General features: G+C 34.6%; 3 protein-coding genes across 3 annotated transcripts; all 3 read left to right on the plus strand.

The window, feature by feature from the left end:
- The first annotated feature begins 4,209 nt into the window (after positions 1-4,209).
- LOC100378381 (small ribosomal subunit protein mS35-like) lies at positions 4,210-21,056 on the plus strand. Its single transcript, XM_085506568.1, has 9 exons — positions 4,210-4,376; positions 5,876-5,946; positions 8,069-8,236; positions 12,762-12,822; positions 15,163-15,302; positions 16,377-16,486; positions 16,729-16,798; positions 17,359-17,472; positions 18,457-21,056. Exons 1-9 carry the CDS (start codon positions 4,223-4,225, stop codon positions 18,622-18,624), a joined length of 1,056 nt encoding a protein of 351 aa, XP_085362694.1. The 5' UTR covers positions 4,210-4,222; the 3' UTR covers positions 18,625-21,056.
- Positions 21,057-26,729: 5,673 nt separating this feature from the next.
- On the plus strand, positions 26,730-72,119 carry LOC102805109 (E3 ubiquitin-protein ligase MYLIP-like). The gene is made up of 8 exons (XM_085506569.1): positions 26,730-26,976; positions 61,800-61,990; positions 64,486-64,647; positions 65,208-65,426; positions 66,609-66,792; positions 67,403-67,591; positions 68,749-68,925; positions 69,741-72,119. Exons 1-8 carry the CDS (start codon positions 26,890-26,892, stop codon positions 70,005-70,007), a joined length of 1,476 nt encoding a protein of 491 aa, XP_085362695.1. The 5' UTR covers positions 26,730-26,889; the 3' UTR covers positions 70,008-72,119.
- An 11,056-nt stretch (positions 72,120-83,175) lies between these two features.
- LOC102804994 (sialate:O-sulfotransferase 1-like) lies at positions 83,176-102,215 on the plus strand. Its single transcript, XM_078006998.2, has 4 exons — positions 83,176-83,334; positions 100,247-100,408; positions 101,149-101,352; positions 101,832-102,215. The coding sequence occupies exons 1-4, from the start codon at positions 83,214-83,216 to the stop codon at positions 102,197-102,199; spliced, it is 855 nt and encodes a 284-aa protein (XP_077863124.2). The 5' UTR covers positions 83,176-83,213; the 3' UTR covers positions 102,200-102,215.
- Positions 102,216-144,179: the final 41,964 nt, after the last annotated feature.

Consider the following 144,179-nt stretch of genomic DNA (forward strand, 5'->3'; position numbering starts at 1 on the left):
GTTTAATACGTCATTATTGTCACACATCTCGTTTACAGCACAACTTGAATGAAATCTACGACATTGCCGTCCGTACAGGTTTTTATTTTTACCTCCAATGTACAAACATGGGGATATCTTATTTTAGCTCTATGATACAACCACGTACTACTATTGTTCTACTATATATCACGGTGTCCCCACCATAGACAGACAGTGGGTAGACTGTATATAAATAGACTCAACACGGTGATTTGCAGATTATTAAGAGCATTGTCTGTGATTTGTTTCTGTATTTAAATATCGATAAAAGATGCTCCCTCAAGTGAGTGACAAAAGCCACTAGTCTGGCTGAGTCAAAAAGAGATCAAATCCAATGATTTCTAACGTCACGATTTAATAAAATTGATAAGCAATCCAACAATTGCTATTTATAGGTAGTAGGACACACTGTTTAAATACCCGGAAAATAATAATAAACATGAAAATCAGGTGGTAAATTTATGTTTATAATTCTAATTTTTCACATTGAAAACAACGTTTGTAGACATTGAAATTTATAGTAGATCCATGAACAGACCCTCTATCTATCTGTCTATCTATCTATCTATCTATCTATCTATCTATCTATCTATCTATCTATCTATCTATATATGATCTAATGGGTCATTAATATTTTTTTACATTATTTCATGTAACTGTATTGTAGTAGATTTTAGATATCTAACTTGTTATGTTTATTTTAACACCTTTATTGCATTTCATAAACCAAAATAGATATGTAATTCATTCTATAAGGTTGTAATAAAGAATTATCTTATCTTATCTTACCAAATATATATATATATTGGTTGTGAACCATGGTATACAATGAAAATCTAGACGCTTCATGGAACACCCTCGACAATCACAACCATGTTTGTATGTTTTTCTCACCTTTTACACCAAATTTCTGAGATAAACCACTAGCACAATTGAAGTGGATTGGCCAACTCCGCATGGAGTCCGCAACAGCCATAGTAATTTGAATGCAGGTAAATGTCAACAAACCCTCATCAAAACAAATTAAAGAATTGTCACCTAATGTAGTAACATTTTTTCAGGAGTTATCCTCTTGTGTCCACATGGACTCCGCAACAGCCATAGAAATTTGAATGCCGGTAAATGCTAACAAACCCTCATTAAAACAAATCAAAGAATTGTCACGTAAAGTAGGAACCCGCATGGTTCCATTATGACGGGTGGAGATCCGGAAATAGTAGCACTGTGTGAAATATCATGTCTCAAAACTGAAGACGATAGAATTCATTATATCATACAGTATTCAAAGTAAACAAAGACTTTTCTGTTAAGTGCCACGCGTTGAACTAATTCAGAACGAAACCATATTAAAATATCCTTTGTGCACTTTTAGAACGCGTGTCAGCTTGCCAGAACAAAATCCCAAATCAATTGGTCGATTGTTGGTGACAAAGCATCGACATAACGAGTTACAGTGTCTTGCGTTCGTTTTGTTCAATATTCCCATTCATCACGTACACTTTATGACGCGTCCTCCTTTGTGTGTTTCTCTTCAAAAATCCGGCACGCGAACGCGTCTTTGTCATGGTAACACACCCACGTGCTTACTGTTTTTACACCCACTTCACGAAAAATAGCTCCACCCCTAGATTTCCGTGAGGGATACGTCCCGCCCCGACAACCATTCCGCCCACAAATAAAAACTCATGAAGTATTCATAATTAAGGTTCCGCTACACCCCAGGCAAGTCTTTGTTTGTGTCGCGTGCCACTTTTAACTTCGAATAAACAAACAAAAGATTTATAGGAATACCACATTTTCTTTGTACAAAGTAACCGTGGTCCCGAGGACATCTGTATTAAAATCGAGCTAATAACGCAGTTTATTTTCTATACGATTGAGAAGATTGTGTATACCCAGTTATATTGCTTATATTGCTTTATATTTTCCTAGACAACGTTAGAAATAATGTTCATATTCAAAATATCCGTCCGGTATAACGGATATATATGGTTCTACATGTACACTTGATGTACAAAATATAGGTGCATGATTCTAAAGGATCAAAACTGGAAAAACAATATCGTGAGCGTATCAAATGCGCGTCAACAATGAACATAATATGGTGTTGAATTCGAGTTGGTTGTTTACTAGAAATACATAAGTTCACTTTGACCATACTCCTCTACAAGATTAGAGGATCTATGTTTTGACATTGTATACACGTCAACGTATCCGTTATCATTGACCTCCTTCCCCACGAAACAAACTCAGTGACGATTAGGTCGAGTGTCGAGGTCACACAGCTGCGGACGCACCTATTGAAAAGTTCAACCTGTCACGATTTGGGGGTCCTGTCGCAGCAGTGAGAACTGAAAGTGGATTTACAAAGAGCTGTCACGATTTAAAATAACATCTCAGATATTCGACTCCGTGTACTTTTCAGTGAATTCTTATATTTAACCATATACCTTAGATATCTTTCTAAGGTCTATGATTTAACATAAGTTTCAAGTTCAAGTTGTTGACGAATGGTCACGGTAACTTGACACTGGTGCAAGTTAATGTTCAATAATAAACAAACAATAAACACTGGGAAGGGGAAAACTAATATTTGGCGTGCGCACAAATAAATTATATGGTTCACATCTGTTTTTAGTCAATTTATTTCGATGAAAAACAAAATATAAAACCACACATATCTTCCCTTCTTTACGGATTACTGTAGAATACTTTATTTTCGCTTTGAATTTATTTTCGCTATTTTCGCTGAAGGGATGTTTCCGTGAAAATAAAATCCAGCGAATATACTTTTTTTCCTATATTTCACATTAAACTCATGAAAAATCAGTGAAAATAAATTCCAAGCAAAACGCCCAAAAAGCATTTTCAGCGAAAATTAATTCCAGCGAAAATAAAGTATTCCACAGTATTACTTACGTGCCAGTTTTTTGGCACCATGTATGGTGGTATCGGCAAATTGTCCAATGACAATTCAAATTTCAAATTTTCGATATACTAAAGGACGAGTGCAATATAGCTAGACGGATCCTAGACGAAATGTCTAGTCTATGTGTTGGCTGCAGCATGAATGTGAAATAGATTTTAACTCTATGGTTGTGACTTAATCCTGCCAGTTGAACGACTATGATCACTGTACTGAACGTGGCTTCAAGTTTTATGACTACTGCCCTCAACGCTTTGAGACGATTCTCGCCGCAAGCGAAGTATGCCTGAATCACGATCGGAACCAATAAACCTCGGTTTGTATGTTCATGGCATGGGGGCCGGTGGCCCTAGTCGGGATCGCAGTAGCCTATCGGCGAGTAACTAGAATCGAGTCTAGAATTTTCCATCTTCCTGATGACAGAAAGGGCTGGAGCAGGTCCGTCTGGTCATGGGTGCACCAACAGAAGAAGAAGATTGAGTGTCTACTACCGGGATGAGTTTTGGAATTTATTTTCCTCAAGCTTTACAGTATCATTGGACATATTAAAATTGCTTATATATAATTGTAAACCATAACACAGATCTTTCGAATATCAATATGTCTTCACGGTTATCAAGGACAAGGTTTAGAATTATTTAAAATTAATTTGTATACACGCTTATACTGGTAAATTGTAACTTGTATTTTTGAAATTGTGTTCCGATTTGAATGCACACTGACGCACTGACAGGATGGGTTGGCATCGGTGCCGTGGATTATGGTTGTTTAACGTTGGTGTTGAAGAGAGGGATTCAGTAAGTCTAACATTTAATTGAAGGATTATCAAAACTTCTCATAGAGTGATATCTGAGCCGACATTTAGAGGGTCGATTATTCAGTGCAGCTTTCTCAGACTCTGATGTTTTATACAACAATTTCAACATAGTTACATTCCTAAACAAGGATAGCTTGCACAGTTCGCATTGCTTCAATGCCTGTTAGTAACGAGTATTGGAAGGGACGGGGGGCGTCATGGACGAAACTACGCGATCCTCTCAAGTGGTTATTATACAATCATCTGAGGCGATTACCCAAAAATATTCATTGCATAGGGCGTTTGTTAATTACAATTGTTTTGGCAAATATGTTGAGCCAGCAGTGAAGTTGAACGCTGCTCCCCGAGTACATCCGACAGTCTTCAGCCGTTGCTCAGTTTACGGTCTACGATTTATAGCCCGCCCTCAATGAAATCAATAACAGTGGAGAAATTGAACAACAAACACATCAACAAAAATGGCGTCTTTTCGATTTACGCATGTTTTCTCACAAACTACCAAATATTTGCCAACTGTGGCATGTTCTGAGGTTAAAGTTAACATAGTATGTTTGCAGAGTATAGCTCGTTATTCTATGATTTCTTCAAGCCTACCAGGAGTCGAGGTTCCAGGTGAGAATGATCCACAATCGTACGTAAACTTGGCAGTACCTGTGCACACACACAGCACTCAGACCATACTTGACATTTACATGTTTCTGCTTTACCAAAGCGATGATCCTTTTTATTAATTTCCATCATTTTCAGGCATTTTTTTTATGTGCTATAGTTTTTTTTGAGAGAGATCCTCTTCATCTTGCCATCTTCTCAGTCAGTGCAAATAACGTGTTACAGTAAATATGAATAGCGCCCCCACATGTTAAAAACGAAGGAATTGAGTAAACGTTTCTCATCAAATGATTACATCAAGAGTTTATAAGAGAAGGGTAAAGGCAGAAAACTGTTTTATAAACATAATATGTAGCAGGCAATGCCTAATGAACCAGCGCAACCGGGTAGTTTATTGATTTACTAAAAATAAAACTTGACGTAATCATGGAGCGTCGAAACGCATGAACTGTGTAAGTTTTTGACGAATGGTCACGGTAACTTGACACTGGTGTGAGTTAATGTTCAATAATAAACAAACAATAAACACCGGGAAAGGGAAAACTAATATTTGCCGTGCGCACAAATAAATTGTATGGTTACATATGTTTTTAGTCAATTTATTTAGATGGACAAGAAAATAAAATATGAAACGATACATTTTTTCTCTTTTTTCGGATCATTCGGCAAATTGTCCAATGACAATTCAAATTTTTGAAATACTATAGGACAAGTGCAACATAGCTAGACGGATCCTAGACAAAATGTCTTGGCTGCAGCTGAGCATGAATGTGCAATAGATTTTAACTCTATGGTTGTGACTAATCCTGCTAGTTGAATGACTATGATGACTGACTGTACTGAGTGTGGCTTCAAGTTTTATGACTACTGCACTCACCTCAAGTGAAGTATGCCTAATCACGATCAGAGCCAATAAACATCATGTTCATGGCCTGGGGGATGGTGGCCCTAGTCGGAATCGCAGTAGCCCATCGGCGAGTAACTAGAATCGAGTCTAGAATTGTCCAGGCATGTATTGAGTGTCTTTACCATCTTCCTGATGACAGAAAGGGCTGGAGGAGGTCCGTCTGGTCATGGGTGCACCAACGGAAGAAGAAGATTGAGTGTCTACTACCGGGACGAGTTTCGGAATTTATTTTCCTCACGCTTTACAGTATCATTGGACATATTATAATTGCTTATATATAATTGTAAACCATAACACAGATCTTTCGAATATCAATATGTCTTCACGGTTATCAAGGACAAGGTTTAGAATTATTTAAAATTAATTTGTATACATGCTTATACTGGTAAATTGTAACTTGTATTCTTGAAATTGTGTTCCGATTTGAATGCACACTGATGCACTGACAGGGTGGGTTGGCATTGGTGCCGTGGATTATGGTTGGGAGGGATTCAGTAAGTCTAAAATTTAACTTCTCACGGAAAGCAAATATCATAAATAATAATGATACTATGATGAGATAATAATAACTGATTTATCTATCTGTATTTTGTAGATTTATCAACACAGATTAATAGAAGACGAAGTAAACAAATAGCATTCAGGAATAAATTTGTAAAAGCACCTGTAAGTACAAATGTGTCAATTTATCTCCATGAATGTCTTGAAGCAATACACAAATATGACACCAAATTCTCTTGCTATATGCTACATTACATATTTCACTCGGACATCTACTGAAATCTGTTCTCATTGATCCAAGCCATCATAGTCAAATATATTGGAGACATTATCTGAAGGACTCTGATGTGGCCTTACAGATGATGGTTTGGGTCACACACATTTTTCAATAATAAAGTATTTTGTCATGCAATTTATCAACTATGGGTTGTTATCTGTTTTACTAGTCTGCGTCAATTCAATTTACCATTCTGTTACCATAACATGACAGGTTTGTTCTACCGGAAATATTTATAACTGTCCTCATTTGCATTCATCTAAAAGTAAATTGGTGACAACTTCTTGGATTTTTGGAGGAAATTTTTTATCATAAGTGTTCTCCCCAGGCCTTTCAAGTACTGCGGGCCCGCGTCGCTTAAACAAACAGCCGCGTCGCTTTTGTTTCGCCCGCGATCCTTGAAATCCTGCCCGCGATGCTTATTCACGTTGTATTGTTTACAAGTGTCAGCCTCGTCTAGCACATCTTTAAAACAATAACATGTATTGATCGAAAGGTAGTCCCACCTTTGTACATAGTTAGCCTTACAAAAACAGTGATAAAAACGGAAGTCTACAAGAAGTTACCAAGTCTATCAAGGGTGCGGAGCTGGCAAACCCAAAATACTAGGGTAGTAATAATTTGCCCATTGCATCGGGATGGTCTATCCCGAGTTGCTGCACTGCGATTAATTGCGTTTTTACTACTTCATCGCCAGTGACACTAATTACCAAGAATTAAAAAAACAAGTGAAATTAAGTCGCATCGAAAAAAAAAACTGTAAATAAATCGAAGTAAAAATTATTCAACTGCAGACGAGACGGACGAGGAAAAACGAACCCTGACCTCTAGAAATACCTCATTCATAGTGCGTCATTACCGAGGAACGCCACCCTAAGGCGACGTAACGCATGTAGTGACATCACAACCGATGCATGCTGGGTTACAACGGAGATTTTGATTGAGGTAACAAAGATGGCGGCGCAGAGTGCATGTTTTTCCGCGATGTTTAAAAACAACATTTCGTTGGCGATTTTGATGTAATTTCTAAGTTAATCATCAATGAATCGTTTTAATTAAGCAAACATTCTAAGTTTGTGTATTTTTAAACAAAAAAGTCAGGGACCGATGATCGCAACAGCAGCGGTGAATACCCATTCAACGCAATGCCGTCAGCTGACAATGTTACGGTGATCGTAGCGTTACACAAATAATAGATAGATCAATGACAAATCGCTGACTAGTTTTGAAATGCCGTTGTAGAAAAAAAATGTCATTATTGATTTATTAATTTCTTCATACAGATTTTACAAATTTAACAAACAAATCCCCCCCCCCCCACCCGTCGTATGAACTGACAGTAACATTGGCACTAAAACTGACTGTACTTGTACACAAAATAATGATGAACCAGTTACCTCCACGGATAAACAATATATTTACTGACTGGCTATAAGTATTTCCATTTCTTTCCTGTTCTATTTCAAACTTTATTTGACTTGATGCACACATAAAACACAATGAATGTAAATGATAAAAAATATATATGAGATATGTATCTCTTCTTTATTTCAGTTATAATGTTTGTTGGGGAAACTAATTATTATGCAAATATGATGTATTGTTATGTAAATTAGCCGCGATGCTTGGCTTAGAGTCTGGGGAGAACACTGCATAAATTAACAGTTGGAACATGCTATAGTCCCTGTTTGAACAAATTTAGACTTAAGAATTAGATCTTGAGATTCAATATGGCAGAATGGCAGCCATTTTTGTACTAAAAAATCATCAAAATCATTTTTTGCCATTCTGAAACCAAAATAAAGCACGTTAGCAATTCCTAAACCGTATCTTGGTTGTATATGAATGTATTTTTTTCAAACTTGGTACATATATCGGACATTATGTGACCTTGATGCACATCTTAGGATTCAAAATGGTTGACTGGTGGCCATTTTGTTGCAGTGAATGCAGTGGTGCCATATATTTGATGTGCACTGAATGTTCAAACTTTGTATATGTTTTTGACAGTTACCACCACCAAGACATCTTAAAATGAAAGAAGATCAGGATTGGACTGCTGTATGGCCAACAGCAATGGCATTTAAACCGTCTACTGTACCACTACCAATACGTATGGGTGTACCAGTGAATAGAGGTGTACCACCATCTAAGATAGGAAATACTGAACTTATGAAGGTAAGAAATGTTGTGATGTGAGATGGTCTATACCACTGCCAATACGTATGGGTGTACCAGTGAATAGAGGTGTACCACCATCTAAGATAGGAAATACTGAACTTATAAAGGTAAGAAATGTTGTGATGTGAGATGGTCTATTCCACTGCCAATACTTATGGGTGTACCAGTGAATAGAGGTGTACCACCATCTAAGATAGGAAATACTGAACTTATGAAGATAAGAAATGTTGTGATGTGAGATGGTCTATACCACTGCCAATACGTACGGGTGTACCAGTGAATAGAGGTGTACCACCATCTAAGATAGGAAATACTGAACTTATGAAGATAAGAATGTTGTGATGTGAGATGGTCTATACCACTGCCAATACGTATGGGTGTACCAGTGAATAGAGGTGTACCACCATCTAAGATAGGAAATACTGAACTTATGAAGATAAGAATGTTGTGATGTGATATGGTCTATACCACTGCCAATACGTATGGGTGTACCAGTGAATAGAGGTGTACCACCATCTAAGATAGGAAATACTAAACTTATGAAGGTAAGAATGTTGTGATGTGATGTGAGATGGACTATTCCTCTGCCAATACGTATGGGTGTACCAGTGAATAGAGGTGTACCACCATCTAAGATAGGAAATACTGAACTTATGAAGATAAGAATGTTGTGATGTGAGATGGTCTATACCACTGCCAATACTTATGGGTGTACCAGTGAATAGAGGTGTACCACCATCTAAGATAGGAAATACTGAACTTATGAAGATAAGAATGTTGTGATGTGAGATCGACTATACCACTGCCAATACGTATGGGTATACCAGTGAATAGAGGTGTACCACCATCTAAGATAGGAAATACTGAACTTATGAAGGTAAGAATGTTGTGATGTGAGATGGACTATACCACTGCCAATACGTATGGGTGTACCAGTGAATAGAGGTGTACCACCATCTAAGATAGGAAATACTGAACTTATGAAGATAAGAATGTTGTGATGTGAGATGGTCTATACCACTGCCAATACGTATGGGTGTACCAGTGAATAGAGGTGTACCACCATCTAAGATAGGAAATACTGAACTTATGAAGATAAGAATGTTGTGATGTGAGATGGACTATACCACTGCCAATACGTATGGGTATACCAGTGAATAGAGGTGTACCACCATCTAAGATAGGAAATACTGAACTTATGAAGGTAAGAATGTTGTGACGTGAGATGGACTATACCACTGCCAATACGTATGGGTGTACCAGTGAATAGAGGTGCACCACCATCTAAGATAGGAAATACTGAACTTATGAAGGTAAGAATGTTGTGATGTGAGATGGACTATACCACTGCCAATACGTATGGGTGTACCAGTGAATAGAGGTGTACCACCATCTAAGATAGGAAATACTGAACTTATGAAGATAAGAATGTTGTGATGTGAGATGGACTATACCACTGCCAATACTTATGGGTGTACTAGTGAATAGAGGTGTACCACCATCTAAGATAGGAAATACTGAACTTATGAAGGTAAGAATGTTGTGATGTGAGATGGTCTATACCACTGCCAATACGTATGGGTGTACTAGTGAATAGAGGTGTACCACCATCTAAGATAGGAAATACTGAACTTATGAAGGTAAGAATGTTGTGATGTGAGATGGTCTATACCACTGCCAATACGTATGGGTGTACCAGTGAATAGAGGTGTACCACCATCTAAGATAGGAAATACTGAACTTATGAAGGTAAGAATGTTGTGATGTGAGATGGACTATACCACTGCCAATACGTATGGGTGTACCAGTGAATAGAGGTGTACCACCATCTAAGATAGGAAATACTGCACTTATGAAGGTAAGAAATGTTGTGATGTGAGATGGACTATACCACTGCCAATACGTATGGGTGTACCAGTGAATAGAGGTGTACCACCATCTAAGATAGGAAATACTGAACTTATGAAGGTAAGAAATGTTGTGATGTGAGATGGTCTATACCACTGCCAATACGTATGGGTGTACCAGTGAATAGAGGTGTACCACCATCTAAGATAGGAAATACTGAACTTATGAAGATAAGAATGTTGTGATGTGAGATGGACTATACCACTGCCAATACGTATGGGTGTACTAGTGAATAGAGGTGTACTACCATCTAAGATAGGAAATACTGAACTTATGAAGGTAAGAATGTTGTGATGTGAGATGGACTATACCACTGCCAATACGTATGGGTGTACCAGTGAATAGAGGTGTACCATCATCTAAGATAGGAAATACTAAACTTATGAAGGTAAGAATGTTGTGATGTGAGATGGTCTATACCACTGCCAATACGTATGGGTGTACCAGTGAATAGAGGTGTACCACCATCTAAGATAGGAAATACTGAACTTATGAAGGTAAGAATGTTGTGATGTGAGATGGTCTATACCACTGCCAATACGTATGGGTGTACCAGTGAATAGAGGTGTACCACCATCTATGATAGGAAATACTGAACTTATGAAGGTAAGAATGTTGTGATGTGAGATGGACTATACCACTGCCAATACGTATGGGTGTACCAGTGAATAGAGGTGTACCATCATCTAAGATAGGAAATACTAAACTTATGAAGGTAAGAATGTTGTGATGTGAGATGGTCTATACCACTGCCAATACGTATGGGTGTACCAGTGAATAGAGGTGTACCACCATCTAAGATAGGAAATACTGAACTTATGAAGATAAGAATGTTGTGATGTGAGATGGACTATACCACTGCCAATACGTATGGGTATACCAGTGAATAGAGGTGTACCACCATCTAAGATAGGAAATACTGAACTTATGAAGATAAGAATGTTGTGATGTGAGATGGACTATACCACTGCCAATACGTATGGGTATACCAGTGAATAGAGGTGTACCACCATCTAAGATAGGAAATACTGAACTTATGAAGATAAGAATGTTGTGATGTGAGATGGACTATACCACTGCCAATACGTATGGGTATACCAGTGAATAGAGGTGTACCACCATCTAAGATAGGAAATACTGAACTTATGAAGGTAAGAATGTTGTGATGTGAGATTATCTATACCACTGCCAATACGTATGGGTATACCAGTGAATAGAGGTGTACCACCATCTAAGATAGGAAATACTGAACTTATGAAGGTAAGAAATGTTGTGATGTGAGATGGACTATACCACTGCCAATACGTATGGGTGTACTAGTGAATAGAGGTGTACCACCATCTAAGATAGGAAATACTGAACTTATGAAGGTAAGAATGTTGTGATGTGAGATGGTCTATACCACTGCCAATACGTATGGGTATACCAGTGAATAGAGGTGTACCACCATCTAAGATAGGAAATACTGAACTTATGAAGGTAAGAATGTTGTGATGTGAGATTATCTATACCACTGCCAATACGTATGGGTATACCAGTGAATAGAGGTGTACCACCATCTAAGATAGGAAATACTGAACTTATGAAGGTAAGAAATGTTGTGATGTGAGATGGACTATACCACTGCCAATACGTATGGGTGTACTAGTGAATAGAGGTGTACCACCATCTAAGATAGGAAATACTGAACTTATGAAGGTAAGAATGTTGTGATGTGAGATGGACTATACCACTGCCAATACGTATGGGTGTACCAGTGAATAGAGGTGTACCACCATCTAAGATAGGAAATACTGAACTTATGAAGGTAAGAATGTTGTGATGTGAGATGGTCTATACCACTGCCAATACGTATGGGTATACCAGTGAATAAAGATGTACCACCATCTAAGATAGGAAATACTGAACTTATGAAGGTAAGAATGTTGTGATGTGAGATGGACTATACCACTGTCAATACGTATCCGTATACCAGTGAATAGAGGTGTACCACCATCTAAGATAGAAAATACTGCACTTATGAAGGTAAGAATGTTGTGATGTGAGATTGACTATACCACTGCCAATACGTATGGGTGTACCAGTGAATAGAGGTGTACCTCCATCTAAGATAGGAAATACTGAACTTATGAAGGTAAGAATGTGAGATGTGAGATGGACTATACCACTGCCAATACGTATGGGTATACCAGTGAATAGAGGTGTACCACCATCTAAGATAGGAAATACTGAACTTATGAAGGTAAGAATGTTGTGATGTGAGATGGACTATACCACTGCCAATACGTATGGGTGTACCAGTGAATAGAGGTGTACCACCATCTAAGATAGGAAATACTGAACTTATGAAGGTAAGAATGTTGTGATGTGAGATGGTCTATACCACTGCCAATACGTATGGGTGTACCAGTGAATAGAGGTGTACCACCATCTAAGATAGAAAATACTGAACTTATGAAGGTAAGAATGTTGTGATGTGAGATGGACTATACCACTGCCAATACGTATGGGTGTACCAGTGAATAGAGGTGTACCACCATCTAAGATAGGAAATACTTAATTCATGGTTTGCCTGTTGTAATTAATTTTCTTAATTATTGTATTTTTTTTGCAGATACCTAATTTTTTACATTTAACTCCATCAGCCATCAAGAAACACTGTCTTGCATTAAAAGGTAAAAACCCTATCTATAGATGTACATTTAGTGTTCAAACACAAATGCAGTTAGGGACGACGTCAAAAGATTGATGTCGGATAAAAAACTTTTTTGCTTTAGTTTGGGGGTTGGTGGGGGTTTTTGACCTCAAAAAGTTTCCATCCTACAAAAACGATTTTATTTTTTAATGAAGCCAAAAAAATCTATTTAGTATATGTAGTTCGTTTTTTTTCTATCCAATAGTGAACAAAAATAACAGAAAATGGTAAATATGTGTCGTCGAATGAGGTCAATTTCAGGGCATGGACCTAGAGCATGCGCAGAACGACATGATCAGTATTTATCAATTAAGTTTCATTGGGGGGGGGGGGACACAAACTAAAGGAATTAAGTTTTTTATCCTACATTTAACTTTTGATGTTGTCCCTTAGCAATTTGCTTTTTAAATCACTACAGCTTTTTTATAACACACAGTTTGTCATATTTGTGTTTTTTGCTTTACATACATGAAGCATGTTCTCTGTCTCTTATTAGTCACCGTTCGGATGCAGTCCAAAAACGGGGACTTATGTTTTGACCTCTGTGTGTCCGTGCGTGCGTGCGAGCGAGCGTGCGTGTGTGTGTGTGCATGTGTGCGTCCGGACCTATATCTTTGAAATGCCTGGACCAATCACAATCAAACTTCACACATACATCATACATGATATTATACATATGCACATTATACATATTGTTTAACGATCTGATTCAAGATGGCCGAATGGTGGCCATTTTTGTACTGAAAAATCATCAAAATCAAGCATTTCTCTGCTGTTTACAGATGGATTTTGTTCAAACTTTGTATATACATTGCACATTATGTGACCTTGATGCCAATCATTTCTGTTTTTCAGATAAGAATCAATGAATGAATGTGGTTCTAGTGCCATATCTCTGACATGCTTTGACTGATTATGTTAAAATTTCACATATTCATTATACATCATGTTATAGATATATAGATGTATTCAAAATGGCTGATTTTGTTTTGATTAATGCTGTTCCAGAGCAATATCTCTCAATATGGACAAGTACTCATTTGACGATCAGATACAAATGTCAATCATTTTAATGTTAAACAATCATCATAATCATATTCCTGACATGGTTATATTCCAGCTATATTACTATACACAAAACTATACATCTTAAATTTGATAACTAAAGGGGACTGTGCCATGCCTGGCTTGTTTTTGCTATTACAATTTTATTCTGAAATTTCTACTAGATTTTCCACCATATGTACAGTGTATGTTAGCCAATGGAATATTGTAAATAAATTTGTAGTCAAAATGGGTAGCACTTCTCTGAAGGACAGAAAGACAATAATTATTTGACTGTTTTTTGTCTTTCCTGGGAGTGGACAATTCTATATACAAAAAAGATATCAGATATAGTTGATATCACAAATCGTCTAGTACATAATTACATGTTATTGAGGCACTGGTTTATTGTGTTAGTACATAGCAAAAAACTTTATCATTTATTTTTACACATATTTTTTTTTTTGACCTCGAAATCCCACTCATAATGTGGTATTGTCATTTAACTTTTGATCACTGAGGAATTTATTGACCAATCACAGAAAACACACATGAAATGACCAGTTTCATTGGTTACTGGTTTTACAAGATTTGTACAAAGTATCCTTAACCTTTTCACCACAAGACTTTCTCGCCAAAATTTTTCTGCACTTTATTTTCATATTCTTTATTATTTCTTGAAATGATCCATAAATATATACGACGTTCAATTACCCACCATAGACTCTGGTCAGTCAAAATGACTATTTTGAACTGTAGGCACTAATCTGCCATTCAGCCAATGACGGAGAGAGAAATCTAGGTCAGGGGAGGCCCCATGACCTCAAAATTTTTCTTCACACAAACCCTCTGCCTCATTTTGGAGCCAACAAAAAATTTAGCTATTTTATTTTATAAACTATTTTGTGAATTTGTGATGAAAAGAGAACTGGTGGCAAAAAGATCAAAGGGCAGTGATCGTCACGCCATGTAAGCATGAGATATTGGTTTTATGTGTACAAATATGGCAACTTTGATAGTTACGCAGAGCAAGTTTTAACTATGAAATTTCCTTGGTGATTAGAAGGTTTCAAAAGCATCACTGATTGTAATTAATACACGTCACGCTAAGGTCAAAACTCATACTCATGGTTTCCATTAGAAGAGTGCATTGGATTGTGGGAAAATCAATGTTTATCAACTCAAATGTCGCACATGTGCGGTGTGATGACCATTGTCTTTTAATATAAATTTTTGATTGTTTTTTCAAGATACTGTTTTTTTCTTTCATTTTCAGTATTTTGCACAGATTGGCCGAAAGCGCTGGATTCAGATGAGAAAGTGGAGAACCATTTTCCAGTCGAGATAGAAACAAGTGATTATATTTTTTCAGGGCCCTCACTAAGACATCCAATGGCAAGAGTTGTTAAACTTAATGTAAGTCTTTGCAGAATGCATTGTATATTAATTGTATTTCTTCAAGCTAATTTTTTCCATATTTTTACAAAGATTTTGGTTACTGTAAAGTTTGTATCCAAATGAGAAATTATGTCCATTTTGTCCAAATTGAACAAAAAAATTATATAAAAATATAAATGTTTATCTAACAAATTTGGGAAAAATAAAACCCAGTTAATTGAATATCAATTTGTAAAAAATTTGTAAATATATAGATCTTATGAAAATATATTCTTTTGAGATGTTGTTGTTTACAAATGTTTTATTTATGTCAATGACATAAAGTCTGTTAAATAAATAAACGTGTGTAGATTTCGTACTACAATTACAAAACATGAAGTTGTATTATCATCACTACTTTAATTTAGAACAAAATGTTGAAACGGTGAATGATTGGTTGGGACATGTACTTATTAATTTGGTTTATAAGATTATTGGTTTCACCTCCATTCATGTGGCGGCTGTACATAGCGCCCTCTAATATCTAAATCATATACCAATTTTCATCACCTGAGGGCGCTATTCAGTTTGTGCACTGGCCTTTATTTATGCATTAACAAGGGTGGATATGTTCACATTTGAATTGGGTTTAAAAAAATAATATGAATTTGAGAAGGGTATTCCAAATTGTGACGGAATAGTGAATATAAAATAGTGAAATTAAATGCCAGCAAAAAAAGAACTGTATAATTCTCCAATGTTAAACTCTTATTTTGTGTAATTAAAAAATATACACTCAATCTCCATCAATGCGTGATCCAATGTGATCTGACCAACTGGAGACAATGTTGGCTATAATAAGTATTTGAACATGTCAATGGTTTTTGATTGATTGCTTGCTTACATCAGCATCTTTTTTTTTTTATCCCAATTTCAAATTGCCCAACTGATGGATGGTCATAATGTTTTATTGACTATGTCCAAAATCAGAAAAAAAGCATAATGCATTTGCACTGATATATACTTAAGGATTTCATGCAAAATCACCAAGACTAGGGACAAGGCGAGAAATGCTAAAGGTGTTTATGATTAATATGTTGTTTGTTTCTTTAGGTTAAGTTGTCTCATTTAGAATTGGATCTTCACGCAAGAAGAAAACTGATTAAATTGGTTGGAGACAGATATGATAAAGATACAGACACCCTCACAATAACTGCAGACAGGTGTGTGTTTTTCTATTGTGTATTCCGCAAACTTCAATCTTCAGTCTCCAATCTGTGTAGTTATGTGGGGATATTCATATACCATAGTTGCTCTATAATTAGTGTATGGCTTATGTAAATGACAACATTTTGATGGTCCAGGATACTATAAATCCAATTTTTGTTCACCTTCTATGTTTTTATTTTAGATGCGTTTCTAATTGAGCAAATAATGTACTCTTAAATGTTTTTCTCTTAATTAGATGTCCGACTAAGAAACAGAACCGTGACTATGCTCTTTATTTATTAACTGTACTTTACCATGAATCATGGGTAAGTTGTAGTAGTCTGTAAGTGAATATGTAGGTTTAAACTAAAAATTGTTTTCAATAATTATTTTTGGATATATATGTTTGTATTTCATTATACACAGCAGCAGCTACATTCCCCAAATCATGTCTTTTTAGCAGGCATGTTATTTTAGCTAATTTAGCTAATCTGTAATTTTGCTAAATCAAGATGGTACTAATTTAAAATAAAGTATATTCTCACAATGAGATTGTTGATATTTTAGCTAAATTAAGATTTTGTTAATTTATGCATGGAGTCAAATTCACTAAAATGGCATGTAGCTATTTAAACACATTTTACAGTAGTTATCACCAAGCTGTCCAATATTCTGCTGAATATTTGCCTTGAATTAACTTATAGATCTGATTGGAAGTGCTTGTTGAACATGCACTGAATCAAAATTGGTGTAACTGATAACAATGACAATAATTAAACCAAAGAGGGCACACTTTGTACACACTGAACAGGATCTACCAAGGTATGATTGCTGTATTGTAGATTGCGATACAGTGAAAACTGACACCAGTGGTTTTTATTTTCAGAAAACTGAAGCTTGGGAAGCTGATAAAACCGATGATGATATGGAGGAATTCATTTGGGAAAATAGTGTATCACAGAAGAATATAATTAATTTGATAGAAAATATGAAAGAAAAGGTAATGTACATTTCATGATTTCTAAACTTAGATTTAAAAATCAAAAAACTTGCTTGGACATTGATGCACATTGTTTTGATTTACAAATATGATTTGAACAAAATTTAAATGTGCTGCTCTATAACTTTATCACTGTCATGCCAGAACAATCAAATTCAATATTTGCACATGCATTCTATTTCATTTAATGTGATTGAATATGGCTGACTGGCAGCCATTTTAGATCTAAAATGTGTTGAAATAAGAATCTCTGCTTAGTACATGTATACTACCCTTGATGTGTAATTATTGGTCTGATTCAAAATGGCCGACTGGCAGCCATTTTAGATCTAAAAGTTTTCTGAAATAAAAATCTTTACTCAGCATACATTTATGTTTAGTACATGCATACAACTTATGGGACCATTGATGTTTTATAGGTCTGATTCAAAATGGCCGACTGGCAGCCATTTTAGATCTAAAAGTTTTCTGAAATAAAAATCTTTACTCAGCATACATTTATGTTTAGTACATGCATACAACTTATGGGACCATTGATGTTTTATAGGTCTGATTCAAAATGGCCAACTGGCAGCCATAATGTTTTCAGCAATGTTGGTTCAAAAATATACCTTTAACATTTGAACATAGAATGAGATATTTCATTATTGCATGTATAATCGTAAAGAAATAGTTTGGTAAAAAAAAATTGATTTTTGAGACTTTCAATTACTGTGATTCTGTTTATTATATGATTTTAAAAACAAAACTAATTACCTTTTCTTTAAATTGTGTGTACTCAGAACTTTCATTACCCGCATGTGATAAATAGTTCTGCATTTTTACATTGTTGTCTATGAGACCTAAAAAAGACTGGAAATTGAAATGTTAGCCATGTCTATTTTAGTATGGTCCTGCAATTGGGTTTACTCAGTATCAATGCATGAACTCCCTTAACTACAGTCGACATAGTACCAAATCACATTATATTCATTCTATTCTCAGCCTGAAACCCTGAAAGCAGTCAAATCTCATGATGACATCATCCAGTCTCAAGAAGTTCTGCAATACAAGACGGCTCTTAAAAAACTACATGATGAAAAAGAATGTTTGGAAAATGTTGAAGATTATAAAGAAGCTGTTAAAAAGATTCTACTTGTGAAATCATCATGAAAGTGAATTAAAAAATCAAATACCATAAATCTTTAAGTTCACATTTTATATAAAAGGCACAGTTCAGATTCTTAGGCTATATGTATAGATGTTGATTCATTCGACATGTCATTCATTATTTGAACTGCGCCCTCTATAGAGTGAATCTTAGACTAAATGTGTTGGGTTTACCATATATGAATGTTGCCTATAGAGGGTGCTACTCTGAGAATCTGGGTTCTATATGCCCGGAATCTTTGATGTGGTAGGCCTACATAGATGAGTGTTGCTCATAAAGGGTGCTGCTCGGACACTGGAACATTTTCAAATGACGTTGTTGACCACTTTGCTCATTACTGTAAAATCTTTGTTAGAAGCCATGGTTTCTATTAAAATATTACAATACGACAGAGGGGATGTGGCTTCTATTTGAGCATCTACACATAAAAAATGGTGAATTTTAGGTTCTCAATTATTCAAAATGAATGGGTGCGACTTCTATTAGGGATGCTACTCCTAATACATATTTTACGGTAATTGGCTGGTTAGAATTCAACCGCCATTGACATTTATAAATGAAGGAAATGCTTTTGTTGTGGTACGAGTAAAGCTCAAGAAAAACAAGTCTGGATCAACGCTTGTTAATAGGTGGATAATATTTTAAATAAAATATTGCCTGTGGCTGAAATATGGGCACTGAAAGCATAGCATATACGGAATATATACTGACGTTTCACATTGAAGGGTGGTAGTTGTCGTGCTGCGCATGTGCGACATTTGTGTTGATAAAAATTGATTTCCCACAATCCAATGCGCTCTTCAAATGGAAATCACACTGCCCAGGTTTGACCTGGACGCGACTGGCACTAATTACCGCCAGTGACTCCTTCGATACCTTCCAATCACCTGAAAATATCTAATTAAATCTTAGTAACATCTCAGTTTGTACTCAAAGTCAAAGTTGCTATCTTTGTTTGTATGACGCGACGACTACCACCCTTTAAATCACTTGCAAATGAAAAAAGATGGCTGTGGCTTTGCATCCAGACCTCCAGAGGGTGCCTGGTGACAACTTATGAGTGGCCCTGGGTGAAATGTCTACGTTGCCATCTTGAGGGGCTAAGCCTCTCTCTGATGGCTCTTCAGTGAAAATTTATCCGTTTTTACCTTGCCCGTACCATCAAAGATGGAAGGGAAAGGTATATTAAAGGAAAAATTAAAAAAAAAAAAGGGCACCAACTAACTAAGTTGATTTGCATACAAAGCAGAGCTTGCAACATGATAGCTATTCATAGAGGGTGTTTTTTTTACTTTTCATATAATACAGTAGTCACATATTTGTCTCAGTGAATCATTAATTTTTGAGACACCTGTACATAATACTTGGACAAAAGCCAGCTAAGATTTTCTGTTATCTTGCATGTTTTATGAATCTATTCACGTCTAAATGCAGCACTTTTTTTCTGCGATGAGGCATTTGTTTTTATACTAAAATATCTAAATTACTTTGAATAAAGCTGAAAATTATGTCCCTTAAAATAATTAAACAAATAAGGCACCAATGTTTTAAGGACATTCAGTAGACTGATGCCCCACTGTTGTTTCAACTCCAAAACTTGTTTGTATTCAAAATTAATTATGACAATGCATATTTATATTGAAACAAACTATGATAAAGGGAATTGTATTATATAACAAAGGGCAAGGTCACCAGAGTTCAACTATGTTTTTATTTTGTGTCTATGGTTTCAACATATGACCGATTTTGACAAAATGACGACTATTTGACCCTTAGTTTTCTCATTTCATGTGACATTAGCCTTGTGCAGGGTCACTTTGCCCATGTGATTGTGTCTAAAAGAATGTTTCAGTAAGATTCTGTCATCTTCATGTAGTTGTATTTAAACAAAAATCACAGCTAATGTCACTTTAAACATACTGTAAAATACTTTATTTTAGCTGGAATTAATTTTCGCTGGAAAGATTTTTTCACAGTGTTTTGTATGGAATTTATTTTCACTGATTTTTGATGAGTTGAATGTAAAATATAGAAAAAATAGTGTATTCGCTGGATTTTATTTTCACTGAATCATCCCATAGGCGAATTTAGCGAAAATTTATTCCAAGTGAAAATAAAGTATTTTCCAGTAGTACAGCAAAAGTGAAAGCGCCACCAGTGTTTGAGTGATGTTTTGCAGGTCTTAATAGATTCTATATGCAGAATAACCAAGGGCATGACAAGTTCATCCATACACTCGTAAAGTCATGTCAGTAGTAACCAGAAAATTCAACTTTTTACATCCAACTTTACAATGTCTAGTAACTTATTATTCACATCCCTATCCCTATCAAATAACAGTAAGGCATTGGTATAGCAGAAATACACCCCTTTTAAAATAATATTAAAGTTTTGTCTAATAACTATGTATTTATCAAATAAATGTTACTTGTGATGTGGTGTTGTTTTTTTTTGTCTATACAAGACGAAGTCCAAGTAATGAAGTCCAACTAGTAGGTATAGTAATTTATGTTTATATGCTTATAGAGGGCGCTGTTTAGATATGCGTGCATACACAAGGGTTTCACTCAGTTTAAAATCAAATACTCTATAGAGATTAAATTTTTGCTTGCTCAGCTGATAGTTAAATATGCTAAATTAAATCCCAGAATGTTACAGCATTGCTGTCTTCACAAATCAGTGAATTTGAAACTTATCAAATACCTCTGAATTAACAAATCTGTTATTAAACCCAGTGTATATATTTCCTCCTCTGTAGTATGTACTCGTAAAATACCATGTGACACTAAAATCTGCTAAATCAAATATCCACTGAATTATCAACTGGTCTTTACCAGTTTAAAAAAACTGACAAAATTATTCCATTAACATCAACTAGAGGACACTGACAAACTACACGTTTCTTAGCGGCTTTGTGACATTACAAAGTCTATTAGTCGTAGATTTTTGAAAATCTTATGACCTTAGATGACTTCTAGTCTATCAGGATACTGAAATGGCAAAGAAATAAAATTACCGGTATTGTGGTTCTGAGACAATTTTTTGAGAAACAAGTTTGGAAGGTCATGGAAAATGCACATTTTTGCATTGGTTTGTATGGTTAAATTATTTCTTCATTGGGCAATAGCCCTTATACTAAGTGAGTGGACAATAGTTCTGATAACAACTAAGTGGGAAACAGTTCAGATAACTGATTGGGCATTAGTCCTCATACTGAGTGGGCAATAGTCCTGATACAAACTGGGTGGGCAATAGTTCTGATACCAACTGAGTGGTCAATACTCCTGATACCAGATGAGTGGGCAATATTCCTGATATCAACTTGTTGGGCAATAGTTCCAATACTAACTGAGTGGGAGATAGTTCTGATACCAACTGAGTGGGCAATAGTTCTGATACCAAATAAGTGGGCAATAGTTATGATACTGAGTAGCCAATAGTTCTGATACCAATTGAGTGGGCAATAGTTTTGATACCAGCTGAGTGGGCAATAGTCTTTGTACTAACTGAGCGGGCAATAGTCCTGATACCAATTGAGTGGGCAATAGTTCTGATACCTGCTGAGTGGGCAATAGTCTTTGTACTAACTGAGCTGGCAATAATCCTGAAACTTACTGAGTGGACAATAGTCCTGATACCAACTGAGTGGGCAATAGTCTTGATATCAAATGAACGATTAGTCCTGATACCAACTGAGGTAGCAATAGTTCTGATAATAACTGAGTGGGCAGTAGTCCCGATACCAACTGAGTGGGCGATGATTCTGATACCAACTGAGTGGAAAATAGTTCTTATATCAATTGCGTGGGCAATGGTCCTGATACCAACTAAGTGGGCAATAGTTCTGATACCAACTAAGTGGGAAATGGTACTGATACCAACTGAGTGGGCAATAGTCCTGATGCCAGCTGTGTAGGCAATAGTTCTGATACTAACTAAGTGGGCAATGGTCCTGATGCCAACTGAGTGGGCAATAGTCCTGATACCAAATGAGTGGGCAAAAATCCTTATACCAACGGATCGGGGAATAGTACTGATAGATAACAACTGAATGGACGATAGTCCACGCAATTTACGAAGCTTTGCCAGTCAACAAATATAAACTTGAATGAATAGTATAATTTAAGTTGAACGTTTATCGAAGCAGAAAACTGAATAATATAATTATTTAAACGCTTAAAATTCACCTGGTGGGATTAAAATAGTTACATTGAACATACAGATTTAATATGGGATGAAATAACACTACTGCTACAATACAGTAAATCACTGTCGGCTAGCGTTAAGTGGCAATAAAACAACTGCAATTATTTTACGTATGGAAGAGCCATATTTAATCCGACTCGAAACTATAATAAAGATACTGTTTTACTTTTCAAGCCATATTCATGGTTCGCTGCCCCATAATATCTGTAAATTAATTGCATTTATTTTATTACCACTTAACGCCAACCGACTGTTGGAGAAATACATCATTATAGAAATGCGAAATGGCGGTGGTAAAAAAAAGCAAACATAAAATGAGGATTATACTATGGCGAGAATGGGTGTTTGTTTTTATTGGTTTATTAATTTGGACAATGCAATATTCATTGCAGGGTTTCCAAAGGAACATACAATGTATAATACAATTTGATTATATATATATATATATATATACCTTGTAATCTTTATATAAGTTGCTGCGTTGCCTAAATAGCATTTAATAAATTTAGGTTTTTCAGTAATTATGTCATTTTCGTTCATTATCAAAGTAAATTTAGTTTTCTCGTCTTGATTCATAAAGCCAGGAGCATACTTTAAAGCTTCTGATTTTGGTTTAGTGTCCGCCCCCTCCCTCTCCCCCTTTTCGTTAAATGGGATCGACAGATTGGCTCTCATGGATCAATATTTTTAGCACTGTTAAATAACTTTCCATTTCAAAAATTTTCTTGATTTAACTTCATTAAATTTGTTTCTTTGATCCGAATAAATAATTATGTGTATTGATTAATTTTGTCCCATTATTTGTTATCTATCACTGTCTTCGTATACTGTTAAAGCGCGGTGGTCTTAGGGAATCACCAGTTAATTTGACCGAGGGGGTGCCGGTGAATTTTACATGTTACTGTTAAATAATCACAAGTCCCCCCCTAGGTGTATATTAAAAATTGGGCTGTCCCCCCCTTAGAAAAAGACAAAATATGATAGCCCCCCCCCCCCCCATGAATTTTTTTTAAACAATAAAGATTTACATTAATGAATCGTTGCATGCTTCCAGGTTCCAGCTCTACTCCCTGACCTCGTCACTACAGTTTAAGGAACTATTAAGTCATCAGTCTCTATTTCCTCTGCACTGTCACCGAGATCATCACCATCAGAGTCCTCTGAGTCAGTTTCGTCAGTGTTGTACATTCTGGTGTTTACAGTTTGTAAATGTTCAGTGATTTTATGTGTTTTTGCTTGATCTTTATATTATTTTCTGATTACATCACTGGTAATTGCTTTCATTTTGTCTTGTTTGTTCCCTTTTTTTGGTAGCTTATTATGGTCCAGGTACTTATCCAACTCAGCTGCTGTCAATGTTTTTAGTTTCCCATTCAACACCAAAGAAATCCAGTCATAATCACTATGACTTTTTTCCTGCTTCTTTTTTTGTTGTTTCTTTCTACTTTTTCCCTAATGGTTTTCATTTGCTTTAGTGTGGTAAGGTGTTCTAAATAGTCTATGACATATTGCTCTTCCACTGCATACTTAGAGGAAAATTCTTTGATGCTCTCAGTATTCTCCAAAGATAAAAGCCCATTTTTGAAATTCTGCGTGATGTTGAAACGCGGCTGCCAATCATCTGGCTGTCTTCTTTCACTATTACTATTCACACATGGGGTCTCATGCACGCTTAAGAAGTGGTACGGCCTCTCACTGTTTGTCACTGGTTGGGGAAAGTTACTCTGACCTTTTTACCAGTTATGGAAGACACCTAAAACAGTGGGCTACTGAACAGACGGCTTACAATGACAGCATGGTGAGTGAACTGCAGTCAATCTACTGAGTTCATGGCAGATCTTGATAAAACACTGACTTGGTTAAGAAATGTATTTCATGGACTGTCAGATGTAAGTAAAAGAAGAATAAGTAGAGAAAAGAAAACAGGAGAAAAGTGAAGAAGCGAAGACGAGATCGTTTTGCAAGAGGAGTTACAGCTTTGTTACAAAGGATAACATCCACTGAGGTTGTACAAAGATGTTTCCCTGATGGTATACATGGTTTAGTACATTTTGAAATCTCAGATCAAACTGAAGCCAATTTGAAGTTGTCAAAGATGGATGCAGTATATTTGCAATACCTCATTCATCGCATTGTCTTCTGTGCTGCAGCTAAGCAGCAGATGATGAAGCTGTATGAAGAACTGAAGTTAAAATATGATTGCCTGTCTGATAGTTCCAGTGGAGAGAGTTATGAGGATGGTGAAAGTGGTTCGTTCTAATGATCCTGGTGATAGTGCCGATACTGACATTCTTTGCGATGAGGATAGAGATTGATAGGAATGGAGAGGATCAAAAATAGATGCCTAGGTTCAATAGCTACAATTCCTCAGAAAGTTGTGTTTTATTAAAAAATATGAAAACTTTTTTTATATATATTTTATTTATTTACATACAAAATATTACACTATATAAATATATTTTATCTTTATATTTTGTGTTATATTAGTGTGTTTGCTTTTCACAAACTTGTTTAAAAGGTTTGTTTTTCTTCATACAGTGGAAAGTGCAGTAAGTTTTTTATGCTATTTACATAGGTTTATTCTGTTGTTTACAAATGAAGTTTCATGTTTTATACTAATTTGATTAAGTTATTGTTCTGCAATAAAACAAACAAACAATAACTCTTTCTCATTGCAGTATGTTCATCACAGCAGCTGTCGTCTATACAATATATGTGAATAAACCCAGAAAATTAAACAGCGCCCCCTCCCTCACTCTTGCAAAAATTGTTAGCCCCCCCCTTTTCATATACAGAAAATGGAAAGCCCCCCTAGAATTGCCCGGCACCCCCAGGCCAGATTAACTGGTGATTCCCTTAGCTCAGCGCTGTTCGAATTTCATGTAAATAAAATACGTATTTTACACGCGTTGTATACGTCGCTATGAGTCCCATATCGAAGTAGACGCGGCACGACGACTTTCGCCCTTTAAGTACAAAGACCCATTTCAGCCACGGCCATAACTAAGACCCCTACGCATTTAGTCGGTCACTTTTATAACAACAGTGACATTGCGATATACAAATCTCATAAACTTAGCACGGTAATATATTGAATTGATATCCGAAAACTCCAGTAACTCCATTAAATACCAGTAATAGCATTTTTCGAATTTGCTTAGTGTAATATTAATAGCCGCGAAGAAACTGAAAACATCATTTGAATAGTCATCCTCGAATGACTGCGGCTGTAGTTTTCATTGCATGGTCTTCGGAAACTATAACAATTAATACTTATATGCACGGACTAAAATGGATTAAAAACGTCAGCGTAGACATTTCGGGCGAATACAGATGTTGGCTCAGTCCCAATTATCAAATATTACGCCTGGTCTGTGTTTTGTTTACTTTGTATTTATTTGAACAACGGAACTAATTAAAACTGTACAAGTACATCGCTCGTGTGAAGTAATCTTATTTCTAAACATCTGCAAGTACGCAGGGTATCTTTTCTCCGGAACTGGTGGAGTTTCACAAGTAATCACAGTAATACTTCCTCCAGATGACTGACCCAAGTGTGATCCTAATCAAGTTGAAACCATTTTGTTAACAGGGCTGACAGGGCGAATGCGTGTTGTTCATGCATATCGTGCACGTTGTATTATTTGTATAAACGAATGGAAATCCGTACAAAGTCTGAAAACCTTGTTAGTGAATTGCCACAACACGTGTTCTGGGTTTTGGAATGTTTTATTTGTTGTGTCTGTGTAAACAGTTTCCCCAAATAACGTTTTAAAAGCTTGACAGTGTTGTCGCGTAAGGTGAAAGGTCGTGGACGTGCGGCAATTATTTCAACCAATCAACAACTGGCTTTATAGAATTTGTCATAGCCTTACGAGAAACCTGTTTTGATTGGTGCTTTATTGTAATTAGTGTGTGGCTGGGCCGAGTACAGCTGCGTGACTGATCGTTGTTGACAGTGTCCATTAAATTGTTTTTATTTTGGAGAGATTTTACTGAGTTCTCATTGCACAGACTGTTTCAGAGCGAGCATGGAGTAGAAGATATATACATCTGCAACAATGTGGTGTTTTGTGAGTGAACCAGGCGGCATTATACACGAGTTTAAGGTTCCAAATTCATCAACGGGTCTGCAGCTTTTGGACAAGGTAAAAACAACATGATTAGTGATCGCTGTTGTTTTGTTTTACTGTGTGTGTGTCTGCGCGTGTGAAATAAAACATGTTCATTCCAATATCTCTGGCGTGGCAAGAGACGTCCTAGTTTAACTCTGAGCTCAAATGCACTGGATCGTATTTCCATAAAGAAATGCTCTGTTGTACTCTTCGATGTATTCGACGTACAACTTCTATTTCTGTTGTCAACAAAACCCCGTGTATGTATACCGGAAGTCATTCGTCTGTTTCTACAAAAATTGAACACTTCTTATCTTTCAGGAAATAGTCTGTCATTATGGTATGCATTTCGTTGTGAGTCATTTTAAAAGACAGATCCCTTTGAAATTTGTGTTATTTTATGTTGGGAACTCAACTGGGTCACGTAGTTGTACAATCTGCCCTTGGACACGTAACGATGTGCCCATTATTTTCACCAGCACGCAAATGTCATTAAATTTCTGACATTTCACGTCAACTGTTTCCTCGTTTATCTGGTCGTTGCCCCACTGGCAAGTGGTATGTTGTTTTGATCGAGTGATTGCATTGCATAGCAATATTTCATGTAACATGATTAAAATAGTTTTCTTCTTCATCATTTATTACTATTAACTGATAGAAATCATAAAAATTAATATTGTTATCATTACTTCACCCCGTACATAAAGTCTCTGTATTAAATCCTACAGTTTCGAGCACTAGTAGTAGTCCTCAAAACATACTGTACATTGGAAGTATAAATATACTACCAGACGTACCAGTGTTATTTACAGTTGTGTATTTGTCTCAATTACATTTTAATATTGCTCATCATTCTAATTTGAAAAAAAATAACACACATTATGATTGAGAGGGGAAATAACATGTACCAGTGGAAAATAATATAAATGTTGGATTGATTGATCATGAGCTAATTTTGGAGGACTCTGTAATAACGGATTAAAAATTTAAATTGATAGACATGGGCAAAACCAAAATGACTGCAAATCTGTGAATTTGGTAAAAAAATAAAACTGGGATGAATACCACAGACATTTTTGATACGTACAAACATAGTCCTTAGAAGTACATGACAAATGAAAGGTATGTCCTTGTATTTATTTATTTGTTTCATATTTTTTTGATGTAACAAATATTACAAGGTTATTCAGAGATTATCACAAGTAGTAGTCGTATTGGCTGACACATGGTCGAGGTTGAATCACGTTGACAATGTTGCTGTGTCTGATGAAAGCAAATAAATATGTAATTAGTTTTATTTCCTGTTAATAAGAGGAAATATCAATATATAATGATAACATCAGACTCAATGTGGTCGGTTAAAAGGAAAATTTGGTGCTCCAACTAATAACGGACTATGTCCTCCGGAGTTTCAATAGGCTACCATGCTTTCGAAAACAATACTGTAGTTGGTACTGATAGATTATTTGTTTTTTAAAATATGCATGAATATGCAAATGTGTGTTGTATTATGCAAATTAGCCAAAACGCCTTAACAATTACCGGGGGGGGGGGGGGGGGGGGCACTGCATTACACTACAGTCCCCCTATCCTGAGGCCTGAGGGACTGTGATTACACTAACTAGCATTATGCCATCTTTTCAGAATTATGCTATCCTCTCAGATTACCCTATCCCTTTAGATTATGCTGTCCCCTCTGATTACTTATTTCTCAGATTACATTATTGTCTCATATCTTGCCACTCATTGGTTATTCTAGAATCTATGCAGTGTTTCTCTCTCTCTCTCTCTTTATCACACTTCACTTTTAAAGCGTACATGTAGATAACTAAATAAGATGGTTTGAATTTCACATTACCCTTGGAAAACACTCGTGTGTATTAAGAAATAAAATACTCTATGATCATTGACCAGTGAGGAATTTCTCTATAATCACTTTATCTTGAATTCAAAAGTTCAAATTCATGATCGATAGCTCACGGGACACCATGATGTATAATTGGAACCTTTGCAGAAGGCATTAGTGGGGTTTGGTATATAGAAAGTAGAACATATGAGTTGAACATGTAGCGCGTGGAAACTACATGTTTAATATACAGTGAGTTGAACGTGTTGCAAATAGAACGAGTGGAACATGTAGGAAGTGGAGCGTATAGCAAGTGTGACGTACAATGAATGTGTCATATAGCTAGTGGTACGACACATGACAGAATTCTATGCTACATGTGTGTCAGTGTTCATGTATGACAATATGGATTTAAAGGTCATGTATATAGTACATATTGCACGGGTTGTTATAAGTATACCCATACTGACTGTAAAGGTCCTGGTTATTAGCTGTGTTTCATTTTCACCTATTCCACTAATAGCAAAATAAGCTGAGTAAAAAAACCCAGTAAATATACAAACTTAACAAACCAGTGAATGTAAAACCCAGTGAATAACCCTGAAACATTAAATAAGCTAAAATTTTAAACTGACTATTTCCCCTCTGCTCATTTACTAAAATTTTATATTTCCTAATTCCTGTAGTTATATTTTAATAACAAAATTAAATTCACAACAAAGTAATCTGCAGTGCTTTGGTGGTGATAAACATATTTGTGTTTGATCAACATAAACTTTTTTTCTTATCATATTATTGTGATTTTTATACCAACATGTGATTTATCAAGGACTTTCTATAAACAACTGCTGCTGAAGTGTTTATGGCACCTTGTAAATTTGATGTCTGAGGTCAAGATGGTGATAAACTTGTCAAAGGATATGAAAAGTTAATAACTGACCCGTTTATTAATCAATAGTTGTTATTATGACTATAGTTTTTCCTTTTTCAACTGTTTTCCTGTTATACTGATATCCTATAATATTCCCTGGGGAAAATTGTGAATGTTAGAGATAATAATTTAGAATTGTTAGCATTGAAGTAAAAAAACAGCCTTTTCTCAATTAAAATAAATTAATTAAAACATATTTAAAAAAAACAACATGTGAATGGTAAAGATATTTTCCTGATTTATTCCCACATACATGTATGAAAGTTTAAAAGTCCGAAAAAATACTGAAAATAAAAATTTTAACCTCTGTAGAGAATATGAAAAGCCTTACATATATAAGTTGAAAGAACATTCCTAAAATCATCACGTATAAGAAATTGCACATAAAACAAGTCTCTTTATGGAGTAAACGTGTGAGAGATGCAAGAGAAAAATAAAAGGAAAAAAAAAATGTGTAAGATTTGATTCATGAATACAGGTTCTATCAAGATATAAATTTTAAATAATCAATGTCATTATCAATCAGTGAACATAAGTAAGTTTGACATCTTGGATAATGTTGTTTATACATAGTACTAATAATTCTGATGTGATAACATTTTCTGTATTATCAGAGACCACTGAAAACAACTTTATTTTTGAGGAAGACAAATTTTCTAAAATTTGTGAGTCAGGGAAATCTTAAAATTTTGTGAACATGTTTTTCAAAACAGTGAGTCACAGTGACTGCCACAACATTGTGTCCCAAAGAATGCACTCAAATAATTATGCATCATGAAAACTAAATACAGTACTTTTCATCTGTGAATACCAACACTCAAGTGACATATACCCAAAGTTGTAACTTTAGCAGACAATGTTAGATGCTAGTTTCTACCATGTAGAAACAAAACATTATCACATTGCATCAAATATGGAATGAAAGTTTCTATGGCAACTGTATGTGTCAATATAGTACCTACATACATTTTGTAAGATATCAACTTTTGCCTGGCAAAATAATATTTACAAAATACGTCAATATATGTTCAAAAATACCATCACACAGTAACCTATAGGTATCATAGATATCTTAAGAAATAAAATACTCCACATATGGAATTATTACACAATCTCAGATGATCACTACTGTAAAATAAAATTTTTCATTATTTGATGATTGCATGGCATTTGAAGACAAAAATATAAGAATAAAAATAGGAACAAATAAGATATGGCATATAAAAATATTCATACATCAGCATACATCATATTTAGTCATTTTAGAATTTTCCACCATGAGATATCTTGTCCACCCACATTTGCTTAGCTTCGACCAGATTATATTACGTATACTGGTACATGTATTATAAAAGACTAATATATGTATATCTTATTCTATTTTTACTTAGCAGGCTACACTAAAATTACTCTGTTATGGTAGTTAACTCTGGCATAGTAAAACACTTGGCTAGTCAAGCATGGTAGTTAACTCTGGCATAGTAAAACACTTGGCTAGTCAAGCATGGTAGTTAACTCTGGCATAGTAAAACACTTGGCTAGTCAAGCATGGTAGTTAACTCTGGCATAGTGAATCACTTGGCTAGTCAAGTATGATAGTTAACTCTGGCATAGTGAAACACTTGGCTAGTCAAGCATGGTAGTTAACTCTGGCATAGTGAATCACTTGGCTAGTCAAGTATGATAGTTAACTCTGGCATAGTGAAACACTTGGCTAGTCAAGCATGGTAGTTAACTCTGGCATAGTGAAACACTTGGCTAGTCGAGTACATGTATGGTAGTTAACTGGCATAGTGAACACTTGGTTAGTCAAGTATGGTAGTTAACTCTGGCATAGTGAAACACTTGGCTAGTCAAGCATGGTAGTTAACTCTGGCATAGTGAAACACTTGGCTAGTCGAGTACATGTATGGTAGTTAACTGGCATAGTGAATCACTTGGCTAGTCAAGCATGGTAGTTAACTCTGGCATAGTGAATCACTTGGCTAGTCAAGTATGATAGTTAACTCTGGCATAGTGAAACACTTGGCTAGTCAAGCATGGTAGTTAACTCTGGCATAGTGAAACACTTGGCTAGTCGAGTACATGTATGGTAGTTAACTGGCATAGTGAACACTTGGTTAGTCAAGTATGGTAGTTAACTCTGGTGTAGTGAAACACTTGGCTAGTCGAGTACATGTATGGTAGTTAACTGGCATAGTGAACAGTTGGTTAGTCAAGTATGGTAGTTAACTCTGGTGCAGTGAAACCAGTGTTCAGACATGCTGAATGGCCACCAGAGTTCAGATGCACTGATCAGTCACCGGAAATCAAAAAGCGAAAAAACATGGAAATTTTAACTTGTATAATATACATGTATTGTGTGTGAATTAAAATTACCAAATATTCACATAATAGTTTCAAGATCCTATAGAACTTTATGAATGCTATCAAAGTACATCGTAAATTTTGTGGGAGGCGCAAAAAAACATATATAAGACATCCCCACCTATTTATAGAGATACATTTTCATATTTGATCTGTAAAATGATTGCAAAACACTACTTTTGAGCTGGAAAAGCATACTGTAAAATCTTAGCTGAAATTTTATTTTCTGAAAAGGCTTTTTGGGTGTTTTGTGTAGAATTTATTTTCACTGATTTTGGATTATTTGAATGTAAAATATAGGTAAAAAGGTATACTAGTATTTGCCAGATTTTATTTTCAATGAATCCTCCCTCAGCGAAAATAAATTTCAAGCAGAAATAAAGTATTTTACAACTAGTTTAGGGGGAAATTGCATCCTTTCTAGTAGTGTCTTTTCCCAATTTTTCGAAAATAGACAAAAGTTAATTCCTTAACTAAGGAATTCTTGAGGTAAAGTAAATCATTCGAGTGGCTCATCACATATACCTCTCCTTTTTGAGTGTACCCCTTTCTCAAGATAGATCCCACATCAAAGAAACTACTGTAGTGTATGGTGTTCAGTGTAAATCAAGCAAGATATGTAAACACATATTCACTTCTCAGGTCAAGTAGTCATCACGTTTCATGTTGTTTCAGTTCTACAGTGTACATTATAGGAGAAACAAGTTTATTTGTTTTTACTGTGAGTTTATGCTACAATAATATCCAATGGGTATATATATATCATTCTGTGTTATTTTTAAACTGAGTCTAACTGATGGAATAAGCTAATACAGTATCCATTCCATGATGACCCACATGTACAAATTGAGCAATTATGGCGTTTTTGTAATTTAAGATATTTGTGTCAGATGTCATTAAATTATAAATACTTCTTTGGAACACTTTGATTTTGCAAATTTGATGTATGAATTAGACAGCTTGTATGTATTCTTGTAAGCTTATTGGTTCTTAATTTCTATCTGTATACTGGTTTTATAAAAGTATGATTCGCTGTGAAATTGTTTGCATTTCTGGTATTGTTTTTGTTTTTTGAGTTATTATTGTGTACACATGGTTTGTAATCCAATCCGACTGACAGACCTTTACTTGTGATGGATCATGACAAGGGACAATTTTTTTATGGGACCTGTCAGGTTTATAACGTTGATGAATTATTAATCATTTTATCTGCAATTTAAAGTAACTTCCAAATGGTATTTACATGTAAAAAAATAAATTTAAAAAATAATAAAGTTGCAAGAAATTTTGGAATGAAAAGAGATTAACCATAAATTTTATGCTAAGATTTATTAATTGACTCTAGATATGTTGAACGCATACAAATGTAGTTATTTTGTAAACTATAGCCAGTACATGCATGCTGTATTACGAGATTATGTACACAAACAAACTAAATGAGAAGGAATTGTTGTAAATATGTTCATCATAAAATATAATCTGTTCCACAACTAACAGCTTAACTTAATAATTAACATTTTCACCACCAGACTTTCTTGCCTAAATTTTCTGCACTTTTTTTTTTTTTTTTTTTTATATATTCTTTAATATTTCTGGAAGTGAACCCTAATTTTGGAGGTAACAGGCAAAATTTGAGAAAATTTTCAGTTTTTACTAAAAAAAATTGGCTATTTAAATGTCCCAATCTTCTGAAAGAAAGTGCACACTATACTAAACGGGACTACGGTATTTTGTGAATTTGTGATGAAAAGAGAGAACTGGTGGTGAAAAGGTTAATGTGCTCTTAGTTATTTTTAACTTGATCTTCTTTTTCAGGGACCTATTATGTTTGCAGATTGATAATTTTAGAACAAAATTTTACCATGTTCATTTGTGACTCCCTAGCTTGAGTGTTCTATAACCATCACTGCTACAGTGCAATTTGCAACTTACCATGACTTGTAAAATTCCTGAAAATAAGATGGATTACCATAATTGAATTTCATAGTGATGAATGAGTAAATTGTTAACTTTATTAATCAAGGCCAGCCTAATATTGAAATGTATCCATGGTTACTGTGTTAAAGTACTAAATCTACCATAGGTTGCTCAGCATTAGATTTTTATATTCAGTCAGTGTTCTGTTGCTGTAAACACTCCCAGGAAACCTTGAGTGTTTTCTCCCTAATTAACATAAGTGATGTATTCATTGTCTGATATGGGTTTGTTTTCTCACCAATGAATACAGACAAATTAAAACTCACCAAGTGAAGGCTGGTCTATTATCACTCAGCAGGGCTCGAAATTAACTTTTTTTTCTGGTAGTCCATCTGGGCTACCACTTTTTAAATCTGGTAGCCCAAGATCAATCCATGGTACCCCAATATTTTTAAAGCAGTATTTATGTCGTAAAAATAAAAAAGAATGTTTTTTCTATAAACAAATGTCATGTTCAGTAAATCTTTTTGATAGGTAGATAATGTTTAATATATTTGAATGTACCGGTACTAATTTCCTATAGACAGGAGAACCTAACTGAAATAAAGAGTTCATGTTTTATAGTTTCACTGCTTTCACTCATTGTGCATTGTGAAATACTGCAAATTCTAAGTTTAAAGTTTTAATGTTACACTATTCAATTTTATTGTCACAAAACTTAAATTGCCACAAAAAAAATTATCTTGATTGTACCGTATAATACCTCATATAGGCGCCACTTTGATACATTTTCATTTTTGTGTGGCGCTAATTTGAGGTCACATTTTGACAACTTTATTGCAAATGGCGCTTAATTGAACTAACACACAGAACTAACACTACGGTAATGTAATCCTGTCTATACAATGTACTTGATTCTGTTTGGTTTTTAAAATAAAAGAAATCACATTTTTTCATTAAATATTTTGGCGTACTAGTAATTGGACATTTAAATTATTCCGGACGCCTAATATAGTCTAATTTAAGTTTTACCTTAGTCATTGACGTCTATTCAAGAGTATGATTTTTATGGTGACTGGCGTGAATGGGTAAGCTTTGTTTCAACAATGAGTTTGTATCACTATAAACAATGTTAAATTATTCTTCAAATGCTCAGTTTATCTTTTGAAAACAACTAATTTTTTGTTTTAAAAAAAAAACCATCCCATTTTCCCATCTAAATCCAAGCCAAAAGATCGCACTACAATATCGGCAAATCTCTTCTGTGATGCGTTCAATAACATTAACTTATTTAAATGAGCTATGAGCACGTTGGCATCATCCACCATTTTGATTGGTTAATTTGTGATTACCAGGTCAAAGAACTCTGTCCCAGGTCAAAGCATTGCATGGAGCCTAATACCTACATTGGATTTTAACCAGATTGGCTTACTATGTATTTATCACTTTTACTACTTTTAATTCGTATTTTATTTGTGATGTATATATCGCATGGGACCCACAATCCTGTAACCCCTATTCTGACTATATAATGAACCTATCACAATAGTACAGGCAACAACTCTGATAACAGATCCTGTAAACGTGCATATTTCACTGAATCATGATCAAAATTAACATTTCCTTGAAAACCTATTTCGGTTCCAGGGCAGAGAAAAGGAAGTGGAAGTCCCTTGTGAACAAACTCTTGTCAATCACTGTTATATAACAGTGAAAATAAATAAACTACCCTTGATTATCTGTCAATAAGCAGGCTGTCCATATTCACTGTTTATTACTCAATAGCTGATAACTGAGCACCCTGAATTCTGAATAGGTACACCTCCATAATTCTGTTAGTGTTTCTGATGAATTTAAATGTTTGAGCTTGACATATATACAAATATAAAACTCAAACCAAATGATAAACCAAATGTGTAATATATTGTCTCATATGGCACGTAAAATAATGACACGCACAAATAACTATGGGTAGAAATGAATTTAATCTTCCAGCTGTGCATAGCCAGGCCTGCAGTATATGTATATCAATTAGTTCTACAAAGGTCACTTAGCTTAATTTTATTACATGGATTAATGTAAAAAAAGGCACAAAGCACAGTACCTGTAATAAAACTCAAATTAAATTATTCACATACTAGTACTGTTAAATACTTTATTTTTCCTTGAAATTAATTTTCGCTTTTTTCACTAAAGTAGTGATTCAGTGAAAATAAAATCCAGAGAGTATACCTTATTTTTTATATTTTACATTCAACATGTCAAAAATCAGTGAAAATGAATTCCACAAAAACGCACACATTTAGTCTTTTGAGCGTAAATTAATTTCAGCTAAAATAAAGTATTTTACAGTATACCACATTTGTGATATTATTAGCCTATGCGCTTTTTGAATGACACAAGGTGTGGTTATGGTCAACGAGACAACAGTATGGCTGTAATGAGACTACAGTATGGCTGTAATGGCCCTTCTGACCTTCTTTTGAATTTACATTTAGGGAAATTGGTTGAATCATTTTAGTAAAAAAAAACATTAGGCCAGAGGAACTGTAAACAGTCTAGCACTTGTGTAAATGTCAAAGGTGTGTCCATGATCAGGATCACAGACTATACTACTGTAGTTTCAAAAATATAGTTTCTGTTTTCGCCACCAGAAAAATCTAATACCATAAAATCAGTATTAGAAGCCGCATCCCTAATAGAAGTCACACCCATTCTTTTTGAATAATTGAGAACTAAAAATTCATCATTTCTCATATGTGTAGATGCTCTAATAAAAGCCGCATCGCACGGTTTTATAATACAGATTTTACAGTATTCATTATAATTCACTTATTTATATTCCCACTAGGCAGTTCAATGTTAATTAATTAATTTTATTCTTTATTACTTATTCAAATTTTTTCAAATTTCTGGGGGAATGAATTATCGATTCATTCAACTGCATTTGCACTAATACTAGCACAAGGCTTATGTAAATGGCATAGGTATATCTGGTCCAAATACTGTATTTGTGCTATTAATAACACATCACTTACATATACATGTATGGTTTATATTAAAATACATTTTAATAGAGCAAATATTTATCTCGGTTCCATGCATGTACATGTATGTATAGTTGGTTGCTGTGGTGGTGGTGGTGGTGGTGGTGGTAGTGGTGGTGGTGGTCACCACCAACAAAATGATAAGAAACTATAATGGAATCACTAAGTAGCTTTAGGCTGGCTGTTTTGTGTATTCCATGTAATGTTTGTGATGCCAAGAAGGAAATATCACATTACAGTGATAGCCACAACACACATACCTAACCTAATCTGGTGTGTGTTCAATAAATGTTGGGCTTTGATCTGAAGATAGAGGTATAACTGAATGTACAGTATAATGTCCATGTTTTGACAGTCTTATTTTGTCTTTAGATTTAATTGGCCGGATATTTGCACCCCTAAGGGCTCGCAGCACCCCAGGCTGTGATAAAGGTATTGACTTGGGAACATTATGCAATGAACAGTCAAATATCATGTTAAAATAGATGCCAGGTCATATCAGATTAACAAAGTACATTGTTAATATATCATATTAAAATAGAAGCTAGGTCATATCAGATTAACAAAGTACATGGTTAAAATAAACATGTTAAAATAAAAATCAAAAAAGTTTTTTTTCGGAACTATTTTGGCCTCTTAAAGACAAACCTGTAAAAATTGTAGAAAGGTTGGTCACATAAGATTCTATACATAGTTTAGGTAATCAATAACACAGGTTTCACTGTCCTTAGTAAATCATGAATGCTCATAATACAGAATAGACTACAAGGATAGTTCTATGTGATTAAGTCAAGGTCTTCCTCCCATATGGTTTGCATCAGTGCTTGATCTCTGTGCTCATTTCATGCAATCAAAAACATAGCATATGACATTAACCACACGCTTCCCATCAGTCATCAAATGATCTAATAGTATTCCCATCTGTATGCTGTGAAATAAAATAAAATCTACGGGTTTCTCATTATTATTGACATTTCAGTTACATTTATATGTTTGTGGCCGCAAGATTCTTCAGACAATGTTCAATTCCAGTGTTTTTGTTATTACATTTTTGCTAATCAAATGAAAATAACAGATACCGGTATGTCTCATTTTAATTATGTCATGTGACTGACGTCTTTTGTGCTGCTGCTGAATGTAATTTCCAAAGTATTAATGGCATGTATGTATGGCTGAGTTTAAAGAGTGAGATATATGGGTCTCATATAACAAAGATGGTGACTTTGACTGGTCACTGGTAGCATAGAGGTTGTCGCATCAGACTCATGATCGGTAGACCCAAGTTCAAATCCTACCTTAGACTGAACATCAAAAGGGACGACCCCTGACCTGGGAGAGTGTGCCACAGACACAACAGGAAGGCCAATTCCACTGGCCGAGATCTATTCACGAACAAATGCGACTTTGGGGGAACCTTGGTTAAGGTCCGCAGGTGCTTGTGTTCGACCAAGCCTAGTTGATAGGGAGATGGCCACACAGCCCTGTCATGTAGTCCCAAACAGGAAATGACTTCTGTGGCAAAATGCACTAGCAATTGCAATTTGCACTTACAGAATAAAAAAAAAGTCAGGAGAGACAACAGTGACATTCAATGTCCGGAACTGTCGCCTGGCACAAAAACATTTAAAAAAAACTTTGACTGTAGCACAGATCAACGGGTACAATCTGAGACATTACCAAGCTTTAATTAGGTATTTGTTAGGAAATTGGAAGGTTTCGAAGGAGTCACTGTTGTTAATTTGTGATTAAGAGCTGCAGTAATGCTATTAGTCAAGTACTACTGTAAAATACTTTATATATTAGCTGGAATATTTTTTGCTGAAAATGCTATTTTGTATGGAATTTATTTTCACTAATTCTTGATGAGTTGAATGCAAAATATAGGAAAAAAAGTATATTCACTGGATTTTATTTTCAATGAATCCTTCCTCAAAGTATTTTACAGTATTTACATGTATATTGATGAAAATACTGCAACTGATAGCTAGGGTGGTAGAAAAAAAAACTAATTAGTTTGACAAATATGTCTCAGTCTCAATTTTCATCAAATTTTCATGTCATGATAATTTAGTAGTTTACATTTATGAATAGTATGTTTGCTCACATCCATATTTGCTTTTATGGAAGTATTTTTTTTTCTTTTCATGTAATGCTTACTCTCAACAAATATGTACAATAACATAACCTTCTACTGAAAAGAACAGATATTCTGATATTCATTAAAACAAACAGAAAAAGATGAAATGGTCAAAGTACATGAGTAAATAATCTCCCAAGTACATGTAATACATTAATATTAAACCTCAGTTACAATACTTATACACAATGTATATGTATTACAAAATAACTCATCTATATTAAACCTCAGTTACAATACTTATATACAATGTAACAATGTACATGTATTCTGTATTTACACTATTACATCTCCAATAGATGTGTGTGTAACTGTACAATTGAATTTTATTGGATACTTGAACATTCAAATGACTTCTTTTGACCTTTGGTACACCTTTATACATATGCACATCAGGGTTCTCCACGGTTTGAAAATTAAACAGGGCGCACCAATGTGAAGTGGGCGTGGCACATTTGTAACGTGCATCATTGGCAAGGATGGAAACTAAAAAATCTATTAATCTACATATATTATTACATATGCATAATATATATTTATTATTACAAAATGAATAGGAATTTTGAAGAGCTATTATTAAGTAAACGTCAGCACGTACAATCAGCTGATTTTAGCTGCACGATTCCTCAAGCGGCGACATCAGTTGTTTACAAGTAATGATCGCGTCCAGAAAATAACGTAACAAGTTTGTTAATTTATTTTCCCAAATAGATACATACATGCTTTATTTAATTTTTAGCAAAAATTTATATTTATGATTTATATTTATTTGGACGAAGCAAAATAAAATGTATGTCGCACAAACGTTCGTAATTGGTTCATTAAAAAACTTGCATGAATGGCACCAAAAAACAAGGTGATCAAACGAAATAAAATGTACACAATAGAAGATTTTCGATCTGCAGTTAACAGTTACTCTAAAAAATAATTGAATTAGGTATAAAAAAAACAAAATACATACTTAAAAGAATAATTTTCATTCGAATCGAAAGTTTGTTGATGTCTGCTTCGTTGAAAACAGCTATGACCCGGAAACAGTTCATTTTACTGTGTGCACCCTGATACTATGTAACGATGCTTTTGATTGGCCAAAGCCACGCATTGACGCGAAAAACAACCAATCAGAATATTTGTTCCAAAAGAACACAAGTAAATTTATTTCCTCCACTTATGATGCGAGTTGAAGGCATGGCCGTTTTACTGGGGTTTTTAAATCGTGATTTAAAGAAAATTCAACTTTAAATAGTGACATTTAAATATAAACATTTACATGTTCAAGCAAGCATTCGTGTGGACTTCTTGGTGATCAGCAATGTCTGTGATGGTACGTCGGCTGCGCTGGTCGTTTGTTCCACTCGGCGGTGACGATGTTGCCGCTACCTAGTCACGGCGTGATCTTGGTTTTAACCATAGACCTTATGGTTTAGCGAATGGTTTTACCGATAACGATTTTATATATTTGACGTCACCCTGGCAGTAAAAATATGGGTACGGTAATGTACTTTTCTAGGCCACATGTTCATTTTTAATCGTGTTGAAAAAACTTGTAACTTTTTGTTTGGTGGTGTTATCACCTCACGGTGACCTGCTACGATAACAAACCGGAATTTTCACAGTTGCACCTTAAAACAATGAACCAGTTACCCTGAGCACGATGAATCATCTTCGGAAGACAATGAGTGTTGGCCTGTTTTGTAAACAATTCTTTGTCTGGGACCATGCAGGGCGCACAGGAAATATAACAGGGCGCTGACAATTTAAACAGGGCGCCAATTTCAGATAACAGGGCGCGGCGCCCTGTAAAAACCCCTCGTGGAGAACCCTGTGCACATGCACTATTAATAGAGTAAAACCGTACATGAACTTGTTTATACAGATCTTTGATATAATGAAGTATTCTAGCTCTGTTAGAAGCCCATGTGCTTACATAAGTATTAACTTTTTCACCACTAGTTCTCTGTTTTCATCACAAACTCACAAAATAATTTATAGTCTTTTATAGTCTGCTCTTTCCTTTAGAAGATTTGGACAAAAATAGACAAATTTTTCGAGTTAACCTGACAATTGACTCAAATTTTGTCCTTTGGCTTTAAAATTACGGTTCATTTCCAGAAATATTGAAGAATACAAGAAAAAAGTGCAGACAAATGTGGGTGAGAAAGTCTGGTGCTGAAAAGGTTGAGGTGTGTCTATGGTCGAAATAAGGCATAATAATTTGGTATACCTATATACATTGTATGCATTTTACATGCACTTACATGCACTTTTATTGGAGATACCGTACATTTATGATATAGCTCATACTGTTTCATAGCATTAAATACAAACGCAGCTAAGCACTGTAGAAGTACAGCATTTTGAGTTTTGAGTAATTCAAGAAATTTATTTACAGTTGGTTGGGTGCAGTAGTAGTGTGGGATATAGAGACATCTAATGTGATTATAAAAATTACAAACTAATAAAAATTGGAACTCGTTTTCAATAGAATTCATATTGCAAAGCTTGCATGTACGTTGGTCTCTTTTCGATGACTTCTTTCTTTTCAATTGGTAAACAATGTGATGAACATTGTAGCCGAGATAGTGATTGCATATGGGTTCGAATATGAACAGAAAACAAATATCATTCTGGTTCTATGGTAGTTTTAAATTGGCAGTAAGTATCTAACTTGTCAGTATCTAATGCAAGTCAGCCCGCCATACCAGTTAGTATTACTGTATTGTTATTATTTATAATATTAATATGACACTAGTGACCACAGAATAACATATTGCAATTGATAACTAAATCACTTGGGAAATACTAGAAGCTTTCAGTGATTTATTTTAAGACACTCAGATTTTCATTCTGTAGCTTTGAAGGGACACTTCTAGTTAAGCCTAATCTCACAACAAATTTACTTTCTGGATTAAAATTACAATGGATAACAAAAGATAGATTAACTAAATTAACTTGTAAATAACATAAACAATAGTGTCCTATGATTCTTTGGTGCAATCCCTGGGCTTGGAAGGTTCCCCTTTAAGCCATTCTTTTGATGCAACTAACTAATACTGGAAGTTTTTGTTTACTTGCTGGCCTAGATATCTCATCCCTGTAAACTTGAGCAAGTAATCTTAGATGATATAAACTAAACAGTCAGAAGATATAATCAATTAACCCACTCCATGGACTTCTTGCCTCCATGGCATGTGATGTGGAAGCTGATTATTAGGCTTTCAAGTCCCTTCAGGCTTGAAAGCCTATTGTTTTTGTTATGTTTATTAGGGTTTCGAGCCCATTTGGTCGAAACCCTTTTGTAATTGTTCCGTTTATTAGGGTTTCGAGCCCATTTGGTCGAAACCCTATTGTAATTGTTCCGTTTATTATTATTATTATTATTATTATTATTATTATTCTTCCGCCTAAATTTTTGGTCACGCTTTATATCAACACCGTTGGACCGATCAGTTCCATACTTGCCACAATGGTAAAGCTGTATGAGATCTGGTGCATATCCTAAGTTCAGACACATAGGTCACATGACCAGGCCGCCATCTTGGATTAAAGGCGAAATTTTCAATGCCGAATTGCGCACCTTTCTGAGGGTCTGAGTGCTCCAATTTTTTTATGATAGTAGCAGTGCGACAAGGGCTACAAATTTCATAAAAAAAAACTTTAGCGGTCACGTGACTTTTTTTTTTAGAATTTTTTTAAATTTTGTTTTGCATCTCATTTGCATAATTTTCGACAAATCAACTAACCCTGAATAACTTTGAAAGATCATATGACATAGTATTTAATTCCAAAATATGGAAGTCCAGGCGATTAGCCGTTTTTTATAAGAAGATTTTAGAATGTTTTTTCATATTTTTTTGTTCTTTTATATGGTCACGTGACCTCATTTTATAGACATAATTGCAATATCTTAAGCACTGTTACAGTTAGGAACATGCAACTAGTGCAATATTGAAGTGATGGTACATGAAATTCTACTAACAAACAAGATGACCATATATGGTCATGTGATCTCATTAAATATGCATAAATGTAATAACTCAAGCACAGTTACAGACGGGAACATGCAACCAGTGCAATATTGAAGTGATGGTACATGAAATTTTACTAACAAACACGATGACCATATATGGTCATGTGACCTCATTGAATATGCATAAATGTAATTTATCAAGCACTGCAAGAGTTAGGGACATGCAACCTGTGCAATATCGAAGGTATGGGTCAAGAGATGTGACTAACTAATGTGATGACCATATATGGTCATGTGACTTCATTAAATATGCATAATTGAATTATCTCAAGCACTGTTACAGACATGAACATGCAACCTGTGCAAAATCGAAGCTGTGGGACATGAGATGTGAGTAACTAATGTGATGACCGTATATGGTCATGTGACGTCATTAAATATGCATAATTGTAATATCTCAAGCAGAATCACAGATAGAAACATGCAACCTATGCAATATCGAAGCTATGAGACAAGAGATGTGGCTAACTAATGTGATGACCATATATGGTCATGTAATTTCATCAAATATGCATAAATGTAATAACTCAAGCACTGTTACAGATAGGAACATGCAACCCGTGCAATATTGAAGCTATTGCACAACAGAAGTCACTAACATATCCGATGACCATATATGGTCATGTGACCTCATCAAATAAGCATAAATGTAATAACTCAAGCACTATTACAGACGGGAACATGCAACCTGTGCAATATCGAATCTATGGAACAAGAGATGTGACTAACTAATGTGATGACCATATATGGTCATGTGACCTCATCAAATATGCATAAATGTTATATTTGAAACACGGTAACAGATAGAAACACACAACCTGTGCAATATCGAAGCTATGAGACAAGATATGTGACTAACACATCTGATGCCCATACACGGTCATGTGACATCGTTAAATATGCATAAATGTAATAACTCAAGCACTGTTACAGACGGGAACATGCAACCTGTGCAATTTCGAATCTATGGAACAAGAGATGTGACTAACTAATGTGATGACCACATATGGTCATGTGACCTCATCAAATATGCATAAATGTTATATCTCAAGCACTGTTACAGATAGGAAAATGCAACCAATGCAATATTGAAGTTATTGCACAACAGAGCTGACAAAAACATCCGATGACCATATATGGTCATGGGACATCATTAAATATGCAAGATTGTAATACATTAAGCACTGTTACAGACAGGAACATGCAACATGTTTAGTATGAAGGCCATGCAATTTCCTTTAATATATTATTGTCAATGATGCTGATTTTGGAACGCTGCTAATAAGTCAGTGGGCTCGAAACCCGACATTGCTGCAACGCAGCTATATTTAGGGTTTCGAGCCCATTTGGTCGAAACCCTATTGTAATTGTTCCGTTTATTATTAGGGTTTCGAGCCCATTTGGTCGAAACCCTTTTGTAATTGTTCCGTTTATTATTATTATTATTATTATTAGGGGCCCAAGCCTGTAGGGCGTGGCCCCTATTCTTATTGTTCGGTTTTTTCTTTAGGGGCCCAAGCCCATAGGGCGAGGCCCCTATTCTTATTGTCCGGTTTTTAGGGGCCCAAGCCCAAAGGGCGAGGCCCCTATTCTTATTGTCCGGTTTTTTAGGGGCCCAAGCCCAAAGGGCGAGGCCCCTATTATTATCGTTCAGTTTTTTCTTTCTTTCTTTCTTTCTTTCTTCCGTAACTTTTTTCGTCGAGCCGTTTGAGAAAACTGCTGAACCAAATAGTTTGAAAATGCTCTATAATGATAGGCTCTACTATGAACTGGTGCAACATGCTTTCAGAATTTTGATTGGCCAATTAGTTTGGCAGCCATATTGGATTGAAATAAAACCGGAAGTGGCTGTTTGACCACTTTCTGAGGGTCTAGGTGTCTAGATTTTTTTTATGGTATATAGTACAACTCATGTGTAATAAATATCAGCAATAAAAACTTTAGCGGTCATGTGACTTTTCCCGCCATTTTGTTTTTCCTAAAAACGGCAAAAAACACTTAAAAATCTTCTTCTTCAGAACCACCAAGTAGAATGCTCTCATGTGTTGTATTTAGCTTCTATATATGAATCCGATTTAGGTTTGAAAAAATGTTTACGATTGGTCACGTGGTTTGGCCACCATTTTGGATTTCTTCTAAACAGGAAGTAGTTTTTTACTCTGGCAACACTTGAGGGATTATTTTCAATTTTGCTTCATGGCATCTGTATATCAAACTATTTCAGAAACCTAAACAAAATTTCAGATCAGTCACATGGTTTGGCCGCCATTTTGGATTTTAAGCAAAATTGACCAAAAGTTTGGGTAATTGTTTCTCAGAGACGATTCAACCAATCTACTATATGTTTTTATATTTACCATGCCTGGCCTTAGCTGCATACGAGAAAAATAATATTATTTTGATCAGTCACGTGGTTTGGCCGCCATCTTGGATTATGTGAAAATAGAAATTATGCAACTACATGTTTTGTATTAGTCTGATTTCTTTCAAATTTTGTATGTGCATTTGTGTCATCAGATGCATCATTTTGCCCCAATAGCACAATGTTAGGCCACGTGGCTGGGCACCCATGGGGTGGGGGCTTCTAACCTCATTAATATGCATAACTGTTATAACTCAAGCACTGTTGTAGTTAGGATGATGAATCCTGTGTTATTATGACAACCTTGAACAAGAGATTCGATTAAAATAACAAATGACCATATATGGTCATGTGAGCTCATTAATATGCATAACTGTCATATCTCAAACACTGTTGCAGTTAGGAAGTGGAATCCTGTGTTATTATGACAACAGTGAACAAGAGATTTGATTAAAATAACAGATAACCATATATGGTCATGTGAACTCATTAATATGCATAGCAGTCATATCTAAAACACTGTCGCAGTTAGGAAGATGAATCCTGTGTTATTATGACAACAGTGAACAAGAGATTTGATTAAAATAACAGATGACCATATATGGTCATGTGAACTCATTAATATGCATAACCATTATATCTTAAACACTGTTGCAGTTAGGAAGATGAATCCTGTGTTCTTATGACAACAGTGAACAAGAGATTTGATTAAAATAACAGATGACCATATATGGTCATGTGAACTCATTAATATGCATAGCAGTCATATCTGAAACACTGTCGCAGAGTAGGACATGTAACTAGTGTCATTATGAAGACATTGAATGAAAGATGTGTCCTGTGTCATTATGACAACAGTGAACAAGAGATTTGATTAAATAATAGATAACCATATATGGTCATGTGAACTCATTAATATGCATAGCAGTCATATCTAAAACACTGTCGCAGTTAGGAAGATGAATCCTGTGTTATTATGACAACAGTGAACAAGAGATTTGATTAACAGATGACCATATATGGTCATGTGAACTCATTAATATGCATAACCATTATATCTTAAACACTGTTGCAGTTAGGAAGATGAATCCTGTGTTCTTATGACAACAGTGAACAAGAGATTTGATTAAAATAACAGATGACCATATATGGTCATGTGAACTCATTAATATGCATAGCAGTCATATCTGAAACACTGTCGCAGAGCAGGACATGTAACTAGTGTCATTATGAAGACATTGAATGAAAGATGTAACTGACATTAGAAATGGCTATATATGATTATGTAATATATGATTATGTAATCTCATTATTGTGCATAAGAACATGGCTCATTATATATCCTGAAAACCATATTTTGATAACCAAACCAAGTAAATACATGGTACCAACTTCATTTTGACCTCATGTTACTGATAATTCAAGCTACCTGATTGTCTAACATGTGACCACATTAATTACGAAACAGAATCTTGTCAGCTTGGGCCCCGGTGACGCCGCTTGCGGCTTTAATTATTATTATTATTCTTCCGCCTAAATTTTTGGTCACGCTTTATGTCAACGCCGTTGGACCGATCAATTCAATACTTGCCACAGTGGTAAAGCTATATGAGATCTGGTGCATATCCTAAGTTCAGACACATAGGTCACATGACCAGGCCGCCATCTTAGATTAAAGGCGAAATTTTCAATGCCGAATTGCGCACCTTTCTGAGGGTCTGAGTGCTCCAATTTTTTTATGATAGTAGCAGTGCGACAAGGGCTACAAATTTCATCAAAAAAAACTTTAGCGGTCACGTGACTTTTTTTTTTAGAATTTTTTTAAATTTTGTTTTGCATCTCATTTGCATAATTTTCGACAAATCAACTAACCCTGAATAACTTTGAAAGATCATATGACATAGTATTTAATTCCAAAATATGGAAGTCCAGTTGAAAAGCCGTTTTTTATAAGAAGATTTTAGAATGTTTTTTCATATTTTTTTGTTCTTTTATATGGTCACGTGACCTCATTTTATAGACATAATTGCAATATCTTAAGCACTGTTACAGATAGGAACATGCAACCAGTGCAATATTGAAGTGATGGTACATGAAATTCTACTAACAAACAAGATGACCATATATGGTCATGTGATCTCATTAAATATGCATAAATGTAATATATCAAGCACTGTTACAGATAGGGACATGCAACCTGTGCAATATCGAAGCTATAAGACACGAGATGTTACTAACTAATGTGATGACCATATATGGTCATGTGACTTCATTAAATATGCATAATTGAATTATCTCAAGCACTGTTACAGACATGAACATGCAACCTGTGCAAAATCGAAGCTGTGGGACATGAGATGTGAGTAACTAATGTGATGACCGTATATGGTCATGCGACGTCATTAAATATGCATAATTGTAATATCTCAAGCAGAATCACAGATAGAGACATGCAACCTATGCAATATCGAAGCTATGAGACAAGAGATGTGGCTAACTAATGTGATGACCATATATGGTCATGTAATTTCATCAAATATGCATAAATGTAATAACACAAGCACTGTTACAGATAGGAACATGCAACCAGTGCAATATTGAAGCTATTGCACAACAGAAGTGACTAACACATCCGATGACCATATATGGTCATGTGACCTCATCAAATATGCATAAATGTTATATCTCAAGCACTGTTACAGACATGAACATGCAACATGTGCAAAATCGAAGCTGTGGGACATGAGATGTGAGTAACTAATGTGATGACCGTATATGGTCATGTGACGTCATTAAATATACATAATTGTAATATCTCAAGCAGAATCACAGATAGATACATGCAACCTATGCAATATCGAAGCTATGAGACAAGAGATGTGGCTAACTAATGTGATGACCATATATGGCCATGTAATTTCATCAAATATGCATAAATGTAATAACTCAAGCACTGTTACAGATAGGAACATGCAACCAGTGCAATATTGAAGCTATTGCACAACAGAAGTCACTAACATATCCGATGACCATATATGGTCATGTGACCTCATCAAATAAGCATAAATGTAATAACTCAAGCACTATTACAGACGAGAACATGCAACCTGTGCAATATCGAATCTATGGAACAAGAGATGTGACTAACTAATGTGATGACCATATATGGTCATGTGACCTCATCAAATATGCATAAATGTTATATTTGAAACACAGTAACAGATAGAAACACACAACCTGTGCAATATCGAAGCTATGAGACAAGATATGTGACTAACACATCTGATGCCCATACACGGTCATGTGACATCATTAAATATGCATAAATGTAATAACTCAAGCACTGTTACAGACGGGAACATGCAACCTGTGCAATATCGAATCTATGGAACAAGAGATGTGACTAACTAATGTGATGACCATATATGGTCATGTGACCTCATCAAATATGCATAAATGTTATATTTGAAACACAGTAACAGATAGAAACACACAACCTGTGCAATATCGAAGCTATGAGACAAGATATGTGACTAACACATCTGATGCCCATACACGGTCATGTGACATCATTAAATATGCATAAATGTAATAACTCAAGCACTGTTACAGACGGGAACATGCAACCTGTGCAATATCGAATCTATGGAACAAGAGATGTGACTAACTAATGTGATGACCACACATGGTCATGTGACCTCATCAAATATGCATAAATGTTATATCTCAAGCACTGTTACAGATAGGAAAATGCAACCAATGCAATATTGAAGTTATTGCACAACAGAGCTGACAAAAACATCCGATGACCATATATGGTCATGGGACATCATTAAATATGCAAGATTGTAATACATTAAGCACTGTTACAGACAGGAACATGCAACATGTTTAGTATGAAGGCCACGCAATTTCCTTTAATATATTATTGTCAATGATGCTGATTTTGGAACGCTGCTAATAAGTCAGTGAGCTCGAAACCCGACATTGCTGCAACGCAGCTATATTTATTATTATTATTATTATTATTCTTCCGCCTAAATTTTTGGTCACGCTTTATGTCAACACCGTTGGACCGATCAGTTCCATACTTGCCACAATGGTAAAGCTGTATGAGATCTGGTGCATATCCTAAGTTCAGACACATAGGTCACATGACCAGGCCGCCATCTTGGATTAAAGGCGAAATTTTCAATGCCGAATTGCGCACCTTTCCGAGGGTCTGAGTGCTCCAATTTTTTTATGATAGTAGCAGTGCGACAAGGGCTACAAATTTCATCAAAAAAAACTTTAGCGGTCACGTGACTTTTTTTTTTAGAATTTTTTGAAATTTTGTTTTGCATCTCATTTGCATAATTTTCGACAAATCAACTAACCCTGAATAACTTTGAAAGATCATATGACATAGTATTTAATTCCAAAATATGGAAGTCCAGGCGAAAAGCCGTTTTTTATAAGAAGATTTTAGAATGTTTTTTCATATTTTTTTGTTCTTTTATATGGTCACGTGACCTCATTTTATAGACATAATAGCAATATCTCAAGCACTGTTACAGATAGGGACATGCAACCTGTGCAATATCGAAGCTATAAGACACGAGATGTTACTAACTAATGTGATGACCATATATGGTCATGTGACTTCATCAAATATGCATAAATGTAATAACTCAAGCACAGTTACAGACGGGAACATGCAACCAGTGCAATATTGAAGTGATGGTACATGAAGTTTTACTAACAAACAAGATGACCATATATGGTCATGTGACCTCATTGAATATGCATAAATGTAATATATCAAGCACTGCAAGAGTTAGGGACATGCAACCTGTGCAATATCGAAGGTATGGGTCAAGAGATGTGACTAACTAATGTGATGACCATATATGGTCATGTGACTCATTAAATATGCATAATTGAATTATCTCAAGCACTGTTACAGACATGAACATGCAACCTGTGCAAAATCGAAGCTGTGGGACATGAGATGTGAGTAACTAATGTGATGACCGTATATGGTCATGTGACGTCATTAAATATGCATAATTGTAATATCTCAAGCAGAATCACAGATAGAGACATGCAACCTATGCAATATCGAAGCTATGAGACAAGAGATGTGGCTAACTAATGTGATGACCATATATGGTCATGTAATTTCATCAAATATGCATAAATGTAATAACTCAAGCACTGTTACAGATAGGAACATGCAACCAGTGCAATATTGAAGCTATTGCACAACAGAAGTGACTAACACATCCGATGACCATATATGGTCATGTGACCTCATCAAATATGCATAAATGTTATATCTCAAGCACTGTTACAGATAGGAACATGCAACCAGTGCAATATTGAAGCTATTGCACAACAGAAGTCACTAACATATCCGATGACCATATATGGTCATGTGACCTCATCAAATAAGCATAAATGTAATAACTCAAGCACTATTACAGACGGGAACATGCAACCTGTGCAATATCGAATCTATGGAACAAGAGATGTGACTAACTAATGTGATGACCATATATGGTCATGTGACCTCATCAAATATGCATAAATGTTATATTTGAAACACAGTAACAGATAGAAACACACAACCTGTGCAATATCGAAGCTATGAGACAAGATATGTGACTAACACATCTGATGCCCATACACGGTCATGTGACATCATTAAATATGCATAAATGTAATAACTCAAGCACTGTTACAGACGGGAACATGCAACCTGTGCAATATCGAATCTATGGAACAAGAGATGTGACTAACTAATGTGATGACCACACATGGTCATGTGACCTCATCAAATATGCATAAATGTTATATCTCAAGCACTGTTACAGATAGGAAAATGCAACCAATGCAATATTGAAGTTATTGCACAACAGAGCTGACAAAAACATTCGATGACCATATATGGTCATGGGACATCATTAAATATGCAAGATTGTAATACATTAAGCACTGTTACAGACAGGAACATGCAACATGTTTAGTATGAAGGCCATGCAATTTCCTTTAATATATTTATTATTATTATTCTTCCGCCTAAAACCTTAAGCACTGTTACAGACAGGAACATGCAACATGTTTAGTATGAAGGCCATGCAATTTCCTTTAATATATTATTGTCAATGATGCTGATTTTGGAACGCTGCTAATAAGTCAGTGGGCTCGAAACCCGACATTGCTGCAACGCAGCTATATTTATTATTATTATTATTATTATTATTATTATTCTTCCGCCTAAATTTTTGGTCACGCTTTATGTCAACGCCGTTGGACCGATCAATTCAATACTTGCCACAATGGTAAAGCTATATGAGATCTGGTGCATATCCTAAGTTCAGACACGTAGGTCACATGACCAGGCCGCCATCTTGGATTAAAGGCGAAATTTTCAATGACGAATTGCGCACCTTTCTGAGGGTCTGAGTGCTCCAATTTTTTTATGATAGTAGCAGTGCGACAAGGGCTACAAATCTCATCAAAAAAAACTTTAGCGGTCACGTGACTTTTTTTTTTAGAATTTTTTTAAATTTTGTTTTGCATCTCATTTGCATAATTTTCGACAAATCAACTAACCCTGAATAACTTTGAAAGATCATATGACATAGTATTTAATTCCAAAATATCGAGTCCAGGCGATAAGCCGTTTTTTATAAGAAGATTTTAGAATGTTTTTTCATATTTTTTTGTTCTTTTATATGGTCATGTGACCTCATTTTATAGACATAATTGCAATATCTCAAGCACTGTTACAGATAGGAACATGCAACCAGTGCAATATTGAAGTGATGGTACATGAAATTCTACTAACAAACAAGATGACCATATATGGTCATGTGATCTCATTAAATATGCATAAATGTAATATATCAAGCACTGTTACAGATAGGGACATGCAACCTGTGCAATATCGAAGCTATAAGACACGAGATGTGACTAACTAATGTGATGACCATATATGGTCATGTGACTTCATCAAATATGCATAAATGTAATAACTCAAGCACAGTTACAGACGGGAACATGCAACCAGTGCAATATTGAAGTGATGGTACATGAAATTTTACTAACAAACAAGATGACCATATATGGTCATGCGACCTCATTGAATATGCATAAATATAATATATCAAGCACTGCAAGAGTTAGGGACATGCAACCTGTGCAATATCGAAGGTATGGGTCAACAGATGTGGCTAACTAATGTGATGACCATATATGGTCATGTGACTTCATTAAATATGCATAATTGAATTCTCTCAAGAACTGTTACAGACATAAACATGCAACCTGTGCAAAATCGAAGCTGTGGGACATGAGATGTGAGTAACTAATGTGATGACCGTATATGGTCATGTGACGTCATTAAATATGCATAATTGTAATATCTCAAGCAGAATCACAGATAGAGTCATGCAACCTATGCAATATCGAAGCTATGAGACAAGAGATGTGGCTAACTAATGTGATGACCATATATGGTCATGTAATTTCATCAAATATGCATAAATGTAATAACTCAAGTACTGTTACAGATAGGAACATGCAACCAGTGCAATATTGAAGCTATTGCACAACAGATGTGACTAACACATCCGATGACCATATATGGTCATGTGACCTCATCAAATATGCATAAATGTTATATCTGAAGCACTGTTACAGATAGGAACATGCAACCAGTGCAATATTGAAGCTATTGCACAACAGAAGTCACTAACATATCCGATGACCATATATGGTCATGTGACCTCGTCAAATAAGCATAAATGTAATAACTCAAGCACTATTACAGACGGGAACATGCAACCTGTACAATATCGAATCTATGGAACAAGAGATGTGACTAACTAATGTGATGACCATATATGGTCATGTGACCTCATCAAATATGCATAAATGTTATATTTGAAACACAGTAACAGATAGAAACACACAACCTGTGCAATATCGAAGCTATGAGACAAGATATGTAACTAACACATCTGATGCCCAAACACGGTCATGTGACATCATTAAATATGCATAAATGTAATAACTCAAGCACTGTTACAGACGGGAACATGCAACCTGTGCAATATCGAATCTATGGAACAAGAGATGTGACTAACTAATGTGATGACCACATATGGTCATGTGACCTCATCAAATATGCATAAATGTTATATCTCAAGCACTGTTACAGATAGGAAAATGCAACCAATGCAATATTGAAGTTATTGCACAACAGAGCTGACAAAAACATCCGATGACCATATATGGTCATGGGACATCATTAAATATGCAAGATTGTAATACCTTAAGCACTGTAACAGACAGGAACATGCAACATGTTTAGTATGAAGGCCATGCAATTTCCTTTAATATATTATTGTCAATGATGCTGATTTTGGAACGCTGCTAATAAGTCAGTGGGCTCGAAACCCGACATTGCTGCAACGCAGCTATATTTATTATTATTATTCTTCCGCCTAAATTTTTGGTCACGCTTTATGTCAACACCGTTTGACCGATCAGTTCCATACTTGCCACAATGGTAAAGCTGTATGAGATCTGGTGCATATCCTAAGTTCAGACACATAGGTCACATGACCAGGCCGCCATCATGGATTAAAGGCGAAATTTTCAATGCCGAATTGCGCACCTTTCTGAGGGTCTGAGTGCTCCAATTTTTTTATGATAGTAGCAGTGTGACGAGGGCTACAAATTTCATCAAAAAAAACTTTAGCGGTCACGTGACTTTTTTTTTTAGAATTTTTTGAAATTTTGTTTTGCATCTCATTTGCATAATTTTCGACAAATCAACTAACCCTGAATAACTTTGAAAGATCATATGACATAATATATAATTCCAAAATATGGAAGTCCAGGCGGAAAGCCGTTTTTTATAAGAAGATTTTAGAATGTTTTTTCATATTTTTTTGTTCTTTTATATGGTCACGTGACCTCATTTTATAGACATAATTGCAATATCTCAAGCACTGTTACAGATAGGAACATGCAACCAGTGCAATATTGAAGTGATGGTACATGAAATTCTACTAACAAACAAGATGACCATATATGGTCATGTGATCTCATTAAATATGCATAAATGTAATATATCAAGCACTGTTACAGATAGGGACATGCAACCTGTGCAATATCGAAGCTATAAGACACGAGATGTGACTAACTAATGTGATGACCATATATGGTCATGTGACTTCATCAAATATGCATAAATGTAATAACTCAAGCACAGTTACAGACGGGAACATGCAACCAGTGCAATATTGAAGTGATGGTACATGAAATTTTACTAACAAACAAGATGACAATATATGGTCATGTGACCTCATTGAATATGCATAAATGTAATATATCAAGCACTGCAAGAGTTAGGGACATGCAACCTGTGCAATATCGGAGGTATGCGTCAAGAGATGTGACTAACTAATGTGATGACCATATATGGTCATGTGACTTCATTAAATATGCATAAATGTAATAACTCAAGCACTGTTACAGATAGGAACATGCAACCAGTGCAATATTGAAGCTATTGCACAACAGAAGTGACTAACACATCTGATGACCATATATGGTCATGTGACCTCATCAAATATGCATAAATGTTATATCTCAAGCACTGTTACAGATAGGAACATGCAACCAGTGCAATATTGAAGCTATTGCACAACAGAAGTAACTAACATATCCGTTGACCATATATGGTCATGTGACCTCATCAAATAAGCATAAATGTAATAACTCAAGCACTATTACAGACGGGAATATGCAACCTGTGCAATATCGAATCTATGGAACAAGAGATGTGACTAACTAATGTGATGACCATATATGATCATGTGACCTCATCAAATATGCATAGATGTTATATCTCAAGCACTTTTACAGATAGGAACATGCAACCAATGCAATATTGAAGTTATTGCACAACAGAGCTGACAAAAACATCCGATGACCATATATGGTCATGTGACATCATTAAATATGCAAGATTGTAATACCTTAAGCACTGTTACAGACAGGAACATGTAACATGTTTAGTATGAAGGCCATGCAATTTCCTTTAATATATTATTGTCCATGATGCTGATTTTGGAATGCTGCTAATAAGTCAGTGGGCTCGAAACCCGACATTGCTGCAACGCAGCTATATTTATTATTATTATTCTTCCGCCAACTTCAAACGACTTCTTCTCTGAAACGGCTGCACCGTTTTGCCTGAAAATTTGTATATATCTTCTACATGTCATGCCATTAAAAGTGACTGAAACAGATTTTCGATTAGTCACGTGGTTCGGCCGCCATCTTGGAACTCATTAATTATGCATGTCTCTTGTACCTCAAAAACTATTGCATGTACAAACATGGAACTAACGGTATATTAAAGGCAACGGACAAGAGAATTGGCCAAATTATTCGTTGACCATATATGGTCATAGAACTCATTAAATATGCATATCTATAATATCTCAGGCACTATTGCACATACAGACATGGAACCATTGCTATATTGAAGGCTTTGGACAAGAGAAACTGTCAACATGTTCAATTACCATATATGGTCATATAACTCATTTAATATGCATGTCTCCAATATCTCAAGTACTATTGCATGTACAAACATGCAACTAACGGAATACTGAAGGCAATGGACAAGAAAATTTACCAACATATTCGTTGACCATATATGGTCATAGAACTCATTTAATATGCATGTCTCTAATATCTCAAGCACTATTGCATGTACAAACGTGAAACTGACGCTATATTGAAGGTAATGGTCAAGAGAATGAGCCAACATATTCGTTGACCATATAAGGTCATATACCTCATTAAATATGCATATCTATAATATCTCAGGCACTATTGCACATTCAGACATGGAACAATTGCTATATTGAAGGCTTTGGGCACGAGAAATTGTCAACATGTTCCATGACCATATATGGTCATATAACTCATTAAATATGCATGTCTCCAATATCTCTAGCACTATTGCATGTATAAACATGGTACCAAAGCTATATTGAAGGCACTGGGAAAGAAAATTGGCCAACATATCCGTTGACCATATATGGTCATAGAACTCATTTAATATGCATGTCTCTAATATCTCAAGCGATATTCCATGTACAAACATGGAACAAACACTATATTGAAGGCAATAGAAAAGAGCATTGGCCAACACATCCGTTGACCATATATGGTCATAGAGCTCATTAAATATGCATATAACGTCTCTAGCACTATTGAAGTTAGAGACATGGAAATAGCGCTGCAATGAAGGCATTGGGCCGGAACGTCGTGTAACCTACAAGTATATACATTGCACAAATCAAATCTTCAAACTTTTTTTTCCAAATTTAATGGTGTTATGGCTCTTTTTTCTTGAAAGCCGTTAATAGCTGCTCTGCAGCTATATTTGAAATTGATCCTGGACTAGTGTAACACTACACTAATTAGGGTGCTGCAAACAGTAGCATATATTGTACTGTGCAAGTAAATTGAAAAAAAAGAAAGACTCTTTGTTAACACAACAGTGCCTTTTCCACCTCAAAAAATATCTAAATTTCATTCATGTCATTATTGTGACAATTCCAATAGTTTACATTCGAGAAAAGTTTCCATACTATATTTAATATCTAGTATCTGCTATTTGATGGCTAAGACCTTCGAAGCTACCCTGAAGGCAACAGTAGTCGGGCAGCACCAGTGCAGTGGACGACAATTTGATATGGGCAGTGAAGGTATCCATATACTCATGTAATATCCACTTGGCGGGCAATATACTGGTACCATGTAATATCCATTTTTATTCAATGTCATGTGACCAAATTTCAACCAATCATAGCAGGCGTAACAGCAGTGAGATGTGATAATATCTGCTATTCGATGGCTAAAATATTGCTAATTGGCTACTGAAGCCGGTCTTTCTGTTAATGTGTTTTGATTGGTCAAGTTGTTTTCATTTGAACCATTATGGAATCAGACTAGATTAGCCCACAGCTATGTTTGGTTCCCATTTACCTATTTCTAATTGATTCTTTTGTTTTGTGGTACCATTGTACATTATTAGGTAAAATATATATTTGATTGATTGATTGATTTGAAATTCCCTCTTTTCATCACAAATTTGCAAAATAGTCTTGTTTATAGTTTACACTTTCCTTCAAAAGATTGGAACAAAAATAGTCTAATTTTTAAAAAATTTAAAATTGACTCAAATTTTGTCTGTTGGCTTCAAAATTAAGATTCATTTTCAAAAATCTTGAAGTATACAAGAAAAGCAGAAGAATTTGGGTGAGAAAATCTTGTGGTGAAAAGTTTCATAACATGTGTGTAGTATTGCATGTGTTTGTGGGTGGTCAAGACTAATTACTAATAATAACATTGTTTAATAATTTTGTAAAATTCAATTAATGCATTATGCTTGGCTAATCAGACTGACTTAAGAATTAATTACTTCCTATAGAGTTGAGAATGCTCTCTCTGTTTTATATGATCTAATTAGTCTGCTAACGAGGAGCACATGCAGATGAGGAGAGTGGTTCCTGCCAAGTATTTCAGATTGTATTTCTTTTGTGGACTAAACTATTCATCTACAAGGGGGACTAGGGCAACTTTGTATGGGTTCTTGCCAAGATTTTGTGGTATAAACTATTCACCTCCAAGGGGGACTAGGGCAACCCTGCATGGGTTCTTGCCAAGATTTTGTAGACTAAACTATTCACCTCAATGGGGGACTTGGAAACCTTGTATGGGTTGTTGTCTAGATTTTGTGGAAAGAAGTATTTACTATCGAAATGTTTGGAGACTAAGAGGAGCATGATAAAAAAAAAAAGTTAACTCAGTTTAATCCAATGCATGTATGATTCCCTTTCTATTGGATATGCCATATATGTTTTATTAAAGGCACATCTCCAATACAATTACCCAAATTACCTTGTTATTACATGTACATGTATTTTTAGGGAATTGATACTACTACTAATATTACCAATATTTCTCAGATTTATTAGAAATGAAAGTATCTATCTTTTTTGATGCCTATATGTCTTCTGAAAGCTCTACAGTTTTCATGCAGTGTTTGTTCAAAGTTCATGTAAACCAACAATGTATTATTAATGCATTGTATACATGTATGTGGGCTGATATCAAACAGAACACAACATGACAACTGATCACTATAATGAGGTCATTTGTGTGTTAAGAGAATTATCTGCTGTAAGTGGCCATAAATATATGCGAAGATTGGCTCCAACGCTTTCTGACTTGTTCTTGGATAGACAGGCAGACAGACAGACTAATCACCCTTGTTTTCATTGAACCAAATGGTCATTATAATAGTTGTTGATGTTACACAGTGACTCAGAAACTCAGTTGGTTCATATAAAAGAGATACATGTGTATATGTATCTGATTTAAACTGTATTGTTAGCTGTATTGTTAGAGAACAGAATACCAGTATTGTATGCCTTTAATAGGTTTGTACTTGCATGTTTTTCTAGCGAGTAATTGCTTGTGATGACATTATTATGGTTTAGTATTTGTTCTATTGTGATCTTTATAGCATTGAGTTTTCTACATACTATCAACATATTTCCCATCTTCCAATAGCTTAATTATTTACAGCGTTTTATTTGATTCATTCCATTTAATGAATGTGCTCAACTATACTAGGTCGTATCAGATTAATTTACATTGTTTAGGGGGTAAGCCAACATGTAGGTCGTATCAGCTTAACAAAATTAATAGGTAAATGAATCATGTTAAAATAGGTACTAGGTCATGTCAGATTAATAATATTTATGATTGAAATAAACATGATTTAATGGATACTAAGTCATATCAGGGGTTCCCATGGAAAAAAAAACTGCAAGAGGGAGCACTGCAATTCAGCTGTGCCACCAGGTGGGAGAGATAGGGTTCTCGATCCCTACCAGGGTGTGGAGTTTTTGATAATTCTAAGTTAAAATGGAGTATTCTATGGCTTCCTTGGGGCTAAAATTACGATCAAGGCAGGTCACAGTTGAAGACTGCTGCCACATGTGATCCCTGGTTAATGAGAATTTTATGGTTGCCAGAGAATCCGCTCCCCTGGTAAGGGGGCACCTGGCCATGGCATGAGGGTGCTGCGCCCCTTTTCCCTTGTTTAAAAAAATCACTATATAAGATTAGCAAATTTTATAGGTAAACCAAACATGTTAAAATGGATTCTAGGTTATGTCAGATTAACAAGGTACAGGGTTAAAATAAACATGTTAAATTAGATACTAGGTCATATCAGATTAATAAAGTACACAGTTAAAATAAACATGTTGAAATAGATATTAGATCATCAGTTTAATAAAGTGATTAAAATAAACATGATAAAGTAGATACTAGTTCATATGAGATTAACCGAGTGCATGGTTAAATCTCATGTTAAAATAGATGCTAGTTCATTTCAGAATAACAAAGTATGGGTTATAATAAACATGTTAAAATATATACTAATTCATCAGATTTTACAACATGTCAATTCGATATACAGTTTAGAATAAGAACGATGACTAGGATGACTTCTGTGTTTGTTCGAGATGGTGACACCCGCAAGCGTTTGGCTCGATTTGTTACCTGTGATCATTTATGGAAATATTTTGTAACATTCATCATCTACTTGGCGTTTATTAATGATATTGCTGGCCTTATATTTGTGTTTATAGCTTTACACATAGAGAACAGATAAACTTCTGTGCTTGGGTGCAAACATCTACCGTATTACCCCGGGCACGTGCCCAGGGGCCTGAACATACAAAATCAGGAAAAAATGTGGGTGGGCGCTTACCCGAGGACCACCCCAAAAAAGATTTTAAAAAGTTGTTTTTGTGATGGTATGATAAGGTCAAATGAAGGAATGCTTTCGTACACTTTGTACACGTACTTATTTCTTGATTTATGTGAGGTTTCAATAAACGTGAGCATTCGGTCAAGAACTGTGAAAACACTAAGACACGGGGTCGAATTTTAAGAATAAAACTTGTTTTATGTCAGCGAATGAAGTTGTATTACTCACTGAAATTGACTACAAAGTATGGTAAGTATTGTAATCAATGCATGGTTACTTTTTTAGTAACCGTGATCAGTGCATACAAGTCGAAACGGCCGGGAAAAACTACCGCTTGTAATCCAAGATGGCGATGACCTCATTAGCATAATTTTGTTCACGCACGTATTGATACATCGCATCGTAATTACTGAAGAATAGCAGACAGGGTTATGAAACAAATAAACCTTTTATTACTGATGTGAAATGTTTACAAACTATTGTGAATACATAAACATATCCAAATGGCGATACATAAAAAACAGACTGAAAATAAACTCTGGTCGACCTCATTAACATGATTTATTCACGCACTCACACACGTGACAAAATTACAAAAACAACGATGATGCAACAAGTTCCCATCGTCGGCATGCCTCATTATGGTTATCGTAATAGACTTGAGGTCGGCAAAATGTTTTTTCTCCAACGACAGAAAAATAATCAACATGACCGTAATGCCATAGCTGTGATGAAGGATGGAAAGAAAGTAGCAAGTTTACAAAGTGATGTCTCAAAAGTGCTAGCTCCCGTTATGGATTCACAGTCAGCGAAATACTATGTTTTGAAACCAAGGCTAAGTGCGTCAAACCACTCACCAAGGTATGGATCATTGCAATATTGCAATATTGGATTCATCGTGAATGAAGAGAAAGCAGAACGTGTGCGCCACATGCTGCGTGGTTCATCTTACGTCGTTAAGTTCCAATGAGTTTTTACGTAAAAACACAAACAAAGCGACCCTTTTCAGGGCCACCACACACTCCAAAAAGAGAACTACCGTAACAAACACACTATTTAAATAAATCAAACGCGTTCGTTTTTGACAAATAAAACTTTATTGTTGACCCTGTTCTTGGCTAAAAATCACCCTGGGCGTTTAACAGAGGATGTCCCCAACATGTAACTTTTGTGAAAACAGGGGGTGGGCGCTTGCCCAGGGAGGGGCGCGTGCCCGGGGTAATACGGTATGTTGATCGGTAATATACAATATAATCTGTGGAAAAAGTTCCAAGAATAAAGTGTGTATAACCATTCTATATAATCTATGGAAAAAGTTCCAAGAATAAAGTGTGTATAACCATTCTTTTATATCTTCAGGTCTGTGAAGAGATTGGACTTTTAGAAAAAGATTATTTTGGTCTCAGGTATTCAGGAAGAAAGGGAGAGAAACTGTGGATGAATTTACGTAATCCACTGAAACTTCAGCTCAGAGGCAGGCAACCATACAGACTGTGTTTACAAGTTAAATATTTTGTACATCCTCAAGAACTACAGCAACCAAGTACCAGGTGAGTAGTGGTGCATTATGGGTGAGTGGTGTATTGTGGGTACTTGTGCATTGTGGGTTAGTGGTGCATTACGGGTAATGTTACATTTAAGTTGGTGGTACATTGTGGCTAATGATACATTATAGGTTGGTGGTGCATTGTGGGTGAGAGGTGCATTATGGGAAATGGTGCATTATAGGTTATTGGTACATAATATAATGTCCTGCAGATTTCTCTAATTTATTGAAAGCAAAATTATTAGTCACACTCAGTAAAATCTCCAAAAAATGAAAACCAGAGGTTAATAATATGTTTTCTGTAAACCAAGCTAGGGGGCTCTCTAATAAAGGCAGGCTTCCTAGGTAGCCTCCATAATATTTCTCTTTTCTGATAGGTTATTGACCGGAGTTGTAGAAGTGGTATAACAGTGCTGTGAATGACAAAACACAGATTACTGTTAGCTGTTCTTCGGTAATCACGTGGGTACACGTACACATAATTGCTATGTTCACACGACAGCATTCTATCAGAGCTTAAGGAAATTATCATGACTTCTGTCAGCTATTTGCTCAACAGATAACACTTGAGGAGTGTATCAGGGGATTATTGAATATGAATATTTAATGTGATCGGACATTCGCGGATGAGTTCACTCCCCTATCCATTAATATGAGTTACAAAATGTATCAACACGAATCAAATCAATGCAGCATATGTCAAAATAAATTGGCCATTGCTGGTTTGGCCATAATATACTGTTATTGTTGCCTACTTTTGCATGTTTAAAAAAAAGGGTCAGCTTTGTATTCAACTAAATTTTGGTAAGGTTTTTCCGAAAAAATTAGAATTTACTGAAGCTTAAATTTAATGTTGTCGTTAACCACGTGTTATCGGGTATGTGGACCAACACAGGAAATTGAACAGATTAGCAGAAATGAAAAATGCGACTGCCAAAATAAACTGACAACACTGCACAGACCTCTGACATCAACTGTACAGAACAAAAATTATTGCTAGACATCGCGAAGGTGAGACTGTTCACAGTAACCAGTGTGACGGCAGTCGGCTGAAGTCAGCGAGATGAAAGGCTTATGAACACAAAAGAATAATTAGCTGAAAACAAAAAAATTCAAATAGGATTAAAACCAGTCAAGTTACTTTCTTTCAGCTCCATGGTCACCACTGAGGTCTATGTCTTCATTGTTGAGTATAAAACACCTGTTCATTGTTGCTGAGAAACTCTCAATATTATACAGTGTCAATAAACTTGAGATGATTACTTTGATAAGTGTACATCCTGTTTATATGTGCACAGTTCAATATGTTAATATTTGTAATACTCTTATGTGTCACAACAGTCTACTTTGACCCTCTTTTGATACAAATTATTGATAAGTATTCGTCTTGTTCTTTGATCATTTCAAAACTGATTGCTGTTGCTTTTCTTTGACTGATATGGTCTTATACTGAATATGTTTTTTGAGTGAAATATGATTTTTTTGATGTTGGTAAAAATTAATTGAAATGTCAGCACAATTATGACAGTCATGTACTACATGTACAAGTCGTCCTATGTATAAACATGTTTTCTGTGACTTTCTTGAGGTATAAATTCACTACATGTATATCTGAAAATTTCTCAAGTTGATGTTGTTGAAATTCAAAATTGTATGATCCTAAAGCCTGGAATTACAAATTCTGGCCAGAATCCAGAAATAGTCAAATTAAGTAACAAAATGATTTATTTTATATTAAATAGTGTCTGAATAATTCAGTAAATTGTATTAAATAAGCAAAGTAAAAGAATATATGTGATTCAGTGAAACAAAATAACCATTTAGTGGGTCATGTATAAAGGAGGGACCAGTGTGCCATTTAACATGACTGATCGAGTTTTGTCATTATCTTGACGACTAATTCAAGAAAAAAATAAAATTGCATTTTGGCTCCTGATTTCCTTTGTATAATATTTGTGCTTATTTTGTTTATAGAATGTGAATTTCATTTCACCTAATTACGTGACTATGGTTTGATGTTTTTCAAGATCACTATATCAATATAAGATTTGTTTCTGTCAGTGGCATGTCATAATGACTTAAATGGCATAGGGCATGAGACTCACATTCTAATGCATTAGTCAGATGGTTAGGGGGTCATATATAAGACATGGGACTCGCATTCTAATGCATTAGTCAGATGGTTAGGGGGTCATTTATAAGACAAGGGACTCACATTCTAATGCATTAGTCAGATGGTTAGGGGGTCATTTATAAGACAAGGGACTAACATTCTAATGCATTAGTCAGATGGTTAGGGGGTCATTTATAAGACAAGGGACTCTCATTCTAATGCATTAGTCAGATGGTTAGGGGGTCTTTTATAAGACAAGGGACTCGCATAGATGATTCAGTATCTAGCAATGCTTGTACGCATGTCCTTTCTCATCACTTCCTGTTTGTGATAACAAACCTAAACACAGAATAATTTAATAAATTTTTGCTCACTTTTTTTTTCAGGCACCAGTATTATCTCACCTTAAAATCTCTTTTATTGGAAAATCATTTTGAACTGACAGAAGAAGAGCAGACCAAATGTTGGTCTTTGATAGCACAGTCTGAGTATGGAGACAAAGTGGAGGATCAACCTGTAGACTACCAGAGGATACTCCCAAATGTCAGGTATGAGTTTACTTCAGAACAGCGCCCTCACTGTGCTATATATGTTTAGGCATGCATAGCGCCCTCAATGTGAAATAGCTTTACATTTAATTGCTACCATGCATTGAAGATTACATATCATTATTTTGATAGTTTTAGCGAAAAATAATTGACAAAATTTATATAATTTAGTGATTTTCTCCCATAACGACATTTTGCATTTTTTTCCATATTTGTCATTGATTTTTTTGTTAAGTTAAATTTCATGTTTTGTACAGGTCAAATTGATCTAAATGTTTAAAAACTAACTTTCACTTTCAAAGGGTTTGAAAACAGTTTAAAAATGTTATAGAATAAAAGATGTTTTTTATACATATTTTATTGTCAAGTAAAATACCCACACTGTTTTGAAATTTCAAGGATCGATAGTTTTTGTGTAAAATTGTCAAAAAAATCCTGATCTGTAAACTGTTTTCACTGCTAATTTAATTGTAATTGTTAGAACAAAATTTCATAAAATCAACTTTGTGTCATGCAATTAAAGTGGTTTATATCATATCAGTTGTTTGTGTTGATTGCAGTGACAGCCACTACCCAGCAATTATTGAAGCTCATCGATCTCTTAATGGCCTAACACAAAGCTATGCAGAAATAGAATTCCTTAAACTGGTCAGTGAATTGGATTCTTATGGTGTGGAATTCTTTATTGTACGTAGTGAACAAAGACAGAGTGTAACTATTGGTGTTAATAGTACGGGTTTACAGGTACTACCTAATGAGAAGTTGAATGAGACACAAAAGTAAGTTTTAATATCAATAGGCAGCAGACAAAGAGTGCCATTGAGTTTTCATTGAGAATGCAAAAGTCACAAAACTTGTTTCGGCCTCTAAATATTGTTCCATTCTCTCCTGACATTGCATCACCAGAATTACTATTTCAGGTAAAAAACAAGTCGTGTGGCTCTCTCACTCAATGAGATCTCAGCAGCCATTTTCTCTCAATCTCAATGAGATCTCGGCGGCCATTTTCTTCTAAGATCTGTTATAAAAACCAGGACCTTTTACTCGATTTGTTTTTTACATGTAGAACTGGAAGTAATTTGAATGAATAGTTGAAACATGTATTGTTTGATTGTTAATGAAATTTTATTCTAGACACAACATATAATTTGACAGTTTTTGAACTTACAACAAAGCAAACATTACTGACAATTAAGCAACATTGATGTAATTCATCACCAATGTGAGGCTATGTAGTGTAATCATGAATATTCACAATGAAGTTATTGATGCGAAGCAAATTCAACAATGTAGTAATATGAAGCAACAATCATATAACATAAATTCTATATGAAAGCTCTGTTGTAATAATAGTGATGGACTCGCCTCAAAGAAACACATTGCTCCTTTTAGCCTTTCCACCACCATTCCCTTTTTTCTTCACAAATTCACAAAAAATGTTCATAGTCCGCACTTTCCTTTTAAAATAGCCAAGTTTTGTAAGGATAAACTGAAAATTGACTCCAATTTTGTCTGTTGGCTCCAAAATTAAGGTTCATTTCCAGAAATATTTAATATTGAAGAATAAAAGAAAAAGTATGGAATAATTTGGGCGAGAAAGTCCGGGGGGGGGGGGGGGTGAAATGGTTAAGCATGGCTGTTTCACCTTGCTTGCACCTTGTTTGAATATTCCAAAAACTAATAAAGGTTATTGATATGTTAATTTTTACCATCGTAACAAAATAAATATGCGAGAAGGAGGGAGAGAGGGGAGGGTGTGACGTTCATTTCCTATTTCACTGTACATTTAATTTTGTCTTTTGTTTTTAAAAAACGCAAGTCCGATTTCTTTGATATTATACATATAGGTACTACATGTGGCCTTCTCTCGGATTTGTTCATTTCGTGATGATATCTTCAATTCTCTAATTTTGATGAATTTTTTTTATCATTTTTGGTAATAAGTTTTTTTGTTCCCACAGAATTCCGTTTGAGGATATAAGCAGAGTATCTTACCATCACAACCGATTTGTTGTGCATTATTACAAAAGAGCAACAGAAACAGATCGCGAGTCGTCAACTACATGTCTTAAATACAGTCTTCCATCTCGCAGAGCAGCACAGGGTTTATTTCGTGCATTTACAGAAACACATACATTTTTCAGGGTAAGATTCTAGAGTACTGTAGATAATTTATTTTCACTCGGAATTTATTTTCATAAACCTTTTCAGTGCCATATTTATTTGCCTATTTTTATCAGAATCATACATACTTGGTTACAGGTGCACATCATTTCAACTACTCCTTAAAAATGGTCTTGTTTGGATTTTGTATATTACATTATTTTTTAGTGATTGAACTAAATATGCTCAGCCCCTTTCAGTACAGTGACTGATTATAGCACAACTAATAAGCTTAAAGTACATCAAAACTTCCAGATTGCTACTAGTGATGGAATTTGGCTTTAAATACAGAACATTGCATTGTCAATGCATTTGTTTTAATAAGTTTTCTGTGATATTATAAACTTCAATAATGTGGATTACATTGTCATATTGTGCATCCTAAATAACAATTAGTCGCAATGATTCTTGTTCAAAAGTAAAATCTAAATTGTTATTAATTTTCCTATTTTATTATTTTCCTATTCTTATTATTTTTTATATCTTGAATATTTCTAGCACAGGAGTTCTGTCGAAGATTTTTCTTGTTTCTTAATTCATATTTGTTTTTGTGATGATAGTCTTCATAACATAATTTGCTTGTTTCTTTCAGTGTGAAAGAGTTGAGTCAGTTGTCAGACAGCAGCATTCACATACAGGTCTAGGATCACTGGTAGCATTGGTAAAACCAACAACCTGTAAAGGGAAAATCTTTCAGTTTGATGTACAGAAAACAAGACGACAGGCATATGACAGTACATGGAGCAAACTACATCCACATAGCTGTAGTGTTTACACACTTGTAAGTACATTTCTGAAAAAGTCATTACAACACTTCCGCTAATTCTTCGTCAGTCAATAAGGGCAAATTTCATGTAGATTTGGCTAAAATATATCGTGTTACTTTCTCTACCAATGGCTAAAGAGATTTAAGCTATAAACTATTCCATGAAAATTGTAATCATTTAAAAGCATGTCATCCACAAAAATGTAAATTAAACGTAAAGAAAATGTATTGCTTGATATAAGCACATTTCAATTTCCAATTTTTCTTTGACAAACTCATGATTCTTTTTTTCCCTCATGTAGAAAGTGGCTAATAAATTTAAAAATTGGTGAAAAAAACAATAAGTATCAGCCAGCTGTAGCTAGTTTATCCCAGTTTTAGAAAAGTAATTTGCTTTCAACCATTGCATTGTGTGTTAACTCGCCCATGCTGAGGCTGTGACTGATATTACGTCATCTACCGCACATCATGTGGCAAGTCATATTGATCAAGGTCTTAGTAAATATTACTTACTAAATGTTGGCATCCATGCCAAAGCCCCCAACAATTATTTGCCTGATATCAGGATTATTAAATGTTTGACTCCAATATGTACCATGGAGTCTTTGCAATATAATCTGTCTGTTACACCAATATCTCAAGAACCACTCTTCAAAATTTAATGAAACTTAGTGTATAGATTTGCTGAACTAATGCAAGACATGATCAGTTTTTGCTTAAAACAGCTCAAATTTTCAACTGTTCCACTGATATCTCAAAAGCCACTCATTAGATTTCAATGTAACTTGTTGCATATGTGCTCTTGGGTAATCCACACACCTGATTTGTTTAGGTTTGAAATCCATTCATATTATTTAATATGCGTGAATGTTTGCTATTTCTAGATGCCTTCAATATTTGTAGCACACAGCAAGTTCTTTTTAAGCCTTCTTTGAACACTAGTGTTTCTTGATTGATAAATGTAAAATCAGTCACATGTAGACATCAATGATTATGAAAATCAAGTTGAACTTTGATGATGGCTTCCATCTTGAACAATCGTATCTCAACGAATAATGCTCTGTATAAGCAGAATTGGTCAATACACTCTTCACTTGATTACATACAGCCTTGATGTTCCTAGTATTTATGAAAGTGAAGGCATGTTAATAAAGTACATTTGTTGTTTGCAGGGTTCAGAGCTGTCATTAGCTGAATCAATTCAAGGTGCTTCCAGTAACAGTGCTGGTTCATGGGATCTCAGATCTGGTACTCTAGAAAGATACATATCTCAGAATATTGCTTTCATTAAAACAGTCGATGATAATATTGAAGAGGAGTCTAGTATTATGTCTACGGACCAGTCAAAGGTAATTTACTGTCATATGAGTGTTTTAAATGGAGAGGACTGAAAATAAATTTATTTAATTTTTGGAAAATGTAATTTATTATTTGTATTATACTGACTGATAGTATCCAATTAACTTTTTCATCTCCTGTTTATTCACAAAAGAGTCAAGTTTATAGTCTGCAATTTCTTTCAGAAGATTGGGACAAAAATAACCAAATTGTTTGAGTGAAACTGAAAATTGACCTGGTTTATGACTTATAATGACACAAAACTGCAAAAGGAATTATTGGCTCAGCACAAAATGAAAATTACTACACTTGTTTAATAAATCCCATATCGCATGGTCACTCATTGGAGATCCTCTTTATACTGGTAAAACCATTTCACTGACATTTAATTTAATTATTTTGATGTTTTTAGCATATTCACTGTGTTTTAATTTCACAAATTTGTCAAGGAAATTTTATTGTTATTTCACATTCACGTAGATTTAATTTAGCGGATTTTACTTATCAGCAAAAATACTGAAATTAAAACCCAGTGAATAATTATTGCATTTACAGTAAACTGTAAAATAATTTATTTTAGCTGGAATTAATTTTTACTGATTTTTACGAGTTAAATGTAATGTAGGAAAATATATATTTGTTGTATTTTATTTTCACTGAATCATTCCTGCAGTGAAAATTAATTCCAAGCGAAAATAAATTATTTTACAGTATCAGTCATGTTATGACATTTATGTATTTAATATATATTCATTATGTATTTCTTGTGTACCCCTGGTAGTCATATATTTATTATGTATTAATGTATTCATATGATTTCTCACAGGTCTCCACAAATTCAGACAAATCTGAAACAAACAGAACATCAAGAACATCAACACACAATGACTTAATCCTAACTTTACGCAATGAAGTGACACAATTAAAGGAATCTCGTCTCTGTCAGGTGTGCCTTGATAATAAAATTTCAACTGCTTTCTGTCCATGCGGTCACATGATGTGCTGTGTGCCTTGTGCTCAGGAATGTAAAAAGTGTCCTCTCTGTCGAGCAGAAATAACATATATCCAAAGAGTATTCTATCCATGCGACTGATGAAAGCAGCCTTGTGATTGGATGACATCTCATATTCAATGAGTTTTCTTTCCATGTGACTGATGAAAAAACCTTTCTGATTGGATGACATCTCATATTCAATTAGTTTTCTTTCCATGTAACTGATGAAAGAAGCATTTTGATTGGATGGTATCTCATATTAAATGAGTTTTCTTTCCAAGTGTCTGATGAAAATAATCTCCTAGTTGGATGAATCTGCTATAATCTTTCTCTTTGACTGATGAAAGCAGCCTTGTGATTGGATGACATCTCATATTCAATGAGTTTTCTTTCCATGTGACTGATGAAAGAACTTTTCTGATTGGATGACATCTCGTGTCCAATTAGTTTTCTTTCCATGTAACTGATGAAAGAAGCCTTCTGATTGAATGGTATCTCAAGTGACTGATGAATATAATCTCCCAATTGGATGAATCTGCCATAATCTTTCTCTTTGATTGATGAAAGAAGCCTGGGGATTGGATGATATTTGATAACCATCACTGTGAGTGTCCGAATTGGCATTCAGCTCCAAAAGAGTTTGAAAAAAAAATTCTGAATGAATGACATTTGGTAATATTCATACAAAATAGATTATCTCCATGTGATGGATGAAAGAAGCCTTCTGATTGGATTAAATTGTACAATGGCTGCCATAAAGATTAAAAGCTGTCTCACATCTGATACACCAGAGATAATGGCTGATATGTTACAATAAACAAATCTGATCCATCTATAATTCTGGTGTGCAAATATTTTATTAATCCTATTATTTCTGATGATGTCATTTCCTGTTAACACTTTATGATCGATAACTGAGCATAAGGCCTTAAAAAGAAGAAAAAATTCCACACAGCGCCCTCACCACCAAAAATTGTCAAATCATTTGTTTTTCACTTTTTTCCACTGCACAGCACTTGCTGTTGATAAGTTGATTAATCCTTCAAAATTTGGGTCCCATCAAATATTTTTGCAAAAGCAAAACAAAATTGCCCCATTTTTGAAAAATATTTTTACCAGAACTTTAGGCCTAATAATAGCTAGGATCATAATAGCTACCTCTAAATCTTTTGACCAATTACACCTCACTCAGTTTCATAAACAATGTATAATGGGAATTAGAATACAAATACTTTAATATACCAAATTATATCGAAAATATACAATCAGATGTTTTTATAATATAATTGTTTTCACTTTTATTTATGTACAACCTCATTACTGGTATAGTCTAACGACTATTTTGAAATACTTTTAATCAATTTATTGATACCTTCATAATGATATTTAACTGGATATTTGATAATTTTATAATGCATGCAATTTAACTTGTCATAACTTGAACATAAACACTAATACTTTTTTAGTGACCAGATTTCAGAAAGAGATTGTTATGTACTAAAGCTAGTGAGTACAAAACTAACTTGTTTGTGTGATCTGGATATCACCACATACTATGGTGTTCTGTTTGAATGACAGTACAGGTAATCACTGTTCCCTTTAATTTTTTTGAATCTTGAAAACAAATTTGCCCATTTTCCCTTGAAATATTTTTTTCTGCATACAAAATGCATGGAAAGTTTCTCAAAAGACAAAATTTCACTGAAAAACTACAATTGAATTTAAAAAAAATTGAGCGAAAATAAGAGGGAACACTGTAGGTAATGTGGGTGAGAAGATTATAGACATGAACAGTTCTGAAGAACTAACAATCTGTTCTGAAGAACATAAAAAGAACAGACATACAAAAATATTTATGAAGAACATGCACAAATAGTTTTGAAGAACACGCATACAAAATCAGTTTTGAAGAAGACTAATAGTTCTGAAGAACTCACATATACATATTTAGAGTTCTGATGACTGGATCTCATCAAAAAGAGATTCGTCTTTTGAAGAACAAGTTTAATTTCTGTTTTACCAGTACAGCATTGTCAGTTGATTATTTATCCCTAAATTATTATTTTACCTTATCAGCAAAAATAGTGAAAATAATTTGTAAATGACAATAAAGTGATCTTTAAAATTTTAGAACAATTATGACATCCATAAATCATTTGTACATGAAAATTTATAGGTTTTGTGTTTTTAATAAACATAAACACCATTACAGATATATGTCATGTGACTGTGTTACAGGGATGTATGTCATGTGAATGTATTACATTGATGTATGTCGCGTGAATGTATTACAGGGATGTATGTCACGTGAATGTATTACAGGGATGTATGTCATGTGAATGTATTACAGGGATGTATGTCATGTGAATGTATTACAGGGATGTATGTCACGTGAATGTCTTACAGGGATGTATGTCACGTGAATATTTTACAGGGATGTATGTCACGTGAATGTATTACAGAGATGTATGTCATGGGAATGTATTACAGGGATGTATGTCACGTGAATGTATTACAGGGATGTATGTCATGTGAATGTATTACAGGGATGTATGTCACGTGAATGTATTACAGGGATGTATGTCACGTGAATGTATTACAGGGATGTATGTAATGTGAATGTATTACAGGGATGTATGGCATGTGAATGTATTACAGGGATGTATGTCATGTGAATGTATTACAGGGATGTATGTAATGTGAATGTATTACAGGGATGTATGGCATGTGAATGTATTACAGGGATGTATGGCATGTGAATGTATTACAGGGATGTATGTCATGTGAATGTATTACAGGATGTATGTCATGTGAATATATTACAGGGATGTATGGCATGTGAATGTATTACAGAGATGTATGTCATGTGAATGTATTACAGGGATGTATGTCATGTGAATGTATTACAGGGATGTGTGGCATGTGAATGTATTACAGGGATGTATGGCATGTGAATGTATTACAGGGATGTATGTCATGTGAATGTATTACAGGATGTATGTCATGTTAATATATTACAGGGATGTATGTCACGTGAATGTATTACAGAGATGTATGTCACGTGAATGTATTACAGGGATGTATGTCACGTGAATGTATTACAGGGATGTATGTCATGTGAATGCATTACAGGGATGTATGCATGTGGATGTATTACAGTACAGGGATGTATGTCACGTGAATGTATTACAGGGATGTATGTCATGGGAATGTATTACAGGGATGTATGTCACGTGAATGTATTACAGAGATGTATGTCACGTGAATGTATTAAAGGGATGTATGCATGTGGATGTATTACAGTACAGTGATGTATGTAACGTGAATGTATTACATGGATGTATGTCATGTGAATGTATTACAGGGATGTATATCACGTGAATGTATTACAGGGATGTATGTCACGTGAATGTATTACAAGGATGTATGTCACGTGAATGTATTACAGGGATGTATGTCAGGTGAATGTATTACAGGGATGTATGTCACGTGAATGTATTACAGGGATGTATGTCTTGGGAATGTATTACATGGATGTATGTCATGTGAATGTATTACAGGGATGTATGTCACGTGAATGTATTACAGGGATGTATGTCACGTGAATGTATTACATTGATGTATGTCATGTGAATGTATTACAGGGATGTATGTCTTGGGAATGTATTACATGGATGTATGTCATGTGAATGTATTACAGGGATGAATGTCACGTGAATGTATTACAGGGATGTATGTCTTGGGAATGTATTACATGGATGTATGTCATGTGAATGTATTACAGGGATGTATGTCACGTGAATGTATTACAGGGATGTATGTCACGTGAATGTATTACATTGATGTATGTAATGTGAATGTATTACAGGGATGTATGTCTTGGGAATGTATTACATGGATGTATGTCATGTGAATGTATTACAGGGATGTATGTCACGTGAATGTATTACAGGGATGTATGTCACGTGAATGTATTACATGGATATATGTCATGTGAATGTATTACAGTGATGTATGGCATGTGAATGTATTACATGGATGTATGGCATGTGAATGTATTACAGGGATGTATGTCACGTGAATGTATTACATTGATGTATGTCATGTGAATATATTACAGGCTGTATGTCATGTGAATGTATTACAGGGATGTATGTCATGTGAATGTATTACAGGGATGTATGTCACGTGAATGTATTACATTGATGTATGTCATGTGAATATATTACAGGGTGTATGTCATGTGAATGTATTACAGGGATGTATGTCACGTGAATGTATTACAGGGATGTATGTCACGTGAATGTATTACATTGATGTATGTCATGTGAATATATTACAGGGTGTATGTCATGTGAATGTATTACAGGGATGTATGTCATGTGAATGTATTACAGGGATGTATGTCACGTGAATGTATTACATTGATGTATGTCATGTGAATATATTACAGGGTGTATGTCATGTGAATGTATTAAATTGATGTATGTCATGTGAATGTATTACAGAGATGTATGTCATGTGAATGTATTACAGAGATGTATGTCACGTGAATGTATTACAGGGATGTATGTCACGTGAATGTATTACAGGGATGTATGTCATGTGAATGTATTACAGGGATGTATGTCATGTGAATGTATTACAGGGATGTATGTCATGTGAATGTATTACAGGGATGTATGTCATGTGAATGTATTACAGAGATGTATGTCATGTGAATGTATTACAGGGATGTATGTCATGTGAATGTATTACAGGGATGTATGTCACGTGAATGCATTACAGGGATGTATGGCATGTGAATGTTTCACAGGGATGTATGGCATGTGAATGTATTACAGAGATGTATGTCATGTGAATGCATTACAGGGATGTATGTCATGTGAATATATTACAGGGATGTATGTCATGTGAATGTATTACAGGGATGTATGGCATGTGAATGCATTACGGGGATGTATGCACGTGGATGTATTACAGGGATGTATGTCATGGTGTTAAATTTATTTTCATTATAAATTTGGTTCATTGCTGCACATATATAGATTTGCCTGTTCAATATACCAGTTGTTGCCATTGGTATATAGCGCCATCTGGTGGCAGCATATTATCAGTCTGCTTCAGTATTTTTGTTTTCCCGGCTACTTTATATTTTTTCTGTTCTAGAATTCCATTTAGGGCGACGGCAGCCCGTCCTATGCGTAGTTGTTCCACCTGCGTAGTTCCCATAACCTCATACAGTGTTCCGACGGGAACATAAACACCATAAATCATATGGCACATAAGCTTATGTATTCATTTGACAATTTACTTCAAGATGGCCGTATAGCGGCCATTTTATTTTTAAAAAATCATCAAAATTAAACCTTTCTGCCATTTCAGATCCTGATTTTTGTCATGTATGGATGTTTCGTTCAAACTTCGTGCAAACATTGGTGACTATGTTGTATCATAATGCTTCAGGATTCAGTGCAATTCTGCTGTGTTCAGTGTATTGTCAGTTTGTCTCTTAGATGTGATTAATGCATCTTCCGAAGCTACTCCAGACTCGAAGTCAAAAACTAGTTTGCCATGAATTTTTACACAAGAAGGATAATGTAGAAAACCACAAGACAAAGAAGCATTTATTAAATGTTTTGAAATTTGTAGACTTTTAGGTTGCTCCAAAATAAATATATTTTACATTCATTATTCGTAAAGTTCGACATTTTCATTTTCAACGCACATTGTATTTAACTTGTATTTAAATATATTTCATTTGTTTAAAGTTCTGTATGGAATTTGTGTCTGTAGTCTAAAGATGTTTAATGAACAAGTCATTAATGTATTAGAAATATATTTATAGTTAGTAAGAGGGTTGCATGTCATATATGTGTTTGCTGTATGCATTTCATAGTATACGAGTGTTGCTCGCCATGAACACTTCTTTTAATCTGCAGATACCTACCAACTGTTGACAGGATCTTACAATCTAGATAAAACAATAGAAAGAAGCAAATGAAATACAATTACCAACTGAAGCAATCTTGCTGAAATCTAAATACAAATACCAGCTAGAGGAATTATTCTGAAATCTATAGACAACTGCAAACCAAATGCGTCTAGTCTAAGTACCATCTGAAATTACCAACTGAAGGTCCTGTATTGTAAATCTAGCAAATACCGGTCTAAAACATGATATTTACTTAAATATTTAGGTATGCTGTCACCCATGTGACAAAAATGTGAATATAAGGCTAAACACCGTCTTCTCGCAGCACAACTCATATTCAAGGATGTTAGATGGCGCTGTTTAATCTGCAGTAAAATTATGACGCTTGTTCTTGTCTGACAGGGAGCGAGCCTTGTGTTAGCTATAGCTACGGAAATACGGTCCTGTCTTTTGATTATTTTTTTCTATACTAACCGCTTACAATTACTACAGTTCTATGATACGACCTTCAACTTGCGTCTCTGTCTGTCGTTTTTTAGCTCCGCTGTCGACTTTGTCGAGCGGAGCTTATCATATGAGTGATTGTCCGTCGTCGTCCGTCGTCGTCGTCGTCGTCCGTCGTCGTCGTCCGTCGTCCGTGTCAATGTTTTACTTTTTCGACTTCTTCTTGAAAACTACAAGCCTGAATGCTTTGATACTTGGTGTATATGTACCTTGGGTAGACCTCTCTCAGATTTGTTCATTTCATGATGATATCTTCAATTCTCTAATTTTGGTGAATATTTTTGTCATTTTTAGTAAAAAGTGATATTTTCGACTTCTTGTTGAAAACCGCAAGTGCAATTGCTTTGATATTACATATATAGGTACTACATGTGGACCTCTCTCAGATTTGTTCATTTTGTAATGATATCTTTAATTCTCTAATTTTGGTGAATATTTTTGTCATTTTTGGTAAAAAGTGATATTTTCGACCTCTTGTTGAAAACCGCAAGTCCAATTGCTTTGATATTACATATATAGGTACTACATGTGGACCTCTCTCAGATTTGTTCATTTTGTAATGATATCTTTAATTCTCTAATTTTGGTGAATATTTTTGTAATTTTTGGTAAAAAGTGATATTTTCGACTTCTTGTTGAAAACCGCAAGTCCAATTGCTTTGATATTACATATATAGGTACTACATGTGGACCTCTCTCAGATTTGTTCATTTCATGATGATATCTTTAATTCTCTAATTTTGATAAATATTTTTGTAATTTTTCGTAAAAAGTGATATTTTCGACTTCTTGTTGAAAACCGCAAGTCCAATTGCTTTGATATATTATACATATAGGTACTACATGTGGACCTCTCTCAGATTTGTTCATTTTCTAATGATATCTTCTGTTCTTTAATTGCCATGTGCATTGCTAACAGCGGAGCTATCTCAGCCGACAGGCTGCTTGTTGAAATGTCCTCCGAAGAGCTCGACTAGAACCGAATACAATTAAGACGGTGACGTCAACGTAATTTTGGCAATAAGTGACATAATTCCACCTGAATCACTGCAATGTATTCGTTTGCAGGGTCTGTCGTATTTATTTATTTATTTACAGAAAAAAATGACACTGTCTACAAGTATCTACATATTGTATTGCACTCTATTTGAAATTAGAGAGAGGATATACGTGTATTTATCGTGCTACCCAGGTAATTGTTTTGTGTTTCTCTCAAATACCTACTTAAAACATTAAAATGGGAAAATTTAACAAGCCGTTCAGCAACTACTACTATCTCCGACCTAGAGCTTTTTATTGATAAGAAATTTGAAGAATGTGTAGTAACATATTAAACTACAACTGACACATGTTTGAACGATAAAAAAAAAAAAAACAAGAAAAGCACACCGAAAGAATTCTCCAGTAGAGGCGTCTCTATACTTGTTCATATACTTGTTGAATAAACGAAATCCAAAATGAATGGTCTACAGAACTACGAATAACCCAGGTAGCCGATGATACTACACTCTTTTTAAAAGCAAAACAAAATAAAGGTTCCATTCATTCTTCATTCTGTGCCATGCTACATAGCGTTGGCTATCATGGATCTCCATCTATCAATGTTCCAAGTGCACGATATCGTTTGTGTTGGCTATACCTTCTGTAACCATGACGTCATACTGTCAAGCATCTTCTCTCTCTGTCTACCCCTACTTCATTTCCCATCAATTTTCCCTGTCGTTACTAAATGTTCCATTTCTTTTCTTCTCATCACGTGTCCAAAGAACGTTGCCTTGGCACTTTTAAAACGTATCGCTAACATATTCTTAATATATTTTTATGGTATTAAAAAAATCACAAAATTAAACACATAATTGTTATTGGTAACTATAGCGTGTGCGGTATTCGATTGTACGACATTTGGCAACAAACATTACTCGTCACATCTTGCAAAACGATGATAGCGGTTTTATTGCATCTTGGAAATGTAGTCTTCTACACATGTCAATTATTTCTTGATAAAAAAATAATATTTCACATAAATACATAAGAACCAAAAAATTGCCCTAACTTGCCTAATCTATATGCTTTTCACAAATATGCAATTTAAAAGTAATCTGGTAGAGGATGTTGGAACGCGAATACTGTACTAGAAATTAGCCAATAGGTAATTTTTAACAGAATCCGTCACTATCTGAAAATACTGACAAAAGTTTACAATTTGGCCGCTAAATCGTATAAAATACAAAACCTAGATCTTTAATACATGGAACAGAATTTCTAACTACTGGTATTGTTGGTCATTATTCTGTTATAGCAGAACATTGGGGTGAATGCATAACATAAAATGACCAATTGTATGTACAAATTCACGCGATATCTATGTAATTGTACAAACCTATATAATTGTGTTCTGTGGGTGAGAAACTTTGGCACAGTGCATGTGTACATAATTGTGATCTTCTCTTTGGCGCATAAATGAAACTGTCATGTGACATACTTTACTGCACCCTGTTCATATATTATCATTGTTACTATAGTATACAGTCTTTCAAATGTCGAAAGTCCAATAATCACGCGAATCACCAAACAAGAAACATTCTATGAACTCAATTTATACGTAATGTGCAGTATAGTTTCAGTCACTTGCCGGTGGATACTGTGACTCAGCGAGCAGATTAAAGGAAGATTACCAGTAAACTAAGTAAAATAAAAACACACAAAAAAAAACACACACATACACTAAATTCTACAACTGCTGGTGTTTTATTGAAACACTGCTGTAAAGAATTAACTGTTATATTCGACCACTGTCATAAGTTTATTGAATTATTCTTATTGAATTGTTTTTTTTAAATGAAATGAGTGATATAGTGGATATTACATTCGTGACTCTGCACACGATTTATTATATTAATGTTATTTCTTCTTGTCAGATTGTATATTTTCCCTGTATCACCCATTTATGGCGGAACCACTGTTTAGACTCATGGACCATTCTTGACAGTAACACTAGTATGTTTTAACTGTTTTTTTCTTCTCAGTTTACAAGATGTTTAATATTCTTAGTGTGTTGAATAATTCCACGTCTACGAACACAATTGGAACTATTTGGGGATAATTGGATTCGCTTAAAATGTGCTACTGTAATGGTTTGTTTTCACAAAAATGTTTTATTTGTTCGTTTTAGATTTTTTCTGATAATTTCTTGTATTGATATCAGAAATGAGAAAATTAAGAACAATACTACCCTACAGTGGCACATTTTAAGCGAATCCAATTATCCCAAAATAGTTGCAATTGTGTTTTTAAACGTGTGATAGCACAACGCAACTAAAATTAAATTTAAAAAGTTGATATTTGATCTTATTTCTAATTATACAGAATTATGTCAATGAAAGAGCTAAAATCACTGAACAAATAACAACTTTGTTTTCTCGTCCCTGTTCCATAATAATATCCCGTTTCAATGTGCCGCACCTCTATATCAATGTTGGCGTAAATATCCGCTCTGCGTACGTGAACATTACAGAGACAAAATGGTGAGTACACTTCGTATTGCTTATTGTAAATATTTTGTTTTTGAAGTACACATAATGCCCAAATTGAAATAAAAACATTTTCCCTTAAAACCTTCTCAGTGCAACGCTATGTAACAGTTAAATGGCTGGTATTAGCATTCCCTGCATGTACTCGTGTGTCAACTTTGAATGGAACCCGGCATTTGTGTTGTGTACAGTCACGCAATCATTGAAATGATAGAAAACTCATCATAAATATCATCACTTACAGCTGTTTGCTGTGTAATACCACTGATTCTATTATTTTTGATCGCGTGACGCAGATTGAAACAGACAGTAATATGTGGTATATTTCCTCTCCTCCCGATTTGTGTTTAGATTGAAGACAATATACTTGAAGGAGGCGCCACGTTGCATCCATGTAACTAATAACTTTTCAAAATATATTGTTTTCTATATTTCTGTGTAAGTGTTGCTGATATTGACGTATTTGTTTGAGTACTATTACTTATTTACATATATAAAACACAATTTTTGTTGCAATAATTAGTACCCATTCGGATGGACCTATGTTTTGATCTCCGTGCGTCCGTCCGTGCGTGCGTGTATGCATGCATCCGGACCTGTATCTTAGAAATGCCTGGACCAATCACAATTAAACTTCACACATACAGCATACATGATATTATACATATGCACATCAATTTGTTTTCCGGTCTGATTCAAGATGGCCAAATGGCGGCCATTTTTGTGCTAAAAATCATCAAAATCAAGCATTCGTCGGCTGTTTACAGACGGATTTTGGACATTATAGGACCTTTATAGACATCATTTTGTTTTTCAGATATGATTCAAAATGGACGACTAGTGGCCATTTTGTTTTAATGAATGTGGTTCTAGTGCCATATCTCTGACTTGCTTTGACTGATTATGTTCAAATTTTAAATATTCATTACACATCATGTCATAGATATAAAGATATATTGGTTTGACGATCCTATTTAAAATGGCTGAATGATGGGCATTTTTGTGCTAAAGAATCATCAAATATCAAGCATTTCTGGTTGAATTCAGTTATTGTCTTTAAGCAATCCAATACCAGCGTTTTTTTTAATTAGTCTTTTAACTTTTCATTGAATCCGTGTCGTTCATTAAAATTAGTATTGTGTGAAGCATCATTGAAGCAACCAGACAATACACTCGTAACGGAAACATGTTCATAAAAGAAAAACAAACGCCTCTATACACTCGGCTGATAATCCTAGAACCCCACATACATAGCCAACTATTAATACCCTGAAATGAAGGCGTTATCATGTTGGTAGCTTCATTGTTTATATTAGGTATCATATGCAGTATTTATAATGAATGATACAATGGAATCCAAGATGAATCCAATGACATAACACATCTCGAACAATGTACTATTCAGATTAATGTCATAATATAAATGCTGTTGATAATTACACATAGATTGTAATTTGAATGGATTTGTTGATAAAGTAGTAGAGTACAGGGTCAAACGACAACTCGAACTATTATTAAAAGTGGAAATAGAAACTAGAATATCGAATCAAACAGCAGAGTTGTACTCATTTCATTTTTTTCCCAGAAAGCGATGCATTAACATTATCTTAAGAACTGTGATTTTATTTGTTATATTCATGAACAAAGTAGTTTTCAAAAACCAAAACAAAAATTAATTTCAAAGCATTTGTGAAACTAAAGATGATCCTGGCTTGCTTTTTCAAGTATTACCCCTTTACACATTCACTAACAAAGAATAACATTATCATTTGTTGTTATTATTAAGCATTAGACATTACTGACTAACACAAAATACATTATATTATTATTATATTATATTAATATTATATCATAGTCACGTGATTCTAGAACAAAATGGGGGCCACTGGATTCAAGATAAACAAAATGACGCTGTCTGTTTGAATAGTATTTTGTTTATTTTGTATACAAGTTTAAGTGGCGTTAATTTGGAGGGAGAGTTAAAGGAAAATTCTTAAAGCGAGAGAGTAGTCACCTGCGCACGCGCAGGAATTGAGTCCCAAGCGACGATAACAACACACGCTAAAAACGCAAAGGCTCATAGGTAAACAATGACATGCTATGACCATCTAACGCATGCGCAGGTTATGACTCCCCCGCTTTAACATTGGTACGTATTGGTATTCAATCCAACATTTTTTTTAATTTATAGCACAAACGAAATGAAATGTAGATTTACTTATCGATCTACTAGAAACGTTCTGTAAGTCGTGAAACTTGCTATAAAATACACAATATGTAGATCAGTTGTGTACATACAAGTCGTATAAATCTATTTGTCAGTATATTCAGTATAATATTTAGCTTATTTAGAAAATAACCATTGGTCTTGTTGATACCTTCAGGGGTTTTACCAGTTAATCGACGAGATTTAATTCACGGATTTACCATATATATGATTACAATTGAAACTTGCAACACATGTAACAGATGTAGATATTAAATATGGACAAAATATTAATTTAATTATTAAATTATTGTTTAGGCTATAAACATTGCCTGGCACCAACATAGCACACTATGTTGCACAGAAGAATACTAATGCCGAATGGTAGTTTATTTCTATTCTATTCTATTCTATTATTATATATTATATTATATTATATTATATTATATTATATTATATTATATTATATTATATTATATTTTGCCGGAATGATTTTGCTGCATTGCTGTTTATTTTAAAACAACGACAATGCCATCTTATCTGGTTTAGATGGCATATCTGGCATATCGCGTAGTTTGTTTAAACCAAATGAATACGAATGTATGACGTCATATTATACTACGGTAGAACGAAGTAACGCACCAATAGGCATGCTGGCCAATTACAATGACGCTTTTCAAGATTATTATATACTGGTATAATATAATATAATAACATTCTCCCTCGCACTATATTATTCAAGATTGTGTAATTTGTCCCAAAACATAATAACAACTTTAATAAAATAATGTATACATGGTGGAACGGTGTGTTTATAATTACAGTGAATAGTTTTTAATTTATGCATAGCTCTAAAATCATATTCACATCAATTGATCTTCAATGGAGATGAGTGAGCTTACCATCGTACCACAGAGACTGCGTGAACACATAAAGATAGGTATTCATACATAATCCAATATCTGTTACGTTGTGCTAGTACAAGACGTTCCAACATTCGAAAACAACGAAAAAATGTTAGCTGTTTTGACTTAGATGGCTATGTTGTTACCATAGTTACATATATTATAATATATTATAATCCCCAAAACAGGAGGACTGCCTGAAAGCTGATTATATGTTGTTACAAATATGGCTCGGCGTTGTATGCCGTTATTGCTTGTGTATATGATGTTCATATGTGGATATCTCTTTCACATATCTGATCGGATTCGACACAGATTACGATCGCCAGTGTCGTCGATAGAAGCAGGTAAGTGATTTCGTTTTTTGTTGTTGGCAAAGTTACTTCTATATACACCGTACGTGTGTCTGAAAACTCCCAACTAATCCAACGTATATTGTGTGTATATGAATGCACAGTAGAAAAAATATATTCGAATATCATCCTTCCCATACTAGAAAAACGTGGTCAGTTTACATCATATATGTGCGTCGTCAAATAAAAACCGTGTTCAGTACGAGTCTGCTCATGCTGAATACTTATGCTAGAATGAACATGATGTATCTGAATTTCAAAGCAGTATCGACGTAAGTCTCATTAATGTCCATTTGACCCGTTCAGTTTAAAGAACTATCTATGTTTCCAATTGAAATAACAACTCTTTGCATGAAAATGTGTGGATTTGAAGAATAGATAAAAGGTATATATTACACCATTCGAACGAACTTATGCTTGGTATTGTTGGCGATTAACTGTGGGCGTAGTATTGTGTGTGCTCACACGATTCACGACTCTGATTTATTTATGACGACTATGTGAAATACGTCTAATTTAGTCAAGCCAATAATGCAGCCAACTCCGGAAATCCCATACTATCATTTTCTGTGCAGGTAAACATCATTTGAAATCCTGACTGGCATAATTGTCTGTTACATTTTTACCCCACTTCCCACCGTTGAAACGTCACTTGAAAGATGGGACATATCCCAATCAAATTGTCAGACCGAAGCTAATGTCAGCGGGTGGGGGTAAATTAAAGAACTATAAGATCCATTATGTTACATCACTGAATTATTAATTACAAAAATGTTGACTCTAAATATTATCTGGTAGCGTGAAAAGATACACGACAAAAAACTGAATCGGATTTGCTGAGATTAAGATCGTGTAAACAGACCAGTCTTTTTACGGGTTCATTTCAGCATGTAAAAAGCTTCCAAAGGTATATAAGAATAAGTAAATCCCCAATTGGCGGAACTTCGATTTATTGAACTCGTGTTGTAATTTTCGTATTACTCGTTCAATAAATTTGATAGCACATATTACTCAGACTTCATATCAGCAGATTCGTTAATACTAATATAAAATAATGCTAACCCTACCTATGTGACATTATAAAATTACGTACTAATGAGACAGAATGCTTAGCTCATGTAAGTTAGTAGCGCAATTTACCAATGTTTACAAAATAGTAACCCTATGTAATGCCCACATAATGTTAATGCAATGTACTAATGTCCACATAATGTTAATGCAATGTACTAATGTCCACATAATGTTAATGCAATGTACTAATGTCCACATAATGTTAATGTACTAATGTCCCCATAGTGTTAATGTAATGTACTAATGTCCACATAATGGTAATGCAATATACTAATGTCAACATAGTATTAATGTAATGTACTAATGTCCACATAATGTTAATGCAATGTACCAATCTCCACATAATGGTAATGCAATGTACTAATGTCCACATAGTGTTAATGCAATGTACTAATGTCCACATAATGTTAATGCAATGTACTAATGTCCACATAGTGTTAATGTAATGTACTAATGTCATGTCCACATAATGTTAATGCAATTTACTAATGTTAACATAATGTTAATGCAATGTACTAATGTCCACATAATGGTAATGCAATGTACTAATGTACACATAATGTTAATGCAATGTACTAATGTCCACATAATGGTAATGCAATGTACTAATGTCCACATAATGTTAATGCAATGAACTAATGTCTACATAATGTTAATGCAATGCACTAATGTCCACTTAATGTTAATGCAATGAACTAATGTCCACATAATATAAATGTAATATACTAATGTCCACATAATGTTAATGCAATGTACCAATGTCCACATAATGTTAATGCAATGTACCAATGTCCACATAATGTTAATGCAATGTACTAATGTCCACGTAATGTTAATGAAATGTACCAATGTCCACATAATGTAAATGCAACGTACTAATGTCATGTCCACATAATGTTAATGCAATGTACTAATGCCATGTCCACATAATGTAAATGCAACGTACTAATGTCATGACCACATAATGTTAATACAATGTACTGATGTCCACATAATGTTAATGAAATGTACCAATGTCCAAATAATGTTAATGTAATGTACCAATGTCCCCGTAATGTTAATGCAATGTATTAATGTTCACATATTGTTAATGTAATGTACTAATGTCCACGTAATGTTAATGCAATGTACTGATGTCCACACAATGTTAATGTAATGTATCAGTGTCCACATAATGTTAATGCAATGCACTAATGTTCACATAATGTTAAGGTAATGTACTAATCCACATAATGTTAATGTAATGTACTAATGTCCACATAATGTTAATGTAATGTACTAATGTCATGTCCACATAATGATAATGCAATGTACTAATGTTAACATAATGTCAATGCAATGTACCAATGTCTACATAGTGTAAATGTAACATACTAATATCCACATAATGTTAATGTAATGTACTAATGTCATGTCTACATAATGTTAATGTAATGTACTAATGTCCACATGATGGTAATGCAATGTACTAATGTCCACGTAATGTTAATGCAACGTACTAATGTCCACACAATGTTAATGCAACGTACCAATGTCCACATAAAGTTAATGCAATGTACTAATGTCCACATAATGTTAATGTAATGTACTAATGTCATGTCCACATAATGTTAATGCAATGTACTAATGTCCACATAATGTTAATGAAATGAACTAATGTCCACATAATATAATGTTAATGCAATGAACTAATGTCCACATAATGTACATGTAATATACTAATGTCCACATAATGTTAATGCAATGTACTAATGTCCACACAATGGTAATGCAATGTACTAATGTGCACGTAATGTTAATGCAACGTACTAATGTCCACACAATGTTAATGTAATGTACTAATGTCCACGTAATGTTAATGAAATGTACCAATGTCCACATAATGTAAATGCAACGTACTAATGTCATGTCCACATAATGTTAATGCAATGTACTAATGTCCACATAATGTTAATGAAATGTACCAATGTCCACGTAATGTTAATGCAATGTACTGATGTCCACACAATGTTAATGCAATGTATCAGTGTCCACATAATGTTAATGCAATGAACTAATGTTCACACAATGTTAAGGTAATGTACTAATCCACATAATATTAATGTAATGTACTAATATCCACATAATGTTAATGTAATGTACTAATGTCATGTCCACATAATGATAATGCAATGTGCTAATGTTAACATAATGTCAATGCAGTGTACCAATGTCTACATAGTGTAAATGTAATATACCAATGTCTACATAATGTTAATGCAATGTGCCAATATCCACACAATGTTAATGTAATGTACTAATGTCATGTCTACATAATGTTAATGTAATGTACTAATGTCCACATAATGGTAATGCAATGTACTAATGTGCACGTAATATTAATGCAACGTACTAATGTCCACACAATGTTAATGCAACGTACCAATGTCCACATAATGTTAATGCAATGTACTAATGTTCACATAATGTTAATGTAATATACTAATGTCATGTCCACATAATGTTAATGCAATGTACTAATGTCCACATAATGTTAATGCAATGAACTAATGTCCACATAATGTAAATGTAATATACTAATGTACACATAATGTTAATGCAATGTACCAATGTCCACATAGTGTTAATTTAATGTGCTAATGTCATGTCCACAAAATGTTAATGCAATGTACTAATGTCCACATAATGTTAATGTAATGTACTAATGTCCACATAATGTTAATGCAATGTACTAATGTCCACATAATGTTAATGTAATATACTAATGTCCACATAATGTTAATTCAATGTACTAATGTCCACATAATGATAATGCAATGTACTAATGTCCACATAATGTTAATTCAATGTACTAATGTCCACATAATGTTAATGCAATGTACTAATGTCCACATAATGTTAATGAAATGTACCAATGTCCACATAATGTAAATGCAACGTACTAATGTCATGTCCACATAATGTTAATACAATGAACTAATGTCCACGTAATGTTAATGAAATATACCAATGTCCACATAATGTAAATGCAACGTACTAATGTCATGACCACATAATGTTAATACAATGTACTGATGGCCACATAATGTTAATGAAATGTACCAATGTCCAAATAATGTTAATGTAATGTACCAATGTCCCCGTAATGTTAATGCAATGTATTAATGTCCACATATTGTTAATGTAATGTACTAATGTCCACGTAATGTTAATGCAATGTACTGATGTCCACACAATGTTAATGTAATGTATCAGTGTCCACATAATGTTAATGCAATGCACTAATGTTCACATAATGTTAAGGTAATGTACTAATCCACATAATGTTAATGTAATGTACTAATGTCCACATAATGTTAATGTAATGTACTAATGTCATGTCCACATAATGATAATGCAATGTACTAATGTTAACATAATGTCAATGCAATGTACCAATGTCTACATAGTGTAAATGTAACATACTAATGTCCACATAGTGTTAATGCAATGTGCCAATATCCACATAATGTTAATGTAATGTACTAATGTCATGTCTACATAATGTTAATGTAATGTACTAATGTCCACATGATGGTAATGCAATGTACTAATGTCCACGTAATGTTAATGCAACGTACTAATGTCCACACAATGTTAATGCAACGTACCAATGTCCACATAATGTTAATGCAATGTACTAATGTCCACATAATGTTAACGTAATGTACTAATGTCATGTCCACATAATGTTAATGCAATGTACTAATGTCGACATAATGTTAATGAAATGAACTAATGTCCACATAATATAATGTTAATGCAACGTACTAATGTCCACACAATGTTAATGCAACGTACCAATGTCCACATAATGTTAATGCAATGTACTAATGTCCACATAATGTAAATGCAACGTACTAATGTCATGTCCACATAATGTTAATGCAATGTACTAATGTCCACATAATGTTAATGAAATGTACCAATGTCCACGTAATGTTAATGCAATGTACTGATGTCCACACAATGTTAATGCAATGTATCAGTGTCCACATAATGTTAATGCAATGAACTAATGTTCACACAATGTTAAGGTAATGTACTAATCCACATAATATTAATGTAATGTACTAATATCCACATAATGTTAATGTAATGTACTAATGTCATGTCCACATAATGATAATGCAATGTGCTAATGTTAACATAATGTCAATGCAGTGTACCAATGTCTACATAGTGTAAATGTAATATACCAATGTCTACATAATGTTAATGCAATGTGCCAATATCCACACAATGTTAATGTAATGTACTAATGTCATGTCTACATAATGTTAATGTAATGTACTAATGTCCACATAATGGTAATGCAATGTACTAATGTGCACGTAATATTAATGCAACGTACTAATGTCCACACAATGTTAATGCAACGTACCAATGTCCACATAATGTTAATGCAATGTACTAATGTTCACATAATGTTAATGTAATATACTAATGTCATGTCCACATAATGTTAATGCAATGTACTAATGTCCACATAATGTTAATGCAATGAACTAATGTCCACATAATGTAAATGTAATATACTAATGTACACATAATGTTAATGCAATGTACCAATGTCCACATAGTGTTAATTTAATGTGCTAATGTCATGTCCACAAAATGTTAATGCAATGTACTAATGTCCACATAATGTTAATGTAATGTACTAATGTCCACATAATGTTAATGCAATGTACTAATGTCCACATAATGTTAATGTAATATACTAATGTCCACATAATGTTAATTCAATGTACTAATGTCCACATAATGATAATGCAATGTACTAATGTCCACATAATGTTAATTCAATGTACTAATGTCCACATAATGTTAATGCAATGTACTAATGTCCACATAATGTTAATGAAATGTACCAATGTCCACATAATGTAAATGCAACGTACTAATGTCATGTCCACATAATGTTAATACAATGAACTAATGTCCACGTAATGTTAATGAAATATACCAATGTCCACATAATGTAAATGCAACGTACTAATGTCATGACCACATAATGTTAATACAATGTACTGATGGCCACATAATGTACATGTAATATACTAATGTCCACATAATGTTAATGCAATGTACTAATGTCCACACAATGGTAATGCAATGTACTAATGTGCACGTAATGTTAATGCAATGTACCAATGTCTACATAGTGTAAATGTAACATACTAATGTCCACATAGTGTTAATGCAATGTGCCAATATCCACATAATGTTAATGTAATGTACTAATGTCATGTCTACATAATGTTAATGTAATGTACTAATGTCCACATGATGGTAATGCAATGTACTAATGTCCACGTAATGTTAATGCAACGTACTAATGTCCACACAATGTTAATGCAACGTACCAATGTCCACATAATGTTAATGCAATGTACTAATTTCCACATAATGTTAACGTAATGTACTAATGTCATGTCCACATAATGTTAATGCAATGTACTAATGTCGACATAATGTTAATGAAATGAACTAATGTCCACATAATATAATGTTAATGCAATGAACTAATGTCCACATAATGTACATGTAATATACTAATGTCCACATAATGTTAATGCAATGTACTAATGTCCACACAATGGTAATGCAATGTACTAATGTGCACGTAATGTTAATGCAACGTACTAATGTCCACACAATGTTAATGTAATGTACTAATGTCCACGTAATGTTAATGAAATGTACCAATGTCCACATAGTGTTAATTTAATGTACTAATGTCATGTCCACAAAATGTTAATGCAATGTACTAATGTCCACATAATGTTAATGTAATGTACTAATGTCCACATAATGTTAATGCAATGTACTAATGTCCACATAATGTTAATGTAATATACTAATGTCCACACAATGTTAATTCAATGTACTAATGTCCACATAATGGTAATGTAATGTACTAATGTCCACATAATGTTAATTCAATGTACTAATGTCCACATAATGTTAATGCAATGTACTAATGTCCACATAATGTTAATGAAATGTACCAATGTCCACATAATGTAAATGCAACGTACTAATGTCATGTCCACGTAATGTTAATGCAATGTATTAATGTCCACATATTGTTAATGTAATGTACTAATGTCCACGTAATGTTAATGAAATGTACTGATATCCACACAATGTTAATGCAATGTATCAGTGTCCACATAATGTTAATGCAATGAACTAATGTTCACATAATGTTAAGGTAATGTACTAATCCACATAATATTAATGTAATGTACTAATGTCATGTCCACAAAATGTTAATGCAATGTACTAATGTCCACATAATGTTAATGTAATGTACTAATGTCCACATAATGTTAATGCAATGTACTAATGTCCACATAATGTTAATGTAATATACTAATGTCCACATAATGTTAATTCAATGTACTAATGTCCACATAATGGTAATGCAATGTACTAATGTCCACATAATGTTAATTCAATGTACTAATGTCCACATAATGTTAATGCAATGTACTAATGTTCACATAATGTTAATGTAATTACTAATGTCATGTCCACATAATGTTAATGCAATGTACTAATGTCCACATAATGTAAATGTAATATACTAATGTACACATAATGTTAATGCAATGTACCAATGTCCACATAGTGTTAATGTAATGTACTAATGTCATGTCCACATAATGTTAATGCAATGTACTAATGTCCACATAATGTTAATGTAATGTACTAATGTCCACATAATGTTAATGCATTGTACCAATGTCCACACAATGTTAATGTAATGTACTGATTTCATGTCCACATAGTGTTAATGCAATGAACTAATGTCCACATAATGTAAATGCAACGTACTAATGTCAGGTCCACATAATGTTAATGCAATGTACTAATGTCCACATAATGATAATGCAATATACTAATGTCTACATAATGGTAGTGCAGTGTACTAATGTCTTCGTAATGTTAATGAAATGTACTACTGTCCACATAATGTAAATGCAACGTATTAATGTCCACATAATGTTAATGAATGTATTAATGTCCACATAATGTTAACGCAATGTACTAATGTACACATAATGTTAATGCAATGTACTAATGTCCACATAATGTTAATGTAATGTACTAATGTACACATAATGTTAATGTAATGTACTAATGTCATGTCATTATCGAAAGAACATTTTACTGTATTTTTAATAAACACATACCTGTATAAGATTATCCATCATTAAAATAATAAAAACACGTAACTCACAATATAAATTGAAACTTAATAAAACTACTATACTATATATATATATATAGTATGGTATATATATATATATATATATATATATATATATATATATATATATATATATATATATATATATATATATATATATATATATATATATATATATATATATATAATGACCTGATATACGCTAATTAGGTTACATATATAAATAATATTATTTCATGCGATCTTTAAGCATCACTTATGTAATGTAGGGCTCACTACGCATTCAGTTACTTCCAATTACCAGTGATAAATACGCTAATAATGTCTCATACTAATTTAATTTGATAAAAAACAAAATACGTCAATAAGAGTAAATCCAAGCTGGCGCAGGTCAAGTTTAAATTGATTTTGTTTTATCTCTGATTGAACACATGTGTGATGGTGTCACATGGTACATGATTAAATGAACATTACAATATTCAACTATAAAATATCCTCTTTTATCTCACATTACCTAATTATATTGTGAAAAGCCACCTATATCACACAGTTGTCAGAGAAGCTAAATTTACTTAAAATAATTACAATATAATCAGAACTAAAACTATTATTAATTGTGGATGCTTACTCCGTATTTCAAGGCCATCGAATCATTATATAATATCGTATTAAATCCACACGTGTGACAAAATATATAAAATACTCAAATAATTAGGTAATTTACATTATACCGTAAGTTCAGTGCAAGGTACAAACACACACACACTGCTAGATTTTGTAATATGTCCTAAATTGTATAACATTAAATTGAACACATTCTTTTGAGACGAATGTTCAAAATAGTACTCATGAATATATATGTTTTATTTAGTGACCAAAAACAGACACATAAAAAATAAATAATATTTATCCTCAACATCATTTGAATCACAGAGTATAAGCACGAGAAGACTTCTTCTAATTCCATGTTATCTATCACTTCAAACACGCAGCTTGTGTGATGAGCAGCAAAACGTGCTATGATTTGCATTTGAGAGGGGATTTTAATCGAGTTCTTTCTTTCGTCGTAACCATGCCTTGTAAAACTCTAAAGACAAAATTGTATTGTCGAAAATGTTAAACAAAACTGATCAGCAAGCATGAGGCAGAAAATGTCTCTTCGTGCAGGCGTAAGTTGTGCACCAATTCATGGTGACGCAAACAAAAATAATAATAATGGCTAAGAGAGCTCTGGGCTTTGACACAGGTTTTAATTCCGGATATATAACAGGTAATATCTTGAATATTTGCCCAACAATAGATCTGTTTGGAGTTCAAATCGTGGGCGGTCGAACGGTTTTCTACCACACATAATTATTTTGTAAAACTCTTGCGTTATCTTCGACAGTTTACACTCACAAACTATAGAATACGTGTCTTATATTCATACACTCAAAATAGTATCTGTACGTTCGTTTGAAAAATATTTCTGGGGAACAACGATAAACTGGTTCTAACAGGCTAACAACGGACAAACGGCTGTAAAATCGACCACACTTTTAGTCGTGATCGCGCTCAGTAACTTGGCAACCACCGCCCTTAGTAATACCTACCAAGATATTATTCTAGGAAACAAGGTTTTTTCAAAAATAACAAATCATATTATTCTTCTAGCTAAACGCCATATCTACTTTTCTAAAATGAGAAACGAAAAACCTTCTTTCCATGGATGTATATATCTCATTAGGCAAGTTAATAATTTAGAAAAAGTGATAGCGATAGGGGGAGGCAAATTAGCGAAGCACACTGAAAAGTGGGAATCATTTAATATGCTGTGACGCTGACATACCCCTTTTTCTTTTTTTTTCTTTTCTTTTCTTTTATCTTTTTTTTTCGTATTCTTATAATTATCTCGTTGCCATATTTTTTGTAGAAATTTTACTCTTTTGTTGGGATAAATTTATGTAATTATATATGAGGTTAACGTAAATAATAATAATAAAAAACAAAAACAAAACAAAACAACAACTTGGCAACCATGGAACACGCCTGGGAACTGAAACATGTCTTTTCCTCTCTGTAAAAGAATCAAATTAATTGTCTCTGTGGCTTTAAAATTCTTCGAATGCATAGGGAAATTTTCAACGTTTTTAATTAAATATATATTCGGACGGCAGATTGCAGAATGTAGATATTACCTATAGTGGAATATCCACGACTGAACCAGCTTGTACATTGTCAATCCCTTCATATTATAAATATGGACCCTCCCGTAAACAGTAAACATGATTAATAAAACAATGATCTCTCTATAATATCCCGGAAAGTCAGTAGATTCATTTTTTTTTACAAATAAAAACTATTATTTCCTAGAAACATTCCCCAGGGAATTGTCTCAAAATTACATCATACAATTTATCAAAACATATAGTTAAATATGGCAACAGCAAAAATACTCCGACGAATTAAATAATTATATCAGGCCAGCTGACTTTCCAAGGTTACGGATTGCAATTGTGATTTCCCTTTGTATGAGACCATTTGGGATATCGCAGTCGTTTTCCACCGTTGGTGGCAGTATATCGACATTATCTATTCCCTATGACAAACCACAGTTCCTCCACACCCGGTTAGGAAACGCTCCGAGTTCTGTTGTCACAATGCGTGTTTCGCGTTCGTAACATTAGCTTACCGGTAATCCCCACACTGTCTACATTAACATAAAATTAGCATATAGTATGACTTCATTTTCACCAAGATTACACAACTTTTTTTTCATGTTTCACTGCTGTGAAAGTTTCAACTTTCTGACTTCTTGGCATTTTATTTTAAAGAAATGTGGGGAAAACACAAAGATTTCGTCGACAGTAATATTGATTGGGATGACATAATGGAAGGACCTCAGTATTTAGATGTAGGATATATGCATCGTTACCACCACATCCATCGTGTATGGCTTCAAGTTGGCACCTGACCACAAACAAAACTGATTTTTTAACTGGGGAAAAAAACGAATGAAAAATAAGAGAACAGCAATGAAAATAATATTTGCCATTTTTTGGGATATCAAATTGTACTAACTATATGATAGTTTAGGTCGAAATGTGCATATACGAGGGTCGATACAATGGGATACTCTCAGCCTAACGGTGACAATAGTAGCTATCGCCATCTTGAAAACAAAAAAAATTGCCGAGCACATGTACCGAGTAACGTGACATACTGTTATTTAATATGATTAGAATGGGTCATATGACAACATAAACGGTTTGGTTATCTAAAAGCTACAATTGATTCTATCTTTTAAGTTTTGGTAGTTCCTATTTCTTACGGAATAACATTTTCTGTTAGCGACACCAAACAGCCATTTTGATTCACACACAACACCTACAGCAAAATAAAATGGAAAATGAATGACTGAAATGAACACCTTCCCGGCACTTATACACAAAGTAAAAAAAAAATATTGTCCGAAAATTAAAGTATCCAATCACAAATTGATAACAACTGTGATTGGTTTGGGGGTGGTAACGTGATTCACCAGGGTTGAAACATTCGTGGTATTATTGCCGTAACGCATACAGTAATAATGAACACGGCAGCTACAGTTTGAAGTCAAAATCGTTTTTTTTCGTTATTTATAATGAATATGGATTTTAAACTACATGTGCCTTTCCCCGAAACCGATATGATCACACAGAGATTTGTAACTTTAAATAAAATTTACCGACTTTGCTCAAAAACACGCAATATTTGTAGACACTATGTGCTTCGACCGAGCTCCAAGATAATACTATGGCGTCACCGCTCTCTCCCCACAAGCGAAACACGCACTGTACCCCGTGTACAGCAATAGCGTTTCCTAAGCGGGTGTTGAGGGACTGTGGACAAACATACCAGATGTATTTGGATTAAAATCTTTAAGGTTAAAGCACAGTCCCTCCATTGTTTATAGGGACTGTGGTTAAAGTAACTAAACTAATCATTTGAACTAATATTACATTTGTCAGACGCCTAAAAGTTGTATAAAAACAGCATCGCGTTAGTTTAGGTAATATGACAGTAGTTTAGACAACATGATACTAGTTCAGACAATATGACACTAGCTAGACAACATGATACTTATTTAGACAACATGACACTAGTTTAGACAACATGACACTAGTTTAGACAACATGCTACTAGTTTAGACAACATGACACTAATTTAGACAACATGGTGCTAGTTTAGATAACATGACACTAGTTAAGACATGATATTTATTTAGACAACATGAAACTAGTTTAGATAATATGACACTAGTTTGGACAACATGACACTAGTTTACACAACATGACACTAATTTAGACAACATGGTGCTAGTTTAGATAACATAGCACTAGTTAAGAGAATATGGCACTAGTTTGGACAACATGACACTAATTTAGACAATATTTCCCTACTCTAGACACCATAATACTAGTTTAGACAATATGACACTAATTTAGAGAACATGGTGCTAGTTTAGATAACATGGCTCTAGTTAAGACAACATAGCACTAGTTAAGACACTATGGCACTAGTTTAAAAAACATAACACTTATTTAGATAACATAACACTAGTTTAGACAACATGACACTGATTTAGACAACATGGTGCTAGTTTATATAACATGACACTAGTTAAGACAACATAGCACTAGATAAGACAATATGGCACTAGTTTAGACAACTTGACATTAGTTTAGACAATATTACACTAATTTAGACAACATGACACTAATTTATACAACATGGTGCTAGTTTAAATAACATAGCACTAGTTTATATACTTGTTTGGGCAACATGACACTAGTTTAGACAATATTGTACTAGTTTAGACACCATGACACTAGTTTAGACAATATGACACCAATTTAGACAACATGACACCAGTGTAGACAACATGACACTAATTTAGACAACATGACATCAGTTTAGATAACGTGACACTAGTTTAAACAACATGACACTAGTTTAGACAACATGACACTAGTTTAGACAACATGATACTTATTTAGATAACATGACACTAGTTCAGACAACATGATACTGGTTTAGACAAAATGACACTGGTTTAGACAACATGATAATTATTTAGATAACATGACACTAGTTCAGACAACATGATACTGGTTTAGACAAAATGACACTGGTTTAGACAACATGACACTAGTTTAGACAGCATGACACCAGTTTAGACAACATGGCACTAGTTGAGACAACATGCTACTGGTTAAGACAAACTGACACTAGTTCAGACAACATGACTCTAGTTTAGACAACATAACACCAGTTTAGATAACATGGCACCAGTTTAGACAACATGATTCTAGTTAAGACACCATGACACTAGTTAAGACAATATGACACCAGTTAAGACAATATGACACTAGTTTAGACAACATGACACTAGTTTAGACAATAATGCACTAGTTTAAACAACATGTCACTAGTTTAGACAACGTGTTACTAATTTAGACACCATAGTACTAGTTTAGACAATATGACACTAGTTTGGACAATATTATACTAGTTTAGAAATGACAATAATTTAGACAACATGACACTAATTTAGACACCATGACACTAGTTTAGAAAACATGACATTAGTTTAGACAACATGATACTTATTTAGATAACATGACACTAGTTCAGACAACATGATACTGGTTAAGACAAAATGACACTGGTTTAAACAACATGACACTAGTTTAGACAACATGACACTAGTTTAGACAACATGATTCTAGTTAAGACAACATGACACTAGTTTAGACAACATGACACTAGTTAAGACAATATGACACTAGTTTAGACAACATGACACTAGTTTAGACAACATGAGACTAGTTTAGACAACATGATTCCAGTTTATACAACATGACTCTAGTTAAGACAACATGACACTAGTTAAGACAAACTGACACTAGTTCAGACAACATGACACTAGTTTAGACAACATGATTCTAGTTAAGACAACATGACTCTAATGTAGACAACACGACACTAGTTTAGACAACATGACACTAGTTTAGACAACATGATTCTAGTTAAGACAACATGACTCTAGTTAAGACAACATGACACCAGTTTAGACAACATGACTCTAGTTAAGACAACATGACACTAGTTAAGAAAACATGATACTAATGTAGACAACACGACACTAGTTTAGACAACATGATACTGGTTAAGACAACATGACACTGGTTTAGACAACATGACACTAGTTTAGACAACATGATACTTATTTAGATAACATGACACTAGTTCAGACAACATGGTACTGGTTAAGACAAAATGACACTGGTTTAGACAACATGACACTAGTTTAGACAACATGACATTAGTTTAGACAACATGATTCTAGTTAAGACAACATGACTCTAGTTAAGACAACATGACACTAGTTTAGACAACATGACACCAGTTTAGATAATATGGCACTAGTTTAGACAGCATGGCACTAGTTTAGATAACATGACACTAATGTAGACAACACGACACTAGTTTAGACAACATTGCACTAATTTAGACAATATGAAACTAGTTTAGACAACATGGCAGTAGTTTAGACAGCATGGCACTAATTTAGACAACATGACACTAATTTAGACAACATGATACTAGTTTAACCAACATGGCACTAGTTTAGACAGCATGGCACTAGTTTAGACAACATGTCACTAATTTAGACAACACTACACTAGTTTAGACAATATGAAACTAGTTTAGACAACATGGCAGTAGTTTGGACAACATGATACTAGTTCAGACAACATGACACTAGTTTAGACAACATGACACCAGTTTAGATAATATGGCACTAGTTTAGACAGCATGGCACTAGTTTAGACAACATTGCACTAATTTAGACAATATGACACCAATTTAGACAACATGATACTAGTTTAGACAACATGGCACTAGTTTAGACAACATGGCACTAGTTTAGACAACATGTCACTAATTTAGACAACACTACACTAGTTTAGACAACATGAAACTAGTTTAGACAACATGGCAGTAGTTTGGACAACATGATACTAGTGTAGATGCAGTATGGATGAAAACATATATTTTTAAGTATTGATGTTTTGGTGTGGCATTTTAAGGATTTAATTTATCGCTGACAATTTTGCGTTTGAAACGCACTGCATAGTATTCGTTTAATGAACAATGAAAACACTTAATGCGCATGTACGTTTTATTGTACGTACCAAAAAATACTGCACATGCGCATTCGAGACTTTCATTGTTTCATATAACGAATACTCGGGACAATCTTAAATAACAACGTTTTTAGTCGTGATAGGATATAATTCAATGTACTTATCAACAACATGCATGATTAAACATTCGGTGTTTTTAACCATATTGCATCTTTAAACGTATTATCTAATAATTAGCCTTGGTTTCGGCTGGACCATTACTCTGTACTTGATTCCCTGTTATCCCACTGCGCACTCCCCGACTCGACGCATTCCACCGGGGCATTCAAACAAACCACGCGTCATGCTTTCAGATGGGTTCGTTCTTAAAGACTGTGATTTATGGACTGTTTGCCGCAAATTGTTACGCCAGAACACATCTGATTGGCACTCGACTTAATCACCACATTTCTTCCAGCAATTCAAATGTAGTTTAAACTTTATGTTTCATAAACGACATTGCTGCGGAGTCGTAAACGGCGACGAAAAGAAATTCCAATGCAATTTGCAATAATGTTGATGCGTTTTGAAATAAGCACACATTAGTGTACTTGAGCTTCATCGTGGTAATTCTGCCGTGATTTTTTTTATTAATTTCTATTTCTCCTCGGTGACGAATAATCTGATTCAATCTAGTACTCAAGTAGTAATCTACATCTGATCTAGCCATATAGCAACCCTGTTTGGTTCCAAATGTGACAAAACCAGAACCTGGTTAGATAGCACACACATTATAAGACTATTTTCGATACTTCGGGTTGGTTGAAACAGCTCCTCGACTCTGGACGTTAAAATCGACTAAGAACTGCATTTCGTAGTCGTAAAGCCACACACATTATTCGTACGACTCGTCAGGAATTAAGGTGTTGAGAAGGGTCAAAGTGTCTTCAGTAAAACAGTGGGCGACGGGCTTGACAAGCTTATCCATATGTTACGCCTTTACACAAATGACACAATAACAAAACAGCTACGTCTGATTAGTAATGTGACTCTATTTCACACAAAAACAGTGATCAATAAATATAATGTGCATTGTACAATTTTACGTTTTTTTCTAATGTTTAATAATTCACTTCCAAAGTGAAGAGCACATTAGTTATTGCACAACAATTATAGCGGGAGGGTCGTCACCTGCGCATGCGCGGGAATTGAGTCCCAAGCGACGATAACAACACACGTTAAAAACGCAAAGGGTACACACTTGTTTGTAAACAATGGCACGCTATGGCCATCTGACGCATGCGCAGGTGACGACTCCCCCGCTTTAAAACACCCAGAAAACCCCATACATACACAGGATTGACCTTCAGTATACATACATGTGCTTTCACATAATATATAACTCAGCTTATGTTTATTTCAGTAAATAGGTGCGAGGTAAACTTGGCTCCCGCAAATAGTCTACCGTCGGTGGCGCTTGCCAGTCACCGAGGATGTGGGAATACGTGGATGCGGCATTTAATTGAACAGACGACTGGTATTTATTCAGGAAGTCTCGGAAACTCCTCCTTTATGTTGGAAAACGGTGAGCGTTTGGATGTTGCGTCCATAGTGACACATGTGCTGATCGATAAAACAGTAAAAACATGTTTGGACACGAACTAAGTCGAACACGCATTGTATTGCGACAATTCTACGCTTTGTATGAATCTATTTCATTCTAAATGTTGGGTAAGAACCAATCAATCCGGTGAGAATTCACAAACCAACCATGTTATTAGTGAGGGTGTTATGTGATATGCACGAAACTCCTATTGGTCAGATTTCGTAATGATGCTTCTTTCCTGTAACTGTAATTAAGGGCGGCAGTCGTCGCGCTGCGCATGCGCGACATTTGTGTTGATAAACATTGATTTTCCCACAATCCAATGCACTCTTCTAATGGGAATCACATGTATGAGGTTTGACTTGCACTAATTACCGCTGGCGACTCCTTCGATATCTTCCAATCATCTAAAAAATACCTAATTCAAGTTTGGTAACGTTCCAGTTTGTACTCGTTGATCTGATCAGATAAAGTCGCTATCTTTGTTTATATGAGAACCATATATCTCGCGCATGCGTGGCGCGACGACTAACGCCCTTTAAATGTATCTTGTCCAGAGCACTGAGAATATTTAAACTTCCACAAACTGCTTGCAAGAGACCAATTCATTCACATCTTTCTCTGTAACGTATTAACTTGTATGGAATATTTGGAAATTCTGATGGGTACGCGATTAAAAAAAAATATTTCTAAATCTACATTCTATGTCAATTTCACAGGATTTCTCGGTGAATTGGAAAGCAGAACAAGTGGTCGAACAGTTGTTACAAAAACACATGGAATAAATTTCAAGAAGATTAATATGTTTGATAAAGTGATACTAATTTTTAGAAATCCTTATCGGTGCTTTTTAGCCGAGTTCAATCGTCAGCAGACAGGCAGCAAGACCGAAAGAGCATTGGCGACTTCGTTCAACTCGAAAGGTGAGATAATAGGCACACTCGATTGAGATTCTATCATCAAATTAATCTAACGTTTTGTGCCCAATTTAATACTGATATTGTGTATTTCTGTAATATTCGGCAATTAACATCTCAACCTTGACATTACAGTTATAATATGTTTTTTTTATGTCTTAGTTTAATTCCTGACATCCCTCCGTAAATGGCCGCGGTGGTATCGATAATTTGATGAGATAAATATATTGATAAACAACAAGATTCAAAATTAAACAGCCTATTATGCCAGCATCTAAAATAGGATTTGGAACAATGAAACACGAAATATCGAAAACCTGAATGAAAAGGTTTACCATGGCTACTTTTTTCGGCAAAACCATTTGCAATTGTTATGAAGGGAGTAGAAAACATTGTCCCCGTTCCAGCAAACCCAAGTACGAAGAATCATGTTGTAGATTTACTATAGTTTTAGTATTTACTTAAATTATTTATTTGTTTTACAGCATGGCAATCATTCATTCATCGGCAGTTTTCAAGATGGGAGGTCTTTGCAAAAAATTGGCTAACAAGCAATTTACCGAAGCTTGTGGTCCACTACGAAGATTTGGAAGATAATTTGATTCACGAATTACGCAGAATCTCGCGTTTTTTGAACGTTACTTCATTTGAGTCTAGATTGTCTTGTGTGATGAAAAACACAGAGGGACGATTTCATCGAACAACCGGTAATACAAATCATGTGCGAATTAATCCATACACACCAGAAATGCGAGACAGGATCGACGACTTAATATCCAAAACTGACAAATTGTTACAATCAAAAGGTTTTTCACCATTACACAAAAATGTAAATAAAACTATCTTCTTGTGACATATAACAATAAGAATCTATGACGTCATCTTACTGGGACATATACATATATCAAATTGAATGTGTGTCGTCATTGTATTGGAACAAGTACCACGAATCTTTCACCGCATCATTTTATTGGAATGTATATCAAAACGAACCTGTGACGTAATCTTATTCGAATATATACCATGAATCTGTGGCGTAATCTTATTGGAACACGGTTATTCTGAATCTAGCTAGCTGATAGCCTGAAGCAAGGTCTTATATCCGACACGAGAAGACCTAAATATTTGTTTTGCCAGCCAACAGTTCATAATGTTTTATGTTGTATTTTTGTAATGATGACAGGAGATAATATGAACTGATGCGATTGACTCTCAATATTGTGACTGGTCACGTGGTTCGACAACAATACTGTATTTAACCCAAAAGGAGAGTGACTATTTGATATACTTCCGGTCATCTAAGCGATGTGAAATTGGTGTAGCAGCAGTATTGTATACAATATCACGGAAAAAAATGTATAGCACGTCACGTGACTGTTTGTGCTATAAGAAATTTTATCAAAAACTGGCATTAAATGTTTTTAAATCTCCTTCTTCGGAACATTCTTTTTGTCGATTGGTTTCTTGGGTTTAAAAAAGTGCGCTATTGAGCTTACGTTGGTGGTGGACTCAGCGATGGTAATTTTTTTTAACTTTCTCAACATCTAGCTATAATGTACGTTGCATTTTAATAGTAATATGTAATTAAAAATCTCTAGAAATACTGCCAATATTGATAGAGTCCATATACGTTTGGGGGATAGTTTTTTCAATTGTTCTCAGTCAATTGTGTTCTTGGACGTGTAAATTTCTGTCTATGACTTTTCAACGAACTACTGCTATTTTTTTCCACTTCACATACGGGTCCTACTATTTAACGCCCGGACACGCGAGGGAGTGTCCGGGCACGCGCGGAGGCGAACAGGGGGGAATACCTAACGCGCGGGGCAGCGGCAGCAATCCTTGTACTGTATAATATTCGTTTATGCTCAAAATTTGAACCGGAGTGGCGAATTCGAGCAGCTATCCACACTTTTTATGATCGACGCCCGGGCATTCCGGCGAGTCGAGTCCGCCATGTTGTTTACTAATTTTGGTTAGCGTTTAACAATAGGACAATACCATTCGATCCATGGGGGTGACAGTCCTACGAATGTGCCGACATTGTCGAAGGACAGGGACAGGACAAGTTTGTGCAAGTGTGGCGAGACTCCCGTAGTATTGTTTAGTAAGCTACGATTCATTTAAAAATGACCATGTAAGACGTCTGTTACACAGAAATTATTCACTTCATGTAGTTTTCTCATTGTTATGTGTCCCCGTAAACACAGCATTGTATGCAGGTGACAATGCTACGTACACTTGCAATGAAGTCGGTATCCTAAGAATATCGTAACGTCTTTGTGTTTCCTGTTGCAGTGCAAGTTTGTATACGGTAAATATCGTGAACGGTACAGAGTTCGGTAAATCTCGTGAACGGTATAGAGGGGATATTTTCGTCCAATGTTTTTATACTTTGTAATGTAATTCAAACAAATAAAAAACGTATATTCGTAGCCATGGACAAGATTTAAAATGTAATCAACCGTTTTATTCATCCATGATTTGTACAAAGATCGTATATTTTGTAAGTGTATAAAGCATTTTCCACATTGAGCTTTCAATATAGATTCTTAAACACAAAATATCAAATATGTCTTTAAGTGTAAAAATCGATTTTTTTACTGTAAATGGTAACTTCCTGTAAAAACTTAAGATGCCTTTTTTATTTCCTGTACCAGTCACCCACCCCCTGTCCCCACTCTTACAGCATGCGGTAAATTTCTTATTGTACACGCAGTTTACGGTAAACCTGGTTTATACCTCTTGTCGAAAACACAGAGTTTGGTCAATCTCGTGCACAGTATAGCGTACGGAATATATTACGTTTCGTCCACATATTTCAAAGGTTGACGCCGCAACACGTATTCAGCTGTGATTGACACTCTATTGTACAACTACAACAGAGAGGGGAACATACACTGTCCCTAATTCAGTTCAACCATGGTTCAACCACGGTCACTATTTTTTAGTAACCGTGGTTCAACCCAAGCAAGGCACGTTTTTTTTCAAATAAACATGACATACCAAATATGATGAACTTGTGTAATTCAGAAAAAAAAAGGTTGTCATTTGTTCCGGCTTGGAGCCTGATGGTAAGGGAAAACATTTACATAACCAGGGCGAGTTGCGTCGAGAGACAAAGCATTTGTTGTTTCTGTTTGGAGCTATAACAGGTAACAAAAGGGTTTGAATAAATTAATGGCGTGATAAACGCCACCTTGTATTTTTATTTTATGGAATCTCTTGTAGTTTGTTTGTACAGTGTATAGTTACAGTAGATTATTTACAAGCTGATCCCAGACCAATTTGTAACGGCCGGGCTCGTAACACGGACCACATGATCCCCGAGCAGGGTGTGAGTCCGGTATGTGAGCTACTATAAAATCGCGATGCGACGGCTATGACCTCTATTCGCACACATGCTTCCGGTGCGCTATTGTAACCTGCCGTTAACAATGAAACTGAATGACGTTCCCACTTTTATTAAATATAGGTAGTAATAAAGAGAGTATCACAACGCCTTGGAAGCGACACATCGAAAGGTCAAGTTTAGTTCATCGCCCGCTGTACGAATTCACGTTTGCGTATGAATGACCACTTGACGCGATGGAGAGATCCCAAGCCCAGTTGGCGAGCTACATACCAGTAGTTTTCTGTATACACGCCCCGTGATCGATCTTTTCCAAACCCGTGTGCTATCGACGTTTTTTTTTTTTTTTTTTAAATCAGTGTATGACGTTGCTCTTAGTTTGAACATGGAACTATAAACCCATGGTTTGAACAATTTAACTTGCCGACATGATAACACCTTCTTTTCAGAACTATTACAGAGTTATGACATTGTCTTCGGTGTGGACGATTGAACTTGCCGACATGTTAATGTTTTTTTTTCAGAACTATTACAGAGTTACGCCATTGTCTTAGGTGTGAACGATTGAACTTGCCGACGTGTTAATGTTTTTTTTTCAAAACTATTAGTGTTATGCCATTGTATTCAGTGTGGACCATTGAACATACCGAAGTGATAATGCCGTTCTTTGGAACTAATGGGAGGCATGCGCAATTGTACTTCCCCGTTAAAGGGGAACCGCTCAATCCCATGGATTGCACCAAAGAATCATGGGACACTATTGTTTATGTTGTTTACAATGTTAATCTATCTTTTGTTATCCATTGTTATTTTAATCCAGAAAGTAAATTTGTTGTGAAATTAATCTTAACTGGAAGGTGCCCCTTTAATATTTTAACTTGGAGTTCTGATACTGCATTACGGCGGGGTGTCTGTCTATTTACTATACATGTTTTAATTTTCGTTTTAGTTGACTTGTACTTTGAATAATTTCGAATAAAAATATTTTCCACAAGGGCGGGGTGTCTGTATATTTACTATACATGTTTTAATTTTCGTTTTAGTTGACTTGTACTTATTTTTAATAAAAATATTTTCTAAAAGGGCGGTTTGTTACCTATACATGTTTTACAGTGGGCGCAAACAAAGCGAGACTTTATTAGCGGCACTGTTTTGAAAACGATTTGCTACATTTTGCGACAATCTCACTTTTCCTTGCCACACTCGATTATCGACAAATTATGTTTGGTCTCGGTACGTATTATGGCTGAGTGGTTGTCTGTTTTCACATTGTAACACTATAACACAACCACGAAGCTCTTGGATGCTCGCCCTGAATACAGTGTACTCTGTACGGGAGCGCGTTTGGTTGATAGACGACCCCACCACAGCCCGGCGTACCTCCATAGACTGTACACAGGACTACCTAGATCCATGATACGATACAATATAGCACAACAATGAGAAACATGCTTTTTTTCACATGAGGTAAATAATTTCCGCGTAACTACGGGAGTCTCGTCACACTTGCACAAACTTTTCCTGTCCTTGTCCTTCGACAATGTCGGCACATTCGTAGGACTGTCACCCCCATGGATCGAATGGTATTGTCCTATTGTTAAACGCTAACCAAAATTAGTAAACAACATGGCGGACTCGACTCGCCGGAATGCCCGGGCGTCGATCATAAAAAGTGTGGATAGCTGCTCGAATTCGCCACTCCGGTTCAAATTTTGAGCATAAACGAATATTATACAGTACAAGGATTGCTGCCGCTGCCCCGCGCGTTAGGTATTCCCCCCTGTTCGCCTCCGCGCGTGCCCGGACACTCCCTCGCGTGTCCGGGCGTTAAATAGTAGGACCTACTGGTATTTTTTTTAGCAATCTGTGTGTTGTAAAGTGTGTAGTTTTCTCTACTTCATTTTAAGTGTGCACCTTATGCACTCAAAAAATGAAAACATTCTTCATGGGCAACTCTCGAAAGACAATAATTATTTGCATTAATACCTGTACCAGGTTTTCCTGTTCTGATCAGTTGATATTATAGAATCATTAATCATATTATATAATCATTATTAACAGTGCACATAGTTAGATATGTAAGCTATTTGTTGAGTTTTGGTGTACATGCGAACTCTTCAAGTACTAAATACATTGCTTAAAGCGGAAGGGTCGTCACCTGCGCACGCGCGGGAATTGAGTCCCAAGTGACGATAACAACACACGCTAAAAACGCAAAGGGTCATGGTTAGACGCTTGCTTGTAAATAATGACACACTATGACCACCTGACGCATGCGCAGGTGACGACTCCCCCGCTTTAAGCCAATCAGAAGGATAGATTCATTTATGTTAAAATTTGCATTACATTTATGGTTATTAGCTGCACTCGCGCAGATCGGCGTGCAGTTAGAGCGTCATGTATATGCACGTGTATGTAAATTCGTACTGGAATTAGAAGGAAAAAAAAGAAAACAGTACACGTGCATGCATTTATTCAATTAAATTCCGGGAGGGAGGTAGGAAGGTACGACCTTCACATTTACACACATCTTCCTCGTTTCAGAATTCAAGGTCATTGTAATTATTTGTAAATAATGTATAATATCAGTATATTTTATATTAAAATTATACAAAAGTCTACAAAAGTAGGAAAAGATATAATAAAAACAGCTATGCACGAATTCTATATTCACTAAATAATAAACCACCTGTTTGATCACGTGTATGAATTTCGTCTTACATTAAATTGCAGTGCACATACATTGCACTACGTGAGCTGATGAAGTTTCAGCTCTCAATGATTGTGAAGTTGTCTAGCGAAACAGTTAGAGAAAGAACACTTAAACAAAATAGGGCCAAAACTGGCTTGGACCCAAAAGTTAGGTAAGACCTTCTAATTTTCACACCCCCCAATGTGATTTAGGTGAAGGTTTACATATGTGCATGTCAGAGTATGAGGAATTTGAAGAAAACTAAGTTTTAAACTGAAATTGAGGCTAAACGCTTGTATAGCATGCATTTTCGGAATCAGCGCCCCTAATTGACAAAAAAAGTTGGTCTGGCAAATAAGTATAAGTATTACACACGAATTTGAGTATTTTAATTTAATTATAAATAATTATCTTCAAAAGTTAGATACTAACATGAATTATATCAGCGCAGGTTTTATGTGTCATTAGAATGAGAGCTAATTGGAGTCAGTAACCAATGTTTGTACAACCGAACAGTACACCTTTGGTCCCCTCATTGAAACCATGGCTACTATCTATTGCCTCATAAAACTCATAAATATACTGTACTACATTTGGGTAACAACACTTACCGGTTGCCTTGACAATGGTAGAATGCAGTACAATTTTACGCCATAACCTCAGCCTGAAGTAAATAGTAAATATATCCCTCCCCCGTGGTGGGAGTTCTGAATTGATTGATTCTATCGTTAATGACTGAAAGAATAATCGATAAAGTAACTTTGGGACACATTTCCGAGCTCAGACAGAGTCTACAGATTGTTTTTCTGAACGTAATCATAGCAAGTTACAAATTTCACGAAGAATGAAGAGGCACGCTTGTTTTCTCTCTGGTACTGTTGGCTCAAAATTGCGCCAAATTAGTCGTCGGTTGAATTGTATTGCAATAGAAACACAGGGCTTCTGTATTCCTATGTAAGTTTTATAAATTTGGTTGAAGATTATTCTCTAAAGAAACCGCAGAAATGATTTAATTTATTTGTAAACGGGTTGTTATAGCTTCGACAATGGCCAACGGGCAACTGACCTTGAAACCTTCTATCCAAATCGGACGGAGTCCATACATGCCAATCCCACTGTCTCTCGGGTGGTTACATCTTAAAGCGCGCACGCGCGGGAATTGAGTCCCAAGCGACGATAACAACACGCGCCAAAACGCAAAGGATCATGGGAAAACGCTTGTTTGTAAACAATGACACGCTATGGACACCTGACGCATACGTAAGTGACGACACCCCGCTTTAAACAACAATAATAGTGTTTAGTTGCCCATATCCCGCTGCATAGAAACATGCAAAGTTCGCTTCGGGCTCGACGCCTCCTACATGAGTGCTAATTTCGATGCAGTTGTTAAAGCTACGGAGTTATAAGAAATTCTATACAGTTTTTACTTATTATAATAATTGATTTTCCGATAATGCAATGCGTTATTCTAATGCAATCATGGGTATAAGTTTTAACTGGGCGCGGCGCGCACTAGTTACCGCCAGTGACTTCCAATTACCTAATACTAATAATAATAATAATAATAATAATAATAAAATTGTTTTAAGCAATGTTCACTGCGTCACATACCGTTGTACAATACATAAATACAAATCACATTAAGAGAAAAATTAAGTATTTTATAAAAAAAGTTCAAAATACTTTAAAAATAACTTTACATTTAAAATCGGAATTAAATGAAGAACTGTCTTCTAAACAGATGAGTATTCAGACTTCTTTCAAAGATATTGATATTTATTGTATGACGAATGGAGAGTGGAAATTCTTTCCAAAAAAGGGGAGCATAATTGCTAAAAGAACGCCAACCATATGTTTGTGTGGTACATTTTGAATCTTGTCTTTCCAATAAAAAATGATCAGTGTTAGATGACCTGAAGCCACTATGACCTGGTTCATAATGGTCAACCAAGTCAAATTAATAAATTGGAGAATTATTTAAAATTTTATATACAGTCAACAATACTTTAAAATGTATTCTTTCACGAATTCGCAGTCAATGCAAATCATAAAGGGTAGATGTAATTTGGTCCGTTTTTTTTTTACAACTGGCGAGTTTGGTTGTTGCATTTTGAACAGATTAGAGTTTGTCTAGCTGAAATTGAGGGCATCTTACATTATAATTATACAGTAGTATAATTTCGAGGTAAAAAAATGCATGAACTAAGATCATCATATCTGTACCCAATAGAGTCCAAATTTTACCGAATTACCTTATTAAAGCTTGGTAACGTCTGATTTTGTACTCGTTTGTCTTCGCAAAAGCTTTTATGAGACCCGTATCTCGCGCATGCGGGGCGCGACGATCACCGCCCTTTAATGTGCTGATGATACTTTGTTCCCAAATTTCACTACTGATTCAAGCATCGGTTAATATTAACGGCACTGTTTTCTAATTTCTATATCCAGTCACGCAAATGAAATAGTATATGAATGAAAGAATATTTGTTTGTTCTTAGCATGTATTTATTGATGGTAACATCACGAGAAAATGTAAATTGCGCAAAAGAGATTAAAGCGGGGAAGTCGCAACCTGCGCATGCGTCAGATGGGCATAGCGTGTCATTGTTAACAAACAAGCGCCTACCCATGAGCCTTTGCGTTTTCAGCGTGTGTTGTTCTCGCCGGTTGGGACTCAATTCCCGCGCATGCGCAGGTGACGACCCCCCCCCCCCGCTTTAAAAAAACTGCCCAAAAGTGTTGCATTATATCGAAGTAAGTTATTTAAAAAAACAGTCCACTCACCGTGTGGAGTGATTGTGTTTCAAGTAAGTGTTTCTTAATTATACCATGAAAAAAATGAAATTAAAAGATTCATCACCCGGTTACATTTCCATTGCACGTCGCTAAACGTGTGTTAATCACATAAATACAACATATATATTGTGGTCTTTGTTATTTACTCACGAATACCACTTGACATTGTAATCATCCTTCTAATGCCTGTTTACTGAATAGCTTAGTTGTTAGAGCCTCTACCTACTGCGGCTGATGTTGTGAGTTGGAACCCCTTCCTTGTCCAAACTTTTAGTTGAGAAAGAACTAACTCCAGATCTTACACCTTGAGTGAAGCTATACAGTCTCCACCGAGGTGCAAGCTGTGATTTAAGACAGCGGTTCACATTATTTTACCAGTTATGTAACTAAGACAATGCCGGTTTACAGGTTAGATAAAGCAGTTATTCTTAGTACATAAAAGCAACTGTAGAAATTACACACGGTCGGTTTACAAATAAAAGAAACACAAAGAGACGTGTATGAATTACCACATGACCACATGTATAATTACACTAACACCTATTGTTCATTTGTAAATGTGTAATACTTCACGATTAAAGTTTAATGACAGACTTGGTTAGCAGGAATAGATTTGAATCTGTCTACTAAGGCAAATGAATTCACAGAATTGACATCCCACATGGCCATGAGTTATTTAGCATGTTTGCGGGGCTAACTAATAATGTTACATGTGTTATTATTTAGACTTTGCCGAATTGTGTCCCTGTCGACCCTTTCATGGTCCGTACACTTCCAAAACAAGGGGGCAAAGCAAGACTGGTCATTTCATGACACATACTGGGCACGAAAGTGGGAATTGCCTGTAATTTGTGGCATGCATTGAGATGTTTCTATTTTCGTGCATTTTCTTCTCTGTTCCTTTTTTTAAAAAAAACCGCATTTATTTAATACCCACATAATAAATATTCACAGCGCGTTCAATTCCAGGTATGCCTCGTTTCAGAAATAGATGAAAAACGATTCGTGCTTGGCGACAGACATAACCGAAATGACTCGTACAACATCCCAAATGAGCAGTGGATTGGGCCAAGTGTACTAGTCAACAACCAATCAGAAATAGTATATTTAAAACACAGATGTTATACTTAACAATTCAGAAGCAAGATACTTTTATAAAAAAGGCAAAAAGGATTTTAAATTTATAAGTTTGTTTTGTTTTATATGGTATAATTCGGAAATTGTTCTGTACGTTGGCCAATAGAACGCTAACGACAGTTTACGACCAGTTTTCTGTTACACTCATAATTCACTTGTTCATCTACACAAAAAATAACTGACTGGACGCAATTCCCAAACTAGAGGCGCCAATAGCCTTGCAATATATATTGTTTTCATTGCTGAGATTTTATAGCCAACCACGGGTGTCAAAACCGGAAAGTATCTGATTAAGCCGCAAAACACGCCACATTAAGACTACAGTAGTTCCAAATGTATCATTTCCCGAGTTTGTACACGCCCCCTAAATACTGATCGAACCTTTTCCCAACACAACGAAGGTCGTAACGTTTGATTTACAGTGCAAATATAGGTGTATGCCACAGCTTTTTTAAAGTGAAGTTGTCAAGTACGCAATGAAAAGCCGCAAATTATACAAAATACTAAAAGAATGTAATAAATACAAATAACAATGATAAATAAACACCGTACATCGGATTTTAATCAGATTGTATGCCATCCAAACTAAGCTTATTTCCGTGAAGCTGAAAGTTGTTGGAGACGTCATCAACTTATTTTAACAAATGCTCCTAAAAGATATGTACATTTACTTGTGTCACATTCTGTTGATGTTTATACTAAATCATCACAACAAATCACTTTTAGTTTAGTTTCAAAGGTTACATATCGAGATTGTAAATGTCCCACATTTCCTTCAGCAATAAAGTAACAATGAAAGTAGTAAAAGTTTATCACTGTTCAAATATAGGTGTATGCCATATTACTGATATTACCCCCAGCTCATTTAGACAAAGTTGTTGGCGACCACGTCAGTTTATTTCAGTAAATGCGCCTAAGAAGTATAGAATGGGTTTGTCTTGGATATTGTTGATGTTAATTCTATGTCTACCATTTGTCATTACACAAGGTACGTGCAGTGTCTGCCCTCTATCATTACACATTATTATACCTCATGAACATGACAGCCAAATAGATTCGCACGTCTACCTGCTGAAATATTCTATCTCCATCCGGGTATTTTCCTCCCGAATTTACCTGATTTGTCAAGGGAAAACGATACGCGGCAATACTCATGAAATAATTAGTTTGCTATGTTTTCTTTCATTGTTTGACTATCTGCGAGAAAACTAGAATTTTGTAGCGATTTCGCGCGATTTTTAGTCGCACTTGCCGTGAGTTTCGTCAGTGCGCTCAGCTACGCGATTTGAGACATTCGATCTGCGGTTGCACAGTTCGTTTTTTTTATAGAATCTGAGAGTCGTAGACTCCCCCCCCCCCCGGGACGGCATCGCTGTGTGTTATTTTGTCACGTATTTTGTCACGTGTTTTGACAGTATATCTACATATTGTGTATAGTATATTTGTTGAAAGAGAATAATGTTAACATAAGCCTATACTCAAATGCATCAGTGCATAGCTCCGTTTGCAGCTCAATTCAGTGTCCTAGTGCAAACCGGAACGCAGTGGCTTATAGCTGCGCAAAGGGTGGCACCGGGTGTGTTTGTAAAAAAGTAGTTCGTTGGCAGGCTGAAGCTGCTGAAATTAGGTTTATACAGTCAAGAAGGTGAAAAGGGCGTACTCGATAAAATTCAATCACTGCTTTTGAATTCTCTCAATATTTGTACGGTGCAATAGCTGTACGGTGGGGGTGGGAGTGGGTACTCGACGACTGCCATGATTGGGTGCCACAAAAATGTATTCGGTATAATACAAATGTTCCCCCGACAGAGGTGGGCATACTGTTTTAGCGTCCCGAAGAGCTCATTGGCCACCAAGGCGGAGCACGGGTGAGCAATGCATTGCGACTCTGCGCGTTTGGAACATTAGAAATCTGTCCTAACTTCCTAGCGCAGAAATAATAAACGCGCAAACGCTATCAATTCGAGAATCGGGGTCTCACCTTTACTTCATTGCACGCCGTTCAGTGTATGACAGACAAAACGTGGAATAGGTCATTTTAGAATGATGTTACTATGGTATTAACCAGCATAAAATGACGATATATAAACCACAACTTGATCGTCTGAATCGAACTAAGACTGACACGTGACATGCTGACACGTGATGTAGTGGCTGCCCTATGTTCCGAAATCCCTATGTTCCGAAATCTATATGTTCCGAAATCCAATGTATTAAATGGTTCCTGTATTGAGTGTTCAGACACTCAAAGCAGAGGGGAGGTATAGCGAAAGTTGCAAATTACTCGTGAATAAGCGCCATTTGGTGACCGCATTGTACGAAAAACATTTAAGTTACATGGTTCCGTTTGCAATGCAGTTAATAACGATACAGATAATCGCATACACATTGAATAAAGTGTCTTCTTTCTGCAATTGGGTTACGGTGTATTTTTTTTTATTTCCCCGCCAAGTGGTTAATCAACATTTGCGTTATGATGGTATCAAATTGGCGAGGACAAGAGTTCAGCGGGGACGAGCGCTTCCGGATGGTCCCGGATATGTCGCAGTGTGATAATCCCACGCCAAATGACATTCACATACTATAAACCCTCCCAAAGGAAACTCTTCATACTACTTTGTAACTAAAATTCTCGGAATAAAACTTTTTTTCATGTAGAAATTTTTTCAAACAATTTAGCGATTTTTCGAGATTTTTGTCGGGAATATATATGGACAGAAAACTGACGTACTCAAGCGAAGGTTCGGCTGCGGCTGTTTTCTTGCTTTATTCGGACTCACTATTTTTTATTGTTTTCTTCCTGGCCTTAGGACTTAAAAAAAGTACAAAATACAAAGACCAAATAGAAAGCCCAACAAAATTGCCTAAAACACGTCAAAAATCAGCCGGAGCCGAACCTCTGCTTAGAAAGTAGCAATTCAAGCCCTGTTTGCCATCCTCGAAGGCCGTTACTCATTTTTCTACTACTTTATATCAATTCGGAACATAGGGCTTTAACAGAGTACAAAAAAGTATTTGTAATCAATATAATTTATGACAAAAAGCAACTGAAAAAGGTTTTCATAAGCAAAATGAAAAAATGGAAACACATTAAAAGCATAAATGGTTAGTTTTTTGTTGTTGTAAAGGCTAGTTTGTCGAGATTTTTGATAAGGCTAACATTCGACTATATTAACAGTACTTGCAATTCGGTATGAACGGTAGATGTAGGTCACCTTTCTTTCAATTACTTATTAATGGCGTGGCACTGTTTAACACTCTGTGGTTGTCAAGTTTTTCACATTCCTCTCATATTTGTGTACCCTCACCCTATTTAAGGACGTAACCTCATTTTTAAAATTTACACCACATAATGTAAGTAAAAGGTCACCCACGACAAAATTACATGTATTTTCAGGACCACCAATACAAACCCGCGCCTATTTTGAACGTTTTCATTGGTTTTTGCGCATTGCATCACGGGAATGGGTCGACATAGCAGACCCTTGTATAACATAATCAAAGAATAATATTTTTTTAAGAAAGTTGGTCAAAATTCGCACGACAATGTTCTTTGGTTTATTGTGTAAAATCGTTGAGATATTGTCCAATGGCACAATAAAATAGCATGCTTCTCTGTGTTACAGTGCATATTTTGAGAAACTTGACTTAATATTTGTCAACAGTCATTCAATAGAACACAATAATAAAGAAAATTGGCATTTTGACAGATTTTTAAAATGTAGGGCAACAAAATTACCCCGTATTAACAATATATATATTTTTACAGCTCATGTCGCCAGTCTCCATTTTATGGTATGACATAAAATTCCTAGCATAGGAAGCCAGGGTAAAAGCATTGTAATACTGCGAAAATTGCAACTATCCACTAAAATTCAACCATCGTTTTCTTGAACAACATGACTTTCTTGACTTTTTTACGAGTAGGCGTCAACCTTAAGAAGTGGAACAATGATCTGGTTTATGAGAGAGAGAGTAAGTTTTAAGAGGTCAAACTTGAATCTAAATCTGGCTGTAGTACATGTGATCACAAATTTTTTGTTCACTGTTTGTAGGATTTGTTAGTCATACCATCCACCTCGCTGCGTTACACATGTTGTTGTGTCTCAGCTCAACTAAGCCATTACTTTCATTTTTATAAAATTGAATCAGACCAGCCAATCAACAATCCCATTGCACAGAGACGTCATTTGCAAAAATGTACCACTATTATTCAATGCCAATGTCAGTTTCAGTTTGAATTGTGAAATTTATAAATATTCTAAAAATTATGTGAATTCCTTTGCAGTGCTGTTAGAATAGCAACAAACTAATTTAAAAAAATATATATAAACGGCCATGTTACGTGTACTTTTTGAACAATTGACAATTCACTGCGAGATCCAGCGTTATGTGTGAAACCGAACGTAAAAACAGGACAAAGGTCATAGCGTCGTAGTGGCGTCAAACATCGCGTGGGATTCGACACACGCGAAAGTATTTTGGGGGACATTTCCATGCTTAATAATGTACTGTACACGTTTGATGATATGCAATTTCGATTAAGTGAGGTTATTCGAAAGCAATAATCCTCTGTTGAAGATCGGTCGGTAGATATGAGCTACGAAATAAAGAATTCGAGTTCAAAATCAAATCGTTCGATTTTTGCGGCAGACGTTTAACGCGCGTCTTTCATGCAACTCAGGAGATCTCGCAGTTGAACGGAAAATCACTAATTGTTAAGACCGTCACATAGCAGTTACGTGTCATTTTATACTGAATTAATGCCGACGAGGCTTATTAGGGTGAGATCTTTTTTTTTTTTTTTTTTATCAAATGTCATATATAAAGTTAGCGCATAAGAAGTGTAGTGCATATTAATTTTTCCTGCACCCCGAAACAGTAAAAATGTAGAAAGTGGTACAGTATCTTCACTGTCAAGGTATTACATTTCACAATAATCAAAATAATTGTATAACCGGCTACGAGCTGTGTGCTCTATGGCTGTTAGACACGGAAAATACTGTTTAAATATTCACTAGAAATCTAAGCAAACAGAGATGTTGGAACATTCCCTCAAGCGAAAACAGTATTTAACGTTTACTTCCCAACTAGTAGATAGTATACGGAACGTTTTGCTTTTATCACGTGCGCAGTTTCTTCCCAGTAACGTCACATAACACAACGTAGTCCCCGATAAAATCGTCTGCATATACATTTCTACATATAATTTTTCAGACAATAATAGTTATTTATTTTACTTTCTGTACATTTTTGTGTAAAAACTACTATCGGAAAACGACCGAACATAGTAAGGGGAATAACCACACTGTGAATGGTTGCATGTGGTTAGACTGGCAAAGTCGGGACTTTTTTTGTGTTTTACAAAAATTAAATTAAAAGTCCCGACTTTGCCAGTCTAGTATGTGGTATGCACGCACACCTATGTGAAGAAGGTTGTTGTACGTCATGTAGACAAAATAAATGGAATGCGCGGTGTCAGGGCCAATGTACTTTATATAGTCAGCGCTATTTCCCGTTGAGGGACCAGAAATGAGCTCGCGACCACGAAGAAAAAAACACCGTAGTTTTCGTCGTTGGCGGCGCTGTTCAATTTTCTCGATCCCGAGAATAACAATATACCGAGATAGCTTTCTGTATTTATATAGCATGTGTCAAATTAAATAACACTCATATTAATCTCACTGGTAACAAAATCAATCGCTACCTATTTGTTTTGTTTGAGTGTAATTATATTTATTTCCGATCAATTATCAGGAAAAGTAAAAAAAAAAAAAATAAAAAAAAAAAATTACAGCATTCTTATCATTTACAAGTTTATTTATTTATTATCCAATAAGGATGTGTACCCTTGAAATCAGTTGATTTTTGAATGAAATAAAATGTTGACTTTCAAGATGACCATGCACATTATTCTTTTTCTCTACACAGACGCTGAGAGCCCTGTCGTGATTTGTCCAGCCGATATATTGCAGAACACAGATGTTGGAGTTTCATGGGCGAGTGTATCATGGGGTAGTGTAAATGCAACTGATAATTCAGGAAATGTAACCGATCTGTATGAGTCACATACTCCAGGCAGCAATTTCCCTATTGGAAGTACAAATGTTACGTGTTACGCTGTGGATGCATACAACAACACGGGATACTGTTCCTTTATTGTTACCGTCATTGGTGAGTATAATTATATTTATTGCCGAACTATTATCAGGAAAAGTAAAAAAAGTAGTATAGCATGCTTATCATTTATATTTAAATCGATATTTATTTATTTATTTATTTATTTATTTATTTATTTATTTATTTATTTATTTATTTATTTATTTATTTATTTATTTATTTATTTATTTATTTATTTATTTATTTATTTATTTATTTATTTATTTATTATGCAATAAGGATATGTAACCTTGAGATGAGTTGATTTTTGAATGAAATAGAATGTTGACTTTCAAGATTACCATGCATATTATTCTGCTTCTGTACACAGACGCTGAGAGCCCTGTCGTGATTTGTCCAGCCGATATATCGCAGAACACAGAGGTTGGAGTTTCATGGGCGAGTGTATCATGGGGCAGTGTAAATGCAACTGATAATTCAGGAAATGTAACGGATCTGTATCCGTCTCATGCTCCAGGCAGCAATTTCCCTATTGGAAGTACAAATGTTACGTATTCCGCTGTAGATGCATACAACAACACGGGATATTGTTCCTTTATTGTATCCGTCCTTGGTGAGTATAATTATATTTATTGCCCAACAATTATCAGGAAAATTCGTAAAAGGTAGCAAGGCGTCTAATTCATTCATGTTTAAATTGATAGACATTGTACTCTGGAGATCAGGTGATTTTGAAATGATATAGAAAGTTGTTGTTCAAGATGACCATGCACATTATTCTGTTTCTCTACACAGACGCTGAGAGCCCTGTCGTGGTTTGTCCAGCCGATATATTGCAGAACACAGATGTTGGAGTTTCATGGGCGAGTGTATCATGGGGTAGTGTAAATGCAACTGATAATTCAGGAAATGTAACGGATCTGTATCCGTCTCATGCTCCAGGCAGCAATTTCCCTATTGGAAGTTCAAATGTTACGTATTCCGCTGTAGATGCATACAACAACAGGGGATACTGTTCCTTTATTGTTACCGTCGTTGGTGAGTATAATTATATTTATTGCCCAACAATTATCAGGAAAATTCGTAAAAGGTAGCAAGGCGTCGATATCATTCATGTTTAAATTGATAGACATTGTAATCTGGAGATCAGGTGATTTTGGAATGATATAGAAAGTTGTTGTTCAAGATGACCATGCACATTATTCTGTTTCTGTACACAGACGCTGAGAGCCCTGTCGTGATTTGTCCAGCCGATATATGGCAGAACACAGATGTTGGAGTTTCATGGGCGAGTGTATCATGGGGTACTGCAAATGCAACTGATAATTCAGAAACTGTAACGGATCTGTATCCGTCTCATGCTCCAGGCAGCAATTTCCCTATTGGAAGTTCAAATGTTACGTATTCCGCTGTAGATGCATACAACAACAGGGGATACTGTTCCTTTATTGTTACCGTCGTTGGTGAGTATAATTATATTTATTGCCCAACAATTATCAGGAAAATTCGTAAAAGGTAGCAAGGCGTCGATATCATTCATGTTTAAATTGATAGACATTGTACTCTGGAGATCAGGTGTTTTTTGAATGATATAGAAAGTTGTTGTTCAAGATGACCATGCATATTATTCTGTTTCTCTACACAGACGCTGAAAGCCCTGTCGTGATTTGTCCAGCCGATATATTGCTGAACACAGATGTTGGAGTTTCATGGGCGAGTGTATCATGGGGTAGTGTAAATGCAACTGATAATTCAGGAAATGTAACCGATCTGTATGTGTCTCATACTCCAGGCAGCAATTTCCCTATTGGAAGTACAAATGTTACGTATTCCGCTGTGGATGCATACGACAACACGGGATACTGTTCCTTTATTGTTACCGTCATTGGTGAGTATAATTATATTTATTGCCGAACTATTATCAGGAAAAGTAAAAAAAGTAGTATAGCATTCTTATCATTTATATTTAAATCGATATAAGTTTATTTATTTATTTATTGATTTATTGATTTATTGATTTATTGATTTATTTATTTATTTATTTATTTATTTATTTATTTATTTATTTATTTATTTATTTATTTATTTATTTGTTTATTTATTTATTTATTTATTATGCAATAATGATATGTAACCTTTAGATCAGTTGATTTTTGAATGAGATAGAATGTTGACTTTCAAGGTTACCATGCATATTATTCTGTTTCTGTACACAGACGCTGAAAGCCCTGTCGTGATTTGTCCAGCCGATATATTGCAGAACACAGATGTTGGAGTTTCATGGGCGAGTGTATCATGGGGTAGTGTAAATGCAACTGATAATTCAGGAAATGTAACGGATCTGTATCCGTCTCATGCTCCAGGCAGCAATTTCCCCATTGGAAGTACAAATGTTACGTATTCCGCTGTAGATGCATACAACAACAGGGGATACTGTTCCTTTATTGTTACTGTCGTTGGTGAGTATAATTATATTTATTGACCAACAATTATCAGGAAAATTCGTAAAAGGTAGCAAGGCGTCTAATTCATTCATGTTTAAATTGATAGACATTGTACTCTGGAGATCAGGTGATTTTGGAATGATATAGAAATTTGTTGTTCAAGATGACCATGCACATTATTCTGTTTCTGTACACAGACGCTGAGAGCCCTGTCGTGATTTGTCCAGCCGATATATGGCAGAACACAGATGTTGGAGTTTCATGGGCGAGTGTATCATGGGGTACTGCAAATGCAACTGATAATTCAGAAACTGTAACGGATCTGTATGTGTCTCATGCTCCAGGCAGCGATTTCCCTATTGGAAGTACAAATATTACGTATTCCGCTGTAGATGCATACAACAACACGGGATACTGTTCCTTTATTGTATCCGTCCTTGGTGAGTATAATTATATTTATTGACGAACAATAATCAGGAAAATTCTTAAGAGGTAGCAAGGCGCCGATATCATTTATGTTTAAATTGATAGACATTGTACTCTGGGGATCAGGTGTTTTTTGAATGATATAGAAAGTTGTTGTTCAAGATGACCATGCACATTATTCTGTTTCTCTACACAGACGCTGAGAGCCCTGTCGTGATTTGTCCAGCCGATATATTGCAGAACACAGATGTTGGAGTTTCATGGGCGAGTGTATCATGGGGTAGTGTAAATGCAACTGATAATTCAAGAAATGTAACGGATCTGTATGTGTCTCATACTCCAGGCATCAACTTCCCTATTGGAAGTACAAATGTTACGTATTCCGCTGTAGATGTATACAACAACACGGGATACTGTTCCTTTATTGTTACCGTCATTGGTGAGTATAATTATATTTATTGCCGAACTATTATCAGGAAAAGTAAAAAAAGTAGTATAGCATTCTTATCATTTATATTTAAATCGATATTTATTTATTTATTTATTTATTTATTTATTTATTTATTTATTTATTTATTTATTTATTTATTTATTTATTTATTTATTTATTTATTTATTTATTTATTTATTTATTTATTTATTTATTTATTTATTTATTTATTTATTTATTTATTTATTTATTTATTTATTTATTTATTTATTTATTTATTTATTTATTTATTTATTTATTTATTTATTTATTTATTTATTTATTTATTTATTTATTTATTTATTTATTTATTTATTTATTTATTTATTTATTTATTTATTTATTTATTTATTTATTTATTTATTTATTTATTTATTTATTTATTTATTTATTTATTTATTTATTTATTTATTTATTTATTTATTTATTTATTTATTTATTTATTTATTTATTTATTTATTTATTTATTTATTTATTTATTTATTTATTTATTTATTTATTTATTTATTTATTTATTTATTTATTTATTTATTTATTTATTTATTTATTTATTTATTTATTTATTTATTTATTTATTTATTTATTTATTTATTTATTTATTTATTTATTTATTTATTTATTTATTTATTTATTTATTTATTTATTTATTTATTTATTTATTTATTTATTTATTTATTTATTTATTTATTTATTTATTTATTTATTTATTTATTTATTTATTTATTTATTTATGTTGATCTTTGAATGAGATAGAATGTTGACTTTCAAGATTACCATGCATATTATTCTGTTTCTGTACACAGACGCTGAGAGCCCTGTCGTGATTTGTCCAGCCGATATATTGCAGAACACAGATGATGGAGTTTCATGGGCGAGTGTATCATGGGGTAGTGTAAATGCAACTGATAATTCAGGAAATGTAACCGATCTGTATCCGTCTCAGGCTCCAGGCAGCAATTTCCCTATTGGAAGTACAAATGTTACGTATTCCGCTGTAGATGCATACAACAACACGGGATACTGTTCCTTTATTGTTACCGTCGTTGGTGAGTATAATTATATTTATTGCCCAACAATTATCAGGAAAATTCGTAAAAGGTAGCAAGGCGTCTAATTCATTCATGTTTAAATTGATAGACATTGTACTCTGGAGACCAGGTGATTTTGGAATGATATAGAAATTTGTTGTTCAAGATGACCATGCACATTATTCTGTTTCTGTACACAGACGCTGAGAGCCCTGTCGTGATTTGTCCAGCCGATATATGGCAGAACACAGATGTTGGAGTTTCATGGGCGAGGGTATCATGGGGTACTGCAAATGCAACTGATAATTCAGAAACTGTAACGGATCTGTATGTGTCTCATGCTCCAGGCAGCGATTTCCCTATTGGAAGTACAAATATTACGTATTCCGCTGTAGATGCATACAACAACAGGGGATACTGTTCCTTTTTTGTTACCGTCGTTGGTGAGTATAATTATATTTATTGCCCAACAATTATCAGGGAAATTCGTAAAAGGTAGCAAGGCGTCTAATTCATTCATGTTTAAATTGCTAGACATTGTACTCTGGAGATCAGGTGATTTTGGAATGATATAGAAAGTTGTTGTTCAAGATGACCATGCACATTATTCTGTTTCTGTACACAGACACTGAGAGCCCTGTCGTGATTTGTCCAGCCGATATATGGCAGAACACAGATGTTGGAGTTTCATGGGCGAGTGTATCGTGGGGTACTGTAAATGCAACTGATAATTCAGGAAATGTAACCGATCTGTATGTATCTCATACTCCAGGCAGCAACTTCCCTATTGGAAGTACAAATGTTACGTATTCCGCTGTAGATGTATACAACAACACGGGATACTGTTCCTTTATTGTTACCGTCATTGGTGAGTATAATTATATTTATTGCCGAACTATTATCAGGAAAAGTAAAAAAAGTAGTATAGCATTCTTATCATTTATATTTAAATCGATATTTATTTATTTATTTATTTATTTATTTATTTATTTATTTATTTATTTATTTATTTATTTATTTATTTATTTATTTATTTATTTATTTATTTATTTATTTATTTATTTATTTATTTATTTATTTATTTATTTATTTATTTATGTTGATTTTTGAATGAGATAGGATGTTGACTTTCAAGATTACCATGCATATTATTCTGTTTCTGTACACAGACGCAGAGAGCCCTGTCGTGATTTGTCCAGTCGATATATTGCAGAACACAGATGATGGAGTTTCATGGGCGAGTGTATCATGGGGTAGTGTAAATGCAACTGATAATTCAGGAAATGTAACCGATCTGTATCCGTCTCAGGCTCCAGGCAGCAATTTCCCTATTGGAAGTACAAATGTTACGTATTCCGCTGTAGATGCATACAACAACACGGGATACTGTTCCTTTATTGTTACCGTCGTTGGTGAGTATAATTATATTTATTGCCCAACAATTATCAGGAAAATTCGTAAAAGGTAGCAAGGCGTCTAATTCATTCATGTTTAAATTGATAGACATTGTACTCTGGAGACCAGGTGATTTTGGAATGATATAGAAATTTGTTGTTCAAGATGACCATGCACATTATTCTGTTTCTGTACACAGACGCTGAGAGCCCTGTCGTGATTTGTCCAGCCGATATATGGCAGAACACAGATGTTGGAGTTTCATGGGCGAGGGTATCATGGGGTACTGCAAATGCAACTGATAATTCAGAAACTGTAACGGATCTGTATGTGTCTCATGCTCCAGGCAGCGATTTCCCTATTGGAAGTACAAATATTACGTATTCCGCTGTAGATGCATACAACAACAGGGGATACTGTTCCTTTTTTGTTACCGTCGTTGGTGAGTATAATTATATTTATTGCCCAACAATTATCAGGGAAATTCGTAAAAGGTAGCAAGGCGTCTAATTCATTCATGTTTAAATTGCTAGACATTGTACTCTGGAGATCAGGTGATTTTGGAATGATATAGAAAGTTGTTGTTCAAGATGACCATGCACATTATTCTGTTTCTGTACACAGACACTGAGAGCCCTGTCGTGATTTGTCCAGCCGATATATGGCAGAACACAGATGTTGGAGTTTCATGGGCGAGTGTATCGTGGGGTACTGTAAATGCAACTGATAATTCAGGAAATGTAACCGATCTGTATGTATCTCATACTCCAGGCAGCAACTTCCCTATTGGAAGTACAAATGTTACGTATTCCGCTGTAGATGTATACAACAACACGGGATACTGTTCCTTTATTGTTACCGTCATTGGTGAGTATAATTATATTTATTGCCGAACTATTATCAGGAAAAGTAAAAAAAAGTAGTATAGCATTCTTATCATTTATATTTAAATCGATATAAGTTTATTTATTTATTTATTTATTTATTTATTTATTTATTTATTTATTTATTTATTTATTTATTTATTTATTTATTTATTTATTTATTTATGTTGATCTTTGAATGAGATAGAATGTTGACTTTCAAGATTACCATGCATATTATTCTGTTTCTGTACACAGACGCTGAGAGCCCTGTCGTGATTTGTCCAGCCGATATATTGCAGAACACAGATGATGGAGTTTCATGGGCGAGTGTATCATGGGGTAGTGTAAATGCAACTGATAATTCAGGAAATGTAACCGATCTGTATCCGTCTCATGCTCCAGGCAGCAATTTCCCTATTGGAAGTACAAATGTTACGTATTCCGCTGTAGATGCATACAACAACAGGGGATACTGTTCCTTTATTGTTACCGTCGTTGGTGAGTATAATTATATTTATTGCCCAACAATTATCAGGAAAATTCGTAAAAGGTAGCAAGGCGTCTAATTCATTCATGTTTAAATTGATAGACATTGTACTCTGGAGACCAGGTGATTTTGGAATGATATAGAAAGTTGTTGTTCAAGATGACCATGCACATTATTCTGTTTCTGTACACAGACGCTGAGAGCCCTGTCGTGATTTGTCCAGCCGATATATGGCAGAACACAGATGTTGGAGTTTCATGGGCGAAGGTATCATGGGGTACTGCAAATGCAACTGATAATTCAGAAACTGTAACGGATCTGTATGTGTCTCATGCTCCAGGCAGCGATTTCCCTATTGGAAGTACAAATATTACGTATTCCGCTGTAGATGCATACAACAACAGGGGATACTGTTCCTTTTTTGTTACCGTCATTGGTGAGTATAATTATATTTATTGCCGAACTATTATCAGGAAAAGTAAAAAAAGTAGTATAGCATTCTTATCATTTATATTTAAATCGATATTTATTTATTTATTTATTTATTTATTTATTTATTTATTTATTTATTTATTTATTTATTTATTTATTTATTTATTTATTTATTTATTTATTTATTTATTTATTTATTTATTTATTTATTTATTTATTTATTTATTTATTTATTTATTTATTTATTTATTTATTTATTTATTTATTTATTTATTTATTTATTTATTTATTTATTTATTTATTTATGTTGATTTTTGAATGAGATAGGATGTTGACTTTCAAGATTACCATGCATATTATTCTGTTTCTGTACACAGACGCAGAGAGCCCTGTCGTGATTTGTCCAGTCGATATATTGCAGAACACAGATGATGGAGTTTCATGGGCGAGTGTATCATGGGGTAGTGTAAATGCAACTGATAATTCAGGAAATGTAACCGATCTGTATCCATCTCAGGCTCCAGGCAGCAATTTCCCTATTGGAAGTACAAATGTTACGTATTCCGCTGTAGATGCATACAACAACACGGGATACTGTTCCTTTATTGTTACCGTCGTTGGTGAGTATAATTATATTTATTGCCCAACAATTATCAGGAAAATTCGTAAAAGGTAGCAAGGCGTCTAATTCATTCATGTTTAAATTGATAGACATTGTACTCTGGGGATCAGGTGATTTTGGAATGGTATAGAAATTTGTTGTTCAAGATGACCATGCACATTATTCTGTTTCTGTACACAGACGCTGAGAGCCCTGTCGTGATTTGTCCAGCCGATATATGGCAGAACACAGATGTTGGAGTTTCATGGGCGAGGGTATCATGGGGTACTGCAAATGCAACTGATAATTCAGAAACTGTAACGGATCTGTATGTGTCTCATGCTCCAGGCAGCGATTTCCCTATTGGAAGTACAAATATTACGTATTCCGCTGTAGATGCATACAACAACAGGGGATACTGTTCCTTTTTTGTTACCGTCGTTGGTGAGTATAATTATATTTATTGCCCAACAATTATCAGGGAAATTCGTAAAAGGTAGCAAGGCGTCTAATTCATTCATGTTTAAATTGCTAGACATTGTACTCTGGAGATCAGGTGATTTTGGAATGATATAGAAAGTTGTTGTTCAAGATGACCATGCACATTATTCTGTTTCTGTACACAGACACTGAGAGCCCTGTCGTGATTTGTCCAGCCGATATATGGCAGAACACAGATGTTGGAGTTTCATGGGCGAGTGTATCGTGGGGTACTGTAAATGCAACTGATAATTCAGGAAATGTAACCGATCTGTATGTATCTCATACTCCAGGCAGCAACTTCCCTATTGGAAGTACAAATGTTACGTATTCCGCTGTAGATGTATACAACAACACGGGATACTGTTCCTTTATTGTTACCGTCATTGGTGAGTATAATTATATTTATTGCCGAACTATTATCAGGAAAAGTAAAAAAAGTAGTATAGCATTCTTATCATTTATATTTAAATCGATATAAGTTTATTTATTTATTTATTTATTTATTTATTTATTTATTTATTTATTTATTTATTTATTTATTTATTTATTTATTTATTTATTTATTTATTTATTTATTTATTTATGTTGATCTTTGAATGAGATAGAATGTTGACTTTCAAGATTACCATGCATATTATTCTGTTTCTGTACACAGACGCTGAGAGCCCTGTCGTGATTTGTCCAGCCGATATATTGCAGAACACAGATGATGGAGTTTCATGGGCGAGTGTATCATGGGGTAGTGTAAATGCAACTGATAATTCAGGAAATGTAACCGATCTGTATCCGTCTCATGCTCCAGGCAGCAATTTCCCTATTGGAAGTACAAATGTTACGTATTCCGCTGTAGATGCATACAACAACAGGGGATACTGTTCCTTTATTGTTACCGTCGTTGGTGAGTATAATTATATTTATTGCCCAACAATTATCAGGAAAATTCGTAAAAGGTAGCAAGGCGTCTAATTCATTCATGTTTAAATTGATAGACATTGTACTCTGGAGACCAGGTGATTTTGGAATGATATAGAAAGTTGTTGTTCAAGATGACCATGCACATTATTCTGTTTCTGTACACAGACGCAGAGAGCCCTGTCGTGATTTGTCCAGTCGATATATTGCAGAACACAGATGATGGAGTTTCATGGGCGAGTGTATCATGGGGTAGTGTAAATGCAACTGATAATTCAGGAAATGTAACCGATCTGTATCCGTCTCATGCTCCAGGCAGCAATTTCCCTATTGGAAGTACAAATGTTACGTATTCCGCTGTAGATGTATACAACAACACGGGATACTGTTCCTTTATTGTTACCGTCATTGGTGAGTATAATTATATTTATTGCCGAACTATTATCAGGAAAAGTAAAAAAAGTAGTATAGCATTCTTATCATTTATATTTAAATCGATATAAGTTTATTTATTTATTTATTTATTTATTTATTTATTTATTTATTTATTTATTTATTTATTTATTTATTTATTTATTTATTTATTTATTTATTTATGTTGATTTTTGAATGAGATAGAATGTTGACTTTCAAGATTACCATGCATATTATTCTGTTTCTGTACACAGACGCTGAGAGCCCTGTCGTGATTTGTCCAGCCGATATATTGCAGAACACAGATGATGGAGTTTCATGGGCGAGTGTATCATGGGGTAGTGTAAATGCAACTGATAATTCAGGAAATGTAACCGATCTGTATCCGTCTCATGCTCCAGGCAGCAATTTCCCTATTGGAAGTACAAATGTTACGTATTCCGCTGTAGATGCATACAACAACAGGGGATACTGTTCCTTTATTGTTACTGTCGTTGGTGAGTATAATTATATTTATTGCCCAACAATTATCAGGAAAATTCGTAAAAGGTAGCAAGGCGTCGATATCATTCATGTTTAAATTGATAGACATTGTAATCTGGAGACCAGGTGATTTTGGAATGATATAGAAAGTTGTTGTTCAAGATGACCATGCACATTATTCTGTTTCTGTACACAGACGCTGAAAGCCCTGTCGTGATTTGTCCAGCCGATATATTGCTGAACACAGATGTTGGAGTTTCATGGGCGAGTGTATCATGGGGTAGTGTAAATGCAACTGATAATTCAGGAAATGTAACCGATCTGTATGTGTCTCATACTCCAGGCAGCAATTTCCCTATTGGAAGTACAAATGTTACGTATTCCGCTGTGGATGCATACGACAACACGGGATACTGTTCCTTTATTGTTACCGTCATTGGTGAGTATAATTATATTTATTGCCGAACTATTATCAGGAAAAGTAAAAAAAGTAGTATAGCATTCTTATCATTTATATTTAAATCGATATAAGTTTATTTATTGATTTATTGATTTATTTATTATGCAATAATGATATGTAACCTTTAGATCAGTTGATTTTTGAATGAGATAGAATGTTGACTTTCAAGGTTACCATGCATATTATTCTGTTTCTGTACACAGACGCTGAAAGCCCTGTCGTGATTTGTCCAGCCGATATATTGCAGAACACAGATGTTGGAGTTTCATGGGCGAGTGTATCATGGGGTACTGTAAATGCAACTGATAATTCAGGAAATGTAACGGATCTGTATCCGTCTCATGCTCCAGGCAGCAATTTCCCCATTGGAAGTACAAATGTTACGTATTCCGCTGTAGATGCATACAACAACAGGGGATACTGTTCCTTTATTGTTGCTGTCGTTGGTGAGTATAATTATATTTATTGACCAACAATTATCAGGAAAATTCGTAAAAGGTAGCAAGGCGTCTAATTCATTCATGTTTAAATTGATAGACATTGTACTCTGGAGATCAGGTGATTTTGGAATGATATAGAAATTTGTTGTTCAAGATGACCATGCACATTATTCTGTTTCTGTACACAGACGCTGAGAGCCCTGTCGTGATTTGTCCAGCCGATATATGGCAGAACACAGATGTGGGAGTTTCATGGGCGAGTGTATCATGGGGTACTGCAAATGCAACTGATAATTCAGAAACTGTAACGGATCTGTATGTGTCTCATGCTCCAGGCAGCGATTTCCCTATTGGAAGTACAAATATTACGTATTCCGCTGTAGATGCATACAACAACACGGGATACTGTTCCTTTATTGTATCCGTCCTTGGTGAGTATAATTATATTTATTGACGAACAATAATCAGGAAAATTCTTAAAAGGTAGCAAGGCGCCGATATCATTTATGTTTAAATTGATAGACATTGTACTCTGGAGATCAGGTGTTTTTTGAATGATATAGAAAGTTGTTGTTCAAGATGACCATGCACATTATTCTGTTTCTCTACACAGACGCTGAGAGCCCTGTCGTGATTTGTCCAGCCGATATATTGCAGAACACAGATGTTGGAGTTTCATGGGCGAGTGTATCATGGGGTAGTGTAAATGCAACTGATAATTCAGGAAATGTAACGGATCTGTATGTGTCTCATACTCCAGGCATCAACTTCCCTATTGGAAGTACAAATGTTACGTATTCCGCTGTAGATGTATACAACAACACGGGATACTGTTCCTTTATTGTTACCGTCATTGGTGAGTATAATTATATTTATTGCCGAACTATTATCAGGAAAAGTAAAAAAAGTAGTATAGCATTCTTATCATTTATATTTAAATCGATATAAGTTTATTTATTTATTTATTTATTTATTTATTTATTTATTTATTTATTTATTTATTTATTTATTTATTTATTTATTTATTTATTTATTTATTTATTTATTTATTTATTTATTTATTTATTTATTTATTTATTTATTTATTTATTTATTTATTTATTTATTTATTTATTTATGTTGATCTTTGAATGAGATAGAATGTTGACTTTCAAGATTACCATGCATATTATTCTGTTTCTGTACACAGACGCTGAGAGCCCTGTCGTGATTTGTCCAGCCGATATATTGCAGAACACAGATGATGGAGTTTCATGGGCGAGTGTATCATGGGGTAGTGTAAATGCAACTGATAATTCAGGAAATGTAACCGATCTGTATCCGTCTCATGCTCCAGGCAGCAATTTCCCTATTGGAAGTACAAATGTTACGTATTCCGCTGTAGATGCATACAACAACACGGGATACTGTTCCTTTATTGTTACCGTCGTTGGTGAGTACAATTATATTTATTGCCCAACAATTATCAGGAAAATTCGTAAAAGGTAGCAAGGCGTCTAATTCATTCATGTTTAAATTGATAGACATTGTAATCTGGAGATCAGGTGATTTTGGAATGATATAGAAAGTTGTTGTTCAAGATGACCATGCACATTATTCTGTTTCTGTACACAGACGCTGAAAGCCCTGTCGTGATTTGTCCAGCCGATATATTGCTGAACACAGATGTTGGAGTTTCATGGGCGAGTGTATCATGGGGTAGTGTAAATGCAACTGATAATTCAGGAAATGTAACCGATCTGTATGTGTCTCATACTCCAGGCAGCAATTTCCCTATTGGAAGTACAAATGTTACGTATTCCGCTGTGGATGCATACGACAACACGGGATACTGTTCCTTTATTGTTACCGTCATTGGTGAGTATAATTATATTTATTGCCGAACTATTATCAGGAAAAGTAAAAAAAGTAGTATAGCATTCTTATCATTTATATTTAAATCGATATAAGTTTATTTATTGATTTATTGATTTATTGATTGATTTATTTATTTGTTTATTTATTATGCAATAATGATATGTAACCTTTAGATCAGTTGATTTTTGAATGAGATAGAATGTTGACTTTCAAGGTTACCATGCATATTATTCTGTTTCTGTACACAGACGCTGAAAGCCCTGTCGTGATTTGTCCAGCCGATATATTGCAGAACACAGATGTTGGAGTTTCATGGGCGAGTGTATCATGGGGTAGTGTAAATGCAACTGATAATTCAGGAAATGTAACGGATCTGTATCCGTCTCATGCTCCAGGCAGCAATTTCCCCATTGGTAGTACAAATGTTACGTATTCCGCTGTAGATGCATACAACAACAGGGGATACTGTTCCTTTATTGTTGCTGTCGTTGGTGAGTATAATTATATTTATTGACCAACAATTATCAGGAAAATTCGTAAAAGGTAGCAAGGCGTCTAATTCATTCATGTTTAAATTGATAGACATTGTACTCTGGAGATCAGGTGATTTTGGAATGATATAGAAATTTGTTGTTCAAGATGACCATGCACATTATTCTGTTTCTGTACACAGACGCTGAGAGCCCTGTCGTGATTTGTCCAGCCGATATATGGCAGAACACAGATGTTGGAGTTTCATGGGCGAGTGTATCATGGGGTACTGCAAATGCAACTGATAATTCAGAAACTGTAACGGATCTGTATGTGTCTCATGCTCCAGGCAGCGATTTCCCTATTGGAAGTACAAATATTACGTATTCCGCTGTAGATGCATACAACAACACGGGATACTGTTCCTTTATTGTATCCGTCCTTGGTGAGTATAATTATATTTATTGACGAACAATAATCAGGAAAATTCTTAAAAGGTAGCAAGGCGCCGATATCATTTATGTTTAAATTGATAGACATTGTACTCTGGAGATCAGGTGTTTTTTGAATGATATAGAAAGTTGTTGTTCAAGATGACCATGCACATTATTCTGTTTCTCTACACAGACGCTGAGAGCCCTGTCGTGATTTGTCCAGCCGATATATTGCAGAACACAGATGTTGGAGTTTCATGGGCGAGTGTATCATGGGGTAGTGTAAATGCAACTGATAATTCAGGAAATGTAACGGATCTGTATGTGTCTCATACTCCAGGCATCAACTTCCCTATTGGAAGTACAAATGTTACGTATTCCGCTGTAGATGTATACAACAACACGGGATACTGTTCCTTTATTGTTACCGTCATTGGTGAGTATAATTATATTTATTGCCGAACTATTATCAGGAAAAGTAAAAAAGTAGTATAGTATTCTTATCATTTATATTTAAATCGATATAAGTTTATTTATTTATTTATTTATTTATTTATTTATTTATTTATTTATTTATTTATTTATTTATTTATTTATTTATTTATTTATTTATTTATTTATTTATTTATTTATTTATTTATTTATTTATTTATTTATTTATTTATTTATTTATTTATTTATTTATTTATTTATTTATGTTGATCTTTGAATGAGATAGAATGTTGACTTTCAAGATTACCATGCATATTATTCTGTTTCTGTACACAGACGCTGAGAGCCCTGTCGTGATTTGTCCAGCCGATATATTGCAGAACACAGATGATGGAGTTTCATGGGCGAGTGTATCATGGGGTAGTGTAAATGCAACTGATAATTCAGGAAATGTAACCGATCTGTATCCGTCTCATGCTCCAGGCAGCAATTTCCCTATTGGAAGTACAAATGTTACGTATTCCGCTGTAGATGCATACAACAACACGGGATACTGTTCCTTTATTGTTACCGTCGTTGGTGAGTACAATTATATTTATTGCCCAACAATTATCAGGAAAATTCGTAAAAGGTAGCAAGGCGTCTAATTCATTCATGTTTAAATTGATAGACATTGTACTCTGGAGACCAGGTGATTTTGGAATGATATAGAAATTTGTTGTTCAAGATGACCATGCACATTATTCTGTTTCTGTACACAGACGCTGAGAGCCCTGTCGTGATTTGTCCAGCCGATATATTGCAGAACACAGATGATGGAGTTTCATGGGCGAGTGTATCATGGGGTAGTGTAAATGCAACTGATAATTCAGGAAATGTAACCGATCTGTATCCGTCTCATGCTCCAGGCAGCAATTTCCCTATTGGAAGTACAAATGTTACGTATTCCGCTGTAGATGTATACAACAACACGGGATACTGTTCCTTTATTGTTACCGTCATTGGTGAGTATAATTATATTTATTGCCGAACTATTATCAGGAAAAGTAAAAAAAGTAGTATAGCATTCTTATCATTTATATTTAAATCGATATAAGTTTATTTATTTATTTATTTATTTATTTATTTATTTATTTATTTATTTATTTATTTATTTATTTATTTATTTATTTATTTATTTATTTATTTATTTATTTATTTATTTATTTATTTATTTATTTATTTATTTATTTATTTATTTATTTATTTATTTATGTTGATCTTTGAATGAGATAGAATGTTGACTTTCAAGATTACCATGCATATTATTCTGTTTCTGTACACAGACGCTGAGAGCCCTGTCGTGATTTGTCCAGCCGATATATTGCAGAACACAGATGATGGAGTTTCATGGGCGAGTGTATCATGGGGTAGTGTAAATGCAACTGATAATTCAGGAAATGTAACCGATCTGTATCCGTCTCATGCTCCAGGCAGCAATTTCCCTATTGGAAGTACAAATGTTACGTATTCCGCTGTAGATGCATACAACAACACGGGATACTGTTCCTTTATTGTTACCGTCGTTGGTGAGTACAATTATATTTATTGCCCAACAATTATCAGGAAAATTCGTAAAAGGTAGCAAGGCGTCTAATTCATTCATGTTTAAATTGATAGACATTGTAATCTGGAGATCAGGTGATTTTGGAATGATATAGAAAGTTGTTGTTCAAGATGACCATGCACATTATTCTGTTTCTGTACACAGACGCTGAAAGCCCTGTCGTGATTTGTCCAGCCGATATATTGCTGAACACAGATGTTGGAGTTTCATGGGCGAGTGTATCATGGGGTAGTGTAAATGCAACTGATAATTCAGGAAATGTAACCGATCTGTATGTGTCTCATACTCCAGGCAGCAATTTCCCTATTGGAAGTACAAATGTTACGTATTCCGCTGTGGATGCATACGACAACACGGGATACTGTTCCTTTATTGTTACCGTCATTGGTGAGTATAATTATATTTATTGCCGAACTATTATCAGGAAAAGTAAAAAAAGTAGTATAGCATTCTTATCATTTATATTTAAATCGATATAAGTTTATTTATTGATTTATTGATTTATTGATTGATTTATTTATTTGTTTATTTATTATGCAATAATGATATGTAACCTTTAGATCAGTTGATTTTTGAATGAGATAGAATGTTGACTTTCAAGGTTACCATGCATATTATTCTGTTTCTGTACACAGACGCTGAAAGCCCTGTCGTGATTTGTCCAGCCGATATATTGCAGAACACAGATGTTGGAGTTTCATGGGCGAGTGTATCATGGGGTAGTGTAAATGCAACTGATAATTCAGGAAATGTAACGGATCTGTATCCGTCTCATGCTCCAGGCAGCAATTTCCCCATTGGTAGTACAAATGTTACGTATTCCGCTGTAGATGCATACAACAACAGGGGATACTGTTCCTTTATTGTTGCTGTCGTTGGTGAGTATAATTATATTTATTGACCAACAATTATCAGGAAAATTCGTAAAAGGTAGCAAGGCGTCTAATTCATTCATGTTTAAATTGATAGACATTGTACTCTGGAGATCAGGTGATTTTGGAATGATATAGAAATTTGTTGTTCAAGATGACCATGCACATTATTCTGTTTCTGTACACAGACGCTGAGAGCCCTGTCGTGATTTGTCCAGCCGATATATGGCAGAACACAGATGTTGGAGTTTCATGGGCGAGTGTATCATGGGGTACTGCAAATGCAACTGATAATTCAGAAACTGTAACGGATCTGTATGTGTCTCATGCTCCAGGCAGCGATTTCCCTATTGGAAGTACAAATATTACGTATTCCGCTGTAGATGCATACAACAACACGGGATACTGTTCCTTTATTGTATCCGTCCTTGGTGAGTATAATTATATTTATTGACGAACAATAATCAGGAAAATTCTTAAAAGGTAGCAAGGCGCCGATATCATTTATGTTTAAATTGATAGACATTGTACTCTGGAGATCAGGTGTTTTTTGAATGATATAGAAAGTTGTTGTTCAAGATGACCATGCACATTATTCTGTTTCTCTACACAGACGCTGAGAGCCCTGTCGTGATTTGTCCAGCCGATATATTGCAGAACACAGATGTTGGAGTTTCATGGGCGAGTGTATCATGGGGTAGTGTAAATGCAACTGATAATTCAGGAAATGTAACGGATCTGTATGTGTCTCATACTCCAGGCATCAACTTCCCTATTGGAAGTACAAATGTTACGTATTCCGCTGTAGATGTATACAACAACACGGGATACTGTTCCTTTATTGTTACCGTCATTGGTGAGTATAATTATATTTATTGCCGAACTATTATCAGGAAAAGTAAAAAAGTAGTATAGTATTCTTATCATTTATATTTAAATCGATATAAGTTTATTTATTTATTTATTTATTTATTTATTTATTTATTTATTTATTTATTTATTTATTTATTTATTTATTTATTTATTTATTTATTTATTTATTTATTTATTTATTTATTTATTTATTTATTTATTTATTTATTTATTTATTTATTTATTTATTTATTTATTTATTTATTTATTTATTTATTTATTTATTTATGTTGATCTTTGAATGAGATAGAATGTTGACTTTCAAGATTACCATGCATATTATTCTGTTTCTGTACACAGACGCTGAGAGCCCTGTCGTGATTTGTCCAGCCGATATATTGCAGAACACAGATGATGGAGTTTCATGGGCGAGTGTATCATGGGGTAGTGTAAATGCAACTGATAATTCAGGAAATGTAACCGATCTGTATCCGTCTCATGCTCCAGGCAGCAATTTCCCTATTGGAAGTACAAATGTTACGTATTCCGCTGTAGATGCATACAACAACACGGGATACTGTTCCTTTATTGTTACCGTCGTTGGTGAGTACAATTATATTTATTGCCCAACAATTATCAGGAAAATTCGTAAAAGGTAGCAAGGCGTCTAATTCATTCATGTTTAAATTGATAGACATTGTACTCTGGAGACCAGGTGATTTTGGAATGATATAGAAATTTGTTGTTCAAGATGACCATGCACATTATTCTGTTTCTGTACACAGACGCTGAGAGCCCTGTCGTGATTTGTCCAGCCGATATATTGCAGAACACAGATGATGGAGTTTCATGGGCGAGTGTATCATGGGGTAGTGTAAATGCAACTGATAATTCAGGAAATGTAACCGATCTGTATCCGTCTCATGCTCCAGGCAGCAATTTCCCTATTGGAAGTACAAATGTTACGTATTCCGCTGTAGATGTATACAACAACACGGGATACTGTTCCTTTATTGTTACCGTCATTGGTGAGTATAATTATATTTATTGCCGAACTATTATCAGGAAAAGTAAAAAAGTAGTATAGTATTCTTATCATTTATATTTAAATCGATATAAGTTTATTTATTTATTTATTTATTTATTTATTTATTTATTTATTTATTTATTTATTTATTTATTTATTTATTTATTTATTTATTTATTTATTTATTTATTTATTTATTTATTTATTTATTTATTTATTTATTTATTTATTTATTTATTTATTTATTTATTTATTTATGTTGATCTTTGAATGAGATAGAATGTTGACTTTCAAGATTACCATGCATATTATTCTGTTTCTGTACACAGACGCTGAGAGCCCTGTCGTGATTTGTCCAGCCGATATATTGCAGAACACAGATGATGGAGTTTCATGGGCGAGTGTATCATGGGGTAGTGTAAATGCAACTGATAATTCAGGAAATGTAACCGATCTGTATCCGTCTCATGCTCCAGGCAGCAATTTCCCTATTGGAAGTACAAATGTTACGTATTCCGCTGTAGATGCATACAACAACACGGGATACTGTTCCTTTATTGTTACCGTCGTTGGTGAGTACAATTATATTTATTGCCCAACAATTATCAGGAAAATTCGTAAAAGGTAGCAAGGCGTCTAATTCATTCATGTTTAAATTGATAGACATTGTACTCTGGAGACCAGGTGATTTTGGAATGATATAGAAATTTGTTGTTCAAGATGACCATGCACATTATTCTGTTTCTGTACACAGACGCTGAGAGCCCTGTCGTGATTTGTCCAGCCGATATATTGCAGAACACAGATGATGGAGTTTCATGGGCGAGTGTATCATGGGGTAGTGTAAATGCAACTGATAATTCAGGAAATGTAACCGATCTGTATCCGTCTCATGCTCCAGGCAGCAATTTCCCTATTGGAAGTACAAATGTTACGTATTCCGCTGTAGATGTATACAACAACACGGGATACTGTTCCTTTATTGTTACCGTCATTGGTGAGTATAATTATATTTATTGCCGAACTATTATCAGGAAAAGTAAAAAAAGTAGTATAGCATTCTTATCATTTATATTTAAATCGATATAAGTTTATTTATTTATTTATTTATTTATTTATTTATTTATTTATTTATTTATTTATTTATTTATTTATTTATTTATTTATTTATTTATTTATTTATTTATTTATTTATTTATTTATTTATTTATTTATTTATTTATTTATTTATTTATTTATTTATTTATTTATTTATTTATTTATTTATTTATTTATTTATTTATTTATTTATGTTGATCTTTGAATGAGATAGAATGTTGACTTTCAAGATTACCATGCATATTATTCTGTTTCTGTACACAGACGCTGAGAGCCCTGTCGTGATTTGTCCAGCCGATATATTGCAGAACACAGATGATGGAGTTTCATGGGCGAGTGTATCATGGGGTAGTGTAAATGCAACTGATAATTCAGGAAATGTAACCGATCTGTATCCGTCTCATGCTCCAGGCAGCAATTTCCCTATTGGAAGTACAAATGTTACGTATTCCGCTGTAGATGCATACAACAACACGGGATACTGTTCCTTTATTGTTACCGTCGTTGGTGAGTACAATTATATTTATTGCCCAACAATTATCAGGAAAATTCGTAAAAGGTAGCAAGGCGTCTAATTCATTCATGTTTAAATTGATAGACATTGTAATCTGGAGATCAGGTGATTTTGGAATGATATAGAAAGTTGTTGTTCAAGATGACCATGCACATTATTCTGTTTCTGTACACAGACGCTGAAAGCCCTGTCGTGATTTGTCCAGCCGATATATTGCTGAACACAGATGTTGGAGTTTCATGGGCGAGTGTATCATGGGGTAGTGTAAATGCAACTGATAATTCAGGAAATGTAACCGATCTGTATGTGTCTCATACTCCAGGCAGCAATTTCCCTATTGGAAGTACAAATGTTACGTATTCCGCTGTGGATGCATACGACAACACGGGATACTGTTCCTTTATTGTTACCGTCATTGGTGAGTATAATTATATTTATTGCCGAACTATTATCAGGAAAAGTAAAAAAAGTAGTATAGCATTCTTATCATTTATATTTAAATCGATATAAGTTTATTTATTGATTTATTGATTTATTGATTGATTTATTTATTTGTTTATTTATTATGCAATAATGATATGTAACCTTTAGATCAGTTGATTTTTGAATGAGATAGAATGTTGACTTTCAAGGTTACCATGCATATTATTCTGTTTCTGTACACAGACGCTGAAAGCCCTGTCGTGATTTGTCCAGCCGATATATTGCAGAACACAGATGTTGGAGTTTCATGGGCGAGTGTATCATGGGGTAGTGTAAATGCAACTGATAATTCAGGAAATGTAACGGATCTGTATCCGTCTCATGCTCCAGGCAGCAATTTCCCCATTGGTAGTACAAATGTTACGTATTCCGCTGTAGATGCATACAACAACAGGGGATACTGTTCCTTTATTGTTGCTGTCGTTGGTGAGTATAATTATATTTATTGACCAACAATTATCAGGAAAATTCGTAAAAGGTAGCAAGGCGTCTAATTCATTCATGTTTAAATTGATAGACATTGTACTCTGGAGATCAGGTGATTTTGGAATGATATAGAAATTTGTTGTTCAAGATGACCATGCACATTATTCTGTTTCTGTACACAGACGCTGAGAGCCCTGTCGTGATTTGTCCAGCCGATATATGGCAGAACACAGATGTTGGAGTTTCATGGGCGAGTGTATCATGGGGTACTGCAAATGCAACTGATAATTCAGAAACTGTAACGGATCTGTATGTGTCTCATGCTCCAGGCAGCGATTTCCCTATTGGAAGTACAAATATTACGTATTCCGCTGTAGATGCATACAACAACACGGGATACTGTTCCTTTATTGTATCCGTCCTTGGTGAGTATAATTATATTTATTGACGAACAATAATCAGGAAAATTCTTAAAAGGTAGCAAGGCGCCGATATCATTTATGTTTAAATTGATAGACATTGTACTCTGGAGATCAGGTGTTTTTTGAATGATATAGAAAGTTGTTGTTCAAGATGACCATGCACATTATTCTGTTTCTCTACACAGACGCTGAGAGCCCTGTCGTGATTTGTCCAGCCGATATATTGCAGAACACAGATGTTGGAGTTTCATGGGCGAGTGTATCATGGGGTAGTGTAAATGCAACTGATAATTCAGGAAATGTAACGGATCTGTATGTGTCTCATACTCCAGGCATCAACTTCCCTATTGGAAGTACAAATGTTACGTATTCCGCTGTAGATGTATACAACAACACGGGATACTGTTCCTTTATTGTTACCGTCATTGGTGAGTATAATTATATTTATTGCCGAACTATTATCAGGAAAAGTAAAAAAGTAGTATAGTATTCTTATCATTTATATTTAAATCGATATAAGTTTATTTATTTATTTATTTATTTATTTATTTATTTATTTATTTATTTATTTATTTATTTATTTATTTATTTATTTATTTATTTATTTATTTATTTATTTATTTATTTATTTATTTATTTATTTATTTATTTATTTATTTATTTATTTATTTATTTATTTATTTATTTATTTATTTATTTATGTTGATCTTTGAATGAGATAGAATGTTGACTTTCAAGATTACCATGCATATTATTCTGTTTCTGTACACAGACGCTGAGAGCCCTGTCGTGATTTGTCCAGCCGATATATTGCAGAACACAGATGATGGAGTTTCATGGGCGAGTGTATCATGGGGTAGTGTAAATGCAACTGATAATTCAGGAAATGTAACCGATCTGTATCCGTCTCATGCTCCAGGCAGCAATTTCCCTATTGGAAGTACAAATGTTACGTATTCCGCTGTAGATGCATACAACAACACGGGATACTGTTCCTTTATTGTTACCGTCGTTGGTGAGTACAATTATATTTATTGCCCAACAATTATCAGGAAAATTCGTAAAAGGTAGCAAGGCGTCTAATTCATTCATGTTTAAATTGATAGACATTGTACTCTGGAGACCAGGTGATTTTGGAATGATATAGAAATTTGTTGTTCAAGATGACCATGCACATTATTCTGTTTCTGTACACAGACGCTGAGAGCCCTGTCGTGATTTGTCCAGCCGATATATTGCAGAACACAGATGATGGAGTTTCATGGGCGAGTGTATCATGGGGTAGTGTAAATGCAACTGATAATTCAGGAAATGTAACCGATCTGTATCCGTCTCATGCTCCAGGCAGCAATTTCCCTATTGGAAGTACAAATGTTACGTATTCCGCTGTAGATGTATACAACAACACGGGATACTGTTCCTTTATTGTTACCGTCATTGGTGAGTATAATTATATTTATTGCCGAACTATTATCAGGAAAAGTAAAAAAGTAGTATAGTATTCTTATCATTTATATTTAAATCGATATAAGTTTATTTATTTATTTATTTATTTATTTATTTATTTATTTATTTATTTATTTATTTATTTATTTATTTATTTATTTATTTATTTATTTATTTATTTATTTATTTATTTATTTATTTATTTATTTATTTATTTATTTATTTATTTATTTATTTATTTATTTATTTATTTATTTATTTATTTATTTATTTATTTATTTATTTATTTATGTTGATCTTTGAATGAGATAGAATGTTGACTTTCAAGATTACCATGCATATTATTCTGTTTCTGTACACAGACGCTGAGAGCCCTGTCGTGATTTGTCCAGCCGATATATTGCAGAACACAGATGATGGAGTTTCATGGGCGAGTGTATCATGGGGTAGTGTAAATGCAACTGATAATTCAGGAAATGTAACCGATCTGTATCCGTCTCATGCTCCAGGCAGCAATTTCCCTATTGGAAGTACAAATGTTACGTATTCCGCTGTAGATGCATACAACAACACGGGATACTGTTCCTTTATTGTTACCGTCGTTGGTGAGTACAATTATATTTATTGCCCAACAATTATCAGGAAAATTCGTAAAAGGTAGCAAGGCGTCTAATTCATTCATGTTTAAATTGATAGACATTGTACTCTGGAGACCAGGTGATTTTGGAATGATATAGAAATTTGTTGTTCAAGATGACCATGCACATTATTCTGTTTCTGTACACAGACGCTGAGAGCCCTGTCGTGATTTGTCCAGCCGATATATTGCAGAACACAGATGATGGAGTTTCATGGGCGAGTGTATCATGGGGTAGTGTAAATGCAACTGATAATTCAGGAAATGTAACCGATCTGTATCCGTCTCATGCTCCAGGCAGCAATTTCCCTATTGGAAGTACAAATGTTACGTATTCCGCTGTAGATGTATACAACAACACGGGATACTGTTCCTTTATTGTTACCGTCATTGGTGAGTATAATTATATTTATTGCCGAACTATTATCAGGAAAAGTAAAAAAAGTAGTATAGCATTCTTATCATTTATATTTAAATCGATATAAGTTTATTTATTTATTTATTTATTTATTTATTTATTTATTTATTTATTTATTTATTTATTTATTTATTTATTTATTTATTTATTTATTTATTTATTTATTTATTTATTTATTTATTTATTTATTTATTTATTTATTTATTTATTTATTTATTTATTTATTTATTTATTTATTTATTTATTTATTTATGTTGATCTTTGAATGAGATAGAATGTTGACTTTCAAGATTACCATGCATATTATTCTGTTTCTGTACACAGACGCTGAGAGCCCTGTCGTGATTTGTCCAGCCGATATATTGCAGAACACAGATGATGGAGTTTCATGGGCGAGTGTATCATGGGGTAGTGTAAATGCAACTGATAATTCAGGAAATGTAACCGATCTGTATCCGTCTCATGCTCCAGGCAGCAATTTCCCTATTGGAAGTACAAATGTTACGTATTCCGCTGTAGATGCATACAACAACACGGGATACTGTTCCTTTATTGTTACCGTCGTTGGTGAGTACAATTATATTTATTGCCCAACAATTATCAGGAAAATTCGTAAAAGGTAGCAAGGCGTCTAATTCATTCATGTTTAAATTGATAGACATTGTAATCTGGAGATCAGGTGATTTTGGAATGATATAGAAAGTTGTTGTTCAAGATGACCATGCACATTATTCTGTTTCTGTACACAGACGCTGAAAGCCCTGTCGTGATTTGTCCAGCCGATATATTGCTGAACACAGATGTTGGAGTTTCATGGGCGAGTGTATCATGGGGTAGTGTAAATGCAACTGATAATTCAGGAAATGTAACCGATCTGTATGTGTCTCATACTCCAGGCAGCAATTTCCCTATTGGAAGTACAAATGTTACGTATTCCGCTGTGGATGCATACGACAACACGGGATACTGTTCCTTTATTGTTACCGTCATTGGTGAGTATAATTATATTTATTGCCGAACTATTATCAGGAAAAGTAAAAAAAGTAGTATAGCATTCTTATCATTTATATTTAAATCGATATAAGTTTATTTATTGATTTATTGATTTATTGATTGATTTATTTATTTGTTTATTTATTATGCAATAATGATATGTAACCTTTAGATCAGTTGATTTTTGAATGAGATAGAATGTTGACTTTCAAGGTTACCATGCATATTATTCTGTTTCTGTACACAGACGCTGAAAGCCCTGTCGTGATTTGTCCAGCCGATATATTGCAGAACACAGATGTTGGAGTTTCATGGGCGAGTGTATCATGGGGTAGTGTAAATGCAACTGATAATTCAGGAAATGTAACGGATCTGTATCCGTCTCATGCTCCAGGCAGCAATTTCCCCATTGGTAGTACAAATGTTACGTATTCCGCTGTAGATGCATACAACAACAGGGGATACTGTTCCTTTATTGTTGCTGTCGTTGGTGAGTATAATTATATTTATTGACCAACAATTATCAGGAAAATTCGTAAAAGGTAGCAAGGCGTCTAATTCATTCATGTTTAAATTGATAGACATTGTACTCTGGAGATCAGGTGATTTTGGAATGATATAGAAATTTGTTGTTCAAGATGACCATGCACATTATTCTGTTTCTGTACACAGACGCTGAGAGCCCTGTCGTGATTTGTCCAGCCGATATATGGCAGAACACAGATGTTGGAGTTTCATGGGCGAGTGTATCATGGGGTACTGCAAATGCAACTGATAATTCAGAAACTGTAACGGATCTGTATGTGTCTCATGCTCCAGGCAGCGATTTCCCTATTGGAAGTACAAATATTACGTATTCCGCTGTAGATGCATACAACAACACGGGATACTGTTCCTTTATTGTATCCGTCCTTGGTGAGTATAATTATATTTATTGACGAACAATAATCAGGAAAATTCTTAAAAGGTAGCAAGGCGCCGATATCATTTATGTTTAAATTGATAGACATTGTACTCTGGAGATCAGGTGTTTTTTGAATGATATAGAAAGTTGTTGTTCAAGATGACCATGCACATTATTCTGTTTCTCTACACAGACGCTGAGAGCCCTGTCGTGATTTGTCCAGCCGATATATTGCAGAACACAGATGTTGGAGTTTCATGGGCGAGTGTATCATGGGGTAGTGTAAATGCAACTGATAATTCAGGAAATGTAACGGATCTGTATGTGTCTCATACTCCAGGCATCAACTTCCCTATTGGAAGTACAAATGTTACGTATTCCGCTGTAGATGTATACAACAACACGGGATACTGTTCCTTTATTGTTACCGTCATTGGTGAGTATAATTATATTTATTGCCGAACTATTATCAGGAAAAGTAAAAAAGTAGTATAGTATTCT

The sequence above is a fragment of the Saccoglossus kowalevskii genome, chromosome 12, assembly GCF_978046115.1.
Source record: "Saccoglossus kowalevskii chromosome 12, keSacKowa6.1, whole genome shotgun sequence".
Taxonomy (NCBI): Eukaryota; Metazoa; Hemichordata; class Enteropneusta; family Harrimaniidae; genus Saccoglossus; species Saccoglossus kowalevskii.

Bases quoted from the DNA above. Each gene is read 5' to 3' on its own strand.
- LOC102805109 (XM_085506569.1), top strand. From the start codon at position 26,890: ATGTGGTGTTTTGTGAGTGAACCAGGCGGCATTATACACGAGTTTAAG. The intron at 26,977-61,799 runs GTAAAAACAACA...TTATATCTTCAG, and splicing joins GTCTGCAGCTTTTGGACAAG to GTCTGTGAAGAGATTGGACT. The intron at 64,648-65,207 runs GTATGAGTTTAC...TGTTGATTGCAG, and splicing joins AGGATACTCCCAAATGTCAG to TGACAGCCACTACCCAGCAA.
- LOC100378381 (XM_085506568.1), top strand. From the start codon at position 4,223: ATGGCGTCTTTTCGATTTACGCATGTTTTCTCACAAACTACCAAATAT. The intron at 8,237-12,761 runs GTAAGAAATGTT...TTTTTTTTGCAG, and splicing joins GAAATACTGAACTTATGAAG to ATACCTAATTTTTTACATTT. The intron at 12,823-15,162 runs GTAAAAACCCTA...TTTCATTTTCAG, and splicing joins ACACTGTCTTGCATTAAAAG to TATTTTGCACAGATTGGCCG.
- LOC102804994 (XM_078006998.2), top strand. From the start codon at position 83,214: ATGGCTCGGCGTTGTATGCCGTTATTGCTTGTGTATATGATGTTCATA. The intron at 83,335-100,246 runs GTAAGTGATTTC...TGTTTATTTCAG, and splicing joins AGTGTCGTCGATAGAAGCAG to TAAATAGGTGCGAGGTAAAC. The intron at 101,353-101,831 runs GTGAGATAATAG...TTTGTTTTACAG, and splicing joins GACTTCGTTCAACTCGAAAG to CATGGCAATCATTCATTCAT.